The sequence below is a fragment of the Phyllobates terribilis genome, unplaced genomic scaffold (genome assembly GCF_046119375.1).
Source record: "Phyllobates terribilis strain yellow unplaced genomic scaffold, ASM4611937v1 Scaffold_9__5_contigs__length_417890890, whole genome shotgun sequence".
Taxonomy (NCBI): domain Eukaryota; kingdom Metazoa; phylum Chordata; class Amphibia; order Anura; family Dendrobatidae; genus Phyllobates; species Phyllobates terribilis.
Window position 1 is genome coordinate 369,870,006 of NW_027362769.1, and position 144,179 is coordinate 370,014,184.

General features: G+C 46.2%; 1 protein-coding gene across 1 annotated transcript; it reads left to right on the top strand.

The window, feature by feature from the left end:
- Positions 1–1,777: 1,777 nt before the first annotated feature.
- ADCY9 (adenylate cyclase 9) lies at positions 1,778–115,675 on the top strand. Its single transcript, XM_073648257.1, has 10 exons — positions 1,778–4,291; positions 95,660–95,850; positions 96,839–96,940; positions 97,595–97,815; positions 99,196–99,298; positions 99,411–99,619; positions 99,738–99,897; positions 102,953–103,101; positions 103,196–103,237; positions 112,785–115,675. Exons 1-10 carry the CDS (start codon positions 2,617–2,619, stop codon positions 113,857–113,859), a joined length of 3,927 nt encoding a protein of 1,308 aa, XP_073504358.1. The 5' UTR covers positions 1,778–2,616; the 3' UTR covers positions 113,860–115,675.
- The last annotated feature ends 28,504 nt before the right edge of the window (positions 115,676–144,179 follow it).

Sequence of the window (144,179 nt, forward strand, 5' to 3'; positions counted from 1 at the left end):
TGCAGGGGGCCGATCCGATGTTTTTATCATGGCAGCCAGAGAAACTACTGAAGACCCCAGTGTCCGCCATGTTTGTAAAGGTGTGATGCCTGTGTCTGGGCTTCATAGGAGATCAGTAATTTTACAATACACTGCAATACTACAGTATTACAGTGTATTTATTGTAAAAGCGATCAAGTGATTGCAGGTTCAAGCACCCTAATAAAAGATGTAAAATATTTTTTTAAAAATTAGATAAAAAGTTCATATCATCCACCATTTTTTTCTATGAAGTAATTAAAGCCCTAAAAAATATGAACAGATTTTAATATCGTCTCATGCGTGTCCGTCCGAACTAATAAAATATCATATTTATCCCATATGGTAAATGCCGACATGAAAAAAATATCAAAGTGGCAAAATCGCAGTTTTTTTATTACTTTGCCTTCCCCAAAAAATGTAATAAAAAGAGATCAGAAAGTTATATGGACCCCAAAATGGTAACGAAAAAAATATCAAAATGGCACAATCTCTGTTTTTATTATTATTATTATTATTATTATTATTACTTCACCTCCCCCTAAAAAATGAATAAAAGGAGATCAGAAAGTCAAATGGACCCCAAAATGGTAGGGAAAAAAATGTCAAAATGGCAGAATCACTGTTTTGTTTTTATTATTATTATTACTCCCCCCCTCCCTAAAAAAATGGAGTAAAAGAAGATCAGAAAGTCATATGGACCCCAAAATGGTAAGGATCAAAATGGCAGAATCTCTGTTTTTTTATTAGTTTGTTCCCTCCCTCAAAAATGGAATAAAAAGGGTCTGAAAGTCATATAGACCCCAAAATAGTACAGAAAAAATATTAAAATGGCACTTTTTTTTATCTTTGAAATAAAAATGGTATGGACCCAAATTGTAACGGTAAAAACAACAGCTTGTATCACAAATAAAAACAAAACAGCTCATTCCTCAAAGAAAGTGAAGAAGAATCGATGGGGACTCTGTTGCCCAAGGGCCCTTAAAAGCCTGGGGCCGGCCCTGATCGCGGGCATACTAATATTTTGATGTCTCCGTGTTCATAGAGGGTGGTCCTGAGCTGTGGGGAGAGGGCGGGGGGGCTTATATAATATAGAGCTTCCAGAAAAGGCTGGTCTCACTCATATAAGGCTATATTCACATAAGGAAGCCTCAAGGCTCGGAGCGATGGCGAGGTTTTTCGGATTCTGTTTGCTTAGCTCCTCAATGGAGAAAGAAGGAGTCCGCCATAGGCCAGCCAAACGTAATCGGACACTATACGGCCAGTAGAAGTCTTTGGGCACTGTAGACGTGGGCGGTATAGTGTTCCTGACGCTTCTTTCTTAATTATTATTATTTAGCGATCTCGAACCATGGTGACTTGATGGATGAACGCAATGTAAGAAGATCGATCTTGCGCAAGCCTAGATAGGTCCACCAGGGTCAGACCTCCATATTATCATCTCACGTCGATGCTGCCATTACCTAAGGTTACGGTAAATTAAAAGGAAATCTGAAACGGCCTTCAGTTCCATTTGTATGTCACGGAAAATAAAAAACCTACGTAATCTTCCTCCGTGGCCATGTAACACAGGAGGAACACTAATGACTTTGGATCCGTCTCCTTCTGCATCACTAACATACGTTCCTCATTCAACCTTCTTTATTCCTTTCGCATTTTTCCCCTTGAAATCACATAACTGTGGTTCCCTTTCCTCAGCCTTTACCCCTTTTCCCATCTCTCTCCACCTCCCTTTCCTCATTGCCTGCCCCCATTCTCTCTCCTCCTCCTCCTCTTCCCCCCTCCCTGCTCAACCCAGCATAGGAAAATCAGCCAGGAAAGCCAGAAGAGAGAGCGAGCGGCCTGTCTGTGTACTGGTGTGAGGCCCCTCATGTCTGGCCAAAGAGAACTGGAGCTTCAGATCCCTCCTGTGTGCACCCCTAACCACCGGGAAGGGGGAACCTCAACCTGCTGCATAGATAGCGAGTGATCGTGAACCAAGCACCACTGCAAAGCCATTGCATAAAGAGGGATCCAGAAGAAAAGGAAGACTGCAATTAACATCTAGCACCCCCAAAAAGAAGAGGGATCCTCAGGAAATTGTTTCTGTCTTCGTATCCTTTATGAATTGACTCCGTTAGCATGTCATCCTGGGAATACTGGAATATTTTCTTATAAAGATGGAGCCCCCCATAACGTGGATGGAATATAATGTATATTATTTTCTCCCTCTGGGCACACAATACCGAGTGAGCTTCTCCTAAATATTTCCAAGAGGAAGGAGATGATAGGTGACAGGGTCTACCGTCTCTTTCGGCGTGTCTTTCCGACATATTAATGTATGGACTGCATTGCCTTACTCTGGTGTGGTCCGTCTGCATCTGGAGATATCTGCTTTCCTGAATGACTGTATTTAGCTACCAGAAGAGACAGACAAGAGAGGCTACTTTGCATGGAGGCGCAAGTGAGTGCTGCCTCAGGCAGGCTGAAGCTGTCAAAACCCTTGTGTTAGTCTGTAGCTGAAGGTTAGGAGGGGGCGGCAGTGTTATTGGTGTTGGAAGGGGGTGTGAAGTGGAAAAAAAGAAAAAAAAAGTCCCAGGAAAACTATATATTGACAATATGGCTTCCCCGGTGAACCAGCAGCTGCTGCATCATACGGAGGTGAGGTGTGATGGCAGTGGGGATAGTACTAGTGTAACTGTGAAAATTAACAGGCAGCACCACCAAGCACCTTCAAGACGTTGCAAATATAGCATATCATCCAGCTGCAGCTCGGGGGAGTCGGGAGTCAAGAAAGGTGGAGGAGTCGGGGGTGTTAGAAGACAGAAGAAGCTCCCCCAACTTTTCGAAAGATCAACATCCAACTGGTGGAACCCAAAATTTGATTCCAGTAACCTAGAGGAAGCCTGCGTGGAGAGATGCTTCCCCCAGACGCAGCGCAGGTTTCGCTATGCTCTACTGTACCTCTCTGTCTCTGCGCTCCTGTGGAGCATCTACTTTGGTTTCCATATGAAAGCCAAACTTATTGGCTACCTTGTACCAACCCTGTGCTTCCTTGTGGTGTGCCTAGGCTTTTTCTTCTTCACCTTTACTAAACCGTATGCTCGGCACTGCACGGCAGTCTCCTTACTTGTCACATTGCTCGTCTTTGCCTTGACTTTGGCCTCTCAGTTCCAGGTTCTGACTCCTAAAGCTGCCCGCAATGATCTATCCAACGTAACTTCCTTCCTAATTCCCACTTCGACTTCTTGCTTGTCCCAAGTTGGCAGTTTCTCCATTTGTGTGGAGGTTTTGCTCCTTCACTACTCAGTCATGCACTTGCCCTTGTACCTCAGTGCCTGTCTTGGGGTAGTTTACTCTATACTTTTCGAGACATTTGGATACCACTTTCGTGATGAAGGGTGTTTCACTCCTTTGGCTGATAGGATGGCTCATTGGGAACTTTTGAGCAAGGCGCTATTGCATGTGTGTATTCATGCTATCGGAGTTCATCTCTTCATAATGTCTGAGGTCCGATCACGCAGCACTTTTCTAAAGGTTGGCCAGTCCATCATGCATGGCAAAGATCTAGAAGTGGAGAAAGCCCTCAAAGAAAGGATGATTCATTCTGTCATGCCACGGATTATTGCTGATGACCTGATGAAGCAGGGTGATGATGAGAGTGAGAATTCCGTAAAGCGGCATTCGGCGTCAAGCCCTAAAAGTCGCAAAAAGAAGTCCTCTATCCAGAAGACCCCAATTGTCTTCAGGCCCTTCAAGATGCAAAGAATAGAACAAGTCAGCATATTATTTGCCGATATTGTAGGATTTACGAAGATGAGCGCCAACAAGTCTGCTCATGCCCTTGTGGGACTTCTCAATGACCTGTTTGGCCGTTTTGATCGGCTCTGCGAGGAGACGAAATGTGAGAAGATCAGCACCTTGGGTGATTGCTACTACTGCGTGGCTGGATGCCCTGAGCCACGGGCAGATCATGCCTACTGCTGCATTGAGATGGGCCTTGGCATGATTGAGGCTATTGAACAGTTCTGCCAGGAAAAGAAAGAGATGGTCAACATGCGTGTTGGTGTACACACTGGAACGGTGTTATGTGGTATCCTTGGCATGCGGAGGTTTAAATTCGATGTGTGGTCAAATGATGTCAACCTTGCCAATCTTATGGAGCAGCTTGGTGTGGCCGGCAAAGTGCACATTTCTGAGAAAACGGCAAAATATCTGGATGATCGATACTTGATGGAAGACAGTTTGGTGGTGGAAAGAGTTGGGCAGATTGTGGCGGCCGATCAGCTGAAAGGTAAGACCTGTTCCATTAATATGCTATTACGCCTTTATCCTAATTCTTTGCTCAGAAACAATAACCTTATTTACAACAACGTGATTTTAGAACAAAACTGACAGCCCGTCACCTGACATTAGATTATGAGGAAGTCAAAACTACCACAGTACATAATTAAATTAACGAGGATTATTTTAGTCTTTGATTTAGATCTTAGACCAACTTCTTGTAGCGTGGCGATAAATTCTCCCTTTGAGCATTGACAATTTTGAGTGTTACGCTCCTAATTTTCTTTGAGTAGGTCCCCGAGAATTAGATGCCTATCTGGCGCTGCTTTATCCTGTTCATTTGTATTTATTAGATATTACGTATTATCGAGCAATGTCTAATCCCATCCTGATAATCCGCTACCATGAGATCATGATATATTACTCTACAATTGAGAAAAACGCTGTGTAATCTTGTCTTGATAACCTGTAGCCACTATGTAGTCATTTGCTTTATCCACATATTCATATTTTCCTGTAATGTCCAAGAGACTTCTCGGAAAAAAACGGGAGACCTCTCAGACTCCTGGAAGAGTAGACTAGTCTCCCAGATTACCAGGTATGGCATTAGTAGTTCAGGGTTGGTGACATCTGAGACAAATATTGGTCCATGCCTCCATCACTAAACCACTGATGGCACACGGCACTGTGGCTGCCACTTATATATGTGGCACCGGTGGCCGAGTTTGCACATGAACTGGATCTTTTACCTGGAGTTCCTGGTCTCTTGGCGTGAGAGATCACTACTTTTAATTCTATCTCCATTCAGGTAAGTAGACCAGGTACAGTATGTCCAGAGTCACACAGATGGTGGCACTATTTTTTGGTATCAAGTCTTACTGATCTAATGGGCTTGTACTGATTTAGAGGTTCCTGTGGCTGCCGCTGTTGAGAGGGCACTGTGGTTGTCACGATTTTATGGAGGACATTGACTGACACTATTATGGGCTGTGTTTTTATACAAATCTGGATGCCCCATTGTGAAAGGCCAAACTTGAGCCCCCAACCCCATAGTCTCCCAGCTGCCATTAAACAACCTACTAAGTTCCCACAGGGATCCAGTGGGATACAGGGTTCTTCCTACACACGCAAATCGAACCACTTAGATGCTATGGTCGCTGTTCATTATGGCATCTAAGGGGTTTAACTGCTGCAATCAGAGCTAATGCCAATCGCAATTCAAGGAAACTCGATTGGGGATGTTTTTAGGACATACCCGAAAGTGCGAGGCTTATGTCTAAGAGTTTTCTGATGTTCGTACCCCCTGTAGTATTAAAGGCTAACAATGCAGAATAAAAAAAAGATCCTAAAATGTGATCCACTGGAGTCTGGAGATCCCACTTCACATTCACAGACCTGACTGATCTTGTCGATAATCCAAAATTGGAGGATCACGTTATATTATACCTGAAACTAATTTGCTGTGACTGTTAATCCTCAGTATGCAGATTACCGGAGATCACTATATATTACATACATTCCTAGAACTCACTAATCCTGCTTCATAATCCACCGTCGGGGTATTTCTATATGTTATGGTACTGTTTATAATCTTCACTCTTGATAACTATATTATCTAGTGTTTTATAAATGATAACCTACAGTATAGATTACCATGAGTGATTCCTGCGGATTTATGATCCACTGTGCGGTGTTAGTATACATAAAGATTTAGCATGTCATAGTAGATGGCTGACAAACCCATGACACGCGTGTGGAAAGTGGCACATGTGAAAATGTTCCTGGCATTATTGGGTGGTGGGGTCATGAGTCACATTCAGAGCACAGCTGCACCGGCGGCTCTTTTCCTGCCGCCATCTATCAGACCACAGTGGTTACATTCTTCCACCCAGATGCAGAACTCCGCAAGGTATGTTTTTTTACTAGCAGTGTTATAGGGCCCTGTGGCCGGCACTGTTATCAGGGTCATGTGGCCGGCACTGTTATCAGAGTCATGTGGCCGACACTGTTATCAGAGTCCTGTGGCCCGCACTGTTATCAGAGTCCTGTGGCCCGCACTGTTATCAGTGTCATGTGGCCGGCACTGTTATCAGGGTCATGTGGCCGGCACTGTTATCAGAGTCATGTGGCCGTCACTGTTATCAGGGTCCTGTGGCCGGCAATGTTATCAGGTTCATGTGGCCGGCACTGTTATCGGGTTCTTGTAGCCGGCACTGTTATCAGAGTCATGTGGCCGTCACTGTTATCAGAGTCCTGTGGCCGGCACTGTTATCAGGTTCATGTGGCCGGCACTGTTATCGGGTTCTTGTAGCTGGCACTGTTACGAGGGCCTTGTGGCCCGCACTGTTATCAGAGTCCTGTGGCCGGCACTGTTATCAGTGTCATGTAGGCAGTATTGTTATCAGGGTCCTGTGGCTGGCACTGTTATCAGGGTCATGTGGCCGGCACTGTTATCAGGGTCATGTGGCCGGCACTGTTATCAGGGTCATGTGGCCAGCACTGTTATGAGGACCTTGTGGCCCGCACTGTTATCAGGGTATTGTGGCCGGCACTGTTATCAGGGTCATGTGGCCGGCACTGTTATCAGGGTCATCTGGCCGGCACTGTTATCAGGGTCATGTGGCCGGCACTTTTACGAGGACCTTGTGGCCCGCACTGTTATCAAAGTCCTGTGGCCGGCACTGTTATTAGGTTCATGTGGCCGGCATTGTTATCAGGTTCATGTGGCCGGCACTGTTATCGGGTTCATGTGGCCGGCACTGTTATCGGGTTCTTGTGGCCGGCACTGTTACGAGGGCCTTGTGGCCCGCACTGTTATCAGAGTCCTGTGGCCGGCACTGTTATCAGTGTCATGTAGGTAGCATTGTTATCAGGGTCCTGTGGCTGGCACTGTTATCAGAGTCCTGTGGCCGGCACTGTTATCAGGGTCCTGTGGCCGGCACTGTTATCAGGGTCATGTGGACGGCACTGTTATCAGGGTCATGTAGGCAACATTGTTATCAGGGTCCTGTGGCCGGCACTGTTATCAGGGTCATGTGGCCGACACTGTTATCAGGGTCATGTGGCTGGCACTGTTATCAGGGTCATGTGGCTGGCACTGTTATCAGGGTCATGTGGCCCGCATTGTTATCAGAGTGCTGTGGCTGGCACTGTTATCAGAGTCCTGTGGCCGGCACTGTTATCAGTGTCATGTAGGCAGCATTGTTATCAGGGTCCTGTGGCTGGCACTGTTATCAGGGTCCTGTGGCCGGCACTGTTATCAGGGTCATGTGGCCGGCACTGTTATCAGGGTCATGTGACCGGCACTGTTATCAGGGTCATGTGGCCGGCACTGTTATCAGGGTCATGTGGCCGGCACTGTTATCAGGGTCATGTGGCCGGCACTGTTATCAGGGTCATGTAGGCAACATTGTTATCAGGGTCCTGTGGCCGGCACTGTTATCAGGGTCATGTGGCCGGCACTGTTATCAGGGTCATGTGGCCGGCACTGTTATCAGGGTCATGTGGCTGGCACTGTTATCAGGGTCATGTGGCTGGCACTGTTATCAGGGTCATGTGGCCGGCACTGTTATCAGGGTCATGTGGCTGGCACTGTTATCAGGGTCATGTGGCTGGCACTGTTATCAGTGTCATGTGGCCCGCACTGTTATCAGAGTGCTGTGGCTGGCACTGTTATCAGAGTCCAGTGGCCGGCACTGTTATCAGTGTCATGTAGGCAGCATTGTTATCAGGGTCCTGTGGCTGGCACTGTTATCAGGGTCCTGTGGCCGGCACTGTTATCAGGGTCCTGTGGCCGGCACTGTTATCAGGGTCCTGTGGCCGGCACTGTTATCAGTGTCATGTAGGCAGCATTGTTATCAGGGTCCTGTGGCTGGCACTGTTATCAGGGTCATGTGGCTGGCACTGTTATCAGGGTCATGTGGCCGGCACTGTTATCAGGGTCATGTGGCCGGCACTGTTATCAGGGTCATGTGGCCAGCACTGTTACAAGGACCTTGTGGCCCGCACTGTTGTCAGAGTGCTGTGGCTGGCACTGTTATCAGTGTCATGTAGGCAGCATTGTTATCAGGGTCCTGTGGCTGGCACTGTTATCAGGGTCCTGTGGCCGGCACTGTTATCAGAGTCTTGTGGCCGGCACTGTTATCAGGGTCATGTGGCCGGCACTGTTATCAGGGTCATGTGGCCGGCACTGTTATCAGGGTCATGTGGCCAGCACTGTTACAAGGACCTTGTGGCCCGCACTGTTATCAGAGTGCTGTGGCTGGCACTGTTATCAGAGTCCTGTGGCCGGCACTGTTATCAGGGTCTTGTGGCCGGCACTGTTATCAGGGTCATGTGGCCGGCACTGTTATCAGGGTCATGTGGCCGGCACTGTTATCAGGGTCATGTGGCCGGCACTGTTATCAGGGTCCTGTGGCCGGCACTGTTGTCAGAGTCATGTGGCCGGCACTGTTATCAGGGTCCTGTGGCTGGCTCTGTTATCAGGGTCCTGTGGCCGGCACTGTTATCAGAGTCATGTGGCCGGCACTGTTATCAGGGTCCTGTGGACGGCACTGTTATCAGGGTCCTGTGGCCGGCACTGTTATCAGGGTCATGTGGCCGGCACTGTTATCAGGGTCCTGTGGCCGGCACTGTTATCAGAGTGCTGTGGCCGGCACTGTTATCAGGGTCATGTGGCCGGCACTGTTATCAGGGTCATGTGGCCGGCACTGTTAACAGGGTCATGTGGCCTGCACTGTTATCTGGGTCATGTGGCCGGCACAGTTATCAGAGTCCTGTGGCCGGCACTGTTATCAGAGTGCTGTGGCCGGCACTGTTATCAGGGTCATGTGGCCGGCACTGTTATCAGGGTCATGTGGCCGGCACTGTTATCAGGGTCATGTGGCCGGCACTGTTATCAGGGTCATGTGGCCGGCACAGTTATCAGGGTCATGTGGCCGGCACAGTTATCAGGGTCATGTGGCCGGCACTGTTATCAGGGTCATGTGGCCGGCACTGTTATCAGGGTCATGTGGCCGGCACTGTTATCAGGGTCATGTGGCTGGCACTGTTATTAGAGTCCTGTGGCCGGCACTGTTATTAGGGTCCTGTGGCCGGCACTGTTACGAGGATCTTGTGGCCCGCACTGTTATCAGAGTGCTGTGGCTGGCACTGTTATCAGGGTCATGTGGCTGGCACTGTTATCAGGGTCATGTGGCCGGCACTGTTATCAGGGTCATGTGGCCGGCACAGTTATCAGGGTCATGTGGCCGGCACTGTTATCAGGGTCATGTGACCGGCACTGTTATCAGGGTCATGTGGCCGGCACAGTTATCAGGGTCATGAGGCCGGCACTGTTATCAGGGTCATGTGGCCGGCACTGTTATCAGGGTCATGTGGCCGGCACTGTTATTAGGGTCCTGTGGCCGGCACTGTTATTAGGGTCCTGTGGCCAGCACTGTTACGAGGACCTTGTGGCCCGCACTGTTATCAGAGTGCTGTGGCTGGCACTGTTATTAGGGTCCTGTGGCTCAAGAGCGAGAAAGGGAGGTGGGCACTGCTACAAATAAGCGTGGTGGGGTGCTACAGTAACCTGCCAAAATTAAAGTGCAGTAATAGAAGAACAAGACTCAAGGTATAAAAACGATGCACACCCACAAAAAATAGAAAAGATATTTCAAGAAAAATTCTTTATTAATCACAATTTTACAAATGACCATCGACACAAGAGAATAGAATAAAAACATTTAAAAGTAGGCAAAGCATTGCACTGCACAATTACAGAAAAAAGGGGGGGGGGTATTAGTGTGGTGGCCCAAAACAATAAGTCCCCTTTAAACCGCAGGTACGCTGAACATCATTTGTCATATCCCATAGTACAACAGATGGCTGTCAAACATACCATGACATCTGTATTATAAACACAATAACACCCATAGTGTATATGTCATAAATTGATATATATTAAGGGAATGAATTGGGATATTTACCTGCCGGCACTGGAGACCCTATGCGTTACGCTGCTGGACCGCAGCTTTGTCAGGGTCCTGTGGCTTGCACTGTTATCAGAGTGCTGTGGCCCGCACTGTTATCAGTGTCATGTGGCCGGCACTGTTATCAGACTCCTGTGGCCGGCACTGTTATCAGAGTCCTGTGGCCCGCACTGTTATCAGAGTCCTGTGGCCCGCACTGTTATCAGACTCCTGTGGCCGGCACTGCTATCAGAGTCCTGTGGCTGGCACTGTTATCAGACTCCTGTGGCCGGCACTGTTATCAGAGTCCTGTGGCTGGCACTGTTATCAGACTCCTGTGGCCGGCACTGTTATCAGAGTCCTGTGGCTGGCACTGTTATCAGACTCCTGTGGCCGGCACTGTTATCAGAGTCCTGTGGCTGGCACTGTTATCAGACTCCTGTGGCCGGCACTGTTATCAGAGTCCTGTGGCTGGCACTGTTATCAGAGTCCTGTTGCCCGCACTGTTATCAGAGTCCTGTGGCTGGCACTTTTATCAGGGTCCTGTGGCCCGCACTGTTAACAGGGTCCTGTGGCCTGCACTGTTATCAGAGTCCTGTGGCTGGCACTTTTATCAGGGTCCTGTGACCCGCACTATTATCAGGGTCCTGTGGCCCGCACTGTTATCAGAGTCCTGTGGCTAGCACTGTTATCAGGGTCCTGTGTCTGGCCCTGTTATCGGGGTCCTGTGGCCCGCACTGTTATCAGAGTCCTATGGCTGGCCCTGTTATCAGTGTCCTGTGGCCGAAACTGTTATCAGGGTCCTGTGGCTGGCACTTTTATCAGGGTCCTGTGGCTGGCACTGTTATCAGTGTCCTGTGGCCCGCACTGTTATCAGGGTCCTGTGGCCCGCACTGTTATCAGGGTCCTGTGGCCCGCACTGTTATCAGGGTCCTGTGGCTCGCACTGTTATCAGGGTCCTGTGGCCAAAATTGTTATCAGGGTCCTGTGGCCAAAATTGTTATCAGAGTCCTGTGGCTGGCACTGTTATCAGGGTCCTGTGGCCGGCACTGTTATCAGGGTCCTGTGCCTGGCACTGTTATTAGGGTTTTGTAGGTGACAGAGTTAAAGGGGTATTAGTTATAGGGTTATTGGTGGCTGCCACTATTATGAAGGTTCCATGATTGGCACTGATACAAGGGTTTCATTGCTGGCACTGTTATGTGGGTTCTCTGAGTTGCGCTATTCTAAGGGTTCTATGGTTGGCACTGTTATGGGTGTCCTGTGACTGGCATTGGTATGAGGGATTTACAGCTGTCACAGTAATGAGGAGCCTGTTCCTGATAATGTTATGTGGGTCCTATGCCTGACACTGATATGAGAGAGCTGAGAGTTCTCTGGCTGATACTGTTATGAAGGTTCTGTAGCTGTCACTTTTATGTTGGTCCTGTGCCTTGCACTCTTATGAGGGTCTTATGGCCCGCATGGTTATCAGGATCCTGTGGCTGGCACTGTTATCAGGGTTCTGTGGCTGGCACTGTTATTGGGGTCCTAGGGCCGGCACTGTTATCGGGGTCCTGTGGCTGGCACTGTTATCATGGTCCTGTGACTGGTACTGTTATGAGTGTCCTGTGGCAGGCACTGTTATGAGGGTCCTGTGGCAGGCACTGTTGGGTCCTGTGACTGGCAGTGTTATAAGGGTCCTGTGGCTGGCACTGTTATGAGGGTCCTGTGGCAGGCACTGTTATTAGGGTCCTGTGACTGGCACTGTTATCAGGGTCCTGTGACTGGCACTGTTATGAGGGTCCTGTGGCAGGCACTTTATTAGGGTCCTGTGACTGGCACTGTTGGGTCCTGTGACTGGCAGTGTTATAAGGGTCCTGTGGCTGGCAGGCACTGTTATGAGGGTCCTGTGACTGGCACTGTTATAAGGGTCCTGTGGCTGGCAGGCACTGTTATGAGGGTCCTGTGACTGGCACTGTTATAAGCGTCCTGTGGCTGGCACTGTTATAAGGGTCCTGTGGCTGGTCCTGTTATCGGGGTCCTGCCACACAACGTCCATATATTACCAATACCAATATATGGTCCTTCTGGGGCAGCTCGCACAGGATCTTGCTCATCACTGTAAGAGTTCTGGCGAAATGATGGTGAAACTAGAAGGGTTAAAGTCCGGCAGTAAAGACCATTTAGTCCTGCCATCCCACTGCTCTAGATTCTTACCGCCTGTGATCTCAGCCTGTAGGATTCATTTACTTGTGGTTGTACCGCAATCCTTATATTTTCAACTTTCTAATAGGATTTGAAGCTGCGTAACAAAATGAATACTAGAAGTAATTAGAAAATTGTTTTACGAGGATCTATATTGCAACGAGTGCTGGATGGTGGTGTTATTTGGTGCACTAGATGGCGGTTTTAGAAGGACTGTGGTCAGGATTGTAGGAAGAGTGGTCGTTACTACATGATATTTTACGTAGGGCTTTGAAGAGATTGTTCAGGCCAGAAAGCCAGCCATATATGATAAGTGGTTGCTACGTGGATTTGTTGCTGCTTATCTTTGGGGAAATAAAGGACTGGAATGTAAAAATACAAGTTCAATTTCTGTGTTTTGTACGTGGACAGTAGGTGGCACTAGAGAGCCCTTCTGAAGAAGGCTCATTTGCATAATTTTTCCCATAGAGCACTGGCTGCTGGGTCTCTTCAATGAGAATGAGTACCCCTCCAAGAGCAATATATATGTAATATATATATTTATATATATATATATATATATATATACTGTGTATATTTTCTTAATTTTACATATATTGTTATACAATATACTGCATATACAGTATATATATATATATATATATATATATATACTGTGTATATTTTCTTAATTTTACATATATTGTTATACAATATACTGCATATACAGTATATATATATATATATATATATATATATATATATATACAGTACAGACCAAAAGTTTGGACACACCTCCTCATTTAAAGATTTTTCTGTATTTTCATGACTATGAAAATTGTACATTGACACTGAAGGCATCAAAACTATGAATTAACACATGTGGAATTATATACTTAACAAAAAAGTGTGAAACAACTGAAAATATGTCTTATATTCTAGGTTCTTCAAAGTAGCCACCTTTTGCTTTGGTGACTGCTTTGCACACTCTTGGCATTCTCTTGATGAGCTTCAAGAGGTAGTCACCAGAAATGGTCTTCCAACAATCTTGAAGGAGTTCCCAGAAATGCTTAGCACTTGTTGGCCCTTTTGCCTTCACTCTGCGGTCCAGCTCACCCCAAACCATCTCGATTGGGTTCAGGTCTGGTGACTGTGGAGGCCAGGTCATCTGGCGTAGCACCCCATCACTCTCCTTCTTGGTCAAATAGCCCTTACACAGCCTGGAGGTGTGTTTGGGGTCATTGTCCTGTTGAAAAATAAATGATTGTCCAACTAAACGCAAACCGGATGGAATAGCATGCCGCTGCAAGATGCTGTGGTAGCCATGCTGGTTCAGTATGCCTTCAATTTTGAATAAATCTCCAGCAGTGTCACCAGCAAAGCACCCCCACACCATCACACCTCCTCCTCCATGCTTCACGGTGGGAACCAGGCATGTAGAGTCCATCCGTTCACCTTTTCTGCGTCGCACAAAGACACGGTGGTTGGAACCAAAGATCTCAAATTTGGACTCATCAGACCAAAGCACAGATTTCCACTGGTCTAATGTCCATTCCTTGTGTTCTTTAGCCCAAACAAGTCTCTTCTGCTTGTTGCCTGTCCTTAGCAGTGGTTTCCTAGCAGCTATTTTACCATGAAGGCCTGCTGCACAAAGTCTCCTCTTAACAGTTGTTGTAGAGATGTGTCTGCTGCTAGAACTCTGTGTGGCATTGACCTGGTCTCTAATCTGAGCTGCTGTTAACCTGCGGTTTCTGAGGCAGGTGACTCGGATAAACTTATCCTCAGAAGCAGAGGTGACTCCTGGTCTTCCTTTCCTGGGGCGGTCCTCATGTGAGACAGTTTCTTTGTAGCGCTTGATGGTTTTTGCAACTGCACTTGGGGACACTTTCAAAGTTTTCCCAATTTTTCGGACTGACTGACCTTCATTTCTTAAAGTAATGATGGCCACTCATTTTTCTTTACTTAGCTGCTTTTTTCTTGCCATAATACAAATTCTAACAGTCTATTCAGTAGGACTATCAGCTGTGTATCCACCCGACTTCTGCACAACACAACTGATGGTCCCAACCTCATTTATAAGGCAAGAAATCCCACTGATTAAACCTGACAGGGCACACCTGTGAAGTGAAAACCATTTCCGGTGACTACCTCTTGAAGCTCATCAAGAGAATGCCAAGAGTGTGCAAAGCAGTCATCAAAGCAAAAGGTGGCTACTTTGAAGAACCTAGAATATAAGACATATTTTCAGTTGTTTCACACTTTTTTGTTAAGTATAGAATTCCACATGTGTTAATTCATAGTTTTGATGCCTTCAGTGTGAATGTACAATTTTCATAGTCATGAAAATACAGAAAAATCTTTAAATGAGAAGGTGTGTCCAAACTTTTGGTCTGTACATATATATTTTACATATATACAGCCCTCAAAGTAGTACTGGTTCTCATTGAAGAGACCCAGCAGGCAGTGCTTAGTGGGAAAAATTATGCAAATTAGCTCTTCTTCAGACGATCCCACTAACGCCACCTACTGTCCACATACAATATATCTCGCAGGAGGAATTTTATTTTTTTTATTTACGCAAATTTTGCAACTTTGAGTGTAATTTTATAATTTTTTGTGCTATCATCTTTTTGTAACCTCCGGCTCGTTTAGTTCAACTTTTCACCTCGCCCCTGTTTTTTTATTTTTTTTATATATATATTTTTAAGTGTTATCAAAACAAGGAAATGATTTACATAATTGCTTGTCCTCATTTTGAAAACACGTTGCAAGCAGCGGCATCATGAACAAATAAGGTTATTCCAAGTCCATCTGTTTATACGTGACACTTAAAAATCCACCTCCAGTAATGTCTGAAGAGAAGCAGCGAGATCGTAACGCCGGACCGACCTCCAGATGTGGCGTCATTTATGGAATTGTTAATTGCAGCATTTTAGAAAAATTTGATCTTAAAGCTGGCCAAAACACAAGCATTTCCCATGTAAAAACTATTCTGGAGCATCTTTTCCTAAAATTCTGCTTTGTGTTGTCCCTCTGTTACTCCTCCTGGAAATATATGAATATATTGATAACTGGGTGTCGTCATTCCCTTTGCAAATATGGTGTGTCTGACACGGGCAGCACTGACTGCACAAGTCAGGGGAGTTTCCTACCAGCATGCTGGGAGTTGTAGTTTCACAATAGAAGCTGTTGGAGGTTGCTAACCCCCTGCAACTGCATTTACACTTCATGTCAATTTAATCAGGAAGATTAAAGGAATTTCTTGCAAAAGCGATCTTAAAAAAAAACAAGTTCTGCGTGTAAAGATAAGTGGTGCCTATATGATAAGCGGCGCCTTATCGCTTTACTTCTCTTGTTGCATTCGATAAATGTTTTCGCATTGGGGTAAAACAATACTGTCAGTTTTTGTTTAGCCGGAGCCTCTCTTGCCCAATCTTGTGACTATGAATACATGTTTTCCTCTCCCCGGGCCAAACATGTCCGTTATGTGAACCTGTCTCAGGTGCCGTCATGTGACGTTCACCTTTGATGAACCTATAGAGGCCTCGTATTTATCTCTCCGGATACAATAAGTCTTTGTGATCCTTTGTGAGGTTCCTAAATGGACGGACGGGAGACGCTGGTTCCTTTTTTTCTGTATGAGACTTTATTTGTGTTGTGGTTTGGTGGATCAGACCTGATCTCTGTTATTACTGTACACACAGGCAGGGTAAAGGACACAGCACCTCTCTGCTGTAATGCTCTGCAGAACCTCTCTGCTGTAATGCTCTGCAGAACCTCTCTTCTGTAATGCTCTGCAGCATCCCTCTCTCTGCTGTAATGCAATGCTCTGCAGAACCTCTCTGCTGTAATGCTCTGCAGAACCTCTCTGCTGTAATGCTCTGCAGAACCTCTCTGCTGTAATGCTCTGCAGAACCTCTCTTCTGTAATGCTCTGCAGCATCCCTCTCTCTGCTGTAATGCAATGCTCTGCAGAACCTCTCTGCTGTAATGCTCTGCAGCATCCCTCTCTCTGCTGTAATGCTCTGCAGAGCCTCTCTGCTGTAATGCTCTGCAGCATCTCTCTCTGCTGTAATGCAAAGCTCTGCAGAACCTCTCTGCTGTAATGCTCTGCAGAACCTCTCTTCTGTAATGCTCTGCAGCATCCCTCTCTCTGCTGTAATGCAATGCTCTGCAGAACCTCTCTGCTGTAATGCTCTGCAGCATCCCTCTCACTGCTGTAATGCTCTCCTGCATACCTCTGATGAAATACTACACAGCGCTTCTCTGTTGTAATGCTCTGCAGCATCCCTCTCTCAGCTGTAATGCTCTGCAGCATTCCTCTCTCTGCTGTAATGTTCTCCAGCATTCCTCTCTCTGCTGTAATGCTCTGCAGCATCCCTCTCTCTTCTGCAATGCTCTGCATTAGATCTCTCCTAGAGTGCGCTACATGACTCATTATGCTGTATTGCTCCTCCTCAGTACCCCTCTGCTGTAATGTTCTGCAGCCCCACTCTGCTGTAATGTTCTGCAGCCCCACTCTGCTGTAATGTTCTGCAGCCCCACTCTGCTGTAATGTTCTGCAGCCCCCTCTGCTGTAATGTTCTGCAGCCCCCCCTCTGCTGTAATGTTCTGCAGCCCCACTCTGCTGTAATGTTCTGCAGCCCCACTCTGCTGTAATGTTCTGCAGCCCCACTCTGCTGTATTGTTCTGCAGCCCCACTCTGCTGTAATGTTCTGCAGCCCCCATCTGCTGTAATGTTCTGCAGCCCCATGCTGCTGTAATGTTCTGCAGCCCCCTTCTGCTGTAATTTTCTGCAGCCCCCATCTGCTGCAATGTTCTGCAGCCCCCCTCTGCTGTAATGTTCTGCAGCTGCCTCTGCTGTAATGTTCTGAAGCCCCCATCTGCTGTAATGTTCTGCAGCCCCCCCTCTGCTGTAATGTTCTGCAACCCCCTCTGCTGTAATGTTCTGCAGCCCCCCTCTGCTGTAATGTTCTGCAGCCCCACTCTGCTGTAATGTTCCGCAGCCCCCCCTCTGCTGTAATGTTCTGCAGCCCCCCTCTGCTGTAATGTTCTGCAGCCCCCCTCTGCTGTAATGTTCTGCAGCCCCCATGTGCTGTAATGTTCTGCAGCCCCCTCTGCTGTAATGTTCTGCAGCCCCCATCTGCTGTAATGTTCTGCAGCCCCCTCTGCTGTAATGTTCTGCAGCCCCATGCTGCTGTAATGTTCTGCAGCCCCCTTCTGCTGTAATTTTCTGCAGCCCCTCTCTGCTGCAATGTTCTGCAGCCCCTCTCTGCTGTAATGTTCTGCAGCTGCCTCTGCTGTAATGTTCTGAAGCCCCCATCTGCTGTAATGTTCTGCAGCCCCCCCTCTGCTGTAATGTTCTGCAGCCCCCCCTCTGTTGTAATGTTCTGCAACCCCCTCTGCTGTAATGTTCTGCAGCCTCCTCTGCTGAAATGTTCTGCAGCCCCCCCCCTCTGCTGTAATGTTCTGCAGCCCCCCCTCTGTTGTAATGTTCTGCAACCCCCTCTGCTGTAATGTTCTGCAACCCCCTCTGCTGTAATGTTCTGCAGCCTCCTCTGCTGTAATGTTCTGCAGCACCCCCTCTGCTGTAATGTTCTGCAGCCGCCTCTGCTGTAATGTTCTGCAGCCCCCCTCTGCTGTAAAGTTCTGCAGCACCCCCTCTGCTGTAATGTTCTGCAGCCGCCTCTGCTGTAATGTTCTAAAGCCCCCATCTGCTGTAATGTTCTGCAGCCCCCCCTCTGCTGTAATGTTCTGCAGCCCCCCCTCTGCTGTAATGTTCTGCAGCCCCCATCTGCTGTAATGTTCTGCAGCCCCCCTCTGCTGTAATGTTCTGCAGCCCCCCCTCTGCTGTAATGTTCTGCAGCCCCCCCTCTGCTGTAATGTTCTGCAGCCCCCTCTGCTGTAATGTTCTGCAGCCCCCTCTGCTGTAATGTTCTGCAGCTGCCTCTGCTGTAATGTTCTGAAGCCCCCATCTGCTGTAATGTTCTGCAGCCCCCCCTCTGCTGTAATGTTCTGCAGCCCCCCCTCTGTTGTAATGTTCTGCAACCCCCTCTGCTGTAATGTTCTGCAGCCTCCTCTGCTGAAATGTTCTGCAGCCCCCCCCTCTGCTGTAATGTTCTGCAGCCCCCCCTCTGTTGTAATGTTCTGCAACCCCCTCTGCTGTAATGTTCTGCAACCCCCTCTGCTGTAATGTTCTGCAGCCTCCTCTGCTGTAATGTTCTGCAGCCCCCCTCTGCTGTAGAGTTCTGCAGCACCCCCTCTGCTGTAATGTTCTGCAGCCGCCTCTGCTGTAATGTTCTAAAGCCCCCATCTGCTGTAATGTTCTGCAGCCCCCCCTCTGCTGTAATGTTCTGCAGCCCCCCCTCTGCTGTAATGTTCTGCAGCCCCCATCTGCTGTAATGTTCTGCAGCCCCCCTCTGCTGTAATGTTCTGCAGCCCCCCCTCTGCTGTAATGTTCTGCAGCCCCCCCTCTGCTGTAATGTTCTGCAGCCCCCTCTGCTGTAATGTTCTGCAGCCCCCTCTGCTGTAATGTTCTGCAGCCCCCTCTGCTGTAATGTTCTGCTGCTCTGTTGGTTTTATTGCCAAAAAAGTTCATTGCGGGCATCATAAGCACCAACCACTATGGTTTCCCAAATAACCGTGACTCTTTGTTCGGAGGGTCCACACCGCTTGTGCCATTGTTATAGCATTTTTAATATTTCCATTGCTTCATCTTCCATTTAATGGGTATTGCATTTGTGAAAAAGGTATGAAGATAGCTGGAGCAATGTAAAAATTGAAATTGCTGCACCACTGTCATGAGCGCTGTGACCCCTTTAAACAGCTGCCGACATCGTGCCGACATCAGATCGCACTCAGACCAATGTTATTCTACGGCGCCGTGCACATGTCTGATTTTTAACTTTCACCGATTCAGTCCGAGGAAAAGATCACAGCATGCTCGGGTTGCATATGATATTTGGATCACACTTGGCCAGGCTGATCAATGAGTCCGTGGTAACCATCTCACTGCACTTGGATGTCATCTGAGTGCAGTCCGATTTCCGCGCACCGACACAATGGAGAAGATGGATAATTTTTTTCTCCATCAATCTGATCACACTATGATCAAACTTTGATTAGAGTGTAATTTGCATAATCGACCCGATTCTCTTGGATGAGAATATACATGCTCGTGTGACTTTAGCCTAAGTGTAGGCCATCAATATTGGAAAACCCCTTTTAAGATTGGTGGCGGTCTTAATGTGGCACTCCTTATCTACGTGGCTGACAGTTTATATCACAATCTCCTAAGTGACTGACCCTATTCCTGGATATTTGGACCTATGTGCAACAGTAACTTCTACATCCACTGTAATAATGCACTGGTTGGAGATCAGGATTGGGCAGATGGATTTCAACATGCCCAATCCTTTTGTTTTCAGGGTTGATAAACCGCTGCTTATTCCCCTCTCCCCATATATAACATATCCGTCCTGATCTGATCTCTGCTATCTAATGTGTACAAATTTAGATTGAAGTCTTTAAGCCTCTAGAGTCTTGGGTATTAATTACCGTCTCTTATCTCACGTGTCTGATAACCTCTCACACTCTCGTTATAACAGACATATTACCAGCACACATTCTTGTATGTTTAAGATAAAAGATATTGTCTTCAAATGGAAGGCAAATTCTGTACACTTTAGTTACTGTATAATGTATGTGGATACAATGGAGCAATCAGCCATGGATGACCCTGGTTATCGGGGGTCACCTCTTCAGACCATTCCATAAAAGCTGTGGAACTTTCCTTTACTTCTACTGATTAAAGCTGCTAAATATTTTCTTCTCTGTTCTTGTTTAAAGCTAAATTCTGGTGGTCTCCTCTTACTAGTGATCAGCACTAATGAATGGGACTTGAAGGGGGTGGCAAACTGGGAATCGCACAACTTGGTCCCTATTTGCTAGATGGCTTCCAAAGACCAAACAAATCTGAACTAAAACAACTCAGAACCCAAATACACTGTGTTCTGAATTATTAGGCAAATGAGTATTTTGATCACTTTGATACTTTTTATACATGTTGTCCTACTCCAAGCTGCATTGTCTTGAGAGCCAACTACCAATTAAGTAAATCTGGTGATGTGCATCTCTGTAATGAGGAGGGGTGTTGACTAATGACATCAACACCCTATATAAGGTGTGCTTAATTATTAGGCAACTTCCTTTCCTTTGGCAAAATGGGTCAGAAGAGAGATTTGACGGGCTCTGAAAAGTCCAAAATTGTGAGATGTCTTGCAGAGGGAGGCAGCAGTCTTGAAATTTCCAAACTTTTGGAGCGTGATCACAGAACAATCAAGCGTTTCATGGAAAATAGCCAACAGGGTCGCAAGAAGCGTGTTGGCCAAAAAAGGCGCAAAATAACTGCCCATGAATTGAGGAAAATCAAGCGTGAAGCTGCCAAGATGCCATTCACCACCAGTTTGGCCATATTTCAGAGCTGCAACGTTACTGGAGTATCAAAAAGCACAAGGTGTGCGATACTCAGGGACATGGCCAAGGTAAGGAAGGCTGAAAAACCACCACCTCTGAACAAGAAACATAAGATAAAACGTCAAGAATGGGCCAAGAAATATCTTAAGACTGATTTCTCAAAGGTTTTATGGACTGATGAAATGAGAGTGACTCGTGATGGGCCAGATGGATGGGCCAGAGGCTGGATCAGTAAAGGGCAGAGAGCTCCACTCCGACTCAGACGCCAGCAAGGTGGAGGTGGGGTACTGGTATGGGCTGGTATCATCAAAGATGAACTTGTGGGACCTTTTCGGGTTGAGGATGGAGTGAAGCTCAACTCCCAGACCTACTGCCAGTTTCTGGAAGACAACTTCTTCAAGCAGTGGTACAGGAAGAAGTCAGTATAGTTCAAGAAAAACATGATTTTCATACAGGACAATGCTCCATCACATGCATCCAACTACTCCACAGCGTGGCTGGCCAGTAAAGGTCTAAAAGAAGAAAAAATAATGACATGGGCCCCTTGTTCACCTGATCTGAACCCCATAGAGAACCTATGGTCCATCATAAAATGTGAGATCTACAGGGAGGGAAAACAGTACACCTCTCGGAGCAGTGTCTGGGAGGCTGTGGTGGCTGCTGCACGCAATGTTGATCGAAAACAGATGAAGCAACTGACAGAATCTATGGATGGAGGCTGCTGAGTGTCATCATAAAGAAAGGTGGCTATATTGATCACTAATTATTTAGTTTTTTGTTTTTGCATGTCAGAAATGTTTATTTCTAAATTTTGTGCACTGATATTGGTTTACCTGGTGAAAATAAACAAGTGAGATGGGATTATATTTGTTTTTTATTAAGTTGCCTAATAATTCTGCACAGTAATAGTTACCTGCACAAACAGATATCCTCCTAAGATAGCCAAATCTAAAAAACACCCCACTGCAACTTCCAAAAATATTAAGCTTGGATATTTATGAGTCTTTTGGGTTGATTGAGAACATAGTTGTTCATCAATAATAAAAATAATCCTCTAAAATACAACTTGCCTAATAATTTAGAACACAGTGTAATGGCTCTGTATGGTGTGGTATTGTATAAGCCACGCCCATCCAAGGGATACCAAGTGTAGGTTTATTACCAAAATCCTAATAATCAAGTTCTTTAGTTGCATCAAGAGTGCTTGACATAAAATACCAGGACTTGCCGGTGGTTTTTGACTTTGACATTTGATGTCAAGAGCGTGCTCCAAAAAGTTAAGAGAAGAGATCATTACCTGCACAAAGAAGTAAAAGGATACACGATAGCAAAGACATTGAATGTTCCTAGAGATACAGATGGAAGCAAATATCACAAGTTACAAGATATAGGAACACCGGCTACACTACCTGGACGTGGCAGAAAGGAAGCTGTCACCGGCTGCCACCAGATTCCTGAGGAGGATGGTGGTCAAAAACCACTGGAGTGACTGCAAAAGATCTACAGCAAGGTGTGGTGGAAGTAGACACTGAGGTTTCAGTTTGTACAGATAGACACATACTAAACGCTGATGGTCTCCATAATCGAGCACCAGAACGCCCACCTTTACTTACCCAAATGTGCAAGAAAAGTCACCTTTAATATGCTCAAAAGCAAATAAATAAGCCACAGAAGCTTTGGGTCTCTGTTCTGTGGAGCAATGAAGGAAAACTGGAATGTTTTGGGCCTGTGGATCAGCGGTATGTCTGGAAGAAGAATGAAACACACACTGAAAAGAACAACCTGACTATAGTGAAGCATGGCGGTGGCTTTCTGATGTCTACAATGAAGCATGGCAGTGACTTGAAGTCTACAGTGAAGCATGGAAGTAGCTTGATGATGTTTACATTGAAGCATGGCAGTGGATCAGGGATGTCTACAGTGAAGCATGGTGGTGGCTCAATGATGTTTACAGTGAAGCATGTCAGTGGGGCAGTGATGTCTACAGTGATCCATGGCGGTGGCTCGATGATGTTTACATTGAAGCATGGCGGTGGGTCAGTAATGTCTACAGTGAAGCATGGCGGTGGCTCGATGATGTTTACAGTGAAGCATGGCGGTAGCTCAGGGATTTCTAGAGTGAAGCATGAAGGTGGATCAATGTCTAAAGTGAAGTGACGCGCCCCCTGGGCCGCGGGGTACTCGGTGCCGGGCCGGTCTTTGCTAGGGGAGATGTCACAGTGGCGGTGACCCGGTCCGTGAACCAGGGCAGTCAATCCAAAGGGAAATATTATTTACAGGGAATTTATAGTTCTTATATACAGTTCGTGACACCACCTGTGGTATGCGGCTAAAGGGAGCTGCCGCTGCGGAGCAGGTCCTCTGGAGCGGTTGTTAATTCAGCAGAGTTGGTTTAGCTCTCCACAGGTAGAGCTTAGCTCCAGGGCTGTGCTGAGGTGTTATAGATGTTGCTGTAGCAGTTGTGGTGCAGTGTAGTGCAGGGGGTGATGGCGCAGCAATAATTTCGCAGAGACAGTGGGGTGCAGTCTTGTGAGTTTACTCACAGTTGTTAAGTTCCTCAGGTTGCACTTTCCGGATTACGACCTCCCACGTCGCGCTGCGTTGACCAGGCAGGAGTTCAGCAAACTCCCAGGTGTTTCAAGAGTGCCTGACAGGACTCCGTTCTATATGACCTTCTCAGCCGTCTTCCTGCGCTGGCCCTCACCCTTCTTGCCCTGCGCCTCGCCAAACAATGTCCCAAGCCGGTATCCTCGGATCTTTCTGGGCAACCTGGAGTTCCCTGGATCCTATGTGGTTACCTTTTTGGCGACTTGAGTGCGGATGTGGCAACTGTACCCTGAAAGTACAGAAGCCTCCGGTTTCCAGTTGAACTTTGTAATTCTCATTGATTAGGGGCCGGTTCCCTCTGCGGATTGATCCCTCCACCGCCTGGCAGATTCGGGCGTACGGGTGGCCTCCAGCACTGCCCGTACCCCTGGGATCCCTTTCACATTCCTGGAGCCTTTCTCCTGCTCCTCTCTTCTTCCTCCTCTCCTTCTCAGTCTTGGGCCTCTCTGCTAGGCCCTCCTCCCGAGCAGAGCTCCTGCAGAGCTCCTGCTCCTACTACTTCTCCTCTCAGACTGCCTTTTCTAAGTGCTCCCCTGATCTACGTCCTCCACCCACACTCACTACATAGTTCCCCCTACTTCGGTTCTCCCCACTCCAACCAGGGTCAGGGCTCAGCAGGAAACGCGACACATCTTGCCCCTCCAGCTGGTCTGGAGTAGTGTAGTGTTGGATTCAGGTGTTAGGGTCCCGGGCAGCACTCTATCCTTACCTGAGAGTGAGATACCACACCTCTGGGTGAGATGCAGTACCTCTGTGGCGACTGAACCCGCAGGGGCGCCACAGAAGCATGGCGGTGGCTTGATGTCTACAGTGAAGCATGATGGTGGCTCTGTGATGCCTAAGGTGAATCATGGCGGTGGCTCTGTCATGCCTACAGTAATGCATGGAGGTGGCTTGGTGATACTCTGTGGCTGTTTTGCTTCTTCTGACACTGGAAACCTGCAGCATGTGGGGGACAAGATGGTTTCAATCAAAAATTAGGAAATCCTAGGAGAAAATGTCATGCCGTCAGTGAGGAAGCTGAAGCTTGTGGTGTCATGAACACAACCATTCCACAAAGTCCACCAAGGCTTGGTTTCAGAAGTTCTTGAAGATTCTTGATTTTTCATAGAAAATCTTTATTTAGATTTTAAGGCAGTTGAAGGACACAAACCCAAGAATATTAGTGACCTAGAGGTTATTGTCCATAAGGAATGGCCTAAGATTTCTCTGGAATGCTGCCTGAAGCTGGTGTCTGGCTATGTATAATGTTTGCAGCAGGTTATAGCAGCTAGAGGGGATCTATTTTGCATTAAAGACGCTTGTCATGAAGGGGGTGAATAATTTTGAGACTGCAGTAGTCGGTAAAAGTTTCATTTTGTAATGAATTTGGAGAAACCACTTGTTATATTAGTTCTGTTGTTTTGAGCTATTTATATTGTACTAGATGGTGGCCCGATTCTAATGCATCGCGTATTCTAGAATATGTATGCGGCTGACAGGGCGCAATCAGCAGAGCGGTGTTTAAATTTGGCGCCAAAATCGCTGATTGGTCGAGGCCAGCAACCGTGACCAATCACCAAATCGGTGTTAAAATTTGGCGGCTATATCGCAGATTGGTCACGGCCGGCGGTCGCGACTTATCAGCAGAGCGGGGTTTAAATTTGGCGCCAATAATGCTGATTGGTCTCGGGCAGCGAACGCGACCAATCAGCAGAGCGTTATTTAAATTTGGCGCCAATAATGGTGATTGGTCACGGCCGCAACCAATCAGCAGAGCGGGGTTTAAATTTTGCGCCAAAATCGCTGATTGGTCGCTCACGGCGGTCGCGACCAATCAGCAGAGCGGGGTTTAAATTTGGCGCCAATACTGCTGATTGGTCGCGGCCGGCAACTGCTACCAATCAGCAGAGCGTTGTTTAAATTTGGCGTCAAAATCGCTGATTGGTCGCGCACGGCGGTCGCGACCAATCAGCAGAGCGGGGTTTAAATTTGGCGCCAATAATGCTGATTTGTCGCAGCCGGTGACCGCGACCAATTAGCAGAGCGGGGTTTAAATTTGCCGCCCATATCGCTGATTGTTCGCCGGGGAGCGGCACTGCCTGTGCGGGTACTTCCGCTGCGAGCCGCTGGGAGATGAGCGGCTGCTCGCAGCAGAAGCATCCCGACCGGCGGCGCCACTCCTTGGTCCTCCGTTCACACTTGCCATCGGGAGATCAGAGCGTTGTTTAAATTTGGCGCCAATCTCGCTGATTGGTCACGGTCGACTGGCGGCCGCGACCAATCAGAAGAGTGTTGTTTAAATTTGGCGCCAATCTCGCTGATTGGTCGCGGGCAGCGGCCGCGACCAATCTGCAGAGCGGTGTTTAACTTTAGCGCAAAGATCACTGATTGGTCGCGGGCGGAGAGCGTGACCAATCAGCGAATCGTATTGGTGAGGACTGGGGAGCGCCGCTGCCTGTGCGGCTACTTCCGCTGCGAGAAGCCAGGACATGACCGACTGCTCGCAGCTGGAGTATCCCGACCCGCAGCGCTGCTCCCCGGTCCTCCCTTCCACATGGAGGTCAGCGGCGGCGGTCGGGGTCCTTCTGCTGCTACCGGCCGGGAGATGAGCGCCTCGCACCGGTCATCTCCGTCCTGCAGATGAGCCGCTAACGGCCGCCATCTTTTTTCAGAAATCCCGCGGTGCTCATTGGCTGCTGCCAGACCAATGAGCGACGTTTCATTGGTTTATTGCAAGCTGTAGAAAAGTTTGTACATTTCACTAATCTATTTATTTTACTCACTTATATAGCGCCATTAATTCCACAGCGATTTACAGACACTATTGGCACTGTCCCCATTAGGACTCACAATCTACATTCCCTATCAGTATGTCTTTGGAGTGTGGGAGGAAACCAGAGAACCCGGAGGAAGCCCACACAAACACAGGGAGAACATACAAACTCCTTGGAGATGTTGTCCTTGGTGGGATTTGAACCCAGGACCCCAGCGCTGCAAGGCTGCAATGCTAATGACGCGCCCCTGGGCCTGTGTCGCGCTGCGTTGCGCACGCGGGAGCTTACCCGGAGCCGGATCTCTTGAGGGTTGTAGTCTCGTGGCGGTGATCCGGTCCGTGCCCAGGGAGTCAGACTAAGTGGCGCTGTATTAGCGGTAGATGTTGGACGACTACGCCACCCGTTGAGTACAGCTGAGGAGCTGCTGCTGCAGGGCAGACCGCTGAGGCCGGTGGTAGGATTGTGCAGCGTGATAGTATAACCCCCAACGGGAGGGGTATGGCCTCAGGGCAGCCGACGTGGATGATGGGGGTAGCAGGAACCACTCGGAGACGGTACGGTGTAGTTCAGGGTCTTTACTGGTGACAAAGATAGACCCTCCCGGAGTACTGGCTAGCGATTGGGGCCTGGTCAGTCCTTGAGCAGATGGGATCTCCCCTGGCCAGGCGGAGTTGTAGGCCTCCCAAACTAACGATACTCTTCTGGCTACCTTGCTAGAGGCGGGTATAAGTAGCCCACGTCCCTGAGTGTACCGTGTGGTGCTCACCCGTATGGCCGGTGACTCGGGGCCTTCTAGTAGCTTTCGCTCCACGAAGGCGGTGCTGGTCCCACGCGTGTGACCGTGCCTTCGGGTTTCTGGGCCAGAGGACCTGCAATCCCCTGCCGGTCGGTTTCTGCTGCTGGATAGGAGTTAGTCCCCACAGCCTCGGACTCCGGGTCCGGTGATAACTTCTCAGTCAGGGCGAGCTCTGCAGCTGCCAGCCCCTGACTCCTTGTAGCACTGCTCCCACAGAGCTCCTGTTGTTTCTTCCTATGCTGCTTCTCTTCTCTACTTCTTCTCTACTCACTAACCCTGCCTCAGCCCTAGGTTTATATAGGGGAAGTTCTTCCCCTCCCAGGACTGGGCAGGAGGTGTGGCATGCATAGGATCCCTGACCAAGAGACCTCCCACCTGCTCTCAGACGTAATATCTCTATCACTGTGGCAACCAGACCCCTGGGGTGTCACATTCCCCCCTAGTGAAATTTAGTACTCCGGGACTAAACATATTTTTAGAAAAACATAACAAGGTATAAACAATAATAATACAATAAGAAAAACACATAAAGATGGTTACGGCGTGTCCGCAACCGGGTGCAGTTTTGAAGAAAACAAAGGTGTCCATTTCACCAAAACAGGGAGATGTAACCAGGTAGGGGTCTGTCCTGCCCCGAGTCCTTATCAGTCTTTTAGTCCATCCTGGGTTACGCTCCAACTAATTGTACAAGGATTCCCGGTAAATCCACCAAGGACTCCTAAAAATAACTAGAAACACATAATTATTTACAAGCAACAAGAAAAATAGGTAACCACAAATAAAACAATTTATACATTTCAAATCCTCCAACGTGCGGGTAACTGGCCTCTAGTGGCCCTAGTGGACCTATGGAGCTAACTGTCTAGCCCTGAACTACAGGGTGTAGGAGCTGTCAAGGGTAAACTGGGCAGCTGTCTACCGGCTCTTTGGCTCACTAGGGGTACGGCAGGCTCACTATAAGCAGAGGGTTGATCCTCCTGTTCTGCTTGTGTGGAGTCTTCTGCCTCCGGCTGTTCTTCCAGCTCTACCTGTTGCTCCGTAGGTGCTTGGGATGCTGGTTGGAGGAAGGTGAGTACGGGTACCACAACTGCGCCATTGACTTGAGTCCAAGACCGAGGGAAGTCTCCGAGCACAGTACTAACCATGTCTTCCCTTTCCTCTACGGGTCGAGGGTCTTCTTGTTCCTCTTCAGGGTTCCGTAGCTGTTCGGGACACTTCTTCAGGTGATCCCGGGATACAATGGTTGTGGTTTCCCCTCCGTCTTTACTGATGGTACAGACCTTTGGGTTGTCATGGCTTGAGGGCAGTACGATGTACGGGTCCTTCTCCCACTGGTCGTCCAACTTGTGGAGCCGCCTTTTCCTCTTCAAGACCTGCTCTCCGGGTACCAGGGGAACAGCGGGAGCATACTGGTTGTAAGTTTTCTCTTGTCTTTCCCTAGCTTGACAGAGACTTCGCTCCACGCTCTCCTGTACTTTCCGGTACTGTTGCTGCCTCTCTGTGTCCCAGTCTGCTTCTGGTGAAGTGTCCTCGGGTGTCAGGACTCCCATCTCCAGGTCAACAGGTAGCTTACCAGGCCTTGCCCTCATCAGGTAAGCCGGGGTACAGTTGGTGGAACCTACCGGGATGTGGTTGTATAGGTCCACCAGATCGGGCAGCTTCTCAGGCCACAGACTGCGTTCTTCCAGGAGCAACGTTTTCAGAAGATCCATTACCACCTGGTTCATTTTCTCACAAAGTCCATTAGTTTGCGGATGATAGGGTGTCGTCCTTATCTTCCGGCAGCCATACAGATTGCAGAATTCCTGGAAGACCTCCGCTTCAAAGGCAGGTCCCTGGTCCGTCAGCACTTGGTCCGGGTACCCGTGTGGACGGCAGAAGTGCTGCTGGAAGGCTCTAGCTGCTGTTCGAGCTGTTAAGTCCTTGACGGGGACGACAACCAAGAACCGGGAGTAGTGATCCACGATGGTTAGTGCGTAAACGTAGCCACTTCTGCTTGGGGTCAGTTTTACATGATCCAAGGCTACCAGTTCCAACGGCTGCCGGGTGACGATGGACTGCAGGGGAGTCTTCTGGCTGGCACGGTCCTTCCTTCTTAGGTTGCACGGGCCACAGTCTCTGCACCACCTCTCGATGGTTCCCCTCATGCCTACCCAGTAGAACCGCCCGCGCAGCAGGAACTCCAGCTTCTTCCATCCGAAGTGTCCAGCCCCGTCGTGGTATGCCTCCATCACCATGGCTGCGTCTCTCCGTGGCACCACTACTTGCCAGATTAGTTCATGCGTCCGGGAGTTAACCATTCTGCGGCACAACTTCCCCTTGTAAAGGAACAGTCGACTTTTCTCAGCCCACAGTTGCTTGGCTTCCTCCGGAGCGTCTGGGTCAAGGCGAGCCTCTGGCCGAGTCAGCATCTCCTTCACCAGTCGGACGGCAGGGTCACTGTCTTGCGTTTCCTCCCAGTTGTAGTGAGGCAAGGGGTTAAACGTAGCGGCTTGCTTACTCCTTACCCGATGGGAATACTGGATAGTCCCATGACGGTGGAACGCGGGGAGTTCAACTTCTTCCAGTCCCTCTGGATCTTCTCCTACGTCCGGTAGGTTTGGCATCCTGGACAGGGCGTCCGCGTTGGTATTGGAGCGTCCTGCCCGGTATTTGATTGTGAATTCGTAGTTGGACAGACGGGCCATCCATCTCTGCTCTAGGGCACCGAGTCTTGCCGTGTCCAGGTGTGTCAACGGGTTGTTATCCGTGTACACGGTGAACCGGGAAGAAGCGAGGTAGTGCTTAAAGCGTTCGGTGACTGCCCACACCACTGCCAGGAACTCTAGCTTAAATGAGCTGTAATTCTCAGGGTTTCTCTCGGTGGGTCGCAGTTTTCTGCTGGCGTAAGCGATTACTCGTTCTTTCCCCTGCTGGATCTGGGACAGCACGGCTCCTAGCCCGATGTTACTTGCGTCGGTGTAGAGGATAAAGGGCTGGCTGTAATCAGGGTACGCCAGGATTTCATCCCCCGTGAGGGCCATCTTCAGCTGGCGGAAGGACTCTTCTTCTAACTTCTCCCATCTGAAGGGTGGCTTCTGGTTCTTGGCCTTCCGGGACTGGCCTATCAGGAGGTCCTGCATAGGAGCTGCCTTTTTGGTGAAACCGGGGATGAATCTGCGGTAATAGCCTACCAACCCGAGGAACTGCCGCACTTCCTTTACACTGGAGGGACTTGGCCATTCCTTAATTGCGGTGATCTTATCAGGGTCGGGAGCCACTCCATCAGCGCTCACCACGTGTCCCAGGTACTGCACCTTTGGTTTCAGGAGGTGACACTTGGAGGGTTTCACCTTTAGGCCGTAGCTTGCCAGAGCTTCGAACACTTCCGCCAGGTGTTTCAGGTGGTCCTCATACGTCTTGGAATATACGATGACATCGTCCAGGTACAACAAGACCGTCTCGAAGTTTCTGTGGCCCAGACAGCACTCCATTAATCGTTGGAAGGTTCCTGGTGCGTTGCAGAGTCCGAACGGCATGCAGGTAAACTCGCTAAGTCCCATCGGGGTGGTGAATGCGGTCTTCTCCCGGTCCGCCTCTGCTACAGGAACCTGCCAGTACCCACTAGTGAGATCCAAGGTAGAGAAGTTAGCAGATCTTAAAGCAGCCAAAGACTCCTCTATCCTTGGTAAGGGGTACGCATCCTTGTGTGTGATACGGTTGATTTTCCGGTAATCTACACACATCCTCATGGTGTTGTCTTTCTTTTTGACTAAGACTAGTGGAGCTGCCCAGGGGCTACAGCTATCCCTGATCACCCCAGCCTCCTTCATGTCTCTAAGCATCCCCTTGGCGTGTTGGTAGTGTGCAGGGGGTACGGGTCGATACCTCTCTTTTATGGGAGGATGGTCTCCCGTGGGGATGTGGTGTTCTACCCCCTTGACTCGCCCGAAGTCTAACGGGTGTTTACTAAACACTCTCTCGTACTCTTGAACCACCCGATAGACTCCCTGTTTCTGGTGTGAGGGAGTGGAGTCAGTACCCAAATGTAGTTGCTGACACCAGTCCTCCATTGTTTTCTGAGAGCCGTTACCTTCCTCCGGGGAAGATGGAGGCAAGGGTTCTACGGACTGTATGGAATCTTGATTGATGGAATACAATTTGGCTAGCGTGGCATACCGGGGCAGGTACACTTCCCTCTTCCCGATATTTATTATGCGAACGGGCACCCTCCCATGGCGTACATTGACCACCCCCCGTGCTGTCAAAATGGTGGGCCTACTGTCTGAGTAAACTGGTTCTACCATTGCCTGGTAATCTCTACCTCTCAGACCAATAGCTGCCCGGCACCAAATCATCATTTCACTTTTCGGGGGCATGGCAATAGGGAAAGGGTCACACATTCGCACGCTACCAATCTCACCACCGGAGAGTTCTAGCTGTTGCCGTCGCATCAGTGCCCGGATCTCTTTCTGGAGCACTCGCTGCTGGCCGGAGCTGGCGTTCTTGGCAACCTGCTGTAAAAGGAAAATCACCTCTGCAAGACAATTTTCAATTACATTAGTTCCTAGAGTTATCTTTGGGTGACTCTCGTGTTTGTCAATGTCTACAATGATCAGTCCCTGTGCTGCCAGTTCGACTCTACCGATTTTAATGGTCACCTCTTTAAATCCAATCTGTGGCACGGGCTGACCATTGCTGGCGATGATACTCAAGTCGTCGTCAGGGTAGCGGGTGATATCCGAGTCATTCCAGTACTGCTTGAAGAGCACGTACGGGATGGTGGTGACCTGTGACCCGGTGTCCAGTAGGGCACTCATAGGAATGCCATCCAGTACCACGGGTAAGACTGGACGTCCTCCCACATATTTGTCGCGCCAGTTCGATGGGCCTGGTGATCTTTTTCCTGGGGGTTGGCCCTCTACCCCAGGTTGTGCCAGTTTAAAGGACAGTACCTTGCCATATGTCCGGGTTGATTGCAGCGGCGGCAGATGGGTCGTCCGTCCTCGTTGTATCGGTCGCTGGGTCTTCCTCTGGCCAGTGGGGTCCTCCTTGGTCGACGCCACGGGATGTCCTCCGGTCCGGATGCCAGCTGGATCTTCCCTGGAGTGGAAACCTGTAAAGACTGCACAGTTCGGGTTAGCGCAGCAACGCTTTTAGCTAGCTCTTGGACCTGATGGTGCAGGTCTGGGGCCGGGTCATTGTTCAAAGCCTGCGCATCAGCTCCCACAGGCCCTGCCGACAAGGGCGCCGCCTCCTGGTGGTAAGTGGTAGTGGGGCGTCTGTGGGTCACAACGCCACCTGGTGCCGGTTCTCGAAGCACCCGGATGGCTCTGTCCTTGAACTGTGCAAATCCCAGATGAGGGTCCTGTAAGGCCATTGCCCGCAACTGGGTTCGGTGGGCATTGCAATATAAACCCTCTATAAATTGTTCAGTCAACAGCCTGTCCTCGTCTCCCACGCCGTCAGGGTCGGTCTGCTTAATGGCTCTCAGGGCCTCTTGTAGGTTCAGGGCATAGTCCCTTATACTCTCATGTGCCCGCTGTTTGCACCCGTAGAATCTAAGCTTGATCTCGGCTGAGGTGCGGGTATCAAAGGTGTCCCTCAGCCGGGTTAGTATCCCTGCGACAGTCCTCCCCCCAGGTGGCCAGGACTTTACCTCCCTTTGGGCTGCCCCGGTTAATTGGGCCACCAGGATGCTCACTTTTTGCTCCTCTGTGAGGGGGTACACCTGGAAGAGGCTATCCAGCTTTTCTCTAAAGTCATGCAGAGTATGTGACTCCCCTGAGTACTGGGGTAGCCAGGCTGCCCCCGGGATATAGGGCATGGTGAAAGGCATGACCGCAACAGCGGTGGCGCTGGCGGGGGTTGAAGCGGTGAAGCTCTCCTCCGTATCCGACATCCTTCTCCCCCCTAGTGGACCGTGGCCTACCTTGCGATGATCCTCTTCCGTAGGCCGCGGCTCCGCAGTGGATCGTCAGGGTTGAGGACCTTCCGTCGCGCTCCTGTGACGTCGGCGTCTGCTGGGCTCCTTCCAGGACCTTACGCAACGTCCGGACGTGAGGCGGGGCTTCAGTTCTCGCGCGCTTTCGGAGTCCACGCCCCTCTTCTTCCCGCGCGGCGTCCTCAAGATGGCGTCCAATGGCGGGAAAACTCCACGTGTGGCGGGAAGAAGGCTGAAGATGGCGCCGGATGGCGGGAAAACTCCACCGATGGCGGGAAGGAAGCGGAAGATGGCGCCGGATGGCGGGAATCTTCACCACAGGTAAGTTTGAACAGTCTTTTTCAGGCACGCAGTACCCGGTGGTTGCGGGCACGAGATCCTGCCGACTACGCCAAAAGTTGACGCGCCCCTGGGCCTGTGTCGCGCTGCGTTGCGCACGCGGGAGCTTACCCGGAGCCGGATCTCTTGAGGGTTGTAGTCTCGTGGCGGTGATCCGGTCCGTGCCCAGGGAGTCAGACTAAGTGGCGCTGTATTAGCGGTAGATGTTGGACGACTACGCCACCCGTTGAGTACAGCTGAGGAGCTGCTGCTGCAGGGCAGACCGCTGAGGCCGGTGGTAGGATTGTGCAGCGTGATAGTATAACCCCCAACGGGAGGGGTATGGCCTCAGGGCAGCCGACGTGGATGATGGGGGTAGCAGGAACCACTCGGAGACGGTACGGTGTAGTTCAGGGTCTTTACTGGTGACAAAGATAGACCCTCCCGGAGTACTGGCTAGCGATTGGGGCCTGGTCAGTCCTTGAGCAGATGGGATCTCCCCTGGCCAGGCGGAGTTGTAGGCCTCCCAAACTAACGATACTCTTCTGGCTACCTTGCTAGAGGCGGGTATAAGTAGCCCACGTCCCTGAGTATACCGTGTGGTGCTCACCCGTATGGCCGGTGACTCGGGGCCTTCTAGTAGCTTTCGCTCCACGACGGCGGTGCTGGTCCCACGCGTGTGACCGTGCCTTCGGGTTTCTGGGCCAGAGGACCTGCAATCCCCTGCCGGTCGGTTTCTGCTGCTGGATAGGAGTTAGTCCCCACAGCCTCGGACTCCGGGTCCGGTGATAACTTCTCAGTCAGGGCGAGCTCTGCAGCTGCCAGCCCCTGACTCCTTGTAGCACTGCTCCCACAGAGCTCCTGTTGTTTCTTCCTATGTGGCTTCTCTTCTCTACTTCTTCTCTACTCACTAACCCTGCCTCAGCCCTAGGTTTATATAGGGGAAGTTCTTCCCCTCCCAGGACTGGGCAGGAGGTGTGGCATGCATAGGATCCCTGACCAAGAGACCTCCCACCTGCTCTCAGACGTAATATCTCTATCACTGTGGCAACCAGACCCCTGGGGTGTCACACTAACCACTGAGCCACCATGCTGCTAATAAACCAAATTTGCAGTTGGTGGTGAAAAATATACTTTTTTGGATGATCAGATGGCAGATTAAGGATTTCAGTAGTAATTTGGTCCTATGGTGTGCGACGTAGACTCTTATGAAAACCCAATAAAATTTGAGTGACGCGCTCGGTCCTCTTCGCTTGAGAGCGCAGACATCCTTTTCTTCTTTTGCTCTCTTCTGACTGTTTAAAGAACCTGAGTGTTGAGTTGTTTATGAAAGGCAGATCCTTGGCTCGCTGCTCGGGACTGCACCTTACAGGGTGGTGTCTGTAGATAGATCCGCCGACTTGTGATCTTTATGTCTAGGACATTATGTTAGCTGAAGGGCTGCCAATGATATATCTATTAGCCCAAGTGCTTCTGTAACCCAGGTCGTGTGAGTCGTAATCAGTGCCAGCACGCTCTATCACATCTGAGCTGTAAACATGGAGGCCGACAGCACGTGTACAGGCACAATCTGACCATTGTATCAGCAGGTAATATTAGTAGCATTGTGTCCTGATGTTTAGTAACATGAATGCAGCCCTTATTTATCATTCCACAGTGGGAAGTTGCTTAAAGTGCAATTCCCTATCATTAGATTACTGTTATAGTGAGATCTGATAATAAAACAGGAATTTCAGATTCTATTCATTTGAACAAAGACTCGGCAATTTTGGCCAGATTTCTCTGATCCTTACCATTACTTCAGAATTGTGACTATCAATCAAAGCTGCCATCCCGTTGGTGATTGCATATGATCACCAGGATGTTTATACTGTATGGAGAAAAGTATGTGACCCCTCCACATTCACCTAAAGGAGCTTGTTCGACCTCCCGTTCTACATCCATAGACATTAATATAGAGTGAGTCCCCATTTTGCCTCAATAACGGCTCTCGCTCTTTTGGGAAAGATTTCTACAAGATTTTGGAGGCATCTGTGCGAATTTTTGCCCCTTCATCCAAAAGAACATTTGTGAGGTCAGACCCTGATGTTGGGTAGAGGCCGGGCTCACAATCTCCATTATAGGATAGGGTTGGGGTCCGGGCTCTGTGCAGCCGCTTATGTTCTTCCACAAAACTCCCCTTCCATGTCTGTATGGAGCTTGTGCACTGGGCGCAGTCATGGGGAACAAAAAAGGGTCTTCCCCAAACTGTTCCCACACAATGTCTTGTGCTGAAGAATTAAAATTTCCCTTCACTGGAACAAAGGGCTCAAGGCCGCCCCCTGATAACAGCCCATAGTATTATCCTCCTCCACCATCTGTACAGGGGGCACAATGCAGTCAGGGGGTAACATCCTACTGGAATCACCAAACCCAGACTCCTCCATCAGACGCAGATAGAGAACTGTGATCCATCACAACACAGAACACGTCTCCTCCAGAGCAGTGGTGTACCTCCAACCGACTAATATGGGGCCACATCGGGCCCCCCCCTCTGGTCGTCAGCGCCCGCACTCCGCCCATCAGCGCCCGCAATGTTGATGGAGGAGGGAGTGTCAGCAGACTTTTCCACCCCCATCATTCTGCCTTGGCATCTGACGTGTCAGAGCAGCGAGGGCAATGACGTCATTACAGGGCGCCCACTGTTCTGAGACATCCGGTGCTTCACACCACACGCTCAGCAGACCGGAACATCGAGTGGAATGAGTATTGTGATGTTTTTTTTTTTTAATCAGTGACTTGTGGCCATAATAGAGTATGGAGGACCATAGGGGGTGCATATAGAGGTTCATGGGGAGAGTATGGAGGACCATGGGGAGAGCATTATATTGTATGGAGGATCATGGGGAGTGCATTATATTGTATGGAGGACCATTGGGAGAGCATTATATTCCATGGAGGACCATGGGGAGAGCATTATATTCCATGGAGGACCATGGGGAGTGCATTATATTCTATGGAGGATCATGGGGAGTGCATTATATTGTATGGAGGACCATTGGGAGAGCATTATATTCCATGGAGGACCATGGGAAGTGCATTATATTCCATGGAGGACCATGGGGAGTGCATTATATTTTATGGAGAACCATGGGGAGTGCATTATATTCTATGGACGACCATGGGGAGAGCATTGTATTGTATGTAGGACCATGGGGAGAGCATTATATTCTATGGAGGACCATGGGGAGTGCATTGTATTGTATGGAGGACCATGGGGAGAGCAGTATATTCCATGGAGGACCATGGGGAGTGCATTATATTCTATGGAGGACCTTGGGGAGTGCATTATTTTCCATGGAGGACCATGGGGAGTGCATTATATTTTATGGAGGACCATGGGGAGTGCATTATATTCTATGGACGACCATGGGGAGAGCATTGTATTGTATGTAGGACCATGGGGAGAACATTATATTCTATGGAGGACCATGGGAGCGCATTGTATTGTATGGAGGACCATGGGGAGAGCAGTATAGTCGATGGAGAACCATGGGGAAAGCAGTATATTCTATGGAGGACCATGGGGAGAGCATTATATTCTATGGAGGACTATGGGGAGTGCATTATATTTTATGGAGGACTATGGGGAGTGCATTATATTTTATAGAGGACCATGGGGAGCGCATTATATTGTATGGAGGACCATGGGGAGAGCATTATATTCTATGGAGGACCATGGGGAGTTCATTATATTCTATGGAGGACTATGGGGAGTGCATTATATTCAATGGAGAACCATGGGGAAAGCAGTATATTCTATGGAGAATCATGGGGAGAGCATTATATTCTATGGAGGACTATGGGGAGTGCATTATATTCTATGGAGGACCATGGGGAGCGCATTACATTCTATGGAGGACCATGGGGAGTGCATTATACTATATGGAGGATTATGGGGGGCACATTATACATTATGGAGGACTATATGGGACCCATTACACTATATGGAAGGCTATGTGGTGTCATTATAATATGTGGAGGACTATATGGGGATTATTATACTGTATGCAAGCAATTATACAGTGTGAAGGTTTGTGTAAGGACCATTATACAGTGTGGAGAGGTGTGGGGCCATTATACTGTATGTAGGCTGATTATACTGCACGGAGGGCTGTGTGGGGGTCACAGTTGGGGGATCATACTGTGTTGGGGCCACCATACTTTGCCTTGGGAGTTGAGGTGGGGTACAGTAGGGTCATTATACTGTGCATGTGGAGGCTAATGTGGAGGAATTCACCATGGGGGTATCATACTGTGTTTGGGGGGTACTTTTGTTGGCATCATACTTTATGGGGGCAATGAAAGAGGAAGCTAGGACTTCATCAGGAGGAAAATTACTATGTAAAGGCTGGAAAGTTATGACATATGCTCTTCTGTGACCCCATCAATTATTTATTTATTTAATTTTTTTTTGGGGGGGGGGGCCCATTTAGAACTTCTGCTATGGCGCGCCATGATTTCTATGTATGCCCCTGCTCCAGAGTCCTGTGGTGGCGGCTTTACACCACTCCATCCGACGCTCGGCATTGTGCTTGGTGATGTACGGCTGCATGAAGCTCCTGGCAGGGGCGCAGTGTTTGTGCTGATGTTAATACCAGAGGAGGTCTGGACTCTGCCGTTATGGAGTCAGCAGAGCGATGGTGATTTTTCTGCTCTCTGCTCCTCAGCACTCGGCCCCCCGCTCTGTAACGTTACGGGGTCTCCACTTGTTGACTGTGTTGCTGTGTTTGCTAAACACTTGTATACATGACACAACCCCTTTAATGGCAGATGTGTGCTCTCCTGTGCTGACATTACCAGCTCCAGCTGTATACTGTTTATCACCTTCATATTTTCACTCTCGTGACCCTGAATCCATTCGCCTTGCCCTGACAGACAAAATACCAAAGTGAAGATACAATGTTTCCCTGTTTTATAAGGCGCTATCTGTAGCTGAACGGGGGAAGCCATTTTGTGTGCTGACCAATGTAAATCTGGGAACTGCTCATTAGAAACCAAGGCCAATTTTATTTTACTGAAGTACAATTCCAGTAAAAAGTGATGTTCTTCCTAGTACAAGGCCTAGAGAGCTGGTAGATATGACTATTTTTTTTTTCTTTCATTTTTTGATGTTTGTGTCACACTCCGTCTCCTCAGGCCTTGTACTGGACATAAAACTCTAGGCCTCATTAATCTAAACTGTCTAGCAGTGAAATTGCTTTTGTTGCCCCTGGCAACCAATCACGGCACAGCTTTCATTTTCTCAGAGCAGTTTAAAAAATAAAACCTGAGTTGTCATTGGTTGTTATAGTCAACAAAGACAGTGTTAGTGTAAAGCGTTTGCTTTAAAGTTAATTAATTTCATATAATATAGAACTTCCAGATTTTGCTTCACTGCATCAAAGTATATACTTGGCATTTATATAAAGTGCTGAAAATCCCAAAGAGGCCAAACTAGTAAGGTCTGAAATTAGTTACTTTGACCCAACACTTTCAATAAAACACTTTTTTTTCTCTTTTAAAGATTATAATTGGTTTAGAAATCCAATGTGCCAGATCATTGCTTACAGAATAGTGAGTGCAGCTCTGGAGTATAATACAGGATGTAACTCAGGATCAGTAATGTAATATATGTACACAATGACTGCACCAGCAGAATAGTGAGTGCAGCTCTGGAGTATAATACAGGATATAACTCAGGATCAGTACAGGATCAGTAATGTAATGTATGTACACAATGACTGCACCAGCAGAATAGTGAGTGCAGCTCTGGAGTATAATACAGGATGTAACTCAGGATCAGTATTGTAATGTATGTACACAATGACTGCACCAGCAGAATAGTGAGTGCAGCTCTGGAGTATAATACAGGATATAACTCAGGATCAGTAATGTAATGTATGTACACAGAGACCCCACCAGCAGAATAGTGAGTGCAGCTCTGGAGTATAATACAGGATGTAACTCAGGATCAGTACAGGATCAGTAATGTAATGTATGTACACAGTGACTGCACCAGCAGAATAGTGAGTGCAGCTCTGGAGTATAATACAGGATGTAACTCAGGATCAGTACAGGATCAGTAATGTATGTACACAGTGACTGCACCAGCAGAATAGTGAGTGCAGCTGTGGAGTATAATACAGGATGTAACTCAGGATCAGTACAGGATCAGTAATGTAATGTATGTACACAGTGTATGCACCAGCAGAATAGTGAGTGCAGCTCTGGGGTATAATACAGGATGTAACTGAGGATCAGTACAGGATCAGTAATGTAATGTATGTACACAGTGACTGCACCAGCAGAATAGTGAGCACAGCTCTGGAGTATAATACAGGATGTAACTCAGGATCAGTAATGTAATGTATGTACACAGTGACTGCACCAACAGAATTGTGAGTGCAGCTCTGGAGTATAATACAGGAGGTAACTCAGGATCAGTAAAGGATCAGGCAGGAATGTATGTACACAGTGACTGCACCAGCAGAATAGTGAGTGCAGCTCTGGAGTATAATACAGGATGTAACTCAGGATCAGTACAGGATCAGTAATGTATGTACACAGTGACTGCACCAGCAGAATCGTGAGTGCAGCTCTGGAGTATAATACAGGATGTAACTCAGGATCAGTATAGGATCAGTAATGTATGTACACAGTGACTGCACCAGCAGAATAGTGAGTGCAGCTCTGGAGTATAATACAGGATGTAACTCAGAACCAGTACAGGACCAGTAATGTAATGTATATACACAATGACTCCTCCAGCAGAATAGTGAGTGCAGCTCTGGGGTATAACATGTCTCAGTATCAGTGCATTCTGTAATTAGCCCTTACATAAGGGTGTTGTCATCTTCTGACAGGTGATGCAGTCTCTGTGAGATCACTACTATTCAGCTACCTAATATAATGAGCTATTGAAGATAGAATTTTTCTGTGTGACTAAATCTGAGAAAATCACATGGTCGTCACGGGGATAAAATATTTTTGGAATGAAAATGATAGCATAGGTCTCTTTTTGGCTCAATGAAAAGCATCATCTGGATCTCGGAGGGGTCAGTGTTTGGGGCACACGCTTAAAAATAAACCTTATGTGACAGGATTATATCCGCTACTCTATTTCTGGGTAGGTTATGGTGGCACGGGGAGGTTTGGGATACCCCAGCCTGCAATGCCATCACTCAGGGCTCCGTATACAGCATCTGTCATAGACATGACATAGGATTAGCTGTTATAGGTGCCAACCTCTATAGTTCTTTAGTCATTATTACATTTTTATTATCATTTTTGGTTGAGATTGATCCTCGGTTTGAGGTTTGTTAATGTTTCATCCTGACGAGGGAGATGTGATTGAAAGTGAAAGGCAAGTTGTTCTATGGGTTAGAACAGTGATGAGTCAATGGGGAGTGCCTGACGCCCCCCCAGCCCACCATAGTCTTCTCTGTGGGCTGGAATGTGGTGCTGGGGTATATTTAGAAAACTCTGCCCGCTCCCCCCGTGGGAGACTGGACCCTCAGAGCCTGGAACCCATCCTGCCGAGCCTGGGACGCTTGTCCATGACTGTAATCATTCCCACGAGAATCTTTAACCTCTTCGCCGCTGCGATATGGTCGAAGGTTTTATATTTTTTGTTTATTTCCATCCTAGAGAGTTGTCTCGCTCATTCTTTTCTAAATTTCTGCGAAAGGTCTACACAACGTAGAGATGTAGCAGAGGGGAAATTGTCATTCATCGTCTGGGGTAGTATCATCTGTATTATGATATGACTATGAGTTTGGTGGAATTGTAAACTTAGCTCTGCTACATCTGGACGTTCATATAAAATATTTATACAGACTCCGATCTGTTAATCCCCCTCTCTTTCATTGTATATAAATATAGGTCTGAATATTGTCCTGTATGTATAGTCTTGCGGTATTACGTTTCATAGTCTCGATAAATCTGTCTGACATATGGTCTGAAGGATGAATACAATATAAAGCCCTTGGCATATACGTCAAACATATCCGGAGACCCTACCTCTATTTACCTGACCAAGACAAAAGAACGCCCCCTTGGCATCTCACGGGCCGTAAAACCTTTTTTTGTAAAGGACGGCCGGGCCAGCTTCAGATTTATGCCGGCCCTTGGGTCCCGCTTTGCTTATCATTTTTCTCTTCTCCTTCCAAAACATATAACTTACTATTATTATTTTTTGCGGTACAATCTATAGTTTTTATTGTTACCATTTTAGGTTTCTTATGACTTTCTGATATTTTTTTTTATTTCATTTTTTTGGGAAGAAAATGGACAAAAAGCAACGATTTTTGCCATTTTTTTTTTTTTTTTTTTAAATTATCGTATGAAATAAATATTACATTTTATAAGCTTGGACTCTTATGCAAGTGGCAATACCAACTACACTATGTTAACCTCTTTAATTTTTATATTTTAAGGACAGTCCGAGAAAGTTAGAGTACCTTAAAACTTATATATAAGGTTATATAGGATCGAGTCTCATAAAACATTCCAAAGACATAGAGATAAGGAATTTAGATTGTGAGCCCCATTGGGACAGCGAAGATAATGTATGTAAAGCGCTGTGGAATATGATAGCGCTATATAAGCAAAGCATAATAAATAAATAATAGAAGAACAGTTAAAAATTCTAAATATTCAATGAATGAAAATATTAAATATATATGTGTATATATTTCTGTAAGTATATATATATATATATTTATATATATATATATATTCTTTTTTTATATTTTTCATTCACTTAATATTTTTACTTTTTATTTATATGTATTTTTTATACATGGCAGACCTCGCCCACGAGAGCTTTCAGTAGGCCCCTGCCCTGTCTATTATCATAACACCATTGACACCCCATTTCCAACTTCTTAAATTCTGCCGTCACAATTATTATTATTATTACGGTATGTGTGTAAATATATACTGTATATATAGATAGCCATTTCTCTTTTCTCTCTCTCTACATATATATACACACACACAGTATATATACACACACACATACAGTCAGTGTTTGCATATATATGCTGTATGTATATATACAGTGCCTACAAGTAGTATTCAACCCCCTGCAGATTTAGCTGGTTGACACATGCGGAATTAACTTGGCATTGTGACATTTGTACTGTAGATCAGCCTGGAAGTGGGAAATGCACTGCAGCAAATTTTTTTTTTTTTTTTTTTTTTTTAAACGTTAAAAGTTAATTCAGAGTGTCATTTATTATTCAACCCCTCAAACCACAAGAATTCTGTTTGGTCCCCCTAAAGTATTAAGAAGTAGTTCAGGCACCAAGAATAATGAGCTTCACATGTGTGGATTAAAGATCTCTTTTGCCAGCCTTTTCTGACCATTTAAGACCCTCCCCAAACTTGTGAACAGCACTCAGACATGGTCAACATGGGAAAGACAAAGGAGCATTCCAAGGCCATCAGAGACAAGATCGTGGAGGGTCACAAGGCTGGCAAGGGGTACAAAACCCTTTCCAAGGAGTTGGGCCTACCTGTCTCCACTGTTGGGAGCATCATCCGTAAGTGGAAGGCTTATGGAACTACTGTTAGCCTTCCACGGCCTGGACAGCCTTTGAAAGTGTCCTCCCGTGCGGAGGCCAGGCTTGTCCGAAGAGTCAAGGCTAACCCAAGGACAACAAGGAAGGAGCTCCGGGAAGATCTCATGGCAGTGGGGACATTGGTTTCAGTCAATACCATAAGTAACGTACTCCACCGCAATGGTCTCCGTTCCAGACGAGCCTGTAAGGTACCTTTACTTTCAAAGCGTCATGTCAAGGCTCGTCTACAGTTTGCTCATGATCACTTGGAGGACTCTGAGACAGACTGGTTCAAGGTTCTATGGTCTGATGAGACCAAGATCGAGATCTTTGATGCCAACCACACACGTGACGTTTGGAGACTGGATGGCACTGCATACGACCCCAAGAATACCATCCCTACAGTCAAGCATGGTGGTGGCAGCATCATGCTGTGGGGCTGTTTCTCTGCCAAGGGGCCTGGCCATCTGGTCCGCATCCATGGGAAGATGGATAGCACGGCCTACCTGGAGATTTTGGCCAAGAACCTCCGCTCCTCCATCAAGGATCTTAAGATGGGTCGTAATTTCATCTTCCAACAAGACAACGACCCAAAGCACACAGCCAAGAAAACCAAGGCCTGGTTCAAGAGGGAAAAAGTCAAGGTGTTGGAGTGGCCTAGTCAGTCTCCTGACCTTAACCCAATTGAAAACTTGTGGAAGGAGCTCAAGAATAAAGTCCACATGAGACACCCAAAGAACCTAGATAACTTGGAGAAGATCTGCATGGAGGAGTGGGCCAAGATAACTCCACAGACCTGGGCCGGCCTGATCAGGTCTTATAAAAGACGATTATTAGCTGTAATTGCAAACAAGGGTTATTCCACAAAATATTAAACATAGGGGTTGTATAATAATTGACCCACACTTTTATGTTTAAAATTTAATAAAATTCAACTGAGCAACATAACATTTTGGTTTGTAAGATTTATGCTTCTGTTCATAAAACCTACTCTCGTTTGCAGTTTGAAGGCTCTAACTTATTTGCATCTTATCAAACCAGCTAAATCTGCAGGGGGTTGAATACTACTTGTAGGCACTGTATATGTTCCATATACTGTATACGTACACAAATATACATATGTGTATAAACATATACATGTGTCTGTTGTGGGTGTATGTATAACATATGTATATATATTTATATGCATAGATAGACTTTACAGGTACATAGATGTATATCAATAAATATCAATCTATAGATATGGTATATGCAGTATTTATATATATATATACAGTACAGACCAAAAGTTTGGACACACCTTCTCATTTAAAGATTTTTCTGTATTTTCATGACTTTGAAAATTGTACATTCACACTGAAGGCATCAAAACTATGAATTAACACACGTGGAATTATATACTTAACAAAAAAGTGTGAAACAACTGAAAATATGTCTTATATTCTAGGTTCTTCAAAGTAGCCACCTTTTGCTTTGATGACTGCTTTGCACACTCTTGGCATTCTCTTGATGAGCTTCAAGAGGTAGTCACCGGAAATGGTTTTCACTTCACAGGTGTGCCCTGTCAGGTTTAATAAGTGGGATTTCTTGCCTTATAAATGGGGTAGGGACCATCAGTTGTGTTGTGCAGAAGTCAGGTGGATAAACAGCTGATAGTCCTACTGAATAGACTGTTAGAATTAGTATTATGGCAAGAAAAAAGCAGCTAAGTTAAGAAAAACGAGTGGCCATCATTACTTTAAGAAATGAAGGTCAGTCAGTCCGAAAAATTGGGCAAACTTTGAAAGTGTCACCAAGTGCAGTTGCAAAAACCATCAAGCGCTACAAAGAAACTGTCTCACATGAGGACCGCCCCAGGAAAGGAAGACCAAGAGTCACCTCTGCTTCTGAGGATAAGTTTATCCGAGTCACCAGCCTCAGAAATCGCAGATTAACAGCAGCTTAGATTAGAGACCAGGTCAATGCCACACAGAGTTCTAGCAGCAGACACATCTCTTCAACAACTGTTAAGAGGAGACTTTGTGCAGCAGGCCTTCATGGTAAAATAGCTGCTAGGAAACCACTGCTAAGGACAGGCAACAAGCAGAAGAGACTTGTTTGGGCTAAAGAACACAAGGAATGGACATTAGACCAGTGGAAATCTGTGCTTTGGTCTGATGAGTCCAAATTTGAGATCTTTGGTTCCAACCACCGTGTCTTTGTGCGACGCAGAAAAGGTGAACGGATGGACTCTACATGCCTGGTTCCCACCGTGAAGCATGGAGGAGGAGGTGTGATGGTGTGGTGGTGCTTTGCTGGTGACACTATTGGGGATTTATTCAAAATTGAAGGCATACTGAACTAGCATGGCTACCACAGCATCTTGCATCGGCATGCTATTCCATCCGGTTTGCGTTTAGTTGGACCATCATTTATTTTTCAACAGGACAATGACCCCAAACACACCTCCAGGCTGTGTAAGGGCTATTTGACCAAGGAGAAGAGTGATGGGGTGCTACGCCAGATGACCTGGCCTCCACAGTCACCATACCTGAACCCAATCGAGATGGTTTGGGGTGAGCTGGACCGCAGAGTGAAGGCAAAAGGGCCAACAAGTGCTAAGCATCTCTGGGAACTCCTTCAAGATTGTTGGAAGACCATTTCCGGTGACTACCTCTTGAAGCTCATCAAGAGAATGCCAAAAGTGTGCAAAGCAGTCATCTAAGCAAAAGGTGGCTACTTTGAAGAACCTAGAATATAAGACATATTTTCAGTTGTTTCACACTTTTTTGTTAAGTATATAATTCCACATGTGTTAATTCATAGTTTTGATGCCTTCAGTGTGAATGTACAATTTTCATAGTCATGAAAATACAGAAAAATCTTTAAATGAGAAGGTGTGTCCAAACTTTTGGTCTGTACTGTATATATATATATATATATATATATATATATATATATATATATATACATACACACACCTAGTATCCTACTCCTATCAGCCATTTTAGAGCAGAGCGAGGTTTGCTGCAGCTTCTTTCTATTAACCCAATTATAGGGCAGGAAGTCGTCTGTATGGAGGAAAGGATCTCCATGTACAATCTGAAACCACTTGATTTCTGATAAATTCTTGTGCTTCTGATTAGTCATTCCCCTCCATGAGCCAAATTACATTTTTAGTTGAGTGAGATTTCTGTTTAATTTGTGACATGAGATCTGTGAAGTCACACTTATATGTGCAACGTCAGACGTGAGAAATGAAGGTGTTACATCCCGCAGCTCTCCTATTCTGCCCATCCAACATACAATGGGAGGATATTTATGAAGGGCTGTTTGCACAAAAATCAGCGACTTTTCCCCCCATTTTCAAAAAAGTAGATGGGACTTATCAAGAAAGAGATTGGCATAGACTATAGCGGAAATTTGCGCTTGCCCATGGCTGCCATTGATATCTGTTTGCGGTGCACGGGCCATCCAAGGCATGCATCACTTAATGAATTGGTTGTATTTTAACTAGCGGACTAGGAATTAAAGGAGTTGTTCACTTCTCGGACAATCCCTTCTGAATCCCAATGTTTCCTCCTAGTAAAATAATAACACTTATACTCCAGTGTGGGCGACGTTACTGCTATGTTGGAACTGGCTTTCCTGGGGCTCGTATGAAATCAGCATTGACTTCACTTTCTCCTTCTTTGGACAAATCAAGACATCTGTAGGAAGTGAAGGCTGTGGCTGCTCTCTCACTCTCTTCGAATGTCAATTACTTCTGTAGGAGAGGAAAGTGAAGCCAATACACAGGGATTGCATGACGTAAAAATGTTAAGTGAGCCCCGGGAGAGCCAGTGCCAACACCACTGGAACGACGCCGGAGGTGAATATAAGTGTTATTATTTTACTAAGGGGAAACATTGGAATTCAGAAGGGGTTGTCTGAGTAGTGGACAACCCCTTTAAGACCAGAGTATGGAAGCCGAAATGTGCCATATAGGGCACAATTCATTAAGAATGACGTTTAACCCCTTCCCGACATGCGCCCCATATACACACGTGGTCAAAATTGTTGGTACCACTCGTTTAATGAAAGAAAAACCCACAATGGTCACAGAAATAACTTGAATCTGGCAAAAGTAATATTAAATAAAAAATCTATGAAAATGAACACATGAAAGTCAGTCATTGCTTTTCAACATTGCTTCCACAGAATTGTTAAAAACATTAAACTCATGAAATAGGCCTGGACAGAAATGATGGTACCCCTGAAAATAATGTGACAAAAGGGACATGTTAAATCAAGTTGTGTCGACTAATTAGCATCACAGGTGTCTACAATCTTGTAATCAGTCAGTGGGCCTGTATATAGGGCTACAGATACTCACTGTGCTGTTTGGTGACATGGTGTGTACCACACTCAACATGGACCTGAGGAAGCAAAGGAAAGAGTTGTCTCAGGAGATTAGAAAGGAAATTATAGACCAGCATGTTAAAGGTAAAGGTTATAAAACCATCTCCAAGCAGCTTGATGTTCCTGTGACTACAGTTGCACATATTATTCAGAAATTTAAGATCCATGGGACTGTAGCCAACCTCCCTGGACGTGGCCGCAAGAGGAAAATTGATGACAAATCAAAGAGACGGATAAGAAAAGAGCCCAGGATAATTTATAAAGAGATTAAAGGTGAACTTCAAGCTCAAGGAACATCAGTGTCAGATTGCACCATCCGTCGTTGTTTGATCCAAAGTGGACTTCATGGGAGACGACCAAGGAGAATGACTCGCCCCCTGGGCCGTGGGGTACCCGGAACCGGGCCTTCTTGTGTACGGCGCTGATGGGGGTAGTAGTGGCAACCTGACTCCGTGGCTCAGGGTGGTCAGACCAAATGCTGTGGCAGTGTATTTATATGGTTTGTAATGTCCGACTACGCCACCCGTGGATTGCGGTCAGAGTGAACCGCCGCTGCAGAGCAGACCGCTGAGGCTGGTGTTGTGGGTGCAGCAGGGGATAGTACAACTCCCCACGGGAGGAGTGTAGCCTCAGGGCAGTGAGTGTAGATGGTGGGGGTTGTGGTGCAGGGCGTCCCAGTACCGTTAGTGCTGGTGCGGTAAGAAACACAACGACAACGTGTTGCAGTCCAGGGTCTTTTACTCACAGTTCGAATACTCCAAGCCACTTCTGTACAGGTAGTGACTGCCCAAGCCGTGCTGCGTCCACCAGGTGAGGTGAGTGGCTCGGTCAACCCCCAGGCAATTCAGGAGTATGGCACAGAACTCCCTTCTATCCTTCCTCTGGCCGTGCCCCACCAGTGACCAAACTTCTGTCCGGCTGCCTCGGGCCTTCTCTGGGAGAACTTGGCGCCAGCTTCCCTGGCCCTATGTGGTGCCTTCCTAGTAGGTTTAGCGAGGGGTCGCACCAATAGATGATCACGACCTCCGGTTCTTGGCTAAGGATTATTTGCCTCCACCAACTTGGGATCCGGTACCCTTTTCTTGCCTGACCCGTCACCCGTAATCTCCTGGGTCCTTAGGGTCCCTTCTACCTTCGTGTTTCTGGGCCTTTCTATTCTTTTGGTTCCTTCTCTTTCTGTTCTGTTCCTTTCTCTTTTCTCCCTCTCGCCCTGCCCGTGTCCTTAGGCCTGGCTCTGGAGCAGAACTCCAGCGGAGCCTCTGCTCCCCTTCTCCTCCACTCTCACTTCCTCCTCACAGACTCGACTTCTCCCTGAACTAAGATGGTGCCCACCTTTTATACCTCCTCCTCCGTGTCTGAGCCCAGGTGACCTGCATCCAATGAGCTCCTTCCTATGCCCAGAAACCAGCCCCTATCTGCTCCCACATCACTAGGGCCCCCCCCCTCCCCACTCCAGCCAGGGACATAGTCAGTCGTGCCTGCATACTAATGGGAGCACCGTAGAGCTGTCCCCCGGAAATGAGGAGTGTATATGTGTGCAGCTAACTGAGCCCTGGTCCATACTCCATCCTTACCCGGGAGTGGAATACCACACCTCTGGTTGAGGTGCAATACCCCTGTAGCGGCCGAACCCTCGGGGTGCTACATTCCCCCCTGGTAATCCACAGCACGTCCTCGGGCTGGAAAAGAGTAAAGACATTTGATTACAAGACATGCAAAACTTTTTCAATAACTTTTTACATTAGAAAACGGACGACATTGTTCAATTCCCTCTAGGAGAAACACTTTTCTCTTTTTCAACATTTTTCTTTCACTGGATATCGTTAATACTACCGGAACTCTTTTGTCATATAAAGCATTCTCATTATCATGTAGCAGCATATAAAACTCTTCATATAAAACATTTTCAAGTAAAACATTTTCTTGTGCACTGGCCGCGGTGCAACTTGCGACCAGGTGTTCATTCTTCTTAAAGGTGCAACACTCTAGCAAACTTGTCTTGAGGTAGACGTTGCAGTTCTTTTATAAAACCAATAGGGGGCGCTTTAGGAAGTGCAACTATTTACAGGGACGGCCGCTCTCAGTCCTCGGCCAGGTAGGGAAGGGGATGGCTGTTCTCAGTCCCCAGCCAGATTAGGATAGGGGAGTGGCTGCTCTCAGTCCTCAGCCAGGTAAGGAAAGGGGCAACTTTTAACAGTTCCATATCAGTCCCAACGGGGACCACGCTCTAATCTGGAAACAGTCCCAAAACAGTTTCTGTACCCTGACGGGTAACTATGTACACTGGCGCTTCTCCACTTTACTGTGAATGCTGACCTCCATATGCGCCTTGCTCCTGGTAATCTTCAGGCCCATCCGGGCCCTCTTGATATCCTCGGGCAGAGTAGTGTTGCTCCTCCTCTTCTACCACTCTGTGGACGTGTAGGGCGTACCACCCCTTGACGCCTTGGTGTCTGGTGTAGGTCACCACGTCCCCAGGATACAGGTCTCGCCCTCGGTGACCCTCCGGCAGGTGGCTCTCGACATCCCTCCGGATCACGAACACGTCGCTGATGGTGTTTCGGTCTCTGATGAAACCCCAGCCGTGCTCCATCTGGAATTTGACAACAGTCCCGGTGGCTCGGGGACCGCGGGCAGCTCGGGGGTCTCGCCGGGTTCGCATTTTCTGTTCCGCACTCTGAACCTGTAGTTGTTCTTGCCTGATGCGCCGCTCCCGCTATTCTCTTTCAAACATCGCCAACTGCTGGCGGCAGGACTCCCGTCGGCGGGCTGGGCCCGCCCGTGTTTCCTGGGTAAACCCCATCAGATTTTCTCCGGTCGGGTCCCACTCAAACTGGGCGTCTTCGATCGGGGGGTGGGAGACTTCCATGGGCTCCGGAGCAGGTATCAGGGGTTCAGGTGGGACTCCGGCCTCCGTGGACAGGCTTCTCTGGAGGCGGGGGTTAACATATCCGGGGGGCCAGATGAAAGGGAGCCCATCCGGACCGGTATGCTGGGCGAACAGATCCGCGCCCAGGGGTGGTACAGCAGAGGCAGGGGACGCTGACGGGGCAGCGGCGCCCGGGGGCACTAGGCTTTGCGACCAGCCCTGCGGTGGTCGTCTTCTGGTCGCACCCGGGGGTGGCACAGCAGAGGCAGGGGGCGCTGGCGGGGCAGCGGTGCCCGGGGGCACTAGGCCTTGCGACCAGGCCTGCGGTGGTCGTCTTCCGGTCGCGCCCGGGGTTAAAGGGCACGGCACGGGGCAGGGGTCAACGGCGGCGCCTACGGCCTGGGGCCCAGTTGGTAGCGGGGGAGGCGTGGTGGCAGCTACGGCTCCCGGGGCTTCGGGTGCCGTGACGGCAGACAGGGACAGGGTTGCGGCCCCTGGACTCGGGGTAAGGACTTCCCCGTTACCTGCCTCTGCGGCATTGTCCTCGGCCTCCGGTCCACTCTCACCGCCCTCGGAGGCAGGCGTGTTGCTGGGTGGTGGCAGTGCCTCCTGCTGCTGGGTCACTGCCCGCCGGGCCATCTCTTCCTTCCACCCGGCAATCACGTCCCGCTGCGCCCGGACCATCCTCCGGTCCAGCTCCTCCAGCGCAACCCGCACATACTCCGGGTCTTCCTTGGGGAGTTGTGCTAGCAGCTCCGTGAAGCTGCATGGTGGTTCGGCCTGCAGCAGGCCCCTCGCCAGAGTGCTGGAGCTGGCTCCTCTCTCCATCTCCGGGTGTGGTCCGGTGAGACTGATCCAAACCACACCCGGCCCCATAGTTTTCTTCTCTTTCCGCCCCCATTGGGGTGGTCTTGGGGCAATCTGCTGACAATCACTTTCAGGGACAGCACCCCCACCTTGATGGACATCTCTACAGCCGCACTCATGGATGTTGGGGGCGGGCTCCTTCTTTGGCGCCATTCTGGGACCTGGCCCACGATGGGAGGTGGCTTCCCGTTGTCTTTTGGCGCGCACATTATGGCGTCCGTTCTTCTGGGGCGGGCGCCATCTTTAATACAGTGAAACAGTCTCTTTTCAGGCACGCAATACCCGTTTGTGGCGGGTTGGTCACAATCCTGCCGACTACGCCAAAGCTGACTCACCCCCTGGGCCGTGGGGTACCCGGAACCGGGCCTTCTTGTGTACGGTGCTGATGGGGGTAGCAGTGGCAACCCGATCCCGTGGCTCAGGGTGGTCAGACCAAATGCTGTGGCAGTGTATTTATATGGTTTGTAATGTCCGACTACGCCACCCGTGGATTGCGGTCAGAGTGAACCGCCGCTGCAGAGCAGACTGCTGAGGCTGGTGTTGTGGGTGCAGCAGGGGATAGTACAACTCCCCACGGGAGGAGTGTAGCCTCAGGGCAGTGAGCGTAGATGGTGGGGGTTGTGGTGCAGGGCGTCCCAGTACCGTTAGTGCTGGTGCGGTAAGAAACACAACGGCAACGTGTTGCAGTCCAGGGTCTTTTATTCACAGTTCGAATACTCCAAGCCACTTCTGTACAGGTAGTGACTGCCCAAGCCGTGCTGCGTCCACCAGGTGAGGGGCTCGGTCAACCCCCAGGCAATTCAGGAGTATGGCACAGAACTTCCTTCTATCCTTCCTCTGGCCGTGCCCCACCAGTGACCAAACTTCTGTCCGGCTGCCTCGGGCCTTCTCTGGGAGAACTTGGCGCCAGCTTCCCTGGCCCTATGTGGTGCCTTCCTAGTAGGTTTAGCGAGGGGTCGCACCAATAGATGATCACGACCTCTGATTCTTGGCTAAGGATTATTTGCCTCCAATGAGCTCCTTCCTATGCCCAGAAACCAGCCCCTATCTGCTCCCACATCACTAGGGTCCCCCCCCTCCCCACTCCAGCCAGGGACATAGTCAGTCGTGCCTGCATACTAATGGGAGCACCGTAGAGCTGTCCCCCGGAAATGAGGAGTGTATATGTGTGCAGCTAACTGAGCCCTGGTCCATACGCCATCCTTACCCGGGAGTGGAATACCACACCTCTGGTTGAGGTGCAATACCCCTGTAGCGGCCGAACCCTCGGGGCGCTACAAGAACACCATTGTTGAAACAAAATCATAAAAAAGCCAGACTGGAATTTGCCAAACTACATGTTGACAAGCCACAAAGCTTCTGGGAGAATGTCCTATGGACAGATGAGACAAAAATGGAAGTTTTTGGCAAGGCCCATCAGCTCTATGTTCACAGACGAAGAAATGAAGCATATCAAGAAAAGGACACTGTCCCTACTGTGAAACATGGAGGAGGCTCTGTCATGTTCTGGGGCTGCTTTGCTGCATCTGGCACAGGGTGTCTTGAATCTGTGCAGGGTACAATGAAATCTCAAGACTATCAAGGGATTCTAGAGAGAAATGTGCTGCCCAGTGTCAGAAAGCTTGGTCTCAGTCACAGGTCATGGGTCTTGCAACAGGATAATGACCCAAATCACACAGCTAAAAACACCCAAGAATGGCTAAGAGGAAAACACTGGACTATTCTGAAGTGGCCTTCTATGAGCCCTGACCTAAATCCTATTGAGCATCTTTGGAAAGAGCTGAAACATGGAAAAGGCAACCTTCAAACACGAGACGACTGGAGCAGTTTGCTCATGAGGAGTGGGCCAAATACCTGTCGAGAGGCGCAGAAGTCTCATTGACAGTTACAGGAATCGTTTGATTGCAGTGATTGCCTCAAAAGGTTCAACAAAATATTAAGTTAAGAAGAACCATCATTTCTGTCCAGGCCGATTTCATGAGGTTAATTTTTTTTTCAAATTCTGTGGAAGCAGAAAAGCAATGTCTGACTTTCATGTGTTCATTTTCATAGATTTATAATTTATTATTACTTTTGTCAGATTCAAGTTATGTCTGTGACCATTGTTACTTTTTCTTTCATTAAACGAGGGGTACCAACAATTTTGATTACGTGTGTATATACAACGCTGCGGGAGCTGCATTCCTGCAAAGCGCTTTATGTATGGCGCTGGGTTCACATGGGCTTTAACGCCTGTGATAGTAACATAGTAACACCGTAAAAAAAAAAAAGAAAAAAAAAGAAAAAACTATGCTTTATCATCATACCCCCCCCAAAAAAAAGTGGAATAAAACGTGATCAAAAAGACAAATGTAAATAAAAATGGTAAAACTGAAAACGTCATCTTGTCTCGCAAAAAACAAGTAGTCATACAGCTTCATCAGCGGAAAAATAAAAAAGTTACACCTCAGAATAAAGCGATACAAGAATAATATTTTTTTCTAGAAAATAGTTTTCATTGTGTAAAAGCACCAAAACATTAAAAAAGATATAAATATGATATCGCTGTAATAGTACTGACCAGAAGAATAAAGCTGCTTTATCAATTTTACCACATGCGGAAAGGCATAAATAAAATTCCCCAAAAAACAATTCCTGAATTGCTGTTTTTTTGTTCATTCTGCCTTGCTAAAATCGGAATTGAAAGCGATCAAAAGATGTCATTTGCCCGAAAATCATACCAATAAAAACATCAACTAGTTCTGCAAAAAATAAGCTCTCATATCACTCTTTCGGCAGAAATATGGAAAAATTATAGCTATCAAAATATTGGCGATGCAAAAACTTGTTTTTACAATAAAAAGTGTCTTTTAGTGTGTGACAGCTGCCAAACATAAAAACCCGAGATAAATCTGGTATTGCTGTAATCGCACCGACCCGAAGAATAAAGTCATCTAATCACTTATACCGCACGAGGAACGGCGTAAAAAATAAATAAAACCAATTGTTCACCTGCTGTTGATTTGTTCATTCTGCCTCCCAAAGATCGCAGTAAGGCTCTGCTCACATTTATCCTGCACTCTGCGTTGAGCGCTTACACCGGGATTTCCATGTAAATCTCTGAAATATGTGATTCAGACGGAACCCCCGACGAAATATTCCCTATAATGAGGCAGACGGAGGCACTGTGGATGCCGTCTGGTCTATGATCCAGCAGTGTCCGTCTCTTTAGGCATGCATAAAAGCACGGTCAGCCACAGTTTTGTGCACTTCTGAAAAGAAGGATGACGCTGAACAGAGGCCAGACGGAGTCCAGAATAACTCTGCTGCCTCATTATAGTGAATGGATCCCTCGGGGGTTTCATCTGAATCATGTCATTTGGAAATTTAAATGGAAACCCCGATATCAGTGCTCAGCGTAGAGCGCAGGATAAACGTGATCCCAAATGTTATGTAAAATGTTCCCAATAAAAGCTTCAACTCCATTCACAAAAAAGTAGTCTGACATCTGTTAATGGAAATATAGGGGCTTCCACGTTACTGGTAGCACAAAGGTTCTGGAAAAGCGCTATGACTCCTCACCCCCCAAAGAAATCCAGTGAATTCTGCGCTCCAAAATACAAATGCCCGCTTCCCTTCTGATCCTCACTGTGTGCCTAAACCTCCTTAGCGTTCACATGTTTGGATTTCTGTAGCGATGAGAGCCCGTCTAATTTACGGGTGCATGTCTCCAGAAGCACAAGCTGGGCACAACGTACTGGTCACGGCAACGTACTGGTCACTACAATGGCAGTTTGCAATATTCACTCAGCAACATCCACTGCTGCTTGTTTCTGGAAAACACCCATGGAGTCAAAATCGTCACTACACCTGTAGATAAATTCACAAAGGGGTATAATTTACAAAATGGGATCACTTGAAGGGGGATTCTGCTCTTCTAGCACTTAGGGGCTCTGCATATGGAGTCTGCAAACTATTCTAGGAAAATCTGCGCTCCAGGAGGCAAAAAGTGCTCCGTCCCTCCGAGTCTCGGCGTATGGCTGTGCAGTACTGCACACCCACATATGGAGTATTTCTACATTCAGCAGAAATTGTGGGACAAATTTTGGTGCCATTTTTACCCATTTCCCACTGTTAAAATGTAAAATCTGGGGCCAAAACAAAATTTTGGTGGTAAAAATGTAATCATTTTTTCTTCACTGCCCAATGGTATAATGGTAATGGTATGCTGTGACACATCTGTACTGTCAATATGATCAGTGCACACCTAGATGAATTCATTGAGAGGTATAGTTTGTAAACTGGCACCTCAGGGGCTCTACCAATGTGACATGGCACCCTCAAACCAGTCCAGCAAAATCTAAACTCCAATATGGCGCTTCTTCCCTTCTGAGCTTTGCACTGTGCATCAAAAGTAGTTTTCACCCACATATGGGGTATCTGCGTACTCAGGAGAAATTGCACAAATTTTTGCTCCATTTTCTCCTGTTACCCTTGTGAAAAAATTTTGGACTAAAAAACATTTTTGTGAGGAAAATGTGTTTTTTTTTTATTTTCACAGCGCAACGTTATAAACTTCTGTGAAGCACCTGGGGGTTCACCATACATCTAGATAACTTCTCTGAGGGGTCTACTTTCCAAAATGGTGTCACTTGTGGGAGGTTTCCACTGTTTAGTCACATCAGAGGCTCTCCAAACGCAACATGGCGTCCGCTAATTATTCCAGCAAATTTTGTATTCAAAAACTCAAATGGCTTTACTGATTATGCTCCGCGCCTGGCTGCACTATGTATGGTTTCCATTGGATTTTAGTCACCTCATAATTGGAATACTGATGGCTTAAAACGTTCTCTTCCCCTCCCTCCTTTTTCTTCCTATAACTTAATAGGTTTTTTGTTTTTTTTTATGTTATACTTAAGGTATATTCTATGATATGTTGATGCTGATATTGTCCTGTTTATTCTTCTTTTTGTATTTTTGTAATTGAAAATGATATAATCTTTCAATAAAAATAGAATTTTTAAAAAAGTCAAATGGATCTCTTTCACTTCCAAGCCCTGTCGTGCGCCCAAACAGTAGTTTTCCTACACATATTGGGTATCTGATTACCTAGGAGAAGTTGCACAACAAATTGTATGGTGCAATTTCTCCTGTTACCCTAGTGAAAATGCAAAATTTGCGGCTAAAATTTTTGGGGGTGGAAAAATGGGATTTATTTTCACAGCTCAACGTTATAAACTTCTATACAGCACCTTGGGGTTCAAGGTGCTCACCACACATCTAGATAACTTCCCTGAGGGTTCTAGTTTCCAAAATGGTGTCACTTGTGGGGGGTTTCCACTGTTTAGGCACATCAGGGGACCGCCAAATGCGACATGGCGTCCGCTAATTATTCCAGCAAAGTTTACATTCAAAAAGTCAAATGGCGCACCTTCCCCTCTGAGCTCTTCCGTACGCCCAAACAGTAGTTTTCCCCCACATATCATCGTACTCAGGAGAAATTTCACAACAAATTGTATTTTGCAATTTCACCTATTACCCTTGTGAAAATGCAAATTTTTGACAAAAACACATTTTTGTGGGAAAAATTAGATTTTTTTTTTTTATTTTCATGGCTCAACATTACAAACTTCTGTGAAGCACCTGGGGTTTCAAGGTGCTCACTACACAAGTTCCCCGAGGGGTCTAGTTTCCAGAATTGTGTCACCTGTGGGGGGTTTCCACTGTTTAGACACATCAGGCTATCCAAACGTGACACGGCGTCTGCTAATTATACCAGCAAATTTTACATTCAAAAAGTCCTTCTCTTCCGAGCCCTGCCATGCGCCCAAACAGTGGTTTTCCCCCACATATTGGGTATCGGTGTGCTCAGGAAACATTGCACAACAAATTGTGGGGTCCATTTTCTCCTATTACCCTTGTGCAAGTAAAAAAATTGGGTCTAAAGTAAATTTTCTTGCAAAAATGAGAAATCAACTTTTAACCCTTTTAACTTCCTATAAAAAAGTTTCCAAAATTGTGCTGATGTAAAGTAGACATGTGGGAAATGTTATTTATTAACAATTTTGTGTGACGTGACGCTCTGATTTTAAAAAATAAAAGTTTGAAAATTGCAACATTTTCAAAATTTTCACCAAATTTCAGATTTTTTCACAAATAAATGTAAGCCATATCAAAGACATTTTACCACTATCATGAAGTACAATATGTCATGAAAAACCAATCTCAGAATCACTGGGATCCGTTGAAGCGTTCCAGAGGTATTACCTCATAAAGTGACAGTGGTCAGAATTGTAAAAATTGGCCTGGTCAGGAAGGTGAAAACAGGCTTCTGGGTGAAAGGGTTAAAATAAAAAAAGCGATGATCTGCCCTCCTTTCAAAGACAATGGGGTAGAGATAGTGTGGAACAGCGTTGGCCATCTTGGTCAGTCCTATAGACTTGCATGGTGATTCAGTCCCATTAACCCCATAAGTGACAGACTGATAGTCTCCTCGGATAGGCACAGCGGAGGTTTTCGCTTGCGGGATTGAGTATTCCCATTACAGTAGTAAACCCTGAAATGGGGTCTGAATAAAACATTAGACGCGACGGACGGTAACGTATACCAGCGTGAAATGTGGGACCTTTCCGTCGTAAACAGGACAGAACTGTTCTCATCATCATGAATCCCGGCATCCATAGCCAAAAAGCAATCAGTTGTTTGCCCTGTCAGGACTAGCTGACATTACCCCCAGGGACAAGATGACAGTGCCAATGGGAAATCCTGTTCTATGTACACAGGCTTTTTGCAATGACCTAGATTTAATTCAGAGATATTTACTTCAGAAATATATGTATTATTATAATCTTATTATAATCCCTTTATTACGTAGCACCTACATAAGAGTGTCATACAAACCCTTCAGTTGTGTGTGAGTCTACAGACATCTAATGGAGTATCGGCACAAAATCTACCAGAAGCCAAAACTACCCTCCCTTATATCTCTGTTTTTTTTGCTGGCCAGGTGTAGACGAAAAGACACTCTTTGGGCCCATGTCTGGCTAGTGTTACTCTACGAACACATTTAAGCCGAGTTCACATTTATACACTGAATACTGCGTCAAGTTTTCCGACTAAATCCCTGAAAAATGGGATTCAGTTGCCACCTGTTACACACCTGTCTTGACTCCAGGGTTGCGCTCTGCTCCCTTCCCCTATGGCCGCCGCCCTTAGCTGTGCTCCATGCTCCAGGCTTTTTTCTGCCAGGGGCTATTTGGATATTTATACCATCCTTTGGGGGCCGTACAAAATTATCAACTTGAAAATGATCCCGCTATATTTAGTCAAACATTTAATTAACTCCCCCCTAATGTGATGGCTGGAGCTGTTTCTCCTTGGTGAGACTGTGATGTTAGGTGGTATGGATGATGTGGCTACTCACAACTGGTTTTCCATGTTTATATCAGCCTGGAGCGCAGGCAACTGTTTGCGATGATAAGTTTTGTAAAGAATTCACAGCAGTAAGTTGTACCAGACACAGATGTATGTTACACTGCATGTCTAGTTACAGTGGGAAATCCATCACTACTCACGTTACATTTATAGACCTCAAGCAGTGGGAGACCTGCATTATAAATCACATAGAGACAGAGACTGCTATATATACTTCACATAGGAGACACTGAGACTGCTGTATATAAATCACATAGGAGACACAGAGACTGCTGTATATACATCACATAGGAAACTCCAAGACTGTTGTATATACATCACATAGGAGACACAGAGACTACTGTATATACATCACATAGGAAACTCCAAGACTGCTGTATATACTTCACATAGGAGATACAGAGACGGCTGTATATACATCACATAGCAGACACAGAGACTGCTGTCTATACATCACATAAGCTACACTGAGACCGCTGTATATACATCAACTAGGAGACACCAAGACTGCTGTATATACATCACAGGAGATATGGGGTTGTGGCATAGACATTGCAGGAGACAAAGGGCTGCAGCATAGACATTGCAGGAGACACCAGGCTGCTGCATAGACATCACAGGTTAGGGGCTGCGGCATAGACATCGCAGGAGACAAGGGCTGCGGCATAGACATCGCAGGAGACACGAGACAGCGGCATAGACATCGCAAGAGACACGAGGCTGCGGCATAGACATCGCAGGAGACAAGGGCTGCGACATAGACATCGCAGGAGACACGAGGCTGCGGCATAGACATCGCAGGAGACATGAGGCTGCGGCATTGACATCGCAGGAGCCACGAGACTGCGGCATAGATATCGCAGGTTAGGGGCTGCGGCATACACATCGCAGGAGACACGAGGCTGCGGCATAGACATCGCAGGAGACACGAGGCTGCGGCATAGACATCGCAGGAGACATAAGGCTGCGGCATTGACATCGCAGGAGCCACGAGACTGCGGCATAGATATCGCAGGTTAGGGGCTGCGGCATACACATCGCAGGAGACACGAGGCTGCGGAATAGACATCGCAGGAGACACGAGGCTGCGGCATAGACATCGCAGGAGACATGAGGCTGCGGCATAGACATCGCAGGAGACCCAAGGCTGCTGCATAGACATCGCAGGAGACACGAGGCTGCGGCATAGACATCGCAGGAGACACGAGGCTGCGGCATAGACATGGCAGGAGACACGAGGCTGTGGCATAGAAATCGCAGGAGACACAAGGCTGCTGCTTAGACATCGCAGGAGACACGAGGCTGCGGCATAGACATCGCAGGAGACATGAGGCTGCGGCATAGACATTGCAGGAGACACGGGGCTGTGACATAGACATCGCAGGAGACAGGAGGCTGCGGCATAGACATTGCAGGAGACACGGGGCTGTGACATAGACATCGCAGGAGACAGGAGGCTGCGGCATAGACATCGCAGGAGACACGGGGCTGCAGAATAGACATCGCAGGAGACACGAGGCTGCGGCATAGACATTGCAGGAGACACATGGCTGTGACATAGACATCGCAGGAGACAGGAGGCTGCGGCATAGACATCGCAGGAGACACGGGGCTGCAGCATAGACATCGCAGGAGACACGAGGCTGCGGCATAGACATCGCAGGAGACACGATGCTGCGGCATAGACATCACCTCACAGGAGATACAGGGCTGCGGCATAGACATCACAGGAGACACATTAATAATAATAATAATAATAATAACAACAAATAAAGCATACTAATCAAAGTAATACACTAAAAAGTTAATAAGTTAATAACCTAATATATGCCACCAGTACTTGACCCTCACTTTAGTGCAGATTTGTACCTGCGCATGCACAATACTCAGTTCCGGACGCTTGCGAACCATTGCATGCGCAGTGAATATTTGTAACCTTTCCTTTAGCGCAGGTCTGTATCTCACTCGCGCATGCTCATTACTTAGATCCGGACGCCGACCTGTCCCCTCCGGCTCTCGATATGCCTCTTTCTCCGGTAATCATTATTGCCTAATGGATTCTAATTTATACAATATGTGCACATATAAAAAGGATCTGGCATATATACTTACCCTTACCCCTGAGGAAGCCACAACAAGTGTGGCGATACGTGTGGGGTCCTTGGTCCTCATTTATCTTGTGCCATTTTCCAGGTTTCATATTGGGTTCTTGGTTTTCATTCCATGTTACAATGTATCTGGTCTACACAATCCTCTGTGAGCTAAAGATGTCAGCAGTGCAAACCTCTCCCCTATCCTAAAGGTTATGTGATAAACTGTATCAGCTGGTTGAGTAGCTCACAAAGGATTGCCAGGATTTGATACATAAAAGTAGACATTTGACTACTCGCAGCTGAAGATTTGTTACAGTGTTTCTTGTCCAAATAATCCTCTGTGAGATAAAGACCTCAGCAGTGCAAATCTCTCTCCCATCCTTGCGGTTTTCTACCATGCCATAAACTGTATAGGCAGGCTGGTTAACTCACAGAGGATCGTCAGGATTGGATACATAGAAATAGGCACTTTTCTACTCACAGCTGAGGGTTTGTTACAATGTATTTGGTCTACACAATTGTCTGTGAGCGAAAGTTGTCAGCAATTCAAATCCCTTTCCTATCCTGAAAGTTTGTTACTATGCGATAAACTATATATGCAGGTGATAAACTGTATCAATAAACTGGGTGGCTCCCAGAGGATTGCCAGGATTATATACTTAGAAATAGACGTTTGACTACTCACATCTGAGGGTTTGTTACAATGTGTCTGAAGGTTTTCTACCAAGCTGTATCAGCAAGCGATAAACTGTATCGCAGGCAGGATAACTCACTGTCACGGGTGTGTCAGAGGTGGCAGACAGTCGCCCTGCAGTGGTTTGCAGGAGATCTCCACGTTTGGCATTGCAGACAGCTGCTTAGATAAGAGGCTGTCTTTAGGACCGAGCGACTACCTCTCTCTTGCTAATTTGCTCTCTGGCCTGGGTGTATATATACCTGGTGTGTCTGAGAGGGCGTCGCCTGTTATATTAATTTATACTTGTGAAGCTTAGCAGGAGCAGTACTTCGTCCTCTCTGGAGCTTGAGGCCGTGCGCACATTTGGAGTTCATCTAAAGCTAAGCCATTTTCCCCTATTTTGTCTACCCTTGTTGTCGTTAGAGTTTTAGTGGAGGTTGACTAGTGCTCATCTCCTTCCATCCCTAGCCGTAGCCTTACGTCAGGGAAAGTCAGGGCGAGGCACGCGATCGGCGATAGCTGAGGAGGCTATATAGGGATGTTAGTTGAGACAGGGTGACGCTAGACCAGACTAGGAGGTCTCCACTTCCCCCTTTCCCTAGTGTCTGGGCACCCTCTCCCTTTTCCCTCTGTGTTGCACTTATACCTGGCGTGACACTCATAGAGGATTTCTAGGATTGGATAAATATATAAAGGGTTTGTTATAATGTATCTGGTCTATGACGTGCCCCCTGGGCCGTGGGGTACTTGGTAGCCAGGCCGGTCGATGCTGGGGGATGTCACGGTAGCAGTGTCCCTGACCCAGGGCTGTCAGTTAAAGGGGAGTAAAGTAAAAGGGAATAAAGTTTTTTATACAGTACAGACCAAAAGTTTGGACACACCTTCTCATTTAAAGATTTTTCTGTATTTTCATGACTTTGAAAATTGTACATTCACACTGAAGGCATCAAAACTATGAATTAACACATGTGGAATTATATACTTAACAAAAAAGTGGGAAACAACTGAAAATATGTCTAAGGCTGTGTGCACACGATGTGTTTTTAATGCGTTTCCGTAGCGGTTTTGCAGCTGCGGAAACGCATTAAAAACGCATGGTAGAAGGGCAGCAATGTTCCCCAATGATAATCCGCATGTGCTGTGCCCATGCTGCGGATTTTTCCGCAGCATTTATGCTGCGCTCAAAAATCCGCAGCATGTCCATTAATTTTGCGGAAACGCAGCTTTTTCGCCGCCATTGACTTGCATTAGAACGCGTCAATACCGCAAGACTGCATCTGTACTTGCGTTATTGGCGCATTCTAATGTGCGGATGGTACCCGGGTGTAGAGGAGAGGAGAGTCTCATCCACACCCAGGTACCATAAAAAAGCTGTAAAAACAAGAATAAAATAAAAAATAAGATATATTCACCTTCCGACGGCCCCCGGTCTCCTTCCCTCTGCTCGTGTGCAAGACTGAAGGACCTTCGGTGACGTCACAGTCATGTGACTGCAGGCCCTTCAGCGCAGTGTCTCGCGATATCCCGGCAGCCAGGAACAAGCCAGGAATGAACGCGGCAGCACACGCCGGGCCATCGGAGGGTAAGTATAGCTTTATTTTTTTATTTTTAAACATTCTTTTACGGTCATACTATATAAAGCCATGCCGGTTGCATGGATTTATATAGTGTGACCTAGTTGTCAAGCACTTTCCAGGTGATGCTAAAATCGCCTGGAAAGCGCTTGTCAATCCGCATGCGCAAACGCATGTGGAAACGCATGTGAATCCGCATGTATTCCGCAGGAAAAACGCATGTACAATCCGCATGCGTTTTTTCTGCCAGGGAGATGCAGAAATGATGCAGAAATTTTCTGCTTCATTTCTGCATCGTGTGCACATAGCCTTATTCTAGGATCTTCAAAGTAGCCACCTTTTGCTTTGATGACTGCTTTGCACACTCTTGGCATTCTCTTGATGAGCTTCAAGAGGTAGTAACCGGAAATGGTCTTCCAACAATCTTGAAGGAGTTCCCAGAGATGCTTAGCACTTGTTGGCCCTTTTGTCTTCACTCTGCGGTCCAGCTCACCCCAAACCATCTCGATTGGGTTCAAGTCTGGTGACTGTGGAGGCCAGGTCATCTGGCGTAGCACCCCATCACTCTCCTTCTTGGTCAAATAGCCCTTACACAGCCTGGAGGTGTGTTTGGGGTCATTGTCCTGTTGAAAAATAAATGATGGTCCAACTAAACACAAACCGGATGGAATAGCATGCCGCTGCAAGATGCTGTGGTAGCCATGCTGGTTCAGTATGCCTTCAATTTTGAATAAATCCCCAACAGTGTCACCAGCAAAGCACCCCCACACCATCACACCTCCTCCTCCATGCTTCACGGTGGGAACCAGGCATGTAGAGTCCATCCGTTCACCTTTTCTGCGTCGCACAAAGACACGGTGGTTGGACTCAAAGATCTCAAATTTGGACTCATCAGACCAAAGCACAGATTTCCACTGGTCTAATGTCCATTCCTTGTGTTCTTTATCCCAAACAAGTCTCTTCTGCTTGTCGCCTGTCCTTAGCAGTGGTTTCCTAGCAGCTATTTTACCATGAAGGCCTGCTGCACAAAGTCTCCTCTTAACAGTTGTTGAAGAGATGTGTCTACTGCTAGAACTCTGTGTGGCATTGACCTGGTCTCTAATCTGAGCTGCTGTTAACCTGCGATTTCTGAGGCTGGTGACTCGGATAAACTTATCCTCAGAAGTAGAGGTGACTCTTGGTCTTCCTTTCCTGGGGCTTTCCTCATGTGAGCCAGTTTCTTTGTAGCGCTTGATGGTTTTTGTAACTGCACTTGGGGACACTTTCAAAGTTTTTCCAATTTTTCGCACTGACTGACCTTCATTTCTTAAAGTAATGATGACCACTCGTTTTTCTTTAGTTAGCTGCTTTTTTCTTGCCATAATACAAATTCTAACAGTCTATTCAGTAGGACTGTCAGCCGTGTATCCACCTGACTTCTGCACAACACAACTGATGGTCCCAACCCCATTTATAAGGCAAGAAATCCCACTTATTAAACCTGACAGGGCACACCTGTGAAGTGAAAACCATTTCCGGTGACTACCTCTTGAAGCTCATCAAGAGAATGCCAAGAGTGTGCAAAGCAGTCATCAAAGCAAAAGGTGGCTACTTTGAAGAACCTAGAATATAAGACATATTTTCAGTTGTTTCACACTTTTTTGTTAAGTATATAATTCCACATGTGTTAATTCATAGTTTTGATGCCTTCAGTACAATTTTCAAAGTCATGAAAATACCAAAAAATCTTTAAATGAGAAGGTTTGTCCAAACTTTTGGTCTGTATTGTATATATAATGTTCGTGACGCCACCTGTGGTATGCGGCTATATGGAGCCACCGCTGCAGTGCAGATCCTCTGGAGCTGATGGTGACGCAGCAGAGTTGGTTCAGCTCTCCACAGGTAGAGCTTAGCTCCAGGGCAGGGTGTAGTGATACTATAGGGTAGATGTGGTTGGTGCGGTGTGATGCAGGTGATGGCGCAGACAATAATTCTAGGACACCGTGGGGTGCAGTCTTCAGATTTACTCACAGTTGTTAGACTCCAGGTTACCAGCGCCAGGGTAACCTCCCACACCGTCCTGTGTTCACCAAGGAAGGGGTTCAGCAATCCCTCAGGTAGTTCAGGGGTACTTAACAGGACACCGTTCTGTGTGCCTTCCTCGGTCGTCTTCCTGCACTGGCTCTCACCCTCCTGCCCTGCGCCTCACAATCAGTGTCCCAAGCCGGTAGCTTCGGATTTTGGCGGGCAACGTGCAGTCCCCTGAATCCTATGCTGCCACCTTTTCGGCTATATAATTGCGGTAGTGGGCAGCTGCACCCCGAAAGTACAGTAGCCTCCGGTTCCTAGCTGAGCCTAGTTGTTCTCCACTAGTTAGGGGCCGGTCCCCTTTGCGGCCTGATCCCTCCACGTCCTTGTAGATTCGGGCGCACAGCTGGCTTCCGCACTCGCCGTGTCCTTGGGATCCCCTCTGTTCCTAGAGCCTTCCCTCTGCTCCCGTCCTCTTCCAGCCTGTCCTCCTGGGCCTCTCAGTCTAGGCCCGCTCCTCTCTCTCTCTTCCTGAGCAGAGCTCCTACAGAGCTCCTGCTCCTACTCTTTCTCCTCTCAGACTGAACTCTCTCCCTCAAGATGGTTCCCCTTTTTATACTCCTACTGAAGGTGCTCCCCTGTGCTGCTTCCTCCACCCACACCCACTACATGGTTACCCTTCTCTAGGTTCCCCCCACTTCCAACCAGGGACAGGGCTCCGCATAAGCCAGTGCATCTTGCCCCTCCTGCTGGTCTCGAGTAGTGTAGTGTTGGATATTGGTGTTTGGGTCCCGGGCAGTACTCCATCCTTACCTGAGAGTGGGATACCACACCTCTGGGTGAGATGCTGTACCTCTGTGGCGACTGAACCCTCAAGGGTGCCACAACTGCACAATCCTCTATGAGCTAAAGAAGTTAGTAATGCAAATCTCCCTCCTATCCTGACAGTTTTCTACAAAGCGATAAACTGCACGACACTGTATCAGCAGCCTAGTTAGCTCACAGAGGATTGCTAAGATTGGATACATAGAAATAGGCACTTCTCTACTCACAGCAGAGGGTTTGTTCCAATTTATCTTGTTCATACAATCCTCTGTGAGTTAAAGATATCAGGACGAATCTCTCTCCTATCCTGACTGTTTGCTTCCATGTGATAAACTGTATATGCAGGTTGGTAAGTTCACAGAGGATTGCCAGGATTGGATGCACAGTAAAAAAAAACAAAAAAACTTTTTTTCCTCCTTTTTTTTCTTACGGTCCTCCTCCACATTTTGCTGAACTGCAGGTCCCATGAGTCTAGCAGTCTAAAGATTTTGCATTCCTACCATGGACCTTCCTCAATACTCCAGTGTTTCAGACAGGTCTCATTCACAGCACGTATTGCCTGGCAACTTCACAGGAGATTTACTGACTGATTGTTGACATTGGAGGCTGTTGAAAGGCAGATTTTGGAGAATGAGGGAGAATACACGTATATGCTGGTAACTGCGAGCTCTAATTAAAGAGAACGTTTTACCACCCTATAAATGTAGCAGTGTATACACACCTTCTAGGGCATTGGTCTCCAAACTGTTTCTCTCCAGCTGTTGCAAAACTACAACTCCCAGGAAACCAAGCCTTGATGGACCTTGAGGTCTGCTTGGGATCATTGCTCTGTTAGAAGGTCCAATGACGTCCAAGATTCAGCTTCCTCAACGAAGGTTTGACTTTTTTTCCAAAAAATTTCCTTATACTTGAATCCATCTTACCCTCCATATGCTGCAGGTTTCCAGCACGAGATGAAGCTACGCAGCCCCAGGTCATCACTGAGCTACTGTCATGCTTCATTATAGGCATCAACGAGCCACCACCATGCTTCACTGTAGGCAACATTAAGCAACCACTATGCTTCACTGTACACATTACTGAGTCATCACTATGCTTCACTATAAGCATCACCAAGCCAACATCATGTTTCATTGTAGGCATCACTTAGTCACCCCCATGCTTCACTATAGGCATCACCGAGCCACCGCCATGCTTCACTGTAAGCATCACCAAGCCATCACCATGCTTCACTGTAGGTATCACCATCAAACTGAGTTTAAGAGCATGTAAGGTGCTCGAAACGCGTTCAGTCGTTACTTACTGGCACCTTTTTTTCTCTACTTTGATTAAATCAATTGGTCTTGACAATCACCTATATTTTTAATGGACTTCACAATAAAGGAATATTTTTGATTTTTCACTGCTGGAGCTAGATTTTCTTTCAACTTGCAAATCACCAAACTACCATCATGTTTCACTGTAGGCATTGCCGAGCCACCAACATACTTCAATGTACCAATCGTGGAGTCACCACCATGTTTCACTGTAGGCAAGGTGTTTTTTTCAGTGTGAGCTTCATTTTACTTTCTCCTCCAATCTCTTCACAACCCCAGAATATTCGTGAATTTGAGGCCATTGCCCATGAGGAATGGGTTAAGAAACTAAAAAACTTTGATAAGATGGTGTCTTACTATGCATCACGTTTGCAGCAGGTCGTAACAGACAGCGGAGCTCTATTAAGTATGCTAAGTACTAAAGAAAAGAAAGTTTATAAATTTTGCTAATAAACTAAATTTACAATGGTTGGGTATGAATAATTTTGATTGTAACTGTATAGAGATGTTATACAGATGCACACATGAGAATTTAGGCTTTAATACGGTAATGGGAGGTATTAACACTATAAATCCTGTAAAGCTTATAATAGCGGAGCTTCACTTTAAATTTTCTTCTCTATTGCAGGCTGGCCTTTCAGCTTCTTATATTCGTTAAGGACGTTTCCTAGAAATCTGGCCTCATACATAGTTTATATAAATGAATGGTTCTTTGGCAGCGATGAGGAAGTATATATTATATTTACACCTTTCCCTGGCACTTGGCTGCTATATATCAGTATATACCAGGGATGCAAATTCCATGGAGGCCTGGTTCTCTCCATAACTATAAATCAGGTATATAATGGTAGTGACTATTCGGGTACATATTTGGATAGGAATTTTCATCTGTATATCATGTATAAACTACATTATACATCAGTATATTCATACCTGCCATCTTTGAAAGATAGGGATTAGAGGCACATACTGTGGGTCGCTGCGGCCATTTTTATTTTTCGCTAAAAGATTTCCCTAACCACACCCAGTTTCTTCACAGAAATATTTCTCCTGGTGTGACCCATTAGTGTTCTCACATAGTAAAATACCCCTTTAATGAACCCCCACAGTCACACAGTGTCCCTTACACACAGTATGATGCCCCACAGTATATCCCCCAAACACAGTATGATGCCCCCACAGCATATCCCCCCCCACACACAGAATGATGCCCACAGTGCCCCCACACAGTTTGCACAGTATAATGCTCAATGACACCCCACACACACAATATGATGCCCTAAGTCCCACCACACACAATATGATCCCCACAGTGCCCAACACTCAGTATGATGCCCAAAAACACAATGATACCCACAGTCTCCCCACGTACAGTAAGATGCCCAGTCCCCCACACAATATGATCCTCACAGTGCCCCACACACAGTATGATGCCCACACACATTATGATGCCCACAGTCCCCCCACACACACAATATGTTACTGACAGTGCATCCCCACTTACAGTAAGATGCCCAGTCTCATCCCCTCAGTATTATCCCTATAGTGGCTTACACATAGTATAATGCCCACACACAATAGGATCCCCACTGCCCCTCCCACAGTAAGATGCCCAGTCCCCCCACACACAATATTATACCCCCAGTCCCCCCACACACAGTAAGCTTCCCAGTCACCCCCACGCACAATATGATGCCCTAAGTCCCACCACACACAATATGATCCCCACAGTGCCCGACACTCAGTATGATGCCCAAAAACACAATGATACCCACAGTCCCCCCAAGTACAGTAAGATGCCCAGTCCCCCACACAATATAATCCTCACAGTGCCCCACACATAGTATGATGCCCACACACATTATGATGCCCACAGTCCCACCACACAGTATGATACCCATATTACCTTCATACAGTATGAAGCCCAAAGTCCCCCACTCAGAGTATTAAGTCTACAGTCCCCCCATACAGTTGGATGTCCATGGTCCCCCCCCACACAGTATAATATCCACAGCCTCTCCTCCACAGTATAATGCCCACAGTCCCCCCCCACACACAATATGTTACTGACAGTGCATCCCCACTTACAGTAAGATGCCCAGTCTCATCCCCTCAGTATGATCCCCATAGTGCCTTACACATAGTATAATGCCCACACACAATATGATCCCCACTGCCCCCCACACAGTAAGATGCCCAGTCCCCCCCCACACAATATTATACCCACAGTCCCCCCACACACAGTAAGCTTCCCAGTCACCCCCACACATAATATGATACCCACAGTCCCCCACACACAGTAAGATGCCCAGCCCACCCCACACATAATATGATAACCACAGTCCCCCCACACACAGTAAGATGCCCAGCCCACCCCACACATAATATGATACCCACAGTCCCCCCACACACAGTAAGATGCCCAGCCCACCCCACACATAATATGATAACCACAGTCCCCCCACACACAGTAAGATGCCCAGCCCACCCCACACATAATATGATAACCACAGTCCCCCCACACACACTAAGATGCCCCCACACACAATGTGATACCCACAGCTCCCCCCCCCCCCCCCCACAGTAAGATGCTTACAGTCACTCCACAAAGATTATGATACCTCCACACAAGTATTTCACTTCCCCGTGAATCCTGATCTGTGCTGCTTGGTCATGTGATGTCATGGGTGTGTGAGAAGTGACAGACAGACGCCCTGCAGTTGGTTGCAGGAGATCTCTTCATTTGGCATTACAGACACCTTCTTAGAAGCTGTCTCTCTATGACCCAGCGGCTACCTTCCTCTTGCTAATTAACACCTTGGCCTGGGTGTATAAATACCTGCTGTTTGCTAGAGGTAGGTGCCGGCGATACTCACATGACACCTTGTGAAGGCTTGGAGCTAGTGCAGTACTTCTTCCTCTCTGGAGCTAAGAGGACGGGTGTTCATCTCTCTGAAGTCAACTAAAGCTAAGCTATCTTCCCTTGTTTGTTCCCCCTTGTTGTCTTTAGTTGTCAGTGGGGATCGTTTAGCGCTCATCCCTTCCCTTCCCTAGCCAGGGCCAAACTCCAGGGAAAGACAGGGCCAGGTTACTGTGCGGCGATTGGTGCGGAACGAATATAGGGACGTTAGGGGAGACAGGGTGATATAGGTCAGCCTAGGAGGTCTCCGCTTCCCCCTCCCCCCTTCCCTTCGTGTTGCACTTAGTCTTTCCTACACCTTGCGTGACACGTGACCTGAAAATATCAAATGCTCTGAAAGTCCTTGCAAGTCCTCAAGTCTCTATCCAGACAGAATGATGGAGCAGGAATCTGACAGCTCTCTGCTCCACCATTGTATTCAACCACATCTACATCCTTTGGACACAGATACAGTTGAAGTCAGGAAATTTTCCAGATCTCCCGGAACAGCGGGACAACTCCCGCAAACTCGGGACTGTACCACTGAATCTGGGACATTTTGGAGGTATGCATATATGGATGGTTCTTACTCATAATTCCTGACTTGCTTTTGCTTGTATGGCATAGTGTTTACAGGATACAAAAGGATCCCTCTTTCACTCCCTAATATGTACTCATTTCTCCCGTGTTCAAGGCTATTCTCTGCAGAGCATTGCCTCAATGTCACAGTCATGTCTACAGATCATCGATCCTATTGATTTCATGTAAGGGAAGTATTTGGCCAATAATGACCCCATATTTCTTGAGGATTGATAATGTTCCATGCTTACAGTATATAGGGCATCCCTAATGATCCCATTTCTGCAGTGCATCTTCCTAATTACCCCTCTAGGTGCTTCCCTTTGGAATATGCAGAGTATTATTCCTTTTTTTAACCCCTCATTCTCCTGCTGCAGAATCAAGGAATTTTCTGCTTCTTTAATATCACACAGGCAGGAATTGCAGGGCGTTTAATAAAATCGTGAACGACCCCCTTCTCCCTCCTTTTCCAACTCTGTGTTTCCTCCTCTCACCTTGACATCTTGGGCCATAAAAGGCAGAGAGGATCCTTTCCTGCAGCTGGTGAGCAGACTCCCTCTATGGGGGGGATGGGTTCCGCTTGGATGAATGGGCATGTGCAAAAATTAACCATTACCAAGCAAAGAAAATAAGGAACCTTACCGGAGATTTACAATAAACTGCACCGGATTTTACAATATAAACTGCATGCATTATTAAATAGATCTCTTAGACCTGATGAGGCTAGTGTATTTATTTTTAAAAACCTATGTTCGAATGGCTGTATAATCTTGAAATTAAAATGAGCATTTTATCACACTCAAAAAATATGTGAAATTTTCAAAAAGGATTACATAGCTGTTATGACATGAATTTGCAAAGTAAGTACACCATCCTCATCAGGTCTGAGAGATCTATTTCATAGTGTATGCAGGGGTATGTAACCATACATTAGGCTCTTCTTCTTGTGCATGTGCTACCTTCCTTTGTGCAGTCTTCTTCAACGTCCCTTCATCAGCCATCACCCTATGGGCAAGATTGCCAAGCGGATGGCACAGAGGGCTAGCTACTCAAGCAGGGGACAGTTTAACCAATATTCGAAATGGTCCTAAATTTCAAGAAAATATATATCAGTTAGCACCCTGACTGACAGCGGCAGCTTGTACTGAGCAAGGTGAGATCTCAACAGGGAAGAGGGACTCTGAGGAGCTGTCAAAAAGACAAGGTGGGTGAAGAATAAGTGTAATCTTTCAAAAAGGATTATTATTCACAGTAAATACACCAGTCTCATCAGGTCTAAGAGATCTGATAAATGATGCCTACAGTTTTTACGAGAAGTTGGACTATACCTTTAAGTGTAATGCGGATACCCCTTTTCCCAAGCAAGCCAATTTTTCCTTATTTGCGCTAACAAAGTCTGCACACACGTAAACAAAATCTGTGTGTTTCCCAGAGAACGACATATTACTGAAAAAGCCAGTGACTTGATTACAACAGCAAGCATGCAAACCTTTTCTAATGGATTTTTGGCAGACAGTCTGTCAGACCTCAAAGCCCCAATATTTTATTCTCGCTGGTTGTCTGCTCAGTATTTGTCATTAGGCAGAGAAGTCAGATGGAATTCACTGTTCCCACACTAAAGCCAATCACTTTAATATGTTTTCCACGGGAAAGTGAAATACAGATGGGGCGCAGGTAACGCTGCTTAAAGGGCATCTGTCACTAAGACAGATCCCTTTAACTGAGTGGGCCGGATACGTTCAGGATGCTGCTTAGTAATACAGCCAGTGACAGCACTGGATCTCCAGGCCCTTGTGGAGATCTGGTGCTGCCATTCACACTAAGGAATGAGGATAATTTTTAGGCCCTGATGCAAAATCTGTAACCTACCATGTGCCATTTATAATACTTAAATGACAAATAGACTTTTGGACCACTGCACCCCCTATTACTATGCGACAGGATGGTGATTGTGATATCTGCGATGCAAAGAGGATGACGCATTGTTCAACCATATTATTTTTGGGTATTTTTCATCAGGCGCACATGTTATATTAAATAGTTCCCCCTATTGCTTAGTGTACCCTCTCAGCCTCTTTTGTTTGAAGCTGGAAGGCAATATGAGTCTAGCTTTTGATTTTCCAAGGTGGCTGACTTGCCATAAATATGTATTTTTTTACCCTATGTAAATGCTGCTTTTCTCCTGAATCCGGCAATGTTTTTCTTTTGTTCCTGCGCCTCTCCATTCCTGAGATATGGCCCTTGCTATCCAAGGTCCTCAAGAAGATGCCCACAAAGAAGAGTTGAAAACAACTCCCACTTGGCTAAAAAGATTAGATTTATATACTGGCATAAAGGGGCCATATCTCAGGAATGGAGAGGTGCAGGGACACAAGAATAACAATGCCGGATTCAGGAGAATAGCGGAATTTACACCAGGTAATAAAAAAATAACACTTTTATAACAAGTGACAGATCATCTTTGAAGGGTGTTATGTTTGAAGTAAAATTGTCAGGATATGCCTTCCGTTGTCTGATTTAAGGCATAATGAACAATTCTAAGGCTTTTGGAAAAAAGCAAAGCAGATCCACATTTACATTTATTTCCTTTACAAAGTTTTAAAAGTTACATGGAAGTTGGTGCCAATATTGCACAATTTTTTATTTTTAGATTTCGTTGCTTGCTTATCAAATTTGTAAAGTGGCTTCAAAAGTTAGCTTGTATTATTACTTAACGGCCTTCAGCTCGATCTCGACTTGATGGATGAACGCTCTGTAGGAAGATCGATCTTGTGCAAGCCTAGATAGGTCCATCATGGTCTTCTTCGCCGTTATCTAGATTGTATCAAGCCATTGGGTTGCTGGTCTTCCTCTTCGCCTTGTTCCTTCTATTCTTCCAACCATGATGTCCTTCTCCAGTGATTTCTCTCTTCGTATGATGTGTCCAAAGTAGGCAAGTCGTAGCTTGGTGATCCTTGCTTCAGGTGACATGTTTAGGTCACATTTATTAACTAGGATAAGGGTAAATAACACAATTTTTTGTTGCCCATAGAAGATTTTTGCCTTTTAAATTTCCCCAATGGAAAAAAATTTGGCACAAAATTTTGCACAAACCAAATTTGAGCAAATATTTTTTCAATCTTTTGCACCTTCTCTAGCATTGTGGCACATTCTGCTGTCCTTCACACCCTCATCTTCCACGGTGTTCCTCGCTTTCACGTATGTGGTGCTTAGCTGGACATGGCTCGGCCCTCTACGACCATCATTACTATCGTTTATGCCAAGAATTTAGGTAAACTGATGGCCGAAATCAGTTTGTGGGGTATGGACAGATCAAAGACATGCAAAATTTATTGAGCAGTGCCCGCAACTTGGCGACGCAGGACAGAAAACGTATGATCTGATAAAACCGGTTGCTGCGGGAAATGTTTCACTCTTGGTCCTGATTGTTCAATACGAGGCCGGTGGTCTCAGACAATAGAGAATATCGGTTTTCAGTGTTTTTGTATCCTGAAAAGACACTTTCTATGTACAACAGGGAGTGCAGGAGAGCGGGTTGTATTGCTAAATGCTTTCAGAGTCAGCCTAAAGGTGTCCGGTTCTGCCAAGGGGGAGGTTAAGAGGAACGTGCGCCTGCCTAAGGCGAGAACAAAAGGCCACTGAGGAAGGGCTGTAGTAATTACATGGCTGTGTCCCTGCGGTTGGCGCTGTGCCACACGGTCACCCGGGAAGAGGGAGGATTGTAGTCAAGAGTTTACTTTAAAGTTGTTTCAATTTTTTGGGGGAATATTAAGAAAAAAAAGGTCAGGGTCGGTATCCTAAAACTCTGTATTTGTCCAAAAAATGCCATCATATCTTTAATTTCACGCAGTTAGCTCTCAGGAACCCAACTGTGTGAAAATGAACTTGGAGGAGATGCTAGCTACTTCCTCCTTCACTGATGCCTCCTATCGCTGGACATGCTCATTCGGCCATACACGAATACTCTCAGATTTCAATTGGGAGATGGAAAAAAGCTGCCTAGCCGGGGTTCCTATCGCTGGGACCCCCATGATCCTGAGAACAAGACCCCGAAATGCCCAGTCCGATTGGTCAATAGCAGAAAAGATGCAAATATGTCATAAAAGTTTGGAAGCTCCGCTAACCATATAAAACAATTCCTACGTGTAATGTCCCTTTATCTGTCTCCATCCAGTCGCACAACTTCTCTTCTTCCATAAGCAAATCCATCTATCTCTAGAAAAAAAAAGGAATCTCTGAAGATTTTGTGTCTTGCTCAGCGACCAAGGTCTGCAGTGTCACCTTTGTCGGGCAGCCACCTGACCTCACACGCGCTCTCTCGGCTGGTCATGGAAAAGTTTCAGGCATGGAAGTCGTCATGCAAGGTTTTCTATGAGCTTTCTCGTAGCATGGCCAGGATTATTTTTCACCTTATCTTCCCATCTGGCAGTAGAACAGTTAAAAGCACATAATAAGTTATTTATAAGCATTGATTTATGTATTCTGCAGTATGTAGAGATTATTTTTGCTATTTTTTTTTAGTTATATTTAGCTCCTGCCCCCAAAGAGGCTAAATATTATACATCACTGAATATTAACACATAGGAATGGATCCACAAACAGCAACTTGCTAATTGTTTCCAGGGAGCAACAGAAACAGCATGGATTCTTTGCTGCAAAAAAAAATCAAAGACAATTCTGATAAGTGATTCTTCAAGTGAACTGATCCGATGTGTTATGATCCAGACATCAATGTTAAATTCTCATATGATATTGAATGTTCAAACATTATAAAAATCCTTGAGCTTCCCTGATTTTGCCACTTTTTTCCTTTTTGAGCTGCGTTGCTCAATTGCAGAGATATTTACATTTGTTGCTTTTGGAGCGCAGTATGTGAAACCTTTGTTTGCAGTTCAACTAGTCGTTTCTCCAGAGTCTTCTCTGGGAACATGAACTTTCACCCCTCCCTCCAAGATGCTGCCAATCACAGCTCAGCAATGCTAGATAGGCAGCAGAGCTGTGATTGGCTGCAAGTGGGAGGGAGGGGTTAAAGCCCATTCCCTCAGAGAAGACTCTGAAGAAACGTCCAGTTGAACTACAGGAAGAGATTTCACATACTGTGATCCACAAGAAACAAATTTGAATATCTTGGCAATGGAACGACGCAGTGGAAAAGGGAATAAAGCAGTAGAATCAGAGGAGCTCTGAGATTGTTACTAGGTCTTTAGTTCAATTTTTTTTAGCAAGTGATAGATCCTCTTTAAATGTACATGCCGAGCTCTTAAATATTATTTTTTTTCTTTTTTGCAAGTTAATTAATTAAATAATTGTGCCCCCAGTCCGTGGGCTGTGGGCCCCTACCTCAATATGCCTCCTACCTGTTTCCGAAACTTAAAGGGCTCGAATTCTTATTGAATTTCAGTGTTTTGCGCCTTTCTTTTGTTTGTGTCATAGTCATCTTTCCATTTCTGCATTTTTTAAAGTCTATTTTATATGTGTTCTTATGTTTGGTGTTTTTTATCGTTATTGTGGGGGTGAGTTTAAGACTTTTAGATATATTTTTGCCTGATTCATCATTTGCAACTGTTTCGAAAAGTCACAAGCGAACTCCTATCGGAGTGATTTTACGAATGCCAGTTATTTTGCTGCAAATTTTTGCTTAATTTTGTGAAATTTGCAACTTTTGACGCTAAGAAGTTGCAAAAAAGATTAAAGACAAAAATAAAGACCATTTTTGGGATTCATCTATTTTATGCAATTTTTAAAAAGTTTGCGCAACAAATGCTACAAAACTAAAGAAGAAAAGTGAATTTAAAACCCCCCACAAATGATGAAACGGGCCAATGTGTCTGATTTGAGTAAAGTATTTTAATATTCCATTTAGCTGTTGCCAAAAGTCGCAATTTTCACAGTCCATGTCAGGGTCGGAGTTTATACTATGGGACATTTCTGTTTTGGCGGTTATTCCTATGGTGGAAGGAAGCCGGCTTAAAGGGGTATTCTAAAGTTTGAAAGGTAACTTCTATTAATGGGATAAGGGATAACCGACCTCTGGCAACCCACGATCCTGAGTAGTTGGCCCGGCTGAATGGAGTGGAGGTCGATCATACGCAATTGTGAGGGAAGACTAAGTGCAACACGAAGGGAAGAGGGGAAGTAAGCCCAAACTCTAGGGAAAGGGGGAGTGGAGACCCCTAGGCCGATCTAATATCACCCTGCCTACCCTAACGTCCCTATATAGGTTCCACACCTATCGCCGAGCAGGAACCTAAGCCCTGAACGTCCCTAGAGCTTGGCCCTAGATAGGGGGGGAGCACTAGTCAAGCCCCACTACAAACTAAAGACAACAAGGTAGACAAACAAAGGGCATACACTTAGCTTCAGCAGACACCAGAGAGATAACGCCAACTGCCCTCCAAGGGCACCAGAGAAGAAACTAGCCAACTGCTAGTGCTCCAAGCCTACACAGAGGTACATAGAACTATCACCGCTGCCTTTCTGGAGAAACTGAGAGTATTTAACTATCAAGCAAGGGTATGTCAATCAGCAGCAGAAGGTGGAGGTAGCTGTTGGGTCCTAAAGGAAGAAGGATACAACAATACCAAAGAGATGAGAGGATCAAGAAGGCGTCTGCAATGCCAAGAGCAGTGACCTTCTACAGCCGGATCCAGAGCGACTGTCTGTCACACCTGACACACCCGTGACAGAATGGAATGGTAGTGTGTAAGATAAACCTCCGCTCCATTCACAGGATCTCAGGATCATTGTGGATCTCTATGGATTGGAAAGTAATACCCTATCCTATGGATAAGTGATACATTTCAAACTTGAAAATACCCTCTTTAAATGGGTTTTAAAGGATTAGAGTCTACTGCTGCTTTCTTACAATAACAGTGCTACACCTGTCCTTGGGTTGTGTCCGGTATTGCAGCTCAGCTCCATTGAAGTGAATAGGGCTGAGCTGCAATACCATATGCGATCTATGGACAAATGTGGCTAATGTTTTTAGAAGAAAGCAGACATGTCTTTCTATTTTTGTACAAAACCTCAAATTGTCCCAGAATATTGGAAGACAAGCTGGAATTATCATATGATAATGAATGTAATCCCTCCCTCTTTCCGCACCGTCATGTGTGACCGGATTGGATCGGGCACAGATCAGTTGGCATATCCAAGCCTTGGCATAGTATGAAAAGCATAGCACTGTTATTTGATTACTGGCATTTGGTCACTGTATATTGGTTTTATTTTTGCACTCTATGGTGGTATCTTGCGTGGCACTACTACTACGGCACCTATTATATCCATTTTGAATTATATACTGGTGAGGAAGGGGATATACACGTCTGTTATTTAGGCAGTAGTATGGAAGTATTATTTGGCCACGATATGGCAGTATTATTTATACACTATACTGTATGGCACTTCTAATTAGACACTATATGGTATGGTTATCTGTACACTGTATGACAGCACATTACATAGGGGGCGCGAACAGAACTTTTCGAGAGAGTCAAGTAGACAGGTTAGATTTTAACTCATTCAATACTTTGTTATGTGACAGATAAATGACGGGCAGCCCCTTATCTCCTTTCCCTTATTGAAATAACATATGTTCCCGCTTAAACCAAAAAAATGCTGTCGCCCACACAGTGATGATAATCCCAGAATACTGATGAACTCTGGTCTACAATCTATCAGATGTTGGTTTACGGGATTCTGTCCCGGTGCACTGTGTGCCACCCCCGCCGCCCTTCACACACCCATTTCTGCGGCTTTCCCGTCTGTGTGTTTTGGCTCCAGGCCTGACACTGGCTGCTGGATCACTAATCAAAGGCGATTCAGTAGGCAAGTCCAGACTAAACTTCTTCTTGTTGAGCACTGGTCTGCAGAGCTTACAATCGAGTTCTAACAACTTGCCCGTGCTTTTTAGACCTGGTATAACATTTGGGGAGTCCTTACATCCCCCTATATGTGAGAAAATAATGTAATAAAAAAAATTAAAAGGGTATTCTCAAGTTTAGAAGTTATTCCCCCCATCCATGGGATGAGACATAACTTCCCGTTTGCAAGGGATCCGACTACTAGGACCCCCACCACTCTCGATCATAGTCACTACAGCTCCATTAATTCTGAATTAGACCACCTGGGATAACCAAGCATTATGCTCACCTGGTCTTCGGGACTCCTATAAGGATGAATGGAGAGGTAGTGCCCAGGATCAACCACTGTTCCATTAGAGCCCCGGTTCTCTGGATCGATGGGACCCCCAATGATCAGGAAGTTGACCCCTATCCAGTGCATAAGGGATAAATTCCAAGCTTGGATAAAAGTTTAAATCCCATGAATCAGGTTTCAAAAGGGCAGGGCTTAATAAAACCACACCCCAAAGTGGGGCACTTCCAATCATTTGTGGACGATCATGGTGGTCCTGTGGGCAGGGCTTAATAAAGCTACACCCCAAAGTGGGGCACTTCCAATCATTTATGGGCAATCATGGTGGTCATGTGGGCAGGGCTTAATAAAACCCATCCCAAATTGGGGCACTTCCAATCATTTGTGGGCAAGGCTTAATAAAACCACATCCCAAATTGGGGCACTTCTAATCATTTGTGGGCAATCATGGTAGTCCTGTGGGCAGGGTGTAATAAAACCCACCCTAAGTTAAGGCACTTCCAATCATTTATGGGCAATCATGGTGGTCCTGTGGGCAGGGTGTAATAAAACCACACGCCAAATTGGGCTATTTCCAATCATTTGTGGGCGATCATGGTGTTCCTGTGGGCAGGGTGTAATAAAACCACACCCCAAATTGGGACACTTCCAATCATTCGTGGGTGATAATGGTGTTCCTGTGGGCAGGGTGTAATAAAACCACACCCCAAATTGGGGCACTTCAAATCATTTATGGGCAATCATAGTAGTCCTGTGGGCAGGGTGTAATAAAACCACACCCCAAAGTGGGTCACTTCCAATCATTTGTGGGCAATCATGGTGGTCCTGTGGGCTGGGTCTAATAAAACCACACCCCAATTTAGGACACTTCCAATCATTTGTAGGTGATCATGGCGATCCTGTGGGCAGGGTGTAATAAAACCACACTCCAAATTGGGACACTTCCAATCATTTTTGGTGATCATGGTGTTCCTGTGGGCAGGGTTTAATAAGACCACCCCCCAAATTGGGGTACTTCTAATCATTTGTGGTTGATCATGGTGTTTCTGTGGATAGGGCTTACAAGTCCTTAATTTCTATTTTGGTAAGAATTTCCCAGTTGACCACCCATCAAAGGGCTGTGTTGATAGGATGTTGATAAACCTACCTAGTAACTTAAAATTTTGATCCTCGGGGGAGGGACAATTTAGTGCCAAGTTTCCTCCCTCCCAGGCCTCAAGCAGGGGTGTAGCTAGGGGATATAACAATGCATGTACCACTTTACTATCAGTGTATTTAGAAGCAAACTATGGCCCAGTTTCATCAAGACTGGCGGGTTTGCACGACAATTTTGATGAACAGTGCGCTCGAGTAAGATGCTGCCAAATTTATTAAGAGGACTGTGACTATTAATGAATATGAGTTCCATAAAAATATTTCAATTAAACTGGAAGTTGGATGAAAACTGTTTGGTAAATTGGGGCCTAAACTTTTTGCCTTGGTGCTAAGCGTCCGACCTAGCATTGTTTAAGCCCAGCTCTATGCCAGTCAATATATACTGCTATGACTTCTTGCTATCTGACCTTCTTCTGATCAGTTCTCTTCCCTTTCCTTCTCCTTTCTCCCATCCTGCCAGCCTTGTCCCTCTGTTTCGGCATCTCTCTCCCTCTCGCCCACTTCTCCTTGGCTCCGTGCCATTCCCTCCCTCCTCATTACTCATGTATCTGCTGAATGCTTAAGCTTTGTGAAATATACATGAAGACACAAGTGTCCCTTTCACACCGTGAGGTCCCAGTGACACAAGGCCTTCGTCTGCTCTCAGCTGTCACCTCTGTCTATCTAGCCAACCCTCAGCTGACAGAATGCATTAAATGAAGATCTGACATGGTATACACCGCCTAAGTAAAAGAAGCACATGCACGGCACGGCGTATATACACCACACAGAGATATGGGGACAGTATCATTTCACATACATTATAATATATTCCTATCTGGGAGTTCACAACCAGTGTCATCTTTAAAAAGTAATTTCCCTTTAAAGAAGATCTGTCACTTGCTATTTGTTTTTTGCTTGGTGTAAATGCCGCTGTTCTCCTGAATCCGGCGATGTTTTTCTTGTGTTCCTGCGCCTCTCCGTTCCTGAGATATGGCCCTTTCTTCCCAGTATATAAATTTAGCCTTTGTAGCCAAGTGGGTGTGGTAAACAAGAAGACGCCCACTGAGAAGAGTTGAAGACCACACCTTTTTGTCTAACAAGACTAGAGTTACATGCAGGGAATAAGGGGTCATATCTTAGGAACGGAAAGGCGCAGAAACAAAAGAAAGACAACGCCGGATTCAGGAAAACAGCGTCATGTAGCTCAGATTTAAAAAAAAAAACATACTTATGCCAAATAAATGGGCTAAAGGGTAATAATCATGACCCTTGCCAATCCTTATAGTCATCAGGTTAAATGTACAAGATGAGCCCTTATATTTTATTAATGAAAGGGCTGTGGGCCCCTTCTGGTCACGGGCCCTCTGCTCTGCACCTATAAGTATGAAGCCTACTGGGAAAAGTCCAAATTTTCACTGGACAGTCCTGAGAACCAGTATGGGAAAAGGTTAGAGTTTAAACTACAGGTCATTTTTTGTGTTTTGGGGGGGAATATTCACAAGAGGAAATAAATTAGGCCTTGAACGGGTTTTACAGGATTAGGAAACCCTGGCTGCTTTCTTCCAAAAACAGCGCCACCCTTGTCCTTGGGTGTTACGAATCGGGGTGGTGGAACCTCTGTGCTGTGGTGCAAGGAGGGACCAGAGGGGCGTAACTAGGTATCAACTCGGACCGACCAAGGTCGTACGGCAGCTCAATCGACTCTGGGACCGACCTTGTATGAGAGCCGGTGACTCCCACGGGTCAGAAGGCAGAGACTGACCAGTACAGCAGATGAGCACGGGAGGCAGGCTGACGGGTGATCCGGGTAGACGGACTGGCAGACACGGCAGGTAACGAGCAGGAGCCTCCAGGTAGGCTAGCTGGTAGGCACGGCAGGTAACAGGCAGGTGCTTCCAGGTAAACGGGCTGGCAGGCACGGCAGGTAACAGGCAGGTGCTTCCAGGTAAGCAGGCGGGCAAGGCCCATTGACAGACTGGCGGACTGGACTGGAGAGAAGACAAGCTGGCGGATAGAACGGGTAGTCAGGCTGGCGGACTGGACTTGTAGTCAGGTAGGCGGACTGGACTTTTTAGTCAGGCTGGCAGGCTGGATTGGTAGTCAGGCTGGCGGGCTGGACTGGTAGGCAGGCTGGTGGACTGGACTTGTAGTCAGGCTGGCGGGCTGGACTGGTAGTCAGGCTAGCGGCGGGACCTGAGGGCTGAAGCAGAGTTTAACACACAAAGCTACAACCTTGCACGGGCACCTCCATTTTGGAGGAGGTGCCTTTTACATGAGAGGTCCTCCGGCCATTGGCCGGGGACTCCTTAGGACGGCGCGCGCGACCCCTTTAAGAGGGAGGGAGCGCGCGCGCACCCTAAGCACAGTGCCTGGGAAGCTGTGCGCGCCGGCAGCAGCAGATGCAGGAGCACCAGAGGATGCCGGGCGGAGAGCTCGGCGGTAAGAGGGACGGCGTCTCCGCCTGTCAGGGGGCATAGACACCGGTACTACATTGGGTTGTGTGTGGTATTGCAGCTCAGCTTCCTTGAAGAAAGTGGTATTGAGCTGCAATTTTTCACACAACCTGTGGACCAGTGTGGTGGTGCTGGGTTTTGGAAGAAAGCGTCAATTTTCTTCTAATACTATACAACCCCTTCTTGCAATTTGGGATTCAGATGTTGGGAGTACACTGGTGTATCCCACTTTCCGCAGGTCCTGTATGGTATATAAGTCCGCCTTTAGTTGTATCTTAATATTAATTGTATGGCAGTCATTTTTAGTGGTGTTTAGCAGTGTTATTAGATGACCTTGTTCACTGTATGTTGGTATTATTTGAGTTCTGTATGGCGATATTTACAGTATAGAAAGTCCAATAAAGAACGGTCTGATATTTTTGGTATACGCCGATCATGGCCGTGCCATCAGACTTTATTATTTCAGTTTTCTTTCCACTGGATACAACAGAGACTACTTAGCTCCATGATGAATAGCCATGAAATAAAGCTTTGCCCAGAAACAGTCACATCTGTTGTACATAAATCTTTAAACATGTCTGAATGTCTAAAAAAAAGACTAAAAGATGCTAAAAACTCAAAAGCCAAAGGGTTTAGAGGAGAACCATTAAGTTTAAGCCTCTGATGAAAAATAGTTAGAAAATTGCTTAAGTAGCAATTACTATTACATATACAACCCCTGGCAAAAATTATGGAATCACCGGGGTCGGAGGATGTTCATTCAGTTGTTTAATGTTGTTGAAAAAAAGCAGATCACAGACATGGCACAAAACTAAAGTCATTTGAAATGGCAACTTTATGGCTTTAAGAAACACTAAAAGAAATTGAGAAAAAAAAATGTGGTACTCAGTAAGGATAATTTTTTTCAGACCAAGCAGAGGGAAAAAATTATGGAATCACTCAATTCTGAGGAAAAAATTATGGAATCACCCTATAAATTTTGATTTCCAAAACTAACACCTGCATCAAATTAGATCTGTTCGTTAGTGTGCATCTAAAAAGGAGTGATCACACCTTAGAGAGCTGTTGCACCAAGTGGACTGACATGAATCATGGCTCCAACACGAGAGATGTCAATTGAAGCAAAGGAGAGGATTATCAAACTCTTAAAAGAAGATAAATCATCAGGCAATGTTGCAAAAGATGTTGGTTGTTCACAGTCAGCTGTGTCTAAAATCTGGACCAAATGCAAACAACATGGGAAGGTTGTTAAAGGCAAACATACTGGTAGACCAAGGAAGACATGAAAGCGTCAAGACCGGAAATTTAAAGCAATATGTCTCCAAAACAGGAAATGCACAACAAAACAAATGAGGAACGAATGGGAGGAAACTGGAGTCAATGTCTGTGACCGAACTGTAAGAAACCGGCTAAAGGAAATGGGATTTACATACAGAAAAGCTAAACAAAATCCATCATTAACACCTAAACAGAAAAAAACAAGGTTACAATGGGCTACGGAAAAGCAATCGTGGACTGTGGATGACTGGATGAAAGTCATATTCAGTGATGAATCGCGAATCTGCATTGGGCAAGGTGATGATGCTGGAACTTTTGTTTGGTGCCGCTCCAATGAGATTTATAAAGATGACTGCATGAAGAGAACATGCAAATTTCCACAGTCATTGGGGCTGCATGTCAGGTAAAGGCACTGGGGAGATGGCTGTCATTACATCTATATATATAATTGTCTTATCCCGTCTGTCTGTCTGTCTGTCTATCTGTCTGTCTGTCTTTCTGTCTGTCTTTCTGTCTGTCTGTCTGTCCAGGAAATCCCGCGTCGCTCATTGGTCCGGCAGCTGCCAATCAGCGCCGCGGGATTTCTGAAAAAAGATGGCGGCCGTTAGCGGCTCATCTGCCGGACGGAGGTCAGCGGCGATGCAGCGGGGAGATGAGCGGCGCTAGCAGCACAACTACCCCGACCGGCGCCGCTGACCTCCATGCGGCTAACGTCGGAAGATCAGCGCCTTGGCCCGCTGATCTCCCGACAGCAAGTGTGAACGGAGGACCGGGGAGCGGCGCCGCCGGTCGGGATGCTTCTGCTGCGAGTAGCCGCTCATCTCCCGGCTTCTCGCAGCAGAAGGAGCCGCACAGGCAGCGCCGCTCCCCGGTCCTCGCTAATACGGAGCCGCACAAGCAGCGCCACTCCCGGGCCCACACTAATACGACGCTGATTGGTCGCGGTGGCTGGCCGTGACCAATCAGCGAGATGGGTGGCAAATTTAAACGCCGCTCTGCTGATTGGTCGCGGTGGCCGACCGCAACCAATCAGCGAGATGGGCGGCAAATTTAAACGCCGCTGTACTGATTGGTCACGGTGGCCGGCCGACCGCGACCAATCAGCGAGATGGGCGGCAAATTTAAACACTGCTTTGCTGATTAATCGCGGCCGGCCACCGCGACCAATGAGCGATATGGGCGGCAAATTTAAACGCCACTCTGCTGATTGGTCGCGGTGGCCGGCCGGCCGCGACCAATCAGCGAGATGGGCGGCAAATTTAAACGCCGCTGTGCTGATTGGTCGCGGTGGCCGGCCGTGACCAATCAGCGAGATGGGCGGCAAATTTAAACGCTGCTCTGCTGATTGGTCGCGGTGGCCGTCCGTGACCAATCAGCGAGATGGGCGGCAAATATAAACGCCGCTCTGCTGATTAATCGCGGCCGGCCACCGCGACCAATCAGCGAGATGGGCGGCAAATTTAAACGCCGCTCTGCTGATTGGTCGCGGTGGCTGGCCGCGACCAATCAGCGAGATGGGCGGCAAATTTAAACGCCGCTCTGCTGATTGGTCGCGGCCGGCCACCGTGACCAATCAGCGAGATGTCCGGCAAATTTAAAAGCCGCTCTGCTGATTAATCGCGGCCGGCCACCGCGACCAATCAGCGAGATGGGCGGCAAATTTAAACGCCGCTCTGCTCATTGGTCGCGGTGGCCGGCCGCGACCAATCAGCGAGATTGGCGCTAAATGTAAACACCGCTCTGCTGATTGGTCACGGCCACCGGCGACCGCTACCAATCAGCGAGATTGGCGCCAAATTTAAACAGCGCTCTGCTGATTGGTCGCGGACGCCAGACGCGACCAATTAGCGAGATTGGCGCCAAATTTAAACAACGCTCTGCTGATTGGTCGCGGCTGCCAGCCGCGGCCAATCATCGAGATTGGCGCCAAATTTAAACAACGCTCTGCTGATTGGTCGTGGACGGCAGACGCGACCAATCAGCGAGATTGGCGCCAAATTTAAACCCCGCTCTGCTGATTGGTCGCGACCGCCGGCCGCGACCTCTTCAGCGATTTTGGTGCCAAATTTAAACAACGCTCTGCTGATTGGTCGCGGTGGCCGGCCGCGACCAACCAGCAATTTTGGTGACAAATTTAAACAACGCTCTGCTGATTGCTCGTGGTCGCCGGCCGCGACCAATTAGCAGTATTGGCACCAAATTTAAACACCGCTCTGCTGATTGGTCACGGTCGCCGGCCGCGACCAATCAGCAGTATTGGCGCCAAATTTAAACCTCGCTCTGCTGATTAGTCGCAACCACCGGCCGTGACCAATCAGCGATATTGGCGCCATATTTAATCACCGCTCTGCTCATTGGTCGCGGTTACCGGTCGCGAATAACCAGCATTATTGGCGACAAATTTAAACACCGCTCTGCTGATTAGTCGCGGCCGTGACCAATCACCATTATTGGCGCAAAATTTAAATAACGCTCTGCTGATTGGTCGCGACCGCCGGCCGCAAACAATCAGCATTATTGCCGCCAAATTTAAATCCCGCTCTGCTGATTGGTCGCGTTCGCTGGCCGCGACCAATTTGCATTATTGGCGCCAAATTTAAACCCCTCTCTGCTGATTAGTCGCGACCGCCGGCCATTACCAATCTGCGATATAGGCGCCAAATTTTAACACCTCTTTGCTAATTGGTCGCGGTTGCCGGCCTCGACCAATCAGCGATTTTGGCGCCAAATTTAAATAACGCTCTGCTGATTGCGCCTGGTCGGCCGCATACCTATTCTAGAATACCCGATGCGTTAGAATCGGGCCACCATCTAGTCTTCAATAAATGCCCAAGTTTACATTGATATTTTGGACAGTTTTCTTATCCCATCAATTGAAAGGATGTTTGGGGATGATGACATCATTTTTCAAGATGATAATGCATCCTGCCATAGAGCAAAAACTGTGAAAACATTCCTTGAAAGAAGACACATAAGGTCAATGTCATGGCCTGCAAATAGTCCGGATCTCAATCCAATTGAAAATCTTTGGTGGAAGTTGAAGAAAATGGTCCATGACAAGGCTCCAACCTGCAAAGCTGATCTGGCAACAGCAATCAGAGAAAGTTGGAGCCAGATTGATGAAGAGTACTGTTTGTCACTCATTAAGTCCATGCCTCAGAGACTGCAAGCTGTTATTAAAGCCAGATGTGGTGCAACAAAATACTAGTGATGTATTGGAGTGTTCTTTTGTGTGTTTGTTTTTCATGATTCCATAATTTTTTCCTCAGAATTGAGTGATTCCATAATATTTTATCTCTGCTTTGTCTGAAAAAAATTACCCTTGCTGAGTACCACATTTTTTTTCTTGATTTATTTTAGTGTTTCTTAAAGCCTTAAAGTTGCCATTTGAAATGACTTTAGTTTTGTGCCATGTCTGTGATCTCCTTTTTTTCAACAACATTAAACAACTGAATGAACATCCTCCGAGCCCGGTGATTCCATAATTTTTGTCAGGGGTTGTACTTAGTGCAGTCGCCTCATTGTCTGTCATACTGATCAGAAGATACAGAAGAGATGCCGGGAAATAAAGAAATCATCACTCCGTAGTGACACCTCATCATGTGTAGCATTAGAAAGAAAAAAAAAAAAGAAAAAATTACCAATCGGATCCATCAACAGCAGCTTGTTGGTGATCTCCATCCATATTTTTTTTTACATGAAAAGGATATTCCTTAAAAAAAAACAAGTTAACCGCTATCATATCGGACTGCCAGAGATAGCCGGCAGTATTAGAAGGAAAGGATTAACAATTGGATCCATCAAGAGCAGCTTGTTGGTGATTTCCATCCATATTTTTTTTTTTACATGAAAGGGATATTCCTCCACAAAAAAAAAACAAGTTATCCTCTATCCATAGGATAGGGAATAATGTGCTGATCACCGGGGGTCCATCCAGCGTTCCTGAGATTTGGTCTTCAACTACATCTTGTGCATACGCAGCCTCTGCTCATTCCATTTACTGTCTACAGGACTGCCTGAGATAGCCGGCAGTATTAGAAGGAAAAGATTAACAATAGGATCCATCAACAGCAGCTTGTTGGTGACTTTCATTCAGATTTTTTTTTTTACATGAAAGAGATATTCCATTAAAAAAAAAAAAATTAACGTGCTGATCCAACCAGCGTTCCTGAGATTGGGTTTCTGCAACCGCATCTTGAAAGAAGTAGAAGTGTGCATCATTAGAAGTAAAAGATTAACAATAGGATCCATCAACAGCAGCTTGTTGGTGATTTTCATGCAGAATTTTTTAAGATGAAAGAGATATTCCTCCAAGAAAACAAGTTATTGCCTATCTTTAGGATAGGATAACATGCTGATCACTGGGGGTCCAACCACTGAGACCCCCAGCGTTCCTGAAATTGGGTCTCTCCAAATACATCTTGAATTGAGTGAAACTGTGCATGGATGACCTCTGCTTGTTCCATTCACTGTCTACAGGACTGCAAGAGATAGCCGGCAGCATTAGAAGGAGAGGATTAACAATTGGATCCATCAACATCAGTTTGTTGCTGATTTTCATGCATCATTTTTTTTTACATGACAGGGATATTCCTCCAAGAAAACAGATTACCCCCTATCCTATGGGACTGCCAGAGATAGCCGGCAGCATTAGGAGGAAATAATTAACAATCGGATCTATCAACAGCAGCTTGTTGGTGATTTCCTTGCATATTATTTTTACATGAAAGGGATATTCCTTTAAAAAAAAAACAATAACGTGCTGATCCAACCAACGTTTCGGAGATTGGGTCCCTGCAACAACGTCTTGAATGGAGCAGAACTGTGCATGCCCAACCTCTGCTCGCGTACCATTCACTGTCTATAGGACTGCCTGAGATAGCCAGCAGCAGTAGAAGGAAAAAATTCACAATAGGATCCGTTAACAGCAGCTTGTTTATGATTTTCATGCATTCTTTTTTTTACATGAAAGGGATATTCTTCCTAGTTATCCCCTATCCTATGGGACTGTCTGAGATAGCCGGCAGTATTAGGTGGAAAGAATTAACAATCGGATCCATCAACAGCAGATTGTTGGTGATTTCCTTGCATATTATTTTTACATGAAAGGGATATTCCTTAAAAAAAAAAAATAACCTGCTGATCCAACCAGCGTTCCGGAAATTGGGTTCCTGCAACAACTTCTTGAATGGAGCAGAACTGTGCATGCCCAACCTCTGCTCGTAGCATTCACTGTCTATGGGACTGCCTGAGACAGTGGCAGCATTAGAAGGAAAAAATTAACAATAGGATCCGTTAACAGCAGCTTGTTCATGATTTTTATGCATTATTTTTTTTACATGAAAGGGATATTCTTCCAAGTTATCCCCTATCCTATGGGACTGTCTGAGATAGCTGACAGTATTAGAAGGAAAGTATTAACAGTCGGATCCATTAACAGCAGCTTGTTGGTGATTTTCATGCATGGGGGTTTTTTACAAGAAAGGGATATTCCTTTAAAAAAAAAAAAAGTTAATGTGCTGATCCAACCAGCGTTCCTGAGATTGGGTTCCTGCAACGATGTCTTGAATGGAGCAGACCTGTGCATGCGCGATCTCTGCTTGTTCCATTCAGTGTCTATGGGACTGCCTGACATAGCTGGCAGTATTAAAAGGAAAAAAATAACAATAGGATCCATCAACAGCAGCTTGTTGGTGATCGTCATGCATCTTTTTTTTTACATGAATGGGATATTCTTCCAAGAAAACAAATTATCCCCTATCCTAAGGGACTGCCAGAGATAGCTGGCAGTATTAAAGGGAAAGGATTAACAATCGGATCCATCAACAGCAGCTTGTTGGTGATTTCCTGGCATATTATTTTTACATGAAACGGGTATCCCCCCCCCACAAAAGGTTATCCTCTACCTTGCAGCGACTGTTAATTACAGGTGGACTGACCCTTTAAGCGTTGCTTGTTTGTCTCAGGCCCAGGTACAGATGACTGGTGCGTTATAATGCCGGGTTTGTGGGCTGATGACGTGCACAGTTGCTAGTCTACGCACAATAGACACAAACTTCGCTGTGTTACTGAGTTTTATATGATATTGTGTGTTAATCTGAGGGGGATTAGGCAGGACTGCGCGTTCCTCAACATGAAAGGACTCCATAGACATGGCACATAAATAGGCAGCGTTGCTGTGTATCTTTGCTCTGCTGCTCTGCACAACGCTTGGGGACAGAGAGATAGCTCACATCCTACTTTATAGGAAGGGCTGATAACACGGTCAGGGAATTCACAAACCACCCGCTGTCAGTATAGTCATAACTGGTATATAGCTGACCATACATGGTGCGGTATTATACATGACAGGTACTCCAAATACCATGCAAAAATGTATGTAATCTCTGTAAATACTGATCCTGTACTGATCCTAAATACATCCTGTATTAACCTCCAGAGCGCCACTCACTATTCTGCTGGTGTGGTCACTGTGTACATACATAACGCCACCGATCATGAGTTACATCCTGTATTATACTCCAGAGATCAGGATCAGTAATGTAATGTATGTACACAGTGACTGCACAAGCAGAACAGTGAGTGCAGCTCTGGAGTATAATACAGGAGGTAATTCAGGATCAGTAATGTAATGCATGTACACAGTGACTGCACCAGCTGAATAGTGAGTGCAGCTCTGGAGTATAATACAGGATGTAACTCAGGATCAGTACAGGATCAGTAATGTAATGTATGTACACAGTGACTTCACCAGCAGAATAGTGAGTGCAGCTCTGGAGTATAATGCAGGATGTAACTCAGGATCAGTGACTGCAGCAGCAGAATAGTGAGTGCAGCTCTGGAGTATAATACAGGATGTAACTCAGGATCAGTACAGGATCAGTAATGTAATGTATGTACACAGTGACTGCACCAGCAGAATAGTGAGTGCAGCTCTGGAGTATAATGCAGGATGTAACTCAGGATCAGTGACTGCAGCAGCAGAATAGTGAGTGCAGCTCTGGAGTATAATACAGGATGTAACTCAGGATCAGTACAGGATCAGTAATGCAATGTATGTACACAGTAACTGCACCAGCAGAATAGTGAGTGCAGCTCTGGAGTATAATACAGGATGTAACTCAGGATCAGTACAGGATCAGTAATGTAATGTATGTACACAGTGACTGCACCAGCAGAATAGTGAGTGCAGCTCTGGAGTATAATACAGGATGTAACTCAGGATCAGTACAGGATCAGTGACTGCAGCAGCAGAATAGTGAGTGCAGCTCTGGAGTATAATACAGGATGTAACTCAGAATCAGTACAGGATCAGTGACTGCACCAGCAGAATAGTGAGTGCAGCTCTGGAGGATAATACAGGATGTAACTCAGGATCAGCTGGACCCGGGTATGGTGAATACTGGCTAAGTTTGTTATTTTATGTATTTTACACGGTTTGGGTTTCCACTTTCCTGAAAAAGGTAGACCCCTTTAAGTTTCAGATTTTTTTGCAGCGAGGGACAGGATTCAAACATTTCCCCTGTTCTTTTCTCCTGTGTGTGGGAAGGGAACTGACAACCTCTTTGTCTCCTCAAACATTGCTTACTGACACTTACTGACGTTGTGATGTAGACGTCTTGGACTTGTTCCCTTAAGCCCCCGTCTCACATAGCGAGATCGCTAGCGAGATCGCTGCTGTGTCACGGTTTTGGTGACGCAACAGCGACCTCACCAGCGATGTCGCTATGTGTGACACTTTGCAGCGATCAGGCCCCTGCTGTGAGGTCGCTGATCGCTGCAGAATGTCCTAGACCATTTTTTGGTCTTTGCCCTCCCGCTGGTCAGCACACATCGCTGTGTGTGACCAGCGGGACCAGCGATCAGGCTGGTAACCATGATAAACAGCGGGTTACTAGGTGCGCGTGTGCCCCTAGTAACCCGATGTTTACCATAGTCACCAGCCTGCTCCTGCTTCAGCAGGCTCGTAACCAGGAGCAGGACAACGTGGAAAGATTCTTTCCACGATGTCGCTGCTCCCCTGATCGTTGGTGAGCCTGCCTGTTTGACAGCTCACCAGCGACCACATAGCGAAGCAGCAACGATCCCTGACAGGCTAAGTGTGACGGGGCCTTTAGGCTATGTTCACACATGTTGGGTTTTTCAGCGTTTTTTACTGCAGATTTTTATGCAAATTTTCTGCTGCGTTTTGCAGTACCAGCAAAGTCTATGAGAAACCAGAATTCTCTGTTCGCACATCTTGTTTGGGTTTTTTTTGCAGCATATTTTGTGCCTTGGTTGGGTTTTAGGAAAATAGAGCATGTCCCTTCTTTCAGCGTTTTTCACCCATAGGAAGTAATGGGTGGTGAAAAAAAACGCTGAAAAAACGCATCAAAATTTGCATCAGTGCTTTTTCAGCGTTTTTGATGGCAAAATAGAATGGGGTTGTTTTTTTTTCACAGAACTTTATGTAGATGCACAAATAGAGACAGAAGGACAGTGATAAAAACGCTGAAAAAACGCATCAAAAAACGCAGCTGATTTCCTGTCAGAGATTAGGTTTTGCTGCAAATTTGTGACTCTGAAAAACCCAACATGTGTGAACTTCGCCTTACAAGTAGAATTTAAGACCCACGTATGATTTACACTTGCCGTCTTTTCACTTCATGAATTATATTACATAAGAACGATCCCGCTCGTACAGTACAAGATATAATTAGGTGGATGCTGCCTGTTCTCTGGCGAGACTTCACAGGCAGCTTTGTATTTTATCTGAGCGTGACGCCCCTCATGTGACATAAAGTAATGAGACAGGAAAGATGGCCGCCTGAAGATTGGTCTTATGTTCAAAAAATCTGCGATTTTATGAAGAGAAGATTTTTCCTATACTTTAAACCTTTAAGATGAGCGATTGCTGTCAGTAAACAGGTGCAGTCCTATTCAAACCTACAGGCATCCATTGTTACCAGGCATGGGCTTGAACTAAGGCTTTTACCTAGTAGAGAGACATTTATCACTTGCAATAAATTTATAATTCTTTCCACCTGTCATAAATGCCGCTGCTTTCCTGAATCCGGCACTGTTTTTCTTTTGTTCCTACGCCTTTCCATTCCTGAGATATGGCCTCTTTTTCCCTGTATATAATTCAAGCCTTGTTAGCCAAGTGGGCGTGGTGCTGAAGAGGAGAGCGGAAGACCACGACCACTTGGCCAACGAGACTAGATTTATATACAGGGAAGAAAGGGGGATATCTCGGGAATGGAGAGGAGCAGGAAGAAAAGAAAAACATCGTCGGATTCAGGAGAACAGCGGCTTTTACACCAAATATAAAAGAAATACATATTTAAATAATCCTGCATTTTGCTTTAAGACAGGACTATGTAGGATTATCCTGCATAAATGGGAAGGGCTGAGTGTTCCTGAGATGCATTTTGAGATATCAGCAGTGCGGTTCAGGTTTTTCCATAGTGCCGGCTGCATTTCACTTCTGAGTATGTAATCGAGGGATGAATACCCTTGAAAAACATGATGTCATCTACTATAATCTATCGAGCTTTCAGGGAAGAGGGTGGGCCAGAACGGACGCTTTAAAGGCTCCGTCTCAGGGGCTCCAGTTGGGCAGACTTGCCTTAAAGGGGAATTTCACAGAGGGAAAGTAAATGCTGGGGGGGAGTTTACAAGGTTGCTGTATATTTTTGCAAAGTTGATTATTACTGATGTATTATTATATATACGTATTGTGTTTTTATTACATATTACGCTCCTTTTTTTTTTCTCCTGTTCTTTTTATTGCGCCAACTTACTCCGTAGCACAGTACAGAGATTGTACCCACAGACCTATAATTTGCCTATGTACAACACACTAGGACAAATTTAAAGGAATCGTCTACTTATGACAACCCCATTTTTTAAATGAACGAAAATGCTCCAGAATATAAAATATAGGGATCCAGGTCGCAGGTTCAAGTCCCCTAGGGGTATTAAATGAAAAAAAAAAAGGGGTTAATGCATGCCACTGCAGTCAAGTTTAGCCATAAGTACAGGTCTAAACTCCTGAAAATAAAGAAACCAAATTTTGTGTTTGTGACCCCGAATTATCAGCCCCCCACCGGCAAACGCTGCAGTAGATAATGCATCCTCCCTAGAATGTGTGCTGCCACCTGCTGCTCATCAGGTGCACTGCACTCCAACACTCGCCCCTTGCACAGCTGCAGGGCCATAGTTTACTGTATGTGCATTTTTGTGCCTCACATTCGCACGCACCCTCATAGCTGAGCTTGTATTTTTACTGCAGCTGTTCTGGTTTACAAAGCTCGCAATGTATCGCAGGACCGGTGCTGGTATGTGGCGACCGGCGAGCTTCTGCGTTATTAATAAAGTTGTGGGTAATTCTGAAGATAATTAGTTTATCATACAAAGAGTAAACCATTGGGCCACCCAGCACATGTCTGATGCCAAGTCTGCATCTGTGAAGAGCAAAGCATGTGCTACAGTCATGGAAGGACAGGGAGTATTGGACGCGCTCGCCATGGCCAAGGGCAGAGCACACGGTGCACCAAGGTGCGGCCATCAGATGCTGACCCTGTCCTTACAGTGTCTAACAGTCCAGAATTAGTTACACAGTGTCCCTGTAAAAGTGACAACCACAGTGTCCCCATAACAGAGCTCGGCATAGTACTATAACAAAGCTAGCCGTAGTGCCCCATAACCGAGTTAGTCTTAGTGCCCCATAACAGAACTAGCTATAGTGACCCATAACAGAGTTAGTCTTAGTGTCCCATAACAGAGCTGGCCATAGTGCCCCATAACAGAGTTAGTCTTAGTGTCCCATAACAGAGCTGGCCATAGTGCCCCATAACAGAGCTGGCTATAGTGCCCCATAACAGAGCTAGTCTTAGTGCCCCATAACAGAGCTAGCTATAGTGCCCTATAACAGAGCTAGTCTTAGTGCCCCATAACAGAGCTGGCTATAGTACCCCATAGCAGAACTCGCTATAGTGCCCCATAACAGAACTAGCTATAGTGCCCCATAACAGAGCTGGCTATACTGTCCCATAACAGAGCTGGCCATAGTGCCTCCATAACAGAACTAGCTATAGTGCCCCATAACAGAGCTAACCGTAGTGCGCCTATAACAAAGCTAGCTATAGTGCCCCATAACGGAGCTAGTCATAGTGTCCTCATAACAGAGCTGGCTATAGTGCCCCATAGCAGAGCTAGTCGTAGTGCCCCTATAACAGAGCTCGCTATAGTGCCCTATAACAGAGCTGACTATAATGCCCCATTACAGAGCTAGTCGTAGTGCCTCCATAACAGAGCTAGCTATAGTGCCCCTTAACAGAGCTAGTCGTAGTGTCCCTGTAACAGAGCTGGCTATAGTGCCCCATAACAGAGCTGGCTATAGTGCCCCATAGCAGAGCTAGTCGTAGTGTCCCTGTAACAGAGCTAGCTATAGTGCCCCATAACAGAGCTGGCTATAGTGCCCCATAACAGAGCTGGCCATAGTGCCCCATAACAGAGCTGGCTATAGTGCCCCATAACAGAGCTGACTATAGTGCCCCATAACAGAGCTGGCTATAGTGCCCCATAACAGAGCTGGCTACAGTGCCCCATAACAGAGCTGGCTATAGTGCCCCATAACAGAGCTGGCTATAGTGCCCCATAACAGAGCTGGCTATAGTGCCCCTTAACAGAGCTGGCTATAGTGCCCCATAGCAGAGCTAGTCGTAGTGCCCCTATAACAGAGCTCGCTATAGTGCCCTATAACAGAGCTGGCTATAGTGCCCCATAACAGAGCTGGCCATAGTGCCCCATAACAGAGCTGGCTACAGTGCCCCATAACAGAGCTGGCTATAGTGCCCCATAACAGAGCTGGCTATAGTGCCCCATAACAGAGCTGACTATAGTGCCCCATAACAGAATTAGCCCAGGCTCCCCTATAACAAAGCTATCTATAGTACCTCATAACAGAGCTAGTCGTAGTGCCCCATAACAGAGCTCGCTATAGTGCCCCATTAGAGAACAAGCCATGGTATCTGATAAGAGAGCTAGCCATAGTGCCCCCATAACAGAACTAGTCATAGTGCCCCCACAACAGAGCTGGCAATAGTGTCCTATAACAGAGCAATGCTAGTGCCCCATATCAGAGCTGGCTATAGTGCCTATTTAACACCATCCAAAATGTGCCCATAATAGTGATCACCAGAGTGCCCCTATAATGTTGGTGTCAGTACAGCCATAATGACAGTGCTGTGCTTCATATTAATGAGATTGTTTAGTGACTTTAGCGTCATGTCCCCTTCAGGCCTGAAGACCTTCCTGATCTCCGGGCGCAGACCACGTGTGCCCAGCTGCAGCTGCTCCCAGACCTTGCTACCACTACAGGAGGGATCAGACCCCGGCAGTGGCTCCCAGACCCCCCATGGCGTGGGGGGTCTCATCGCCGACAGTGCCAGTGACTCTCTTCTCCATTGTTCTCACATGGAAAGACTCAAGGTGGGTAATTATATCTGTGCATATATTGCCGGATCGGGTTATTTAAAAAAAAAAAAGTGCTCCCTGGACATATAGGGTTAATGACGCAAATGTCATCTGAAATCTCCGCTGATAGGAAAGTGTTAATGGTTTGATCTCTGTGGGATGTTGAGGATTGTCCCCAGGAGCAATCCCCCTGCCACCCTTTGTCCTCATTAGCAGCAATTAATGACGGCACCCCCGGGTCCTTCTCCCGATGGGTGAGAGGCAGAGCAGCCTTAATGATGCTCACATTGAATCCCAATCTATTAATGTCCCCAGGCCTCCTGCGGAGAGCAGACATCACTTATTGGATTGTACGGTGTCACAGTGGGGTCAGATTGCGACTCCCAGGACACCGCGATCGCCACATGCTAGTTGCAGAAAAGTCGGAGCAAGTTGGATTTTTTGTGTCTTTCTTGTTGGGACTTCACCATTAACTTTTTTATGCATTGTGTGTCCATATAAATAGTGCACTGGATGGCGGTATTGTGTGGGAATTACTTACAAAAGTATTATTTGGTATGTTCTGTCAGAAAAAGTGCCATAAATATTAATGGGGTACGGTTTATGTAAAGTCTTCCCCAAAGTGATAGTCTTACAGTTTTTAGATTTTGCTATATTTATGTACAGTTTCCATTTTAGGCATTTTAGCCAGTAGGGTTCCTTCCACAGAGGCTGACGTGACTGCTATGAACACGTGAGATGGGCTCTAACCTGCCTTTTGGTTTGCCTACAGCCACCACTAGGGGGAGCTCACTGCAGACATATTTTTGCAACTCGCTTTGACTTCCTGGCGTAAACCCATATGCAGTGAGCTCCCTCTAGTGGTGGCTGCAGGCAGGTAGAATTTATCTTTTATCTCTTTGTATAGGGAAGAAGTGGTCTTAGGACTCCAATCCCTATGAAGATATGTATAAAAACAGTAGGGGATCTGATATTGATTTATTTTACTGTTGTTTATTGGCAGAGCTGTCCTTCTTGTGGAGAAACTGGAGTCCGAGATGGTGTGGAGGAAGGAGCATCCGCTGTAAATGGCACCCCAGAAGAATGGAAAGGAGGGGGCACTCGTGTAAGTGAAATTTATTATATGGATGACCATTGAAGGAGCAGGGGAATCTGCCCTAATATGCTTAAAGGGGTATTCCCATCTCCAAAATCCTATCCCAATATGTAGTAGGTGTAGTAATAATAATAATAATAATAGAAAATACCTCCAATTAGAAATGTAGTATAGTTTTTATGGTTCAATATGTCCCTTTCCTTGTGTGCAGGGCATTGCAGGACCTTAGGTATCCATGGTTACAACCACTAGCAACTAGCTAACTGTTATTATATCAGTGGTCGTAACCATGGATACATAAGGTCCTGCAATGCCCTTCACATGAGGAAAGGGGCATAGCGAATCAGAAAAACTATACAACATTTCTATTTGGAGATATTTGCTAATATTATTATTATTACATCTACTACATATTGGGAGAGGATCTTGGAGATGGGAATACCCCTTTAAACACAGACACGGGCTGTTTTCTGACTTTACAGTGCAAGGATGCTGTCAAACAGCTCCACGTATCTCAGCTTCCTGAATCCCATGTGATATTAATTACAGTGAAAATGGATTTAATTGAGTTTTTCAGTGTTGAGTGGAGATAGACGTCAAATGAGCAAATATCAGATTTCTGTATCCCGTTACTAAAAAGATACCCCCATTCCTCTTTCACAGCCCACAGCCATCGGACGTCATTTAAAAACCCAGAATGGCCTTCTAAGCCCTCCTCCAGAAGATACCTTGAACAACAGCCAGGCATCTTTGTACGAGATGCTTCAAGAAAAGGGTCGCTGGTGTGGAGTCAGTATGGATCAGTCCGCTCTCCTCCCTCTCCGCTTCAAAAACATCAGAGAAAAGACTGACGCTCACTTTGTGGAGGTTATTAAAGAAGACAGGTAAATTAATCTCGGTTTTAATAAAGTGTCGCATTAGGAATCCACTTAAAACCCTTTTTAGGATTAAATTATTATTATTTATTATTATAGCGCCATTCATTCCATGGCGCTTTACATGTGAAAAGGGGTTATACATAATAAAAAACACAATAATCTTAAACAATACAAATCGGCGACTGGTACAGGAGGAACGAGGACTCTGCCCGCGAGGGCTCACAGTCTACAAGGGATGGGTGAGGATACAGTAGGTGAGGGTAGAGCTGGTCGTGCAGCGGTATGGTGGGGCGAGGGTTACTGCAGGTTGTAGGCTTGTCGGAAGAGGTGGGTCTTCAGGTGCCTTTTGAAGGTTTCCACGGTAGGCGAGAGTCTGATGTGTTGGGGTAGAGAGATCCAGAGTAGGGGGGATACACGGGAGAAATCTTGTATACGATTGTAGGAAGAGGAAATAAGAGGGGAGTAGAGAAGGAGATCTTGTGAGGATCGGAGGTTGCGTGCAGGTAAGTACCGGGAGACTAGGTCACAGATGTATGGGGGAGACAGGTTGTGGATGGCTTTGTATGTCATGGTTAGGGTTTTGAACTGGAGTCTCTGGGTAATGGGGAGCCAGTGGAGAGATTGACAGAGAGGAGAGGCCAGGGAATAGCGGGGGGACAGGTGGATTAGTCGGGCAACAGACTTTAGGATAGATTGGAGGGGTGCAAGAGTGTTATATGGGAGGCCACAGAGCAGGAGGTTGCAGTAGTTGAGGTGAGAGATGATGAGGGCGTGGACTAGGGTTTTTGCAGATTCTTGGTTGAGGAATGGCCGGATCCATGAGATATTTTTGAGTTGGAGTCGGCAGGAAGTGGAAAGGTCTTGGATATGTGGTTTGAAGGAGAGTTCGGAGTCCAGGGTTACCCTGAGGAGATGCTATTTCCTAGCTTCATTCACTTCAATATGTGGCAAAATACAGTAGTAGAAGATTTAAATTACTGCCGCCCTTTACTTCCTCCTTGCTGATTGGTGGGATGGATGGATGGATGGATGGATCTGCACTTGTTAATGAATTAGGAATGTAGTAAATTAGCACAATCAGCTGAAGGGAAAAGCTCTGCAAAGATACTAAACATAAGAATCTAAGAAAACTGTCAGTAAAGGAAGCGGAAGCTACATTGGTCTAGGAATGACTAACTGTATAAGGTAATGAAGGCTCCAAGAACTGGAAAGAGGTTAATTAAGGGGAATGTAACTACGTAATAAAGGAGACAGATTCATAGAAACAACTTTAAAATAAAGTAGAAAAAAAATATGAAAGCGTAGATAGCGTTGTAGGAGCCAAGACTGGAGATAATCTCTCGACACATCAAAGACGTCTCACTTTGACCTATTCTTTCCTTCCAGCTTAATGAAGGATTACTTCTTCAAGCCGCCCATTAACCGCTTGAGCCTGAACTTTCAAGAAAAGGAACTGGAGACCTCATATCAAGCTAGCTATCAGGAGGAGGTAGTAGTTTGCGCAGCTTAAAGATGCTATTAATTTGCACGGTTGGCAGTGATGTATATGGTTACCACTAGGATATGACTCTTTCCATCAGTTTTTTTTTATTTGTTTCCAGGTGATGCGCATGGCTCCGGTGAAGACCTTTGCCAGTGCTACATTCAGCTCCTTGCTTGACGTGTTCCTCTCGTTTTTTATATTCGCCCTCCTTTCCATCACTTGTTTCTTGAAGCCGGGTACAGTTCCTGTATATCCCCCAACACCGGCACTTGTGGTGCTAGCCGTCTGCGGCCTCCTGGGATTCCTCTCCTTGCTTGTTTCCATCAGGTAAGTCAAAAGTCAATGAAATAGATCCTCGTGGGCTGAGACATGCAAATTTTTATTTACGTTAAAAGTGAGACTAAGGTTTAATTGTTTCATCCCCTTTCTTCTGCACACATTGTAGGATGGCATTCTACCTAGAGGACATGTTCCTCTGTACCAGACGGCTCCTGGAGATGATCTCTGGTTGGCTTCCACGTCATCTAATTGGCACTGTGCTTGTGTCTCTCCCTGCAGCTGTTGTCTTCTCCTACTTGACCCAGGACTTCTACACCAACGCACATGTATGAATACGGTCTATTACATAATGGTCAAATATTGACCCTGCCATTACCAGGGGCCCATATAGAGAAAACAGGGCCCAAAGCAAGGATGCTCCATCCCCTTAAGGTGTTGGGTAATGCCAACTTAGACCATGGAGCCAGGTTCATTTTTAATTACTTATTCTATTTCCATGGGTCAATTCCCCCATCTCAATATCTATGGAGTCCTTCCAAGGTTCTCAGCATCCAATATCAAAGGATAGGACCGATCTTCTCTGTCCAGGTTTCCTATAGAAGTGGATATTGCACTCTAGTATGGGAAGCCATTGGTATTACACAACTTTCCATTAAAGAAAATATAGCTTGTGGAAAATAAAAGACTATGTTGACAGGTTAAGTGATGAAGTTACCTCAGTTTGGAGAATTCTATGACCTTGCATAATTCCCCTGTCTGCAATGACTAGGAGAGTACTAGTGAAGAAGCTGGGCAGATCAAGTGCTGCAGATGTGGCCAGCAGTGATGCTTCAAAAACATGGCCATAGGGTCCCTTCTCTATCAAAGCTTTGCAGTTATATTTGCATCCTTAGAACATGGGTACTGTTGGAAGTGGCTCCCCTGATCATGGGGCCAATGTGCAACTACTACCAGTGAGATCCATAGATCCATATAGCCACGCCACTGTGGGATTAATAGGTAAATAGAAAGATAAAAGGATAGGACATAGAGATATTAATAGATAGATAGATACAGTATATATGTAGATAATAGATAGATATGAGGTAGATAGATTTGTAATTCATAGGTAGATAAAATAGATATGAAATAGACATAAAATGAATAGATAGATTTTACATATAAAAACTATAGCTATGTAATACATAGAAACATATATTTATAAAGGATAGATAAAATAATAGATAGATAGATAGATAGATAGATAGATAGATAGGAGAGATAATAGATTATAAATAGATATGTAATTCATATGTGGATAAATAGATATAAAATAGATATACGATGAATACATACAGTATATATTAAATAGATAATCTATACATATGAGACAGATAGATTTGATAGATAAATAAATAATAGATCGATAGATATGAGATAGATAGATAATAGATAGATAAGAGCTAGATAATAGATAATAGATAGATAATAGATAGATAGTAGATAGATAATAGATGATAGATAGATAATAGATGATAGATAATAGATAGATAGATAATAGATAGGTAATAGATAGATAATAGATGATAGATAGATAGATAATAGATGATAGATAGATAATAGATAGATAGATAATAGATAGATAATAGATAATAGATAGGTAATAGATAGATAATAGATGATAGATAGATAATAGATGATAGATAATAGATAGATAGATAGATAATAGATAGGTAATAGATAGATAATAGATGATAGATAGATAGATAATAGATGATAGATAGATAATAGATAGATAGATAATAGATAGGTAATAGATAGATAATAGATAGATAGATAGATAATAGATAGATGATAGATAATAGATAGGTAATAGATAGATAATAGATAGATAGATAATAGATAGATGATAGATAGATAGATAAATAATAGATAGATAAATAGATAGATGATAGATAGATAGAAGAGATAATAGATAGATAGATAATAGATAGGTAATAGATAGATAATAGATAGATAGATAATAGATAGATGATAGATAGATAGATAGATAAATAATAGATAGATAATAGATAGATAAATAGATAGATAATAGATAGATAATAGATAGATAATAGATAGATGATAGATAGATAGATAGATAATAGATAGAGAGATAGATATCTGATAGATGATAGCCATATGGGCTTATTAATGCCCATTTTCTTTTCGCTGCCTTCTTGTATTTTCTTCTCTATCTTCTACCACTGGATGATTGTCTCGGAGGCCTCGCACCCACCATTATTTTTGTCATTGTGCTGCTCCTCTATTCTTTTCTAGATGATAGACTTGTAGATATGAGAGATAGATAACAGATTGGTTAATACATTGATCGATCACAGGCGTTGGACCTCATTTTCCCTGACACACGACTACTCTTATTACTTTGTGTTTTCCTCCGTTCCCCATGGACATTGTACCACTACTACACGCCGGTCTGTGAGAGAAAGGAAAGGTCGGACCCCGCTTTGGATATGGAATGGGGGTTTCCCCACAATTTAATCTAATTGTCATGAATCCTTAGCGAACTTCCTGAATCTCGAGAGTCAGTGCCAAGGGTTTAATAACCAGAGATTGGAAATTGTTCTACTGGAAATGTTCTTTCATTAACAAAACTGCACAAAAACCTCCGTCTGCCCCTCAGATTCATTCCCTCCATCACTTTATGGTTCTCAAGCCTTTTCCATTAATATTCATCAGACAAAATCTTATAAATGATGTAAAAAAAATAGTGATGGGAACTGTGAGGTTGTGTGTTTCTCAGCCATACACGGCTCACAACAGATATACAGCAGATCCGAAACAAGACTTTTCCCATTTTTAAAGAGCCTTGCCATTATTACAATTCAAATTAGGTCCAATTATCATATTGCACTGTGTGTGGCCATCTTAAAGGGGATGTTTAATCACAACAGCTCCTTTAATATTGAAAACGGATCGGGAATCAGTTGATCGCTGCAGATCATCTTCAGGAGGTGACTAGCTGACCACCACACAGCGGCCACTGCAGGGCAAATCTGGTATTACAAGCTGGTCATCTACGTGATACATGGAAAGGCCGGGTCCTCCAGAGCTAAAGTTGCTGTTTGCAAACACTCTTCTAGCTTTTAGAAGGGGGTCTTAATGATTTTTCTATGCCTAAAAATCTCTTAAAGGGGTTGGTGGTTTGCAAGCAGAACCTAAAAGGGGCCTCATTCTTTTTTGCATCTATATAGATATACATATCACACCGGGTACGTAGCGCCCCATGTCCTGGCTGATATTGACTGTCTATGTAAAGAGAGTTAGCGGTTCATTTAGTATAATCATTGCGGTGGTGTGTCGCCCTCTGGTGGTCATTATCTGTATCTGCACGTTTTCCAGTACACCATGTTCCTCTGCTCCGCTCTTCTGATCCCCATCGTCCAGTACTGCAACTTCTGTCAGCTCAGCTCCTGGCTACGATCCTCTCTTGCAACCCTGGCCGGGGCGACCCTGTTGATTCTTCTATACGTGCCGCTCTTCCCAGACAAGTAAGTCATTGTCAGTCCGCTAAGGGACGCACAACAGATTTTCTTCTCTTTATAATTTATTTTTATCATGATATAATGTGATCTTTTTTTCTAGACCTCCGGTGACAATGGACATAGACACTGCAACAAATTTCAGGTAAATAGCTGATATATTAGGTTAAAAAGTACGTTTTCATAAAAAAAAATGGTCAAAATAATGTACAGTATATCTGTAGTTCTTGAAGTTGATGTGTTGGAAGCAGGAAAAATGGGTAAATGAAAGGATCTGATCCACTGCGACCAAGGCCAAATTGTCATATCTAGATGACTGGGTCAGAGCATTTCCAACACGGCAAGTCTTGTAGGGTGTTCCTGGTATACGGCAGGTCTTGTGGGGTGTTCCCGGTATACGGCGGGTCTTGTGGGGTGTTCCCGGTATACGTCAGGTCTTGTGGGGTGTTCCCGGTATACGGCAGGTCTTGTGGGGTGTTCCCGGTATACGTCAGGTCTTGTGGGGTGTTCCCGGTATACGTCAGGTCTTGTGGGGTGTTCCCGGTATACGGCAGGTCTTGTGGGGTGTTCCCGGTATACGTCAGGTCTTGTAGGGTGTTCCTAGTATACGGCGGGTCTTGTAGGGTGTTCCTGGTATACGGCAGGTCTTGTGTGATGTTCCTGGTATACGGCAGGTCTTGTTGAGTGTTTCCGGTATATAACAGGTCTTATGAGGGTTTTCCCGGTATATGGCTGGTCTTGTGGGGTGTTCCCTGTATACGACAGGTATTATGGGGTGTTCCCGGTATACGGCAGGTCTTGTGGGGTGTTCCTGGTATACGTCAGGTCTTGTGTGATGTTCCTGGTATACGGCAAGTCATGTGTGGTGTTCCCTGTATACAGCGTGTCTTGTGGGGTGTTCCCTGTATATGGCAGGTCTTGTGTGATGTTCCTGGTATACGGCAGGTCTTGTGGGGTGTTCCCGGTATACAGCAGGTCTTGTGGGGTGTTCCCGGTATATGGCAGGTCTTGTGGGGTGTTCCCGGTATACAGCAGGTCTTGTGAGGTGTTCCCGGTATACGACAGGTCTTGTGTGATGTTCCTGGTATACGGCAGGTCTTGTGGGGTGTTCCCTGTATATGGCGGGTCTTGTGGGGTGTTTCCTGTATACGGCAGGTCTTGTGGGGTGTTCTCGGTATACGGCAGGTCTTGTTGGATGTTCCCGGTATACGTCAAATCTTGTGCAGTGTTCCTGGTATACGACAGGTGCTGTGGGGTGTTCCTGGTATATGGCAGGTGTTGTGGGGTGTTCCCGGTATACAGCAGGTCTTGTGGGGTGTTCCTGGTATACGGCAGGTCTTGTGGGATGTTCCCGGTATACGGCAGGTCTTGTGGGGTGTTCCCGGTATACGGCAGGTCTTGTGGGGTGTTCCCGGTATACGGCAGGTCTTGTGGGGTGTTCCCGGTATATGGCAAGTCATGTGGGGTGTTCCCGGTTTATGGCAAGTCTTGCGGGAAGTTCCTGATATATGACAGGACTTGTGAGGTTTTCTTGGCATATGATGGGTCTTGTGGGGTGTATCCTGTGTATGACAGATTTTGTGGTGTGTTCCCGGTATACGGCAGGACTAGTGGGATGTTCCCTGTATACGACAGGTCTTGTGGGGTGTTCCCGGTATACGACAGGTCTTGTGGGGTGTTCCCGGTATACGTCAGGTCTTGTGGGGTGTTCCCAGTATATGGCAAGTCATGGGGTTTTCTTAGTATGCAGCACATCTTGTCGGGTGTTCCCGGTATATGGCGGATCTTGTACAAAGAAGGACAATTAGTGAGCTGTTTACAATTTTATGAGCACCCATTGATTCATATGGTAAATGAAGGCTAGCCGTCCGGTCAAGTCCCACTGAAGAGCGACTGTAGCACCAATTGTTGAAACTGTTATGGCTCTTTAGGGTAGAAAGATTGCACAAATCATCGCAGATTGCTGTGTATGAAGTTGGGTAGCTGCAGATTGGTCAGAGCGCCCACGATGACCTGATGCGCCCCCTGGGCCAGTGCTGTAGTGCGGCGCGCGTGCGCGCGGGGAATACCCGGAGCCGGATCCGATGGGGGTAGTAGTCTTCGTGTGGCGGTGACCCGGTCCGTGCCCAGGGTGGTCAAACTAAGTGGCAGTTATTGGTATGATGGTATTAGTGTCCGACTACGCCACCCGTTGATTTGCGGTCGCAAGGCCGCCACTGCAAAACAGTCCGCTGAGGCCGATGGTATATATGTGCAGCTATGGTGGTATAACCCCCAACGGGAGAGGTATAGCCTCAGGGCAGCTGGTGCGGGTGAAGGGAGTGATAGTAAGAGCGTCCCGGTACCTATGGTGCTGGTGGTGCGATGGAACACAGAGACTGATTGCAGTTTTCAATGCTTTACTCACAGTTGTTATTAACGTCAGTCCTGCAGGTGATGACGACCCGAGCCATGCTGCGTCCACCAGGTACGGGGCTCGACCAACCCCCAGGCAATTCCAGAGTGTGACCTTGAACTCCTTTCCCCGTTCCTTTCTCTGGCCGTCCCCACTAGGGACCCACCCATGTCCAGCTTCCTCGGGCCTTCTGGTGGCGAAACCTTTCTCCGGTCTCCCTGACCCTATGTGGCATGCCTTCGTGGTGAGTGTAGTGAGTGGTCGCGCCAAGACGTGGCCACGTCCTCCGGTTCCTGGCTGAGGATATGTGGCCTCCACCAGTTTGGGATCCGGTACCCTGATCTGCCAACCCTTCACCCGCTGACTCCTAGCGTGTTCGGGTTCCTTCTTGCTTCATGTCTCTGGGCCTTTTCTTATGTTTCATTCTTTCCTTGCTTCTTGTTCCTTTCTTCTTCACTCTTGCTCCCTCCAGGGGCAGCACCCAGACAGGGCTGCTGCTCCCTGTCACTCCTCCTCTCACTCTTCTTCTGTCTGACTGAACTCAACTCACTCCTAAGATGGTGCCCACCTTTTATACTCCCTCTGACACCCGAGCCCAGGTGATTAGCAACCAATGGGCTCCTTCCTATGCCCAGAAACCCGCCCCTATCTGCTCCTACACCACTGGGTTTTCCTCCCCCCTCCCCACTCCAGCCAGGAACAGAAGCTGTCGTACCTGCACATCTTTCTAGTGGGAGTACCGTCGGTCTGTTCCTCGGAAATGGGGTGTGTGTGGTGCATGCAGCTAACTGAGTTCTAGTCCACACTCCATCCTTACCCGGGAGTGGAATACCACACCTCTGGTTCGAGGTGCAATACCCCTGTAGCAGCCGAGCCCTCGGGGTGCTACAGACCCCTGTCCACCAACTACAAGGGACTCGAGCATCAGTAATTGTAGAAGGCGCCGGGTCTGATGAATCCCATTTTCCATCATGTGGATGGTCGGTGCGTGTGCGTCACTTACCCGGGAGGAGATGACACTAGGACGCGTGGGAAGAAGACAAGATGGCGGAGGTCGTTCTTCAGGGAACCATATGTCCTGCCATCATGTAGATGTGACATCTATCAAACTTTGTACAACCCAAGGACCACTTTCATGTCAGCGAGATTCCCTAATAGCAGTGCCCCTTTCAGCGGAATAATGGCCGGTCAGGAACTGTCCAAGGAACATGACAAAAAGATCAAGGTGATGACTTCTCTCCAAGCAACGTACAGGACCACAGCATCTGCTGATAATTGGCGCAGATACAACAGGACACCATGAGAAATCTTGTGGAGTCCAGGCCTTGACGGGTCAGAGCTGGTCTGGCAGGAGAAGGATGGCCGACACAATATTAAAGTTATGTCTGATGGGTGTATTATCAATGCCACCTTCTTAGATATGGCCTGGGTATCCTACAAGAAAAGGAGCTTTTAACAATTCAGACACTCAGTTTAATGGATCCCAAGTTCTAAAAGTAAACTTCTACTTTAATTCAGAAGTTAATAAGGAGACCTTTCTCTTTAAATAATGAGATTTATCAGAAGAAAATAAATCATTTTGTGAAGTTAGACAACTAGGATCATTAAGTTCTTGGCTCACACTCTCTAAACTTTCTTTGTACTTGTGCTCTGAAGGATGATGAATTTGGGTCAGGGTGTGGAGGCCATTTATTTGCATGTCCAGCTGCCACATCTTCTCCAGTTGCCTGCCTTCCAGCAAAGCAAATCCTGCACAGCAGGCCATTTTTACAGACTCCTTTCACAGTCCCCCATTGTCCCCGAGATCCATGTTCCCAAACCCCCACCTGCCCCAAGCATCTGTCTATACAGGCACTAAATACAGCCATGGATGCTTATAATAACAAGAACCTAAAAGGCCGCCGGTGCTACAACGTCCATGGTAGTCAGGATCGGGTCCAGAATTCAACGCGTTGCTTTGGGATGTCATAGATAAGCGTACGTCCCATCGACAATGACACTTTGTTAGACATCTGCCCGTTTTCCAACCTCTTTACCCGTGAACGGTATCCTTTTTTTGAGGCGGCAGAATGGATTATCTTCACAGCACTTATATTTATTTTTAAATGGTGGAAAATCTGCATCTGAAATATCATTGAGATTAAAAGGGTATTCCCATCCTAGACATTTATGGCATATCCACAGAATAGTGGTGGGTCACAGAGGTGGGAACTTCTTCATGCGTCAGTAATTTTTGGATCTGCCATAGAAGCGAATGGAGACACCTGCGCATGCGCAGCTGCCTCTCCTTTCCAAGCAAGTACATGACGGGACCCCGTTCTCAAGATAGATGCTGGGTCAAGAGGTGGGACCCCCATCTAACATAAATTTATGGCAATTTATACCCTCGTTTAACAGAAATTTGTGGATATACCATGATTGTCAAGATGGGAATACCCCTTTAAAGGAGCACTCCGGACAAGGAGTTACGTACCGCAGGGCCAGTGTCTAAACTTGGACATGGTTTAGCAGACTCGAACATTAGGACACATTTATTAAACCTAACAGTTTGCTTCTGGCAAAAAAAAAAAAAATACTTGTTCTAAACTTAGACTACAAAATGAATGTCATTTATGTGCCAGATAAATAAAACTGAAGAAATTAAAAATCAACTCATCACAGAATAGGCAAACAGAAAAGAAGACATAAGTAGTAAATCTGTCCCAGTATATCAGTTTTTCCCACATTGTTTATTTCACTTGATCTGAAAAGGAATATATCATTCCGAAATGTTTTCATGTTAAACAATATTTTTAAGAATTTGTTGATTTTTTAAATTCTCCATGGAAAGAATTACCCCTTGGATCCCGGTCAGACGCCTCTCACCCAGCCAAACCTGATCTCACACTGTGACCTGACGAGGGGCAGTACCCCGAAACAGCGACTGCAAATCGAGATTTTGGTTTTGCCCATTATCATGTGACAAGGCTGGTTAGAGAGTCAATATTGACTTTTAAGATTGCTACTTCCTATAGGAGCCACTAGAGATCCTCTCTGAAGAGACAATTTGTTTAATTCTCCATGTCACTGTGTATATGTATATACAGTTATATGAAAAAGTTTGGGCACCCCTATTAATCTTAAGCTTAATGTTTTATAAAAATTGGTGTTTTTGCAACAGCTATTTCAGTTTGATATATGTAATAACTGTTGGACACAGTAATGTTTCTGCCTTGAAATGAGGTTTATTGTACTAACAGAAAATGTGCAATCTGCATTCAAACAAAATTTGACAGGTGCATAAGTATGGGCACCCTTATCATTTTCTTGTTTTAAATACTCCTACCTACTTTCTACTGACTTACTAAAGAGCTTTTTTTGGTTTTGTAACCTCATTGAGCTTTGAACTTCATAGCCAGGTGTATGCAATCATGAGAAAAGCTACTTAAAGTGGCCACTTGCAAGTTGTTCTCCTGTTGAATCTCCTCTGAAGAGTGGCATCATGGGCTCCTCAAAACAACTGTCAAATGATCTGAGAACAAAGATTATTCAACATAGTTGTTCAGGGGAAGGATACCAAAAGCTGTCTCAGAGATTTAACCTGTCAGTTTCCACTGTGAGGAACATAGTAAGGAAATGGAAGAACACAGGGACAGTTCTTGTTAAGGCCAGAAGTGGCAGGCCAAGAAAAACATCAGAAAGGCAGAGAAGAAGAATGGTGAGATCAGTCAAGGACAATCCTCAGACCACCTCCAGAGAGCTGCAGCATCAACTTGCTGCAGATGGTGTCACTGTGCAACGGTCAACTATACAACGCACTTTGCACAAGGAGAAGCTGTATGGGAGAGTGATGCGAAAGAAGCCGTTTCTGCAAGCACGCCACAAACAGAGTCGGCTGAGGTATGCAAAAGCACATTTGGAGAAGCCAATTTCTTTTTGGAAGAAGGTCCTGTGGACTGATGAAACCAAGATTGAGTTGTTTGGTCATACAAAAAGGCGTTATGCATAGCGGCAAAAAAACACAGCATTCCAAGAAAAGCACTTGCTACCCACAGTAAAATTTGGTGGAGGTTCCATCATGCTTTGGAGCTGTGTGGCCAATGCCGGCACCGGGAATCTTGTTAAAGTTGAGGGACGCATGGATTCCACTCAGTATCAGCAGATTCTTGACAATAATGTTCAAGAATCAGTGATAAAGTTGAAGTTACGCAGGGGATGGATCTTTCAGCAAGACAATGATCCAAAACACCGCTCCAAATCTACTCAGGCATTCATGCAGAGGAACAATTACAATGTTCTGGAATGGCCATCCCAGTCCCCAGACCTGAATATCATTGAACATCTGTGGGATCATTTGAAGAGGGCTGTCCATGCTCGGTGACCATCAAACTTAACTGAACTGGAATTGTTTTGTAAAGAGGAATGGTCAAAAATACCTTCATCCAGGATCCAGGAACTCATTAAAAGCTACAGGAAGTGACTAGAGGCTGTTATTTTTGCAAAAGGAGGATCTACTAAATATTAATGTCACTTTTCTGGTGAGGTGCCCATACTTATGCACCTGTCAAATTTTGTTTGAATGCAGATTGCACATTTTCTGTTAGTACAATAAACCTCATTTCAAGGCAGAAATATTACTGTGTCCAACAGTTATTACATATATCAAACTGAAATAGCTGTTGCAAAAACACCAATTTTTATAAAACATTAAGATTAATAGGGGTGCCCAAACTTTTTCATATAACTGTATGTATATATATATATATATATATATATATATATATATATAACAGTACAGACCAAAAGTTTGGACACACCTTCTCATTTAAAGATTTTTCTGTATTTTCATGACTATGAAAATTGTACATTCACACTGAAGGCATCAAAACTATGAATTATCACATGTGGAATTATATACTTAACAAAAAAGTGTGAAACAACTGAAAATATGTCTTATATTCTAGGTTCTTCAAAGTAGCCACCTTTTGCTTTGATGACTGCTTTGCACACTCTTGGCATTCTCTTGATGAGCTTCAAGAGGTAGTCACCGGAAATGGTTTTCACTTCACAGGTGTGCCCTGTCAGGTTTAATAAGTGGGATTTCTTGCCTTATAAATGGGGTTGGGACCATCAGTTGTGTTGTGCAGAAGTCAGGTGGATACACAGCTGATAGTCCTACTGAATAGACTGTTAGAATTTGTATTATGGCAAGAAAAAAGCAGCTAAGTAAAGAAAAACGAGTGGCCATCATTACTTTAAGAAATGAAGGTCAGTCAGTCCGAAAAATTGGGCAAACTTTGAAAGTGTCCCCAAGTGCAGTTGCAAAAGCCATCAAGCGCTACAAAGAAACTGGCTCACATGAGGACCGCCCCAGGAAAGGAAGACCAAGAGTCACCTCTGCTTCTGAGGATAAGTTTATCCGAGTCACCAGCCTCAGAAATCGCAGGTTAACAGCAGCTCAGATTAGAGACCAGGTCAATGCCACACAGAGTTCTAGCAGCAGACACATCTCTTCAACAACTGTTAAGAGGAGACTTTGTGCAGCAGGCCTTCATGGTAAAATAGCTGCTAGGAAACCACTGCTAAGGACAGGCGACAAGCAGAAGAGACTTGTTTGGGCTAAAGAACTCAAGGAATGGACATTAGACCAGTGGAAATCTGTGCTTTGGTCTGATGAGTCCAAATTTGAGATCTTCGGTTACAACCACCGTGTCTTTGTGCGACGCAGAAAAGGTGAACGGATGGACTCTACATGCCTTGTTCCCACCGTGAAGCATGGAGGAGGAGGTGTGATGGTGTGGGGGTGCTTTGCTGGTGACACTGTTGGGGATTTATTCAAAATTGAAGGCATACTGAACCAGCATGGCTACCACAGCATCTTGCAGCATCATGCTGTTCCATCCGGTTTGCGTTTAGTTGGACCATCATTTATTTTTCAACAGGACAATGACTCCAAACACACCTCCAGGCTGTGTAAGGGCCATTTGACCAAGAAGGAGAGTGATGGGGTGCTACGCCAGATGACCTGGCCTCCACAGTCACCAGACCTGAACCCAATCGAGATGGTTTGGGGTGAGCTGGACCGCAGAGTGAAGGCAAAAGGGCCAACAAGTGCTAAGCATCTCTGGGAACTCCTTCAAGATTGTTGGAAGACCATTTCCGGTGACTACCTCTTGAAGCTCATCAAGAGAATGCCAAGAGTGTGCAAAGCAATCATCAAAGCAAAAGGTGGCTACTTTGAAGAACCTAGAATATAAGACATATTTTCAGTTGTTTCACACTTTTTTGTTAAGTATATAATTCCACATGTGTTAATTCATAGTTTTGATGCCTTCAGTGTGAATGTACAATTTTCATAGTCAAGAAAATACAGAAAAATCTTTAAATGAGAATGTGTGTCCAAACTTTTAGTCTGTACTGTATATATGTATATATATATATATATATATGTACATATATAAAAGAAATCTACAATGACTGATAACACCTCTATATACAGTAGATAACACAGGATCCACCATTCACAATAGGTGATATCACAGCTCACCTCCTCCTCCTGTACAATGATTGATAACATCTCTATATACAGCTAATAACACAGGATCCACCATAGGTGATGTCACAGCTCACCTCCTCCTCCTCTTGTACAATAACTGATAATACCTCTATAGGCAGTAGATAACACAGGATTCACCATTCACAATAGGTGATATCACAGCTCACCTCCTCCTCCTGGACAATGACTGATAACACCTCTATATACAATAGATAACACAGGATCCATCATTCACAATAGGTGATGTCAAAGCTCACCTCCTCCTCCTGTACAATGACTGATAACACCTCTATATACAGTAGCTAACACATCATCCACCATTAACAATAAGTGATATCAAAGCTCACCTCCTCCTGTACAATGACTGATACAGTAACATCTCTATATACAGCAGATAACACAGGATCCACCATTCACAACAAGTGATATCACAGCTCACCTCCTCCTCCTATACAATGACTGATAACATCTCTATATACAGTAGATAATACAGGATCCACCATTCGCAATAGGTGAAAAAATATACAAAGCCAAGCCAGAGACCCATCTGTAGACAGCTCTATTTTCATTTTTTGTACTAGTTGGCTGAATGGGATACTTAAAATGTAGCTCGGGAAGAGGGACCCAACTACTGTATGTAGACTTCAGGTGGGTCTCTGGTTTGGCTGATTTCAGTCATTTTGTGCGTTTTTTTATGTCACATTATCTAACCAACAATAATACATCTGTTCACTAATAATTTATTTTTTCTTTTATCACCAGCTCTTCCCCTCCACCCGATGCCAACCTTGGCACTAGCAATACCAGTAAGCCATCATCACAGCTTGGGCAGGAGCTCACCGTGGCTTACTTCCTCCTTCTCCTTTTGGTCTGGTTTCTGAACCGTGAGTTTGAGGTCAGCTACCGCTTGCACTATCATGGAGACGTGGAGGCAGACCTTCACCGCACTAAGATCCAGAGTATGAGAGATCAGGCAGACTGGCTTCTCCGGAACATCATCCCCTATCACGTGGCTGAGCAACTGAAGGTCTCCCAGAGCTACTCCAAAAATCATGACGATGCTGGCGTCATCTTCGCAAGCATAGTCAACTTTAGCGAGTTCTACGAAGAGAACTACGAAGGAGGTAAAGAGTGCTACCGTGTTCTCAATGAATTGATCGGAGACTTCGATGAACTTCTTAGCAAGCCTCATTACTCCTGCATCGAGAAGATCAAGACCATTGGCGCTACGTACATGGCTGCCTCTGGACTCAACCCATCTCAGTGCCAGGATAGCAGCCAACCCCACCGCCACCTGCAGACGCTCTTTGAGTTTGCCAAGGAGATGATGAGTGTGGTGGATGATTTTAACAACAACATGCTGTGGTTTAATTTTAAGCTCCGCATTGGGTTTAACCATGGCCCACTGACTGCTGGAGTTATTGGGACCACCAAGCTGCTTTATGACATCTGGGGGGACACGGTGAATATTGCCAGTAGGATGGACACAACCGGTGTGGAATGCCGCATCCAAGCAAGTGAAGAAAGCTACAGGGTGTTCGTGAAAATGGGCTATGACTTTGACTACAGGGGGACAGTCAATGTCAAGGGCAAAGGACAGATGAAAACGTACCTCTACCCAAAATGCACAGACAATGGTGGCCTAGTGCCCCACCATCAACTATCGATCTCTCCCGACATCCGGGTCCAGGTGGATGGGAGCATTGGACGTTCACCTACTGATGAAATTAGCAGCCTCGTGACGGGCGGCAAAGGGGCAGTGGAAGCAGGAGGTGGGGAGACTGGACGCAAGCGGGAAAAGGCAGAAGACAGAGGCCGAGATGGAGGAGCACGGTGAGGCTGGTGGAGTGGAGAAGGACCATATAGAGAACGTGGGGCCACCAGTGATGAACAAAACTGTTGTTCCAATAGTGCACTTATGTGCCAGGTGATGGACCTCTTCATTCTATAACAAGAGCCACTGCATCATTCCTGCATCAGTCTTATGGTGACGTGGTTTCCGATGGATATCCATATAGATGGCTCTTAAATTCTTCTAGCGCTGGTGGACCTCCGTGTCCAGAGTACATTTTACACTGTCTCCCGCATTTGATGGGTTTTATGGTCTAGTTTAGAAGAGCGTTGGGGGCTACAAATATGTCATCACTCTTAAGTGCTGGGGTAATTCTTCCTACTATAATCATTAGCCAATGTTGGCTAGTAAGATCAAGGTTCCAACTCTGTTGAGGATACATCGCCCAGTTCGCTATAGGTTGGCGGCATCGGTCCTTGGAGGTCCATCCTCCTCTGGATAGTCGAGTTGGACAGACACTGGACTAAATTGGAAGATCGTTGTCTAAAGCCACATCTCATGCCTCCGCCTCTTCGTCAGCCATACTGAGGATTGAACTAAGTGCCTTCCACTCTCTGGGCCTGTCCCACCCAGATGAGATGACAGTGACACCTTGCCGCAATTCTCGCTATTACTTGCCAAAAGCATGCGCCTCTCTGGACTGCTGCCCATCCACCTGCGAGTGGTGATGGAAGGGATTTTTTCTGAAAATGGGTAGTGACATTATTTCCTTTGTTTAATAAGACAATGCGATTGTAACGTGTTTTCAGTAACACTTTAGCTGCCTACCAGTTCCCATTAGTTGTGATGCCTCCAAAGCAGAATTTCAAGGATATTTTAAGGAGTATCTGTCACAAAGTGAAAAGTAGTCTTTTTTGCCCTTATTTTATTCCTGCTCCTCCGCTAAGTAATCTGTTTTTTGTTTTGTTTAAATCCGACATGCGGTTCCTGAGATATTGGCATTTTTATTTAGGGCAAAAGTCTACACTGAGGGGGCGTGTCTTTAGGCTGCTTAGCATAATTACTATTTGAGCACCGCCCCTTTAGTAACAACCATAAAAATCAGCAGTAAATAAAAAGGCCCATATCTCTGGAACCGTATGGCGGATTTAAATAAAATAAAAACTAAAATACTCAGGGGAGCAGCGAGAATAAAATAAGAACAAAAAGTTGGATACTTTTCACCTAGTGACAGGTCACCTTTAAGAAAAAAAATCCAGTCTTCTATCTATATCTGTCTTAATTGCCATAGCAGGACATTGTATTAAGGTACCTATCTTGCAACAAAAAAAAACCAAAACATAAAAACCTTTTGTTCTTAAAGGTATAATGGTGGCCATATTTATGCCAAGACTGGTCTGTTAAAGGGGAAGTACCAGACAGCTCGGCCATGCTTTATGTGCAATATTATAGCAATTTAGTGAGCTTTTAACCTTTTAATGTATAGACATTTGTCAATGTAACGTGGGATTGGATCTAATTTTTCCGCTTTCTGAATGGTACATCCCAGCCACCGTTTTGAATGTATTATATTAGTGGTGCAGATAATTTTTACATTTTTTTTGGGGGGGGGGGGGGGGAATAACATTTTTTAATATTTTTTCCAAGATCACCATTTAGTGTTGTTTCGGGCGTATTCTAGCCCTCTTAGTCATTGAGGGGTCATACCCAAATTTTTTTTCAATTCACTGCTTTAACCTTGGCACGTAATACCCTGGCCAAGGCAGAGTGGTAGCACCCAAACATTGCACAAGCCCCTTATTGGTGCCCAGGTGCAATTGCCCCCCCCCCCACATACATAGCTTATAAGTGGTTGCTATGGGTAGATTTATGGAACGGTCTTTGTTTCCCATAACAACCAATCACAGCACAGCTTTCATTTTTCAAGACAACTATAAAAAGTGAAAGCTATGCTGTGATTGGTTGCTATGGACAAAAAAAAAAAAAAGATACTATGGGGCAGATTCATGAAAACCATCCAAAGAAAAACCCTGCCTGTGGCAACCAATCACAGCACAGCTTTCATTTATTATAGTGTCCATGAAAACTGAAAGCTGTGCTGTAATTGGATGCTATGGGAAATAAAGACCGTTTTGCCCCTATCTTTTTTTTTTACCATAGTAACCAATCACAGCACAGCTTTCATCGCTGACAGTGCTCTAGGAATATGCAACCTGTGCTGTGATTGGTTGTTATGGGCAACCCAGACAGGATGTATGGGGCAGATTTATGAAAAGGCCGAAAAAGGAAAACAAAGATAAATATAACAAAATAAATATGTCGATGGTATACTAGAGTGCTAATATTCCATGCTTGTATGCCTCCTCCAAAGTTACGTGACCAATCAAGAGTATCACTTTTTCACCCCTCCCCCATCCCTTTAAACTGATACTTCCTCTTTAATAAGTATAAATACTAACGAAACGGACATACCTGTATACATAAAATGTATTCTTAGTACGACAAACGTTGGGGAGTTATATTTCCCAAGTATTTATGTGTTCACGTGGGCTTACGGTATGTGTACAGATGCTTATGAACTGCAAAAAAAAAGCAAGAAACAAAAAATATAGGTACCTGTGTACATACATGAGCATGCGTTACTTCATCGGGCCAAATTTAGGGGTATAGACAAAATAGTTATGACGGGCTCTATTTATTAGCCACATAACCCTATTCTCCAGCAAGGTGTGGGGGAGGGGGCAGTTATTTATGTGTTAAATACAGTCAATGTAAGAAGCGTTTAGTGTATGGTTGGCGCTAGTGATGGGCAATTTAATTTGCGCTGCCCTGGTCCGGCCTATAGTCTGGTCTTCAGTTCGGCGCCCGGCATCCTGGGGCCCGTGATGTTACGACACATCATGACGTCACAAGCCTAGTAAGTGTCAGAGGTGCCCAGGATGGCAGACCGAGGATGCCAGGCACAGAAGGGAAGACCAGCCGCCATGAAAGAAGACCAGACTGGACGATGGATCCGGACATTGTTAATTGTTACAACTGGGCCGTGTGCCCGTATATTCCTATGACAAATTTGGCTCTAATCAATGTATGCATTCGGGTCACACATATATACCAGTGTATATATATATATATATATATATATATATATATATATATATATATACAGTGGGTACAGAAAGTATTCAGACCCTTTAAATTTTTCACTCTTTGTTTCATTGCAGCCATTTGGTAAATTCTAAAAAGTTCATTTTTTTCTCATTAAAGTACACGCTGCGCCCCATCTTGACTGAAAAAAACAGAAATGTAGAAATTTTTGCAAATTTATTAAAAAAGAAAAACTGAAATATCACATGGTCATAAGTATTCAGACCCTTTGCTCAGTATTGAGTAGAAGCCCCCTCTTGAGCTAGTACAACCATGAGTCTTCTTGGGAATGATGCAACAAGTTTTTCACCCCTGGATTTGGGGATCCTCTGCCATTCTTCCTTGCAGATCCTCTCCAGTTCCGTCAGGTTGGATGGTGAACATTGATGGACAGCCATTTTCAGGTCTCTCCAGAGATGCTCAATTGAGTTTAGGTCAGGGCGCTGGCTGGGCCAGTCAATAATGGTCACAGAGTTGTTCTGAAGCCACTCCTTTGTTATTTTAGCTGTGTGCTTAGGGTCATTGTCTTGTTGGAAAGTGAATCTTCGGCCAAATCTGAGGTCCAGAGTACTCTGGAAGAGGTTTTCATCCAGGATATCTCTGTTCTTGGCCACATTCATGTTTTCTTCAATTCCAACCAGTCGTCCTGTCCCTGCAGCTGAAAAACACCCCCATAGCATGATGCTGCCACCACCATGTTTCACTGTTGGGATTGTATTGGATAGGTGATGAGCAGTGCATGGTTTTCTCCACACATACCGCTTAGAATTGTCACCAAAAAGTGATATCTTCGTCTTATCAGACCAGAGAATCTTATTTCTCATAGTCTGGGAGTCCTTCATGTGTTTTTGAGCAAACTCTATGTGGGCTTTCATATGTCTTGCACTGAGGAAAGGCTCTTCTCCCACGATTGCTCAGTTTGGCTGGAAGGCCAGGTCAATGAAGACTTCTGGTGGTCCCAAACTTCTTCCATTTAAGGATTATGGAGGCCACTGTGCTCTTAGGAACCTTGAGTAATGCAGAAATTCTTTTGTAACCTTGGCCAGATCTGTGCCTTGCCACAATTCTGTCTCTGAGCTCCTTGGGCAGTTCCTTTGAGCTCATGATTCTCATTTGGTCTGACATGCACTGTGAGCTGTGAGGTCTTACATAGACAGGTGTGTGCCTTTCCAAATCAAGTCCTATCAGTTTAATTAAACACAGCTGGACTCCAATGAAGGAGTAGAACCATCTCAAGGAGGATCACAAGGAAATGGACAGCTTGTGCAGAGTGTACTTCAATGAAAAAAAAAAATGAACTTTTTAGAATTTACCAAATGGCTGCAATGAAACCAAGAGTGTAAAAGTTAAAGGGGTCTGAATAATTTTCGCACCCACTATATATATATATATATATATATATATATATATATATATATATATATATATGTATATATATACTGTACATGTATGTATATATGTGTGTTCTCACATAAATGCATATTACATGTACATACACAAAAAGGTATGAACCAATACAAATCCATGGACGGCTATATGTATATACTCCATATGTAGATGTATATGTACACAGGGGATTAGTATTTGCTCAGAGGAGAATGTAGTCCCTGGATATAAGCGCATCTTTTAGACATGCCCAGGATTCCTGTGACTCCTGCCCAGGTATTACCGTCCTCCTCCTCCTCTTCCGTATGCTCAGAGTTCTGCGGTGACCGAAACGTTCCTGCTGCGCGATATATTCTGCAGATCAAAACTGCAAAAGCCAAAATAAATGCATTGAATACTCTGCCGTCTGGATTGTGGGTTGAGTTGTTTGCCAAGTTTTGTGTGTGCGTGCGTGTGTGCATGTGTGCGTGTGTGTATGATTGCATGTGCGTGTGTGCATGTGTGTGTGCGTGTATGATTGTGTGTGCGCATGCCTGTGTGCGTGTATGATTGCGTGTGCGCATGCCTGTGTGCGTGTATGATTGTGTGTTTGCGTGCGTGTGTGGCATCATTTCAGATCTCAAACTCGTGATCATGGTTGAGAAACAAACGACTGCAGGATCAGACAGCACTGGGTTTGTTTGTAGTCTGTAACCACATAGACACATTGGTTGGCATAGGAACTGTATACACAAAACAGTAAGAGATTTTTTTCATTGTCCTTTTTTCTAAATTCATTTGTTGATTTATATGCATGAAAGGGGCAATAAAGGGGTTTCACCACAATGGATATTTATCAACTATCTACAGGATTGGTGATAAATGTCTTATCGCCTTATGCCATAAATCCCGAGTCCCGTTGAATAGAGCAGCCTTGACAGGCAGGTTCAGGACTCCCATTCACTGATCAGTGGTGGTCTCATTAATACAGATAAAATAAAAATGCCATGCCATTGTGGTCTCGCAGTTGGGACCCCAGCTGACCACAAGAAGTGGGGAGAAGTAGGAGTATAAAACCTGCAAAAGTTTGCAAAAGGAACCTGAGATCCACAAGCCCCTCGACCCTCACGGTGCTCATTTCACCGCAGGATGGTCCCTTTCAGTACGGGCCCACCAAACCATCCTAGTCACAGCAGCGCTCTCCTGGTTTCCTCTGCTACGCTTGTATCTAGCGGCGTACCACCACTATGGGGCCCGTAAGCAGGAGGGTGGGCCCCATACACTGGCTTGTGTCTGCCCGATTGTCCCTTCATTTGACACATATGTACAGCACAAGTCTGAGCCCGCACCATACCCTGCAGGTGCTGGCTGTTTTTATACAGCAGACACCCATCTGTAGCTACTGCGATAGGAGCTAGCTCTGATCACGGCAGTTTGACCTCTTAGATGCTGTGGTGAACAGTGACCATGGAAATGATTAGACAGGAAGGGCTCTCTGTCACACCCAATGGGCCCTTGGAACACGATCGTAGGACCCCAATTTGGACCTTTGCTATACATGCCCCTGATTGTATCTAGTCTAGAGAACCTTATGTGAAGTCTCACGTCATAGTGGGCTCATTGGACATAGAATATAGCAACCTGGATTGCAGGCTGTGTACAAGTTGCAAGTCTTCGAGCGTGGCTCAATGGGGAAATAAACTCAAAAAGTGCAATTTAGGGGTTGTCCAGGATCGCAAAGCTGCTGAGCCCCAACAATTCATTTTCTTAGCTGATAATGATGTCATAACATATTCTGACCACTAGATGGCTCCAGTACACCATTAATTACATTGTAAACTGGCATTTGGCTAGTAAAATCATTGTTTAGTGCTCACACTCTGAAGGTCATTCGCAACATACAGCAATGCAGAAACATGGCGCAAATAGATTTTTTTTTTTCTTACACTGCTCAGATTTGTGTATTTAAACTGTTATTTGCAGTAAGCCAATTTTTCTGAATACTGTATAAACACTAAATGTGCACCACCCCCAGAAGTACAAAAAAATGGGCCTATTCCTGCATTTTTCAGAAGGCAATTGCAAAAAGATAAAAAAAGCACCGAAAGCTGGTGTGAGATCAACACTAAATTTGAATAAGCCTTCATTGAATAATACTATTCACTTAACCATATAATGTACTGAAAATGGGAAAAAAAGTGCTGTAAACTAACGAACCCTTCCTCCCCCAAAAAAAACACGCAACTCCACTGTTGTTTCATTAAGCTGATACCGATGTGATTATTTTTATATATTTTTTAGTTGTTAAAAAGGTTTGGGGAACTTTAAAAAAATAGATTTTTGCCATTATTTTATTTCACCATACATGGAGCTATGTGAGGGCTTATTTTTTGGGTTTGGTTTTTTTGCACACAGAACAGTCATTTTCATTGGTATCATTTTGGGGGTATATATGATGTTTTAATAGTTTTTTCTATTGTCTACTATCAGAGAGTGACAACGACATTTAAAGCGTTCACCATTTTTTACGTGCTAAACTGGCAACATCATGATGAAGTGGCTGAAGATCTTATTAAAACATTTTTTATTTTTTATTTGAATCACTCTGTTCCATTGTGGAGATATTATCTTGTGAAGTTTAGATTCTAATTTCCAGTTTAACCAAGAGAGGAGGAAGGGGCGTTATCAGAGATCCTTATTTGGGGGCGTTTACTTTCTCCCCTGTATTATGTTGCCCAATCATGATCTGACAGCACCATACAAGGGAAAAGAAAGCAAATGTCCCCAGAGAAAAACATCTTTCTCTGTGTGATATAGGAATGCCTTATTCACATGTCAGTGTCTCTCACGTACAAGAAAAAAGGGCCGATTATTTTGATCAGACTTTGATTAGAATGTGGTCCAAGTGTCAAAAGTTTTCCTCGTATGTGGAGAAAAATTATTTTTACTCCACCTTCTCCTATGTGACAGTGAAAATCAGTACTCATACACTTGCATTGCCGATTTTGATCCGACACTCGGATCAACATCAGACACGTCTCCACGATTTTGCGCCGACCGTTGTGTCCACGAAAAATCACAGACGTTTGAATGGCTCCAGAGACAATCATAGGTATGGCTACTATCCATCAAAACTACGGATCGCACTTGTATGAGAACATCGGACGTGTGAATGAGCCCTGAGACTGATGTGTTTAACCAGGTCACACAGATCTAAGTGCTGGCATCTGTTGTGATTACAAGTGCAAAGGGAGGTGAGCAAAGCTGTGTGTCATTACATACACTGCTCTGCATCTATCCCAGGCATCCGGGAATAATGCAGGGCCAGGGAGGTGTCAGAATTCATGTTGTCCTTCTACAGTTTGACCACTAGTGGCTGCTATTGTTCACCTTAATAATTGTGCTGTAATCCCACTCCTTACCACTGGAGGCTGCTGTTGTGTTTTGCAATTGCCCTTTACTCAGATGGCAGATTCTGAACCTGTGGGATTCATCTTGTTTCCTGTTTGGGCCTACTTAAAGCCGCATGGATCTCTCACTCATTGCTTGAGTATTGTGTCTAGCTGTTAGCCTAGTTGCAGTCTCCAGCACCTGAGCATTCTTACCCAGACTGTTCTCACCTATCTACGGATTGTTTCCTACAACTCCTTTTGCCAACTCCAAGAACTTCTACTACCGCTTGCTGTTCCTGCTTGTGCTCCTTCGGCCACTGGTTTCTATCAGTACTACACCAGTATTGTTACAGGAGGTATAAGTGACTTGCTGCTGCTCTCCTCTCACAGCATTGACAGCATTCGAGAGAAGAGCATAGCTGTGTGTCATTATATACAGCACCCTGTATCTATGCCAGGCATTGGGGAATAATGCAGGGAGGTGTATGTGACTTGCTGCAGCTCTTCTCTCACAGCATTTACAGTGTGGGAAGGAGAGCTGAGCTTCATTTCATTACATGCACCGCTCTGCATCTATCCCAGGCACTGGGGATTAGTGCAGTGAGGTGTATGTGACAAGCTGCAGTTCTCCTTTCGCAGCACTGACAGTGTTCGAGAGAAGAGCAAAGCTGCGTGTCATTACATATACCGCTCTGCATCTATCCCAGGCATTGGGACTAATGCAGGGAGGTGTATGTGACATGCTGAAGCTCTCCTTTCATAGCAATGACAGTGTAAGAGAAGGGGAGTAAAGCTGTGTGTTAATACATACACCAGTCTGCATTATTTCCTAATGCCTGGGATAGATGCAGAATGGTATATGTAACGACACAGCTCTGCTCTTCTCTCCCCTGCATTTGTAATTACTGTAAAAGCCAGTGATTTCTTTCTTTCTTTTCTTTTTTCCCCCTGTATGTTGCTGCCTGCTTATCATTGGTCAATGCCATGCAGGGGAGAAAGTAACCGCCCCCAGAAAAGAATCTCTGCTTAAGACCTTTTGGTCTTGTTGGAAATCAAAATCTTTTTAAAATCAACTTAAATAGTGAAAGGCTGATCACTGATCACATGCAGAACAGGTCAGGTTTTCAACCTCAGAATGTAAATGGATCGTCCCTGTTGACCTGTCAATGTTATGATCTGCAGCAAGAACTAAGGAAAGATAGGGGAAAGCTGTCCCTACAGTAAGACTAAGCTGAATCCCTATGATGTAGCGGGCTGCCTGTTCCTAGTGAACAGACCCGCCTTATTCCTCGGCTAGTCTGAACGAAGACCTATAGAATTAAGGGAGGGGTCCCTAAAAGAACTAAGGACTGGGACAAAAATGGGACACCTCCTAAACAGAAATTGTAGTAGAACACAAAAGACAAACTAACAAAAAGTACTAGAGGTCCCAGAGGACCAAGCAAACTGACAGAGATAGGCACCGAAGCACCAGACTAGCAAGACAGTCAAACAACACTGAAGTCCAGCAAAACCAGAAGGGCGGAGCTGGAATATATAGGCAGATGGTCACGTGACCGCAAAACACAAGATGGAAAAAACAAACAGGAGGGTTCTAACAGTCAATCAGCTGCTTGATTCTTATTCCTCTTTTTTTTAAAGGAGTCAACCACTTAGCACAGGCCATAGATAACTGATCGGTGGGGGTCCAACACCAATCAGCTGTTACCATCCCTGACTTAACAGTGTAGGTAACATATATTGTGTAGTGGTCATTCCCAAGTACTGCTGCTCCGCTCCTATTGAAGTGAATAGGAGCCAAGTTGCAGTGTCCCAAAGTGGCCACTACACAATGTACGGAGCTGTAGATTGTACATCCAACCACCAGGGGAGCTGATAACAGTTGACAGGTCGAGTTGAACTAGTGGACAACCCCTTTAATACACAGTGATTGGCTGTAACCTGTATTGTGACCGTCAGATCACGTTCTGCTCACCGCTCTGACTCATAAAAGCCCTAAAAAATGGCGGCAACCTATAAAGTCACCAGCCCCCTATTTTTGGCGCTCACTTGCAGATTAGTAGCTCTGTGTCTCGCTGCCTGTATAGGATTTACAGGATTGGGTTTGATCACGCCACGTCTCAGCAGCAGGCCCCATATTTCCCGTTGCTGCGGTAACAGAGTAACGAGTCCCGTACATCCCATTCCTTCATGTACTGTACATTCTCCTCTGGAGGGAATAACAACTCATGTCTGCACCAGAAAACGCAGCGAAAATAGCGGATGTCCTTGGCCGGACTGGTATCAAAGGGCTGAGACACAAAAGGCCATTTCATGCTGCCATAAACAAGCGTCGGCCCGACTATAATCATCTCCTGCTATATTATTAACCCTATAAGTTCACAAAAATTGTTATGAATCTGTATTTTCAGATATTTCTTTTTTATAAAAAATTATATCTGTGTGTGAAGGGGCTGGCTGACTGCTTATTAGAGTAGTTAAGCCAGTCCCCTTCTGTCTATGCACCAGCCGTGACAAAGAAGGGGGCTGGCTTGGCTTTTGGAAAGAGCGGTCGGTTGGCCTCCTTAACATACAGCTCTAATCATGGGTTGACACCGGAAACACCTGTGTTTAGCACCTATGATGGAGTGGCAACCTAATGACTGGGGTAACTGTCCCCTTTTTTTATTCATTTTTTAATTAATGGGGTGGGAAGGGCAGCCGGACAACCCTCTTGACAAATCAGCGAGACTCTTGGACAATCATTTGGAAAGTATGAGATTGATGGGAAAAAATAAAAGGTAAAAGGATGTAAAGGAAGGAGCATAGAGCATGAAAGTGTTGGCATATACATGTATCAGTATCTGTTGGGTGACCGGGTGACCAGAGAGCGCACTCTATGGACTCCAAAATGGCTGATGATGGATACAACGCCATGTCCTTGGTTACTTAAATCTGTTCTTCACATTTCTATGAGTCTTATACTGCGAATACCTTTTAGTACATCCATTAGTCCTAGTTTGACATAATTAAAACCTCTTTAAAGAGGACCTGCTACTTGTCATAAAGATATAAGGCCATGTTCACACGTTCAGTATTTGTAAGCCAAAACCAAGTGTGGGTGAAAAATGCAGAATTGTGACATGTTTCTATTATAATTTTCCTCTTATTGTTTCACTCCTGATTTTGGCTTACAAATATTATATAAAATACTGACCAAATGCTGGACGTGTGAACGTGGCCTAATATTTTTTTATAAATAGTATAAATAAAAACGTCAGCTCGGTGCGCAAAAAAATAAGCCCTCACCCGGCCCCAGATCTCATAAAATGGAGACGCTACGGGTCTCGGAAAATGGCGACTTTTTTTTTTAACAAACTTTGGATTTTGTTTTCACCACTTAAATAAAAATGAACCTATACATGTTTGGTATCTACGAACTTGGTAAGACTGGGGGAATCATAATGGCAGGTCAGTTTTAGCATTTAGTGAACATGGTAAAAAAAACAAAAAAACAACTGTGGAATTGCACTTTTTTTTGCAATTTCACCGCACTTGGATTTTTTCCCCATTTTTCCAGTACATGATATGGTAAAACCAATGGTATCCTTCAAATGTACAACCTGTTCCCTCAAAAAAAGCCCTCACTTGACCATATTTACAGGAAAATAAAAAAGTTATGGCTCTGGGAAGAAGAGGAGCAAAAAAACGAAAGCGCAAAAATGGAAAATGGCCCGGGGGTGAAGGGGTTAAGGCGACCCTTTAAGAATGCTATTTCTCACAAAATAGTAGAAAAGGCCAGGGCTACACAGAGACAATTGATACCTGCAGTATTGAACACATAACGCAGTTGCACCTTCATTTGACTTGAAGCGTCCATATGGACTACAGATTTTACACGACTGCAATCCTTGGCATCATGGCTTAAAAAATGTGAGCAGATTTACCTGGTATAATAATATTAAACTATGAGGAATATCAACTCAGAATTTGCCCCGAGCACAATGGGGACCCACACCGTGCCAAGTCCTATAGAAAAGCATCAATGGTAGTAATGCCAGCATGCAGCATCAGGACATCGCCCCACTGATTAGCGTGTTCCCCTGGCTGTTGTGGCTGGGGGATGCAATATTAGATTAGCGCAACAACGGTATGCCAAGTTTGGGTGAAGACCTCTTACAAATATGGGGTGTGGGCACATTCCTCTTTTGGGAAGCACAAAAATGAAAAGTGACAATAATACTGCCATACCGTGCTAAAATAACATGTCCATATTTTATGAAAATAACAGTGCCATATACTGCCCAAAGAAAAGTCTCATACAGTGTTCAAATAAAAGGGATTTATATTGACCAAAAAGCACAGATTATAAGCTATAAGCTGCCAATAAAGTACTGACATACAATTTTTCAAATAAAAGTGCAATTTTATACAGTGTCAAGAACACCCTCATAGAGTGCCCAAAGTGCTCAAATAACACCGCATTACAGAGGTGAAATAATAGTGTGTGGCGCCTAGTAAGAGCAAGAAGTGCCCAGGGTGCCAGCCGCAGAAGTGAAGACTGCCTTGGTCTGGCTGTCACTGAGGACTGGACTGACTGCAGGACAAGAGCAGCGCAAATCTTTGTACTCAACGCTACAAGCGATCGAATGATCCCAGGTTCAAGTTCCTTAAGAAGAAATTAAAAAAAGTTTTAAAAAAATGTTGTTTTTTTTTTTAAAAAAAATTTTTTTTATCAACCCCCTTTTCCTAGTTTAAAAATAAAATAATTATGCTAATTGGTATAATATAATATCAAGTTAATTATCCGGTAAAATAAAGAGAAACAAATTGAAAACACTAGAATAAAAAAAAAGTTATGGCTAAAAAACTGATGATTTTTCAAGCTCTCGCCTGAAGGCGAATGCCTCTGTAACTCTTTGAAGACGCAACCATTTTTCATTTTTTCCCCCCAATTTTCCAAGAAGCATAACTTTATTTATTTTTCCGTCTATCTCGTCTTATGAAAGTCTTTTTTTTTATCGGGACTTGTAGTTTTGAATGACAAAATTAATTTTGCCATATAATGTACTTAAGACGTAAAAAACAATAAAAAAAAAAAGAAAACAGCAATTCTGACCTTTTTTTTAGTTGTTTTGTTTTGATGGCGTTCAGCTTGTTATGAAAATTCCGATCAGTATGGTTATGGTGATACCTAATTCATATAGTTGCTTTTTTTTTTTTTTACTACCTTAAAAAAAAAACTTGCAGAAAAAAAACAAAAAATTGGCTTAGTTGCCATATTATGAGAGCCATACCTCTTTTTTTATACAATTGTACCAGGGCTTGTTTTTTTATGGTATGAGCTCCATACCACTTTCTGATCTCTTATTCCAAATTTTATCGGAAGGTAATGTAACCAAGAACAGTAATTCTGACATTTTCCTTTTTTATTCAGTTTCGGCGTTCACAGTATTAAATAAATATCTTGATATTTTATTAGTTTGAACAGTTATGCAGTTATACATTACAAAATAATTGGATTTTTGCATTTACCATAAAATTCCTTTCTTGTTGAATCCATTGAGGGACACAAGACCGTGGGTCTACACTGCGACTCTATGTGGCAGAAGAGCCAGGAATAGGATAGGAGTTGTGTACCACCCTTCACCCCCCCCAGTGTATTCAACACCAAAAATTTAATTTTCTCATTAGTATCATTGAGGGACAGGACCATGGGATGTTCCAGAGTAGTCCCAATGGGTGGAAAAAACAACAGTTAACCATGTGGAACGCCTAGCAGACAGCAGCACATAATGCCCCGAACTGGCATTGGCAGACACCATAGAGTGAATCTTGTAGAATTTGATGGAGTGGACAGAGGCCCAGGTGGCAGCCTTGCCAGGCGTGGGTAATTTCTCGGCTGAGAAAGTCCATGGCCCAGTTTACTACATTGGGAATGTGAACTGTGGAGAGTGCCGGAATATCAAGCTTCTCCGATGCCCATTGAAGAATTCTGGTTATTTCCTGTGAGGCTGAGGGGCTCCTGATGCCACCGCAGTCAAGTTGTCTGCTTGCACTCGAAGCGGGCAAGCCTTGAAAAGGGAGGACCAGTGGGACAGAGCTCTCGGTTCCAGGAGGTTGATCTGGAAGCGGGATTCATCCAGAGAACCTTAGTGGAGTTATGGTTGAACCCAGCACTGCAGCCTAAGAGACTGGCATCGGTGCTATTGAAGAAGGGAGGAAGGATCTGTCGAAAAGCAGAGTTGGGATTGTCAACCACCAAAAAAGGTCTCTGCGTACTTGAAAAGGGAGATGGTGATGATCTAAGGGGTCCACTGTCTTGTTCCAAAAAGAATGAAATGTTGTAGTGGACAGGTGTGACATTGGGGCGAAGGGTATGGCTTCACAAAACTGAGACCATCCTACTCAAGACCAACCCTCATGCAAAAATAGATGGAGCTTGAGGACTCAATCTGAAAGCAAGACACTCTGGCTTGAAGAAGGGAGAGCTTGGCCAGTAGTAGGAAAACTATACCTAACCGGGTGCTGAAGATCATGACTGGAAATTCCAGGTGCTCGGATTGCGTTAGTGCTACAATACTGGCGTAATACTGCTGGAAACCAGTGGCCGAAGAAGCAAAAGCAGGAACAGCAAGCAGTAGTAGAAGTTCTTGAAGTTAGCAAGGAGTTGTAAGAATCAATCCGTAGGTGAATTTAGAACAGTCTGGGTAAGAATGTTCAGGAGCTGGAGACTGAAATTATGCTAATAGCTAGACATAATACTCAAGCTATAAGTGAGAGGTCCATGTGGCTTTAAGTAGGCCCAAACAGGAAACAAGATGGATTCCATAGATTCAGAACCTGCCAACTTGGTAAAGGGCAATTGCAGAACACAACAGCAGCCTCCAGTGGTAAGGAGTGAAACTGAAGCACAATTATCAAAGTGAACAATAGCGGCCACTAGTGGTCAAACTGTAAAAGGCAACAGAAATCCTGACAGTCAGACATGATCAGTTAATGATTCGACCGAAGATTTCCAAGGAATTCAAGGTGATTTGGAGACCCAAGAGTGATTTGGAGATGATTGCCACACCTATGTGGAGTACAATACTGTGGCGTACACAGTGTGAAGAAAAAAGTTGGGGGACATCCGTACCACCTAGTTTAAAAAAAAAATAAAAAAATTGCAGAATACCTGAGACAGGTCATGTTTTCCTTCTACGGACACTAAGCTAAAACTGAGCTGCTTAGTGTCTGAGGAGAGGGTATAGGCCAACAGGCAAAGCCAACACTCTTTTTTTTCACCTAGTGTTGAGCCCCCTGGTGGCTGTGCGTTGTTCCCACGGTCCTTTGTGTTCATTTTTGTATTTTTTTTGTATTTCACCATTTGCATTATGGAATAAGAGGAGGTATTTTAAACTTTAATTTGGGCATTTTATATTTTTTTAGGAGTATTTTCATATTTAACATTTTTAATATCATTTTTAGGATGTGTGCCCATATAGTAAGAGTGCACATTTGCAATAAATGTACGTCAGATATCGCCAAGGGGCCCATATGCCACATAGTGTAATACACTTACATAAATTATAGTAAATACGTTGGCCCGTGAGCAGCCCTTCCCCTCTTACTTTTTTTGTTCAAAGAGGTTTTCCACTTTCAAAGTGGAAAGTGGACCCCAAACACTGTAAAATACCTAAAATGGCAAATCTAGCCAGCACTCACCTTCCCTGGGTACAGTGCTGGCTCCTCGCTGCAGCTCAGGCCTCCGTGTTTGGCAGCAGCTGTGACGTCAATCACTGAACTTAGAGGCTCGGCACAGCTAATGATTATGTGATGTTACCGCTGCAGCCGAACAACTACGAGACCCGAGCAGCGGTAAAGAGCTGGCGCTGGAGAGGATGAGAAACTGCTCTGAAAAAGGAAAAAGGAAAACCCCTTTTAAGTGGCAGGTGCACAAATAGTTGCACATTTTTGCATATGTATGTCTTCTGCAAAAAATGTAACTTTTGAACTCCATAATTGTGGTGCTCGCCCTTCATAAATTCCCCTCATAGTTTGTTATGCTGGAAAAAAAACTTAGGGTAATTCCACCCAATTCAGCTTAGTCTCCTAAATTGTTGATCAAGGAAATGTAAAAACCCAATGAGATAGAAGCCGATCAGGAAATATTTATCTATCAGCTCCATATCTGGAACAATAAATCTTTGGATCAATGACCCTTCTCCAGTAATCTATTAACCCCTTAAGGACCCAGGGATTTTCCATTTTTGCATTTTCGTTTTTTGCTCCCCTTGTTCCCGGAGCCATAGCAGTTTTATTTTTTCGGCAATATGGCCGTGTGAGGGCTTATTTTTTGCGGGACGAGTTGTACTTTTGATCGACATTACTGGTTTTACCATATCGCGTACGGGAAAACGGAAAAAAAAATCCAAGTGTGGTGAAATTGCAAAAAAAGTGCAATACCACAGATTTTTTTTTTTTTTAGCTCGTTCACTGAATGCTAAAACTGACCTGCCATTCTTATTCTCCAGGTCATTACGAGTTCGTAGACACCAAACATGTATAGGTTCTTTTTTATTTAAGTGGTGGAAAAAAAATCCAAAGTTTGCTATAAAAAAAAAAATGGCGCTATTTTCCACGACCCGTAGCGTCTCCATTTTTCGGGATCTTGGGTTGGGTGAGGGCTTATTTTTTGCGCGCCGAGCTGAAGTTTTTATTGATTCCATTTTGGGGTAGATCCAATGTTTTGATCACCCGTAATTGCATTTTATTGCATTGTTGCGGCAACCAAAAAACGTAATTCTGGCGTTTAGAATTTTTTTCTCGTTACGCCATTTACCGATCGGATTAATTATTTTTTTATATTGATAGATCGGGCGATTCTGAACGCGGCGATACCAAATATGTGTATGTGGTTTTTTTTATTATTATTTTTTTTTGAATGGGGCGAAAGGGGGGTGATTTAAACTTTTATTTTTAAATTTTTTTTAAGATTTTTAAAAACATTTTTTTTACACTTTTTGCTTTCTTCTATAGTCTCCATAGGAGACTGGAAGCAGCACTTGTCTGATCGCCTTTGCTACATAGAGATGATCAGCAAATCACCTCTATGTAGCAGAAATGCTCCTGTGCTATGAGTGCCGACCACTAGGTGGCGCTCATAGCAATCAGTACATGACAACTACTGGGGTCTGCTGCAGACCCAGGGTTGTCATGCCCACCCATCAGTGACCCACGATCACGTGACGGGGTCACCAATGGGCGGGGTAAGTGACGCGCTTCCATCGCAGCGCTGTTAAATGCCGCTGTCAGAGATTGACAGCGGCATTTAACATGATAACAGCTGCGGGTGGATCACGATTCCACCCGTGGCTGTTGCAAGGACATGTCAGCTGTAATAATCAGCTGACATTTGCCCAGCTCAGTGCGGGCTCAGCGCCGGAGCCCGCGCTGAACAGGGGGTGACAGCCTGGTGCGTATTTATTTTTCTTTTTAGGAATGGTGGACGCCTTTAACATCCCCGTGGATCCTGCGCTTGCCGCTCCGTTGGCCTGCGACAGCTCAGTATTACGGATCCGGGTGGTGGAACCTCTGTGCTGCGGTGCAAGGAGGGACCAGAGGGGCGTAACTAGATATAAACTCGGACCGACCGAGGCCGTACGACGGCTCAATCGACTCCGTGACCAGGGAAGGACCGAGCAGAGGGACCAGGTGCTACTCTGGGGACCGACCTTGTATGAGAGCAGGTGACTCCCACGGGTCAGAAGGCAGGGACTGACCGGTGCAGCAGATGAGCCTCGCAGGCAACAGGCAGGAGCCTCTAGGTAGGCCGTCAGGTCCAGTGGCTTACTGGTTAATGCGCCTGACTTGTGTAAAGGTGTTCATGAGTTTGACTCCATGCACGGAGGGCTTATTTTCATTTATTTACTAATAAGCTTCCTATAGAGCCAATGGAAATTTGCATTGATTTTTAACCAGGGATTGAAGCTTGAAGAGGACAATTTGCATATTCCAGGTGCCTTCTGGGAAAAGCGAAGAGTCTCCCTCAGCTAGAAGATCGTTGGGTACAGCCAGGACCAGCTGCTTGGAAAGCATTTCCAAACCAGGGATTGAAGCTTGAAGAGGACAATTTGCATATTCCAGGTGCCTTCTGGGAAAAGCAAAGAGTCTCCCTCAGCTAGAAGATCGTTGGGTACAGTCGGGACAAGCTGCTTGGAAAGCATCGCCAAACCAGGGATTGAAGCTTGAAGAGGACAATTTGCATATTCCAGGTGCCTTCTGGAAAAAGCGAAGAGTCTCCCTCAGCTAGAAGATCGTTGGGTACAGTCGGGACCAGCTGCTTGGAAAGCATCGCCAAACCAGGGATTGAAGCTTGAAGAGGACAATTTGCATATTCCAGGTGCCTTCTGGAAAAAGCGAAGAGTCTCCCTCAGCTAGAAGATCGTTGGGTACAGCCGGGACCAGCTGCTTGGAAAGCATCGCCAAACCAGGGATTGAAGCTTGAAGAGGACAATTTGCATATTCCAGGTGCCTTCTGGGAAAAGCGAAGAGTCTCCCTCAGCTAGAAGATCGTTGGGTACAGTTGGGACCAGCTGCTTGGAAAGCATCGCCAAACCAGGGATTGAAGCTTGAAGAGGACAATTTGCATATTCCAGGTGCCTTCTGGGAAAAGCGAAGAGTCTCCCTCAGCTAGAAGATCGTTGGGTACAGCCGGGACCAGCTGCTTGGAAAGCATCGCCAAACCGCGCGCCTGACGGCGCGCAAATTTGTTTATCCTAGGTTATCACAAGAAAGAAGACAGACATCAAGTCAGCAGGGACAAGGAGCAGCATGGCAGATGTGACAACCTACATGGTGAGCTGCAACATGTGCTACATGTTCACAGATCGACCAGAAGCTGAAACCAACTTCACCTGCCAGAAGTGTAGACTACTGGCTCTTTTAGAAGAAAAGGTGCGGGGACTGGAAGAAAGAATTGCGACATTAAAACTCATCAAGGAAAATGAAGACTTCCTGGACAGAACAGAAGCGTCACTACTGGTCACGGAAAGTGAAGGAAGCATCAGAGAACCTCCAGAGGCAGACAAGTGGAGGCAAGTGACCAAAAGAAGCAAGAAGACCATGGAGACACCACCAACCACACAACTGAGAAACAGATTCCAAGGACTTGTGGAGGACGAAGATGGCACACCTAAGGATGAGGCACTACCAGCAAGCAAAGAAGAAAAGAGCACCCAGAAACACCCAGAAGCGACAAGAAAAAGGACAGCCAAGAAGGGAAGAAGAGTGGTGGTGGTGGGAGACTCACTACTGAGAGGAACAGAAGCAGCTATCTGCAGACTGGACATAACCGCAAGAGAAGTATGCTGCCTCCCAGGTGCGAAGATCAAAGATGTTACAGATAGGATACTGAAGCTCATCAGTTCCAAGGATGTCCACCCATTTCTTCTGATACATGTTGGCACCAATGACACGGCAAGGAAGGATCTACCGACAATCTGCAAGGACTTTGAAGCATTGGGGAACAAAGTAAAAGAGCTGGATGTGCAGGTAATTTTTTCTTCTATCCTTCCAGTAGACGGGCATTGCGTCAGGAGATGGAACAGGATCCTTGATGTGAACAACTGGCTGAGACGATGGTGCGGACAACAAGGATTTGGATTCCTGGACCACGGTGTGAATTACCTCTATGACGGACTCCTTGCCAGAGACGGACTACACCTCAACAAACCCGGGAAACACACATTTGCCAGGAGACTCGCAACACTCATCAGGAGGGCGTTAAACTAGAAGAAGAGGGGATGGGAAGAAAAACGCCGGACACGAACATGCAACCAGAGAACATACTAATGAAAGATATGAAGTGCGACAAAGAAGGTCCAAGACAAGATACTTGGAAGGGAGGTAAGAAAATTTCTAATACAATCCACAGGGAGAAGATTGGAACAAAACAAAATCGTGTAAACTGCATGCTAGCAAATGCCAGGAGCCTGACAAACAAGATGGATGAACTGGAAGCAGAAATATCTACAGGTAACTATGACATAGTGGGAATAACCGAGACATGGTTAGATGAAAGCTATGACTGGGCAGTTAACTTACAGGGTTACAGTCTGTTTAGAAGGGATCGAAGAAATCGGAAAGGGGGTGGAGTCTGTCTATATGTAAAGACGTGTCTAAAGCCTACAATACGGGAGGATGTATGGGAGGGAAATGAGGAGGTCGAGTCCTTATGGGTGGAGATACATGGGGCAAAAAACAATAATAAAATTATCATAGGAGTCTGATATAAACCACCAAATATAGCAGAAGCCACGGAAAGTCTATTAATGAGACAAATAGACGAAGTAGCAAAAAATAACGAGGTGATTATTATGGGGGACTTCAACTACCCCGATATAGACTGGGAAACCGAAAGCTGTACATCTCAGAAAGGAAACAGGTTTCTGTCAATTGTCAAAGACAATTATTTGTCACAACTTGTGCAGGAACCAACTAGAGGGACGGCCCTTTTAGACTTAATATTAACTAACAGGCCAGACAGAATAACTGAGGTGCAGGTCGGGGGGCACCTGGGAAATAGTGACCACAACATTATACAATTCCACATGTGCTTCAGTAGGTGCCCAGCAAGGGAGTCACAAAAACACTGAGCTTCAGGAGGGCAAAGTTTGATCAGCTAAGAGATGCCCTTCACCTTATAGACTGGGATAGTATCTTTAGTAATAGGAGCACGGATAGAAAATGGGAAATTTTCAAAACAGTGCTACATAGTCACTGTAGAAGGTACATACCTTATGGGAATAAAAGGGCTAGGAATAGGAGGAAGCCAATGTGGCTAAATAAGGAAGTCAAGAGGGCAATGAAAAACAAAAAAAGGGCTTTCGGTAAACTTAAAGAAGAAGGCAGCGAGGAAGCGCTAATATCTTATAGGGAAAAAAACAAAATCTGTAAGAAACAAATAAGAATAGCAAAAGAGGAGACAGAGAGACTAATTGCCAAGGAAAGAAAAACGAATCCCAAACTGTTCTTTAACTATATAAACAGTAAAAGGATTAAAACTGATGGAGTTGGCCCATTGAAAAATAACCTGGGTAAAATCATAGAGGGCGATGAGGGTAAAGCAAACCTACTCGATAGCTTCTTCTCCACTGTTTTTGTAGCACCCCGAGGGCTCGGCTTCTACAGGGGTATTGCACCTCAGTCCAGAGGTGTGATATTCCACTCCCGGGTAAGGATGGAGTGTGGACCAGGGCTCAGTTAGCTGCATGCACCACACACACCCCATTTCCGAGGGACAGCTCAACGGTGCTCCCACTAGACAGAAGTGCAGGCACGACAGCATCTGTTCCTGGCTGGAGTGGGGAGGGGGAGGAAAACCCAGTGGTGTAGGAGCAGATAGGGGTGGGTTTCTGGGCATAGGTAGGAGCCCATTGGTTGCTAGTCACCTGGGCTCGGGTGTCAGAAGGAGGTATATAAGGTGGGCACCATCTTAGAACAGGGGTCAGTTCAGTCCAGCCAGTTCAGAGAGGAGGAGAAGAAGACAGGAGCTCAGCCAGAGAGGGCTGACAGGGAGCTGTGGCTCAGTCTGGGCCCAGCTCCACGAGAGAGGCCTGGAGTGGAGGCCAGAAACAGCAGAAAGAGAGAGGAGGAGGAACGGAGAGGAAAGTAAGAAAGGAACTGGAACAGAGGAGAAAGGAAGCAAGGAACACAGAGAAAGGCCCAGAGACACGAAGGCAGAAGGAACCCCATATGCCCAGAGGAGATACTGGGTGAAGGGTTGGCAGAATAGGGTACCGGAACCCAAATTGGTGGAGGCGACTAATCCTCAGCCAAAACCGGAGGTTGTGACCACATCTTGGTGCGACCCCTCACTACATCCACCAGAAAGGCATACCGCATAGGGTCAGGGAAACCGGAGAGAGGTTTCGCCAACAGAAGGCCCGAGGAAGCTGGACAAAGGTGGGTCACTGGTGGGGACGGCCAGTAGAAAGGAAGAGAGGGGAGCTCTGAACCACACTCTGGAATTACCTGGGAGTTGACCGAGTCCCTCACCTGGTGGACGCAGCACGGCTTGGGCAGTCATCGCCTGCAGCATTGACCTGAATAACAACCGTGAGTAAAGCTTTGGAAACTGCAATTACAAGTCTCTGTGTTTCATCGCCGCACCAGCACCATCAGTACTGGGACACTCACACCATCGCTACCACCATCATCCACATTAGCTGCCCTGAGGCAATACTCCTCCCGTGGGGAGTTATCCCATACTCAGCTGCGCAACCAACATCAGCCTCAGCGGTCGGCAGCGCAGCGGCGGTCCCCACTGACCGCAATCCACGGGTGGCGTAGTCGGACACTTATTACAATACAAATAGACTGCCACTGGTTTGACCACCCTGGGCACGGACCGGGTCACCGCCACACGGAGACTACAACCCCCAGCGATCCGGCTCCGGGTATCCCCCTGCACAGCACAGGCCCAGGGGGCGCGTCAACTTTGGCGTAGTCGGCAGGATCATTACCAACCCGCCACAAGCGGGTATTGCGTGCCTGAAGAAAACTGCACATGTACCTTAAAAAGAAGTCTCCCGCCATTTCCAGAAGTTTCCCGCTGTCCGGAGTCGTTTCCCGCCATCCGGAGCCAATTCCCGCCATCAAACGCCATTTTGGACCGTTTCCCGCCATCTTCATCCGTTTTTCCCGCCCTGGCAGAGCGGACGCCATTATGTGCGCACCAAAGGACAGCAGGAAGCCACCTCCCATCGTGGGCCAGGTCCCAGAGTGGCGCCAAAGAAGGAGCCCGCCCCCACCAGCCATGAATGCAGCAATGGAGATGTCCATCAACGTGGGGGGGCTGCCCCTGAAGGTGATTGTCAGCAGATGCCCCCAAGACCAACCCCCATGGGGGCGGATAGGAAAGAAAACTGAGGGGCTGGGTGCGGCCTGGATCAGTCAGGACCTGCTGCACCCGGAGATGGAGGGAGCAGAAAACTCCACCAGCACCCTGGCCCGCAGCCTGCTGCAAGCGGAGCCACCCTGCAGCCTGACAGAACTGCTGGCCCAACTGCCTAGAGACCCGGACCGTGCGCGCGCAGCGCTGGAAGATCTGAATAGAAGAATGGTCCGGGCGCAGCGGGATGTGTTTGCCGGGTGGAGAGAGGAGATGGCCCGGCAGCACGGAGGTGACCAGCAGAGGACCCCGCCGACACCAGGCAGCGCGCTTACCACTGGGCGCGGAGAAGAGAGACCGGCAGCTGCAGATGACGCCGCGGAGGAGGCCACGGAGACCGAGGCAGGTAATGGGGACACCACCACCCCAAGCCCGGGGAACACCAGCCTGCCCTCACCCTCCGTTGCGGGACCCGAAGCCCCGGGGACCGTACTTGACACCACGCCTCCACCGCCACCAGCTAGGCCTCAGGCAGCAAGCACCGTCGTCACGCCCCGCCCCGCGCTGTGCCCTCTGAACCCTGGCGCCGTACAGCGTGAGACGTCACAGGCCAGGACACAAGGCCCAGCACACCCGGGCGCCGCTGCCTCACCAGCGCCCCCTTCCTTGGTGGTGCCACCCCCGGGCGCGACCAACAAGCGACCACCGGCCTGGTCGCAAGGCCGAGTGCCCCCGGGCGCTGCCACCCGTCCGAAGCCCACAGTGCCACCCTTGGGCGCGGACCTGTATGCCCAATATACCAGCCCGGACGGGCTACCCTTTGAATGGCCGCCAGAGTTCGCCAACCCCCGTCTCCGGAAAGAGCGACCCCTGAGTGAGCCTTTGATCCCGGCCCCGGAGCCCGCCAACATCGCTCCACCCCTGCTGGAGGATGCCCAGTTTGCATGGGACCCCGCTGGCGAGAACCTCATGGGCTTCACCCAGGATACCCGGGCGGAAGAAGCCCAGCGCCTGGAGTGCTGCCGTCAGCAGCTAGCCACCTATGAAAGAGAGCGGCGGCAGAGGCGCATCAGGGAGCAGCGACTCCAGGCCAGGAGCGCGGAGCAAAAGAGGAGGGCCCGACAAGACACCCACGCCATCCGCGGACCCAGAGCCACCGGGACCGTAGTCAAGTTCCAGCTGGAGCATGGCTGGGGCTTCGTCAGAGACCCGGAGGCTGACACCGACGTCTTCGTCACTAGAAGGGACGTTGAAAGCCACCTGCCAGAGGGACATCACGGACGTGACCTGTACCCCGGCGACGTGGTCACCTACACCCGGCACAAGGGCGCACCGGACTGTACGCCCTCCACGTTCACCGGCTCACAGAGGAGGAACTGCAGTACCGCCCAGATACGGAATACACTGAGGATCCGGACGGACCAGAAGATTACCCGGAAGAGCGAGAAGGACACCGTTACCAGTAAACGGTAAAATTGGAACTGTATATAGTTACCCGTCAGGGTGCAAGAACTGTTGCGAATTGAAGTGTGGTCCCCGTTGGGACTAGTGTGGAACTGTTTCTTGATAAAAAGTTTCCTGTGTGCGTGTTACCCCAATATCCTTTACCAGGCTGAGGACTGTGAGCAGCCATTCCCTATTCCCACTGGCCGAGGACTGAGAGCGGCCATACCATTGTACATAGTTGCGCTTCTTAAAGCGCCCCCTACTGGTTTTATACAAAAAACGCAACGTCTACCTCAGGAATTAAATGGACTGTTGCACCTTTACCTGGTCGCAAGTTGCACAGCGGCCAGAACTCAAGAATGTTCTACTTGAAAAAGTTTTATATTGAAAAGTTTTATATGCTGCTAGAATAATAATACAAATGTTTTATGTGATGTTTTATATGCTAAAAGAGTTCCAGTGGCATTAGCAAGATGTTTTATGAAAAGGAGTACCAGTAACGTTAAAAAGAGAAGAATACCTCCCATAAAGGGATGAGTGAAAAGTTATTGTCTTATATACGAATGCATTCTAAAAACTTGTATGTTTAAATTGTCTTTGCTCTTTTCCAGCCCGAGGACGTGCTGTGATTTACCAGGGGGGAATGTAGCACCCCGAGGGCTCTGCTGCTACAGGGGTATTGCACCTCAGTCCAGAGGTGTGATATTCCACTCCCGGGTAAGGATGGAGTGTGGACCAGGACTCAGTAAGCTGCATGCACCACACACACCCCATTTCCGAGGGACAGCTCAACGGTGCTCCCACTAGACAGAAGTGCAGGCACGACAGCATCTGTTCCTGGCTGGAGTGGGGAGGGGGAGGAAAACCCAGTGGTGTAGGAGCAGATAGGGGTGGGTTTCTGGGCATAGGTAGGAGCCCATTGGTTGCTAGTCACCTGGGCTCGGGTGTCAGAAGGAGGTATATAAGGTGGGCACCATCTTAGAACAGGGGTCAGTTCAGTCCAGCCAGTTCAGAGAGGAGGAGAAGAAGACAGGAGCTCAGCCAGAGAGGGCTGACAGGGAGCTGTGGCTCAGTCTGGGCCCAGCTCCAGAGCCAGGCCTGGAGTGGAGGCCAGAAACAGCAGAAAGAGAGAGGAGGAGGAACGGAGAGGAAAGTAAGAAAGGAACTGGAACAGAGGAGAAAGGAAGCAAGGAACACAGAGAAAGGCCCAGAGACACGAAGGCAGAAGGAACCCCATATGCCCAGAGGAGATACTGGGTGAAGGGTTGGCAGAATAGGGTACCGGAACCCAAATTGGTGGAGGAGACTAATCCTCAGCCAAAACCGGAGGTTGTGACCACATCTTGGTGCGAACCCTCACAACATCCACCAGAAAGGCATACCGCATAGGGTCAGGGAAACCGGAGAGAGGTTTCGCCAACAGAAGGCCCGAGGAAGCTGGACAAAGGTGGGTCACTGGTGGGGACGGCCAGTAGAAAGGAAGAGAGGGGAGCTCTGAACCACGCTCTGGAATTGCCTGGGAGTTGACCGAGTCCCTCACCTGGTGGACGCAGCACGGCTTGGGCAGTCATCGCCTGCAGCATTGACCTGAATAACAACCGTGAGTAAAGCTTTGGAAACTGCAATTACAAGTCTCTGTGTTTCATCGCCGCACCAGCACCATCAGTACTGGGACACTCACACCATCGCTACCACCATCATCCACATTAGCTGCCCTGAGGCAATACTCCTCCCGTGGGGAGTTATCCCATACTCAGCTGCGCAACCAACATCAGCCTCAGTGGTCGGCAGCGCAGCGGCGGTCCCCACTGACCGCAATCCACGGGTGGCGTAGTCGGACACTTATTACAATACAAATAGACTGCCACTGGTTTGACCACCCTGGGCACGGACCGGGTCACCGCCACACGGAGACTACAACCCCCAGCGATCCGGCTCCGGGTATCCCCCTGCACAGCACAGGCCCAGGGGGCGCGTCATTTTCACAAAAGAAAACAATTTATCGGAGGAAATGCAGAGTGATAAAGTAAACCCTCCGCTAAATATCACCCACCTAACCCAGGAGGAAGTTCAGAAACGCCTAAATAATATCAAAATAGACAAGTCACCAGGCCCAGATGGCATACACCCCCGGGTACTAAAAGAATTAAGTAATGTGATAGACAGGCCGCTGTATGTTATATTCAAGCACTCTTTATGGACAGGGACTGTCCCACTAGACTGGCGCCAAGCAAATGTGGTACCAATATTCAAAAAGGGGTCTAAAAGTGACCCTGGGAACTATAGACCAGTCAGCTTAACGTCTGTTGTGGGTAAATTGTTTGAAGGATTTCTTAGAGATGCTATTGTAGAATATCTTAATGATAATAACTGTCTAACTCCATATCAACATGGATTCATGAGGGATCGCTCCTGCCAAACAAACCTGATTGCCTTCTACGAGGAGGTGAGCTCACAGCTGGACCGGGGAGAGTCAGTGGATGTTGTATACCTGGACTTCTCCAAAGCGTTTGATACCGTGCCACACAAAAGATTGGTATATAAAATGAGAATGCTTGGTCTGGGGGATAATGTGTGCAAGTGGGTAAATAGCTGGCTGAGTGATTGAAAGCAGAGGGTGGTTATCAATGGAGTAAGCTCAGGGTGTGTCAGGGTTACTAGCGGGGTGCCTCAAGGGTCTGTCTTGGGCCCTATATTATTTAATATATTTATTAATGATCTAGTGGAAGGGTTGCATAGTAAAATAGCTATATTTGCAGATGATACTAAACTTTGTAAAGTAGTTAATACAGATGAGGATAGGGCACAGCTACAGGAGGATTTAGATAAATTGGGGAGTTGGGCCAAAAAATGGCAAATGGGGTTCAATGCCGATAAATGTAAGGTCATGCACATGGGAAAGAAAAACAGCAGTCACCCATACATATTAAATGGGAAACCGTTGGGGAAATCTGACATGGAGAAGGACCTGGGCGTCTTGGTTAACAGCAAATTAAATTGGAGTGCCCAGTGTCAGGCAGCAGCTGCGAAGGCAAATAGAGTCATGGCATTCATCAGAAGGGGAATAGGGGCATATGATGAGAACATTGTTCTTCCTCTGTATAAAGCGCTGGTAAGGCCGCACTTAGAATATTGTGCACAGTTCTGGGCTCTGGTGCTCAGGAAAGACATATTGGAGCTAGAGAGGGTACAAAGGAGGGCGACTAAGGTAATAAAGGGAATGGAGGGACTAGAATACCCAGAGAGGTTGTCAAAATTAGGCCTATTTACGTTGGAAAAGAGAAGGCTTAGGGGAGACCTCATAAACATGTATAAATACATCAGGGGGCAGTACAGAGATCTCTCCCATGACCTGTTTATACCAAGGATGGTGACAAAGACGAGGGGGCACACTATGCGTCTGGAGGAAAGGAGGTTCCTGCACCAGCATAGAAGGGGATTCTTTACGGTCAGAGCCGTGACACTCTGGAACTCTCTGGGAGAAGAAGTGGTGATGTCCAACTCACTTAATGAGTTCAAGAGAGGCCTGGACGCCTTTCTTGAGAACAATAAAATTACATCTTATGCTTAGTGATAGTTAATTAATCCAGGGATTTAATCTGACTGCCAGATTGGAGTCGGGAAGTGAATTTTTCCTCAATGATGTAAATTGGCCTATACCGCATGTTTTTTTTTGCCTTCCCCTGGATCAACGCTGCGGAATAGCTGCAGTGCACAAGAAATAGGCTGAACTGGATGGACGCTTGTCTTTTTTCGGCCTTATAAACTATGTAACTATGTCAGGCAGGTACGGCAAGTGACAGGCAGGAGCCTCTAGGTAGGCTGTCAGGTGGTCACGGCAAGTGACGGGCAGGAGCCTCTAGGTAGGCTGTCAGGCAGGTAACGCACCCAGGGGATGGGGACGACTCGGTGCCCGGGCCTTGTTGTTGCCTGATCTTGGGGGATGTCGCGGTGGTCGGCTCCCGGGCCCTTACCCTGGGGTCACTCTTAAAAGAAGGGGGGAAGTTGTATGGGATAGGGATGTTCATGACGCCATCTGTGGTGTCTGGTGAGGATCACCAGCGCTGCGACAGTCCTCTGAGGCCGGTGTTTAGGCAGCTTAGTTGGTGCGGCTCCCCACAGGTGGAGCGGGGCCTCAGGGCAGCGTAAGTGAGGGGATGCAGAACAGAGGGGACCCAGCTGGGTCAGAGGAAGAATAGGCACACACACGACAGTTCACTTCAGTACCTTTACTGGTGGTGTTTCAGGCACGATCCAGGGCACTTTAGGGTGAAGGGTGCATGTCAGGACTTTCCCCAGTGAGCGGGTGTAGGGCCTCCTGTTCCTTGCCTTTCCTTGATAAGTTTCTGACCTGCCTGGAGCTAGGCCTAACTTGGTCTCTGTCTTGCACCTGCTGACCTGGTGGTAGGGCCTTCTGTTGGAGTTCACACTCCCTGGTGTCTGGGGCCTCCGTGACTCCTGACCCTGGTATGTAATCAGCTTTTGGTGTTCCTGGGACATATAGTTCGCCAGGAGTTCCGGTTGTTTCTGCTGGGTGTAAGGAATCCCTGCAGACGCGGACCCGGTGTCCGGTAAATGGTTTTGGGGTGAGCTGGTTAAGCTCCTCTGCCCCCTATGTTACTCTCCTTCCACTCGCCTTCGGCCACGCTCGGGGCACTCACTAGGCTTCACACTGCAGCAGGCATGCTGCGCTTCGCCGCTCTTTTGACGTCGGCACGCCCTAGGCTCACTAACTCGAGCTCTCTGAGTCTGGACTGAACTGACTGGGCTCCACTGCAGTTTAACTTCTGCAGGAGCTCCTCTCAACAGACTGCCTGCCTAACTCCACCCTCCAGTATATATATCCCTGTCCGGGCTCCCTCTGGTGGTCTGAGGTGGTAGGGTGGAGGTGTGTGAATGCTATGAGGGCCTCTTGTGGAGAAGTCCATCCATGCACCCCTCTGGGATCTGTGGCACCAATGCGCAGCAGGGCGCCACATTCCCCCCTAGCAAAGCTCAGTACTCCCGGACTGAAGTAATTTTTATAACAGGTAACAACAATAACTCTTCCCTTTATGGGAGGCACTTTGCTTGAACGTTGCATAATAAAACATTATAAATAATAAATATATACATACATACAATAAGCAACCTCAGAATTTAAGTCTGTTCCGGTGAGGTCCCCTGACAGGGTGTCTGACGCGCCCCTGGGCCTGTGTCGCGCTGCGTTGCGCACGCGGGAGCTTACCCGGAGCCGGATCTTTTGAGGGTTGTAGTCTCGTGGCGGTGATCCGGTCCGTGCCCAGGGAGTCAGACTAAGTGGCGCTGTATCAGCGGTAGATGTTGGACGACTACGCCACCCGTTGAGTACAGCTAAGGAGCTGCTGCTGCAGGGCAGACCGCTGAGGCCGGTGGTAGGATTGTGCAGCGTGATAGTATAACCCCCAACGGGAGGGGTATGGCCTCAGGGCAGCCGACGTGGATGATGGGGGTAGCAGGAACCACTCGGAGACGGTACGGTGTAGTTCAGGGTCTTTACTGGTGACAAAGATAGACCCTCCCGGAGTACTGGCTAGCGATTGGGGCCTGGTCAGTCCTTGAGCAGATGGAATCTCCCCTGGCCAGGCGGAGTTGTAGGCCTCCCAAACTAACTGTACTCTTCTGGCTACCTTGCTAGAGGCGGGTAAAAGTAGCCCACGTCCCTGAGTGTACCGTGTGGTGCTCACCCGTATGGCCGGTGACTCGGGGCCTTCTAGTAGCTTCCGCTCCACGACGGCGGTGCTGGTCCCATGCGTGTGACCGTGCCTTCGGGTTTCTTGGCCAGAGGACCTGCAATCCCCTGCCTGACGGATTCTGCTGCTGGGTAGGAGTTAGTCCCCACAGCCTCGGACTCCGGGTCCGGTAAGAAATCTTCTCAGTCAGGGCGAGCTCTGCAGCTGCCAGCCCCTGACTCCTTGTAACACTGCTCCCACAGAGCTCCTGATGTTCTGTTCCTATATTTGCTTCTTTTCTCTGTCTCTACTTCTTCTCTACTCACTAACCCTGCCTCAGCCCCAGGTTTATATAGGGGAAGTCCTTCCCCTCCCAGGACTGGGCAGGAGGTGTGGCATGCATAGGATTCCTGACCAAGAGACCTCCCACCTGCTCTCAGACATAACATTGCTGTTACTGTGGAAACCAGACCC

Excerpts from the sequence above, each read along its gene's own strand:
- ADCY9 (XM_073648257.1), top strand. The coding sequence starts at position 2,617 with ATGGCTTCCCCGGTGAACCAGCAGCTGCTGCATCATACGGAGGTGAGG. Across the intron at positions 95,851-96,838 it reads CTCACATGGAAAGACTCAAG|AGCTGTCCTTCTTGTGGAGA; the intron begins GTGGGTAATTAT and ends GTTTATTGGCAG. Across the intron at positions 103,238-112,784 it reads GACACTGCAACAAATTTCAG|CTCTTCCCCTCCACCCGATG; the intron begins GTAAATAGCTGA and ends TTTTATCACCAG.